Source organism: Lygodium microphyllum, chromosome 13 (assembly GCF_053477565.2).
Source record: "Lygodium microphyllum isolate KBCC chromosome 13, Lygodium_microphyllum_v1.1.10, whole genome shotgun sequence".
Taxonomy (NCBI): Eukaryota; Viridiplantae; Streptophyta; class Polypodiopsida; order Schizaeales; family Lygodiaceae; genus Lygodium; species Lygodium microphyllum.
Window position 1 is genome coordinate 46,729,966 of NC_141147.1, and position 144,179 is coordinate 46,874,144.

Here is a 144,179-nt window from a genome sequence, read left to right on the forward strand (position 1 = left end):
CATCCGTAAATTTCTTTGACTCATATGCAATGGGGTACCTCTCTTGGACTAGTACACCCCCTATGCCATAGTCAGATGCATCTGTAGAGATTTCAAAGGGTTTGGTGAAGTTCGGTACCCTTAGGACGGGAGTTTGGCTCATGCACTTCTTCATCTGCTCAAAGGCTTCCTGTTGCGCATTCCCCCATGTAAACAAGTGGTCGTCTTTGGTGAGGTGGGAGAGGGGGGCAGTGATGAGGCTGTAATCTTTGATGAATCTTCGACAAAATACTTTGAAGCTTAGGAATTCCCGCACTTCTCTTACAGTTTTCAGTACAGGCCATTTTTGGACAGCTTCCACTTTCTTAGGGTCCACTTTGATTCCATCTGCTCCTATAATAAAGCCTAGGAACTCCAATTCTTTCACTGCGAATTCACATTTTTCCGGCTTGGCGTATAACTGATGTTGCCTCAGTTTCTCAAAAACTTGGCATAAGTGTTGCTTGTGCTCTTCTAAGGTCTTGCTGTAGACTAGGAGGTCATCTATGTAGATAATGACAAAGATATCTATCTCCGGTCTAAAAATTCCATCCATGAGGCCACAAAATGTGCCTAGCCCATTGCTTAGGCCGAACCCTAATACTAACCACTCAAAACTACCATATCGGGTGCGGAAGGCTGTCTTTGGGATATCTTCTTCGGCTATGCGGATTTGGTGGTATCCTGATCTAAGGTCAATCCGACTAAAGTGCTTGGCCCCATGCAGTCTATCTAAGAGGTCTTCCACTAGGGGCATAGGGTATTTGTTCTTTATGGTGATTTTGTTAAGAGCCCTATAATCTACACAGAGTCTAAGTCCCCCATCCTTCTTCTTTACAAACAACACTGGAGCACCAAAGGGGGATTTGCTAGGGCGGATGAATCCTTGTTCTTCTAGTTCATGTAGTTGCTTCTTCAATTCCATGAGCTCAGTGTGGTTCATGCGATAGGAAGCTCGGGCCGGTGGAGAAGACCCTGGAATCAACTCAATCTTGTGATCCACATCTCGTCTGGGTGGCAGGCCCTTGGGTAATTCGGCTGGCATTACATCTTTGAATTCTTCAAGTATTTCTGCCACTTCTGTGTTCCTCTTCTGTTGTTTCGGTTTCTTGCCATCTTCTTCTTCTTCTATTGGTCGGATCATACATAGATAGACCATATCTCCTTGTTTGACTGATTTCTCGACTTGCTTTGCACTGCATGTCATGATACGTGGCTTGCTGACGGTCCCTTGGACCGGTGCTTTTTGGGTCTGGCCCTTTGGTTGGTTTGCAGCTGGTTTTACTATTTGGCATGATACTCCTGGCTTGTTCTCCTTCATTTGCACCTTGATTGGGGTCCTACCAGGTAGCTGCATTCTTTCGCAGGGTACTCTGACGCCTTCTCCTTGCATATCTAGCATCATTTCATTCACACCCTTACCGAACATTGCAATGACATACTTGTCATAGAATTCTAAGCCTAGTATCACTTCAAAATCATCCATGGGGATTACTAAGAAGTTGAGTTTCGCTTTCCACTTGTCGGCTTCCACTTGGACTGTAAAGACTTGTTTTACTTCCTTGGCTTCTCCTTGTGCGAATGTTACTGTTAATCCTTCTGGGGCTTTGGATAGTTTTAATCCATGCTTTGATGCACACTGTGGTGTCATGAAGTTGTGGGTTGCTCATGTGTCCACCATGATAGGTTGGTTTCCTTCGCCCACTCGACCTTTGATGTATAAATGGTGGACACTAACTGACCCTACCCTTGGGTGGTCCATGCTCTCTTCACTCCCATTTGGAATTTCCTGGATACGTGGTGGTTGTGGTTCTTCTCCTCCATATGCACAAGCTGCATTCACCCTTGATCCACTCGATGAAGCTGTGTCTTCTATTGGGCATCCGTTTTGGTAGTGTGGACCCCCGCATTTGAAGCATCTGATGCCAGTGGAAGAGCCTGGGGGTCTCCACCATGATGTGTTTGATCCTGCGGGTCAATATGATGTGCTAGGGGTTGGCCTGTAGTGATTGTTTTCCCATCTCCCTGCTGCTCCTCTTAGTACTAATGCGGTTTGGGATACGACCGTGGTGTTAGTGGTGTTTTGACTACTTGTATCTGTGAATGCCCCTCTAGGAGCATTGGGCCTTTGGTTCCAGGAGTTGCTGTTGTTGAAGTTGTTGTTGAACCTGTTTTGATTGCCTTGTGCTGTTCTTCTGCCTTCCAGGTCCACCAGTCGTTCGGCCATTCTCATGGCTTCTGCTAAGCTTGTTGGCTCCTGTCTCTCCACATCTCTTCTAGCCCATTCTTGCATTCCAAACAAAAATCCATGTAGCTTAGTGTCAATATCCATGTTTGGTAGCTGCAGCATGATTTGCCTATATTTACTGACATATTCTTTCATCTTTCCCTGTGCTTGCTTGAGGTTCCTCCATTCATCTCTTACTTTGAATTTCTCCAGCTTTGGAATAAAGTAGTCCTTCAGTTCTTCCTGGAGTTCTTCCCATGAACAGATTGTGTGGCCCTGCTCCTGTTCTAACAGGTACCAACTGGCACCGTCCTCCTCCAAGTAAATGGCTGCCACTTCCGCCTTCCTGTCTTCGGTGATTCTTGAATATTTTAAGTACCTATCCACCTCTGCGATCCATTTCTTTAGAACCAACCCATCTCTCTCTCCCTTATACTTGGCGGGTTGGGGCATCTTGAATTTTCCATAATCATCTTCTGAACTACTGCTATCTTCCTTTTCTTTGCGATGGTGCTTCTTCTCCTTCTTCTTGTCTTTCTTTTTGCTTCCTAATTCTACTACTTTCTCCTTCTCCTTCCTTGTATCTTGCGCCCTCCTAGATGACTCCTCTCTACCCGTTCTATCCATCTCCTCTTGCATTCGGTGTCTCCTCTCCTCTTCTTGTTGTTGACTCACCCATTCTCTATAGCCCTGCTCTACTTCTAGTTTTTTTCTCCTTTCTTCCTCTTCCTCTTTCATCTGCATGTTCCTCCATATTGATTCTAGCATGCCTGACATACCATCTATTTGTCTTTCTAGTCCGGCCACCTTCTCCTCTTGGGCCACTCTCCATTCTTGTCCCCTACTCTTCTTCCTCTCCTCTAATGTCGGGAGGGTGATGTTCTCCCTTTCTTCCTCCATGTGGTTGGTGGTGGTGTCGATGCGGGGAAGCCGCATTTCGCTGGTGGTGGTGTGGGTCGTGCCGTGGGGAAGCCGCGTCACGTCTTCAGACGGTGGGGCGTCGAGGTTGGGGCGTCACGTCGGGGCGACGCGTTGGGGTGGGGGCGTCACGATGTGGGACGACGCGACGTGGGGCGTCGCGACGTGGGGTGACACGACGTGGGGTGTCGCGCTATGGGTCGTTTCGACTTCGATCTCTTCGGGGCACTGGATCTTTCCTCCTGCTTCCGTGAGCACTCCTTCACTCCGAGTAAGAGTTGCTCTGATACCAAGTGTGATAAACCTGCACTCGTTACGCACTCAACACGGCACAGAAAGGTAACACGATATGAGCTCAAGGTATACTCTTGTATTATTCAATCCAAAAGCGGGACAACATAGGCACATCCCAGGACTACACCCTCGTGACGCCGCACATAAGAGGGTTCACCACTGGGTATAGGGAATCACACGTAGAGTGGAAACAAGGCAGGGCTTTGAGTCACTACTACTCCCTATATAGGTGCAATCGGTAGCAACGGCATGGTATAGCTACAAAGCCCTTACACTCCCCCCCCCCCCCTTCTTAATAGACCAACCAAGTAAATGAGAGTGGACTCCAAGATTGTTCACCATGATAATTAATTCCAACATTAGAAGTAAATTGTAAATAACGAAAGATACATAATAAGCGTTTCTACTGACGTAGACTAGGATTGTGCATGAACTATGAGAGGAAGTTAATTGCATAGGCTAAGTCAGGTCGAGAACTAGAGACTAGATAACAGAGTTTGCCTATACGAGAGGCATATGGAAACTGGGACATATAAGTTCAGTTAGAGGCTTGTTGAGGACAATTTGTAGAAGAAAGCTTGCATGAGGTGGGCATGGGAGTAGGAGCAGGACGAATAGCACTAAAGCCACTAGTATGTAGAATTTCATGGATAAACTTGGACTGGTGAAGTAGTAGCATGGACGTCCATGTCAAGATTGTGGGAGAGAAGGAAGGAGTCTTGCTTGAAGCTTTCTTGCTTGCACAATGGGGGAAGACACACAAGGGTGGAGGCTGAAAACAGTTTTCCTCTTCTTAGTTGTGTAACCCAAAAGAACTCTAGTACAAAGAAATAGAAGAACCCTCTATATGGGTCTCAAACCAAACTCAACTAACTAAGGTGGCATACTAACTGATCCACGAACTAGAGTAGATAAGGATAGCTATCATGTAGCTATTATTCATAGGCGGTGTACCAACCGCGTCTGCAACTGACAAGTTGGTGACATAAATACACAACGGTCACCCTGGCGTATCACGAGTGGAGCTCGATATCTCAACACTCCCCCTCGAGCTCAATCCCAATTCCTGCACACCAAGCAGGTCTCTGAACTTGCGCAGCTTCTCTGCGCCCAATGCCTTCGTGAATATGTTAGCTACCTGATCCTCTGTGCTGACATAAACTAGATCAATAAGACCTAGTAAAACCCTCTCTCGCACATAGTGATAATGCACCTCAATGTGCTTTGTTCTAGCATGATAGACTGGGTTATTGGGCAAGTGTATACTACTCATGTTGTCACAATAAATGACAACTGGTCCATCTGTAGACTGATGCATATCATAAAGTAGCTTATGCAACCAAGCTACCTCACATGCAGCCATTGCTGCACCCCTGTACTCAGCCTCTGTGCTCGACAAGGCAATTGTAGGCTGTTTCTTGCTGCTCCAAGTGACTGCAGCACTCCCAAAAGAGAACACATATCCACTGGTAGATCGTCTATCGGAAATACTACCAGCCCAATCAGCATCAGTGTATCCATGCAACTGTATTTGAACCCCAGTCTCATAAAATAGTCCATACTGCAATGTGGACTTCACATACCTGAGTATGCGTCTAGCCGCATCCAAATGTGGTTTCCTTGGAGCCTGCATAAACTGACTTACCAATCCAACAGCATAGCTCAAATCTGGCCTGGTAATAGTCATATAAATCAAACTTCCTACTATGCGTCTATACATAGTAGGGTCTTCTAGAAGCTCACCTACATCTGTGCTCAGCTTCACATTTTGCTCCAAAGGAACTGAAATAGGCTTACAGCCTGTCATCCCATATTTGGACAGCATGTCTAATCCATACTGCCTCTGCAAGAGCTGTATCCCACTTGGTGATCTAATCACCTCAATGCCCAAGAAATAACGCAGCTCTCCCAAATCCTTCATCTTAAACTTATGCTTCAATAGCATTTTCACATGAAGGATATCTTCATCACTGTCACCTGTCATAATCAAATCATCAACATAAATGACAAGTAGCATAATACCTTTCTCTGTTTTTCTCACATAAAGTGAGAAATCTGCCTTGGAAATCTGAAAGCCAAAAGTGACAAGATACTGTCCTATCTTGTCAGACCATGCTCTAGGTGCTTACTTCAAGCCATACAAGGCTTTCTTCAACCTGCAAACAAACTCAGGATGAACAGCATGCACATAACCTGGTGGCTGCTCCATATAGACCTCTTCTTGCAAATCACCATGCAAGAAGGCATTCTTTACATCCATCTGATGTAAAGACCATCCCTTTGATGCAGCCATAGCAATGACTGCTCTTACGGTTGCCATCCTTGCAACCGGACTGAATGTTTCTTCATAGTCAATGCCATATGTTTGTGCATACCCCTTGACTACTAATCTTGCCTTGTATCTATTCACAGAACCATCTGCATTGTGCTTCACCTTATAAACCTACTTACAGCCAATTGCATTTTTACCTTTAGGCAAAGGTAACAATTCCCATGTAGCATTTGCTTCCAAGGCATCCATTTCTTCATCCATGGCTTTCTCCCATTTTTCTTTTCCCATGGCTTCCTCAAAAGAAGTGGGTTCTGGTTCCTGTATCACTTTAACCATATATGCATAGTGAATGGCTGTAAATCTATCATATTTCAGCCTATCCACAGGATACCTAGCTCTCGTAGACCTGCGCAAAGTAGGTTCACTCCCAGGTTCTCTCAAAACATCCCTGGTCTTCCTTACTCTAGGTGTAACAATAGAAGGAATACCCAACTCATCATCAATGCTCTGTTTTGAGCCACTGGATTCACCATCCACATAAGAGTGACTTGCATTCACATCAAACATGGGCTGATCAACCTTCTCTTTTCCTTTTCGTGATACCTGCATACCACTATCTGCATTACTTTGAGAAGATTCTCCTGATCTCAATCTGCATGTCCATGGCATAGAATGTGAACCACTACTAGAGGACGCTCCAGGTCCACTAATATTTTGTGACTGCTGCTGTGAATTTTGTGCAGCATTACCATTTTGTGCATCTACATCATCAATCACATTTACTGGTTTATACCAGCTACTCATCTCATCAAAAACAACATCTCTGCTCACTGTAAACTTACGAGTAGAAGGGTTATAGCATCTATACCCTTTTTGCTGCAGAGAGTAACCAATAAAGATGCACTTCTCAGCTTTTGGATCCAACTTGGATCTCAACTCATCTGGCACATGTACATAGGCAATGCAACCAAAAATTTTCAAATGAGAAATATCTGGTTTCCTACCAGTATACCTCTCCTCCGGAGTCATTCCATGTATTGCTGGAGTGGGAGTCCTGTTCATTATGTAGACTGCTGTAGCAACTGCTTCAGCCCAATAAAAATCTGGCAAGTCTTTTTCATTGAGCATGGCACGAGATACCTCTCCAATATGCCTGTTTTTCCTTTCTGCAATTCCATTTTGTTGTGGGGTATGACTGCATGAATATTGCTGTTTTATGCCATGCTCCTGCAGGAACCTTGCAAACTCATTTGAGAGGTACTCTCCCCCTCCATCTGACCTTAGGCATTTTATCTGCAAGCCTGTTTCTTTTTCAACCATTGCTTTAAGAGTTTTGAAATGCCCAAAAACTTCACTTTTCTTTTTCATAAAATACACCCAAACTTTTCTGCTATAGTCATCAATAAAACTGACAAAATAATGACAGCCTCCAAGAGATGCAGCTTTAGTTGTCCACACATCAGAGTGGATTAATTCCAATGGCTTCTTACTCTCTTGAACATGTCTAGGAAATGGTTTCCTTGCCTGTTTTCCAAACTGACAGGCTTCACATACCTTATGCATTTCTGCAACCTTGAATTTCGGCAAACCTGCAACAATATTTTGGGCATGCATTGATTTAAGTCGCTGTACATTAACATGACCAATGCGTTTATGCCAGATATCAATATCTGCAACTATACCGGTCCCATGTGCAAACATTACTGCACTCAATTCAGACATGTCTGCATCTAATGTAAACATTCTGCCCTTCTTCTTTCCTTTTGCTATCAAGCGACCTTTATTTTTCATATCCTCAACAAAGCATCCATGAGGATTAAATCTGACCTGCAAGCCCTGCTCAACCATTTGACCAACAGAAACCAGATTCTTGGTGATATTCGGAACATGAAATACATCGGAGAGGTATTTCTTTTTCCCATCCTGCATAGACAAAGGAATTTTTCCAATCTGCACAATAGGATGTGCAATATCATCATCAGTCTCCACAAATCCTGGTTTTTCCATTTTTCTTGCATCCTCCATCCATTCTGCATGACCTGTCATGTGGTTTGATGCACCCGAGTCAACATACCATACATCATTGCTTTCTTCTGTACTTGTCACAGAATTGTTCATGTGCTGCACCATGAACAAATGCTCGCTGTCTGCTAGAAGATGCATAATTCCCTTGTTGCAGTTTTTCATTCATGATGTCATTCTGCTTTTTATAGCAGTCTTTAGCCATATGACCCATTTTACCACAGTAGTAGCATTCAACATTACTGTTTGCATTTTGACCTCTTTGCCATCCACCACGACCTCTTTGGCTCCCCCTGCCTCTAGAGTTACCACGTCCTCCTCCATAGGACTGGTTTTCTTGAGTTTGCTGCATATTCTGATTTCTACCACGGCCTCCATATCGGCCTCCTCTACCTCTGCCTCTACCTCTTCCAGCATTTGAGTAGAAGACAGCTTCTTTTGAAGTTCCTCCTGAAGAAGATGTACCACCATTTCTTTGCTCCTCAGAAATTAGAAGAGCAATCAGCTCCTCAAAATCAGGAAATCTTTCACGAACTGAAATGGATGTCCGAAACTGTGCATAATCCTTTCCTAGACCATTCAAGGTCACAGAAACTAAATCATCATCTTCCACTGGGGACCCAATGGAAGCAAGTGCATCTGCAATCTTCTTCACCTTCATGTGGTAGTCGTTGATGCTCATATTTTCTCTTTGCACATTGTGCAACTCTTGCTTGAGCTGCATTTTCCTGGCTTGCGTATTTGTGCTATACATTTTTGACAAAGTATCCCATGCCTCCTTTGGCGTACTTGCATCCTGAATATGCACAATCATAGAGTCTGAAATGCTGATAGACAGCCAATACATAACTTTCCTGGCTCTCTCATGCCATGCTTTAAATGCCTGTATTTGCTGTTGATTGGGAACATCAGGAAGAACTGGTTCTTCTTCATTTCCTGCAACAAATTCCCAATATCCTTTTCCCATAAGGAAATTCGTCATTCTAAACTTCCATGCTTGGAAGTTGTTCTTGTCAAGCTTTTCAGTGACAATCTGTGAAAGAGAATCAGATGCCATTACAGAAGACTGCAAAAAATTCTGTCACTGCAAAAACCACAGCTTCACCCTCACAAGGGAAAATCTGCAAAACTGGCGAAAGTGGTATTTGACCACACAGTCACTTCCTAGTGACGATTTTGCATCAACAGGCAACAGGGATGATTCTGTAACTCCCAATGTCTCTGCGCACAAGCATACAATGCAATTTTTATAGTAACTATTCACCGACCTGTAGAACAGTGGCTGCACAGCATAAAACTGAGCCTTTTCCTGAGTGCGTGCAGAAAACTTCCGCCTCCAAAACAGGCCCCGAAATGGCCTCAAATAAAAAAAACAAGGTCGCCGAGGGCTAAAGCCCTCGCGCGCAGCATATACTGCCCTCTTGCTTCACCGCGAAGGGCGTCTCAACTTGAGACAATGCACTCCTGCACTTTCCAGCTGTGCTACCTGCAGAGATCTGCTCCCAAAACAGAAAATGAAAGCAACACTGCTCCTCTTACCAGAACACCGCGAGCTTGGCTTGCTTTCTTGAGCTCCTTACCACAAACAAGGCTCTGATACCATGTCAAGATTGTGGGAGAGAAGGAAGGAGTCTTGCTTGAAGCTTTCTTGCTTGCACAATGGGGGAAGACACACAAGGGTGGAGGCTGAAAACAGTTTTCCTCTTCTTAGTTGTGTAACCCAAAAGAACTCTAGTACAAAGAAATAGAAGAACCCTCTATATGGGTCTCAAACCAAACTCAACTAACTAAGGTGGCATACTAACTGAGCCATGAACTAGAGTAGATAAGGATAGCTATCATGTAGCTATTATTCATGGGCGGTGTACCAACCGTGTCTGCAACTGACAAGTTGGTGACATAAATACACAACGGTCACCCTGGCGTATCATGAGTGGAGCTCGATATCTCAACAGTCCATGATCACGATGTACTTGAAGACCTAAAAAGTATTGACAATGGTCTATGATTAGTACTATTAAGAGCTTATGGAGTTATGAGATAACATGTTGAACTAACATAAGAGTTGGAACCTAAAGTGGTAATGTCATCCACATAGAGAACCACGCTTAGGAAGAGGGGAGGGTGGTGTTGTATGTAGATGTTAGAGCCTAGTGTATCCATTTGCAATCATGACATTATTGAAATGTTGGAACTATAATCGGGGGGACTGTTTCAGCCCATAAAGCGATTGATGGAGGTGACAAACATAGCAGGGATATCCTTGGAAACATAATATGGAGGCTGCTCCATATATATCTCCTAAGGTAGTTCTCCATGTAGGAAGGAAGTTTATACATACAAATGATGTGGTTCTAGATCTAACGACGTGGAAATAGCAAGAACATGTGATGCAAGGCGAAGGATGGGCGAAAAGGTTTCATTGTAGTCCAGGCCAAGAACTTGAGAGAAACCTCGTGCCACCAAATGAGCCTTGTATCGTGCGATGGATCCATCTACATTATGCTTAAGCTGAAGAAGCCATTTTGCAGGTGATGGGTTTCCTCCCAGGTGGGAGAGGGACCAATGATCATGTATGGTTGGCTTGTAAAGCCTTGAGTTTCTCTTCCATGGTGTTACGCCATTGCAAGGCTCCTGCCCCTTTGAGGGCATCAGAACTGAGATGGGAGAAGGGTCAGTCACATAAACATCACTGGGTGCAGTGGTGGCTGTAAAACAAGTCATAGGAGGGGCATGCATTAGTGGGAGGGTTCGCTAAAGCCAAATTAGTGGTATGATTGGTGGAATAGATGTCTTGCAAGGATCGAAAGTGAGTGGAGGCAAGGGATTCGGGTTGACCATGAGACTCCGCAAAACTCGATGACATCGAGAGCAATGGGGCTGCGAGAGGTTCAATTCGAGAAGAGAAGGGAAAATGACATGGAGAACATTGTGAGGTCTTTGTGTAGGGGAAAAATGGGCAACAAGTGCGTGGATGCCACGTCGAGGGGAAGGAGATCGAGCATCCCGTAGGTTGGGTTTGAGCACGGGCACGGCAAGTGTAGCAAGTGCGTTGAGCTGATTAACCAAAGGGAGAGGCACTCAATGGGGTGTAGAGTTGACCACAGGGGTTGGATTGCACTGAGACACATGCCAAGTCATAGTATCATGTGGTGAAGGAGGATCAACAGAAACAACTATATCTAAAGGTGATGTGGATGGTAGGGTTGGTAAGGTAGCGCGTGTTGGTGACAGACAATCAGATGGTAATGGATTTGAGATGAGGGAGTCCTCATCAAAGATAACCGCACAAGGAAAAAAGAATTTCCATGTGCATGGTTCATATAGGTGATAGCCTTTGACCCCATGAGGCTCACCATAGCCAACAAACACTACTTTAACCGCATGGTCTGCCAATTTATGTTGATCATCACAGGGTAAGTATGAATAAGCAAGATAGCCAAATATGCGAAGAGAGGCATAGCTAGGCGGTGTACCAAATCATCGAGTGAAGGGGATGGCTTGGATGCTATGAGTGTAGATGTGGTTTTGGAGGTAGTTAGCTATAATAACAACTTCCTCCCAGAAAGTGGGTGGAAGGCCTGTGGTTTTGAGAATTCTCGAGAAGCATCAAGCAATGTTCTATTCTTAAGCTCAGCAAAACCATTTTTTTGGGGGATTGTCTGGCACATTGAGGAGTTGCCAGATCCCATGGTGTTGGCAATCGGCCTTAAACTCACGAGAGACGTACTCCCCACTATTGTCTGAAAGTATTGCCACTATGGTGCATCCAGTTTGATTCTGGGCCATTTGATGATAGTTTGAAAGCGTGGACATATGCAGTTGTCTTATCTTTTAGGAATGAGACAAATGAGAAATGGCTGTAATCATCTATGAAAGTAATGAAATAGGTATTATGAGATAGGGATTGAGTGGGCACAATGCATAAATCAGTGTGTACTATTTGAAGAGGCCTAGTGGTATGAGAGGATCTTTGTGGATAAGATTCATTAGCTAGCTTACTAAACACACACCCTTCACAAAGTGAAATTTGTGCATGTTTGGGCAATTTGTAATGAGTAGTTTATTTATGGTTACTTATATAGCACATGATGTTTAAATTGAGATGTGCTAATCGATAATGCCACAATAGGGTGCTATAATTATAGCCCTCATTGGAAACATTAGCAAAGTACACCTCAGCCATATGCGGATGACATCCTAGGAGGTACAAACGTCCAAATTTAGGACACGAGACAATATATGTTCTGCCTGAAGGTAACTTGTGGTGAATTAATGAGTGGGTATAATAGAAGGAGATGGAAGTAGTTTCATATGTGAGTTTATCATAGAGAGAAGGTGTTTTGCAATATTAGGCACATAATAAACATCAAAGATAGCAACCACATTGCCATCCAAAAGTTCAATATGTGCCATGCCAACACTTAGGGCCTTCTGAATGGCATTGTTCCCAAAGTGAACATCAAAGGGAACATCTAGAGGCTTATAATTAAGCAACCAGTCTCGACAAGAAGTTAGATGACAGGTAGCACCGATGTCAAGCACCCATAGATTTGTCAGGTTAGGATGTGACAAATGGTTTGTCGCAACAAAGGCGAGGAGTGCATCCTTGGAGGAAGCCTCAAATATGTTATCCAAAAGGTCAGATTCTTCAGATGGTGAGGTATGGTCTGAGTCAGACATAATAAGCATGTGCATGTCGCATCGGGGCTTTGCCTTTACCAATACAAGATTGATTATGCCAACAATCTCGTCCAAGGTGGCCGGTTTTATTCCAATTTTTGCAATATGGCTTGGTGAGAGTAAATGAGGATGTTTTGGTCTTAGGGGAAAAAAGTTTTGTGGAAGTTCTTTGGCGACTATATGACGACGGTTGAAATTTTTGAGTCAAAGGTGTCCCTCGGGAAGTGGTGGCAGCCATGGCAAGAGTGGAACTATTGCCTGCTTTAGGGGAGTTAAGGGTATTGCGAAGTGTATTTTCTTGCAAAATGAGAGGTACAATGGTAGGTAACGCGAGTTGGCCACTCTCGCGTGTAGTGACAAATGGCTACCATGAGGGTGGTAATGCAGCAAGGAGAAGCATTGCTTGGAGATCAGCTACTAGAAAGGTGAGACCCGCAATGAGGGCATCATCCATGGCTGATTGCCAAGTATCAACAAATTTTGGGATATCAGTGTTCTTTGGGAGGAGGGTCATCAACTGCTTTAATGCGGCCACATGGCTTTATATGTCCGTGGGTTCATAAATGGTTTCTAGGTGTTTCTAGATTTCAACCACTGTGGTCATTGTTCTCATAGCTTGTGTTTGTCGGTCACTTAAGTGAACCAAGAGCTCCAATTGAGCACTAAAGTCATCCACAACAAACTCTAGACCACTTACTATATAGAAAGCTCACACTATAACTAGGAAGAATATCGACCAAACTAGGAAGAATGTAGAATTTTCTAGTTATAACTAGATAATTTTGTCATCACGAATCTCTTCTAACTAGTAAATCCCTTTTTCTAGATAGTATCTAGAAAATTGAAGCCTTATCTAGTAACATTATCTAGTAGGTTATTGTATATCTAGTAACAATATCAACATAACTAGGAAATTTTAGTTTTCACTAGTCATAACTAGCAAGTACTATCATCTAACTAGGAAATTATGGACAATCTTTCGAATTAACTTAAGACTCACAATTTTGCTAGGTATAACTAGTAAATAAATGTTAGTTGATTAGGAATTTACATTTGTATATTACTCACTTATGAGCTAATTAGCTTTCGATTCCACACTTATAGTTATACTCACTAGTCTGTGTAGCCTATGCTTAGTCTAGCCTATCCATAGCTTATACCTAGCCTAGCTTATACATTAGGAATAGGATAATCATATGCTAGGTTAGGCATTGGCTCGATATAAAGTAAGAACATTCTATGCTATGCATTAGAATACAACTTATATCAGGCATTTTCTAAGCACATTTCTAAGCACAAGGTAAGCATAGAATAGGATAGGGTTGTGTTAGGTGTTGGCTCCTAGCATATGATTACCCTATGTCTAAACTATGCCTAGATTATTCATAAACATAGGTTAACCTTAACCTCTTCCTAGAATATGCATAGACTATGTATAAGCATAGGATTGGCTTATGGTATACCTAGTTATTGCCTTACTTGCCATATGTGTACCCTATGCCTACCCCTTGTGTATCTTAGACATACTTATGTGGCCACTCTAAGTTGAGGCTTATGTTAGAACCAATCATTTTGAGTGTGATCGAGTCATCCTCATTTACATGTTTGCTAGTTGTATGCTTTTGTAATTAATTAGGCTCAATTTGCCATTGCAATGATCGCTCCGATACCATCAAGTTGATTCTTACATATGGTCTATGATTAGACAGTAAAGTAATGGTTCAAGTATTGGTAGTGAACCACCAAAATGTTACACCACATACTCTAGAGATTATCTTAGGGGATTGAGAAAATATTGAGCATTAGCAAGATTAGTTGAAGAAGTTGATCTCTCACTTGTGCACAAGTAACTAGCTTATTGACAAGTGGCATGTTGTTCCCATTGCATCGAGTAGCATTTTTCTCACTTGGCTATAGGTTGAGGTGTACATGGCATCTCCCAAGCTATATCATAAGTACCTACATGAGTCTCCCCTTGCAACATATCTACAAGCTATCAATATTGTATGGGTATATATTTGCATCAATCATGGCTATGCATGAGCATTCACTAAATTGCCTAGTACCCCTCAACCACACTGTCTTTTTCCTCTTCAACATGCGGACCAGACATTGCCTTTTTCACCGAACCACCTAAGCATCTTACTCCACCCAACTACTATGCAGATAGGCCACATGATTGTTTAGCCACATTGGAGCACTCAATCACTTGAATCACGTCCTAACTACTTGGAGCACTTTTGCCACATGTTTAATTAGGAAAAAATTCAAGCATACCCTTCCACGTGCACATAATCACATAGTCACGTAGTTGCACAATCATGCACTTTATCTCAACTCACTTGACCATCTCCACTCTCTTACTCTTGATCATGAGGCACCCTCTGACCGCATTGGGAACTTCATTTTTTGGATCACAATAGCCTCACTCAACAATTTAGGCCACATTAGGCACTCATGAATCACTCTAGGTAGCATTAGCACATGATTATACAATACTTAGACACTATACCACCATCACACTCTACTACTTAGTGCTCATAGTATAGTGATGTGGATGGTTTTGGGAATGTGAATGGGAATGGGGATGTGGACTAGAATTTCCCTCCTTTGTCACCATCAGAGAGCGCTTGAATAAGTGGACGGGATTGGGATGTGGGTTGGTTTGAGGATAAGCTAGGATTGGGAGATGGCAAGCTAGAAAATGGCCATCCCATGTCATTATGGCTCATAGCATTTTATTAAAAGAACACCTTAGCCACTCGATTACCTAGACAAATTGAAGCACATAATTACCTTATGCACTTAGGTAATATATAAGGCCAAAATTGCACGATTCTTGGACAAGAGTGTAAACACTTTCACACATTGTAGATGCATGTTTACACACACTTTCAAGTACCTTAGGATAAGAACTGGGGTACAATGCCTTTGGGGCACTTTGTATAGGTGCGAGAGTAAGACGCAATACATTAGTCTACTTGTACATATCGTGCTTAGAGAAATTTTGTGCGAGTGTGGACACACAAGTACATTTATGTAAAACATCTGGTATGCATTGTGTAGAACACACTTTTATTTTATTTGAATTCTTCTTCAAGCTTCTATGTGGTTCTTTGAATATGATATAGCTCTCTTATAAATTAGGAACCCTTCACGTTAGCAAATGTATAGAAAAAAAGAAAGCATGCAATCTATTGATTTCAGTGGGGATTAGAAGAATAAGGATATACAACACAATGAAAGACAATGTGGAAGAAGAGGTTTTACTAATGGCTAGTAGGGTTTTGCATGTTTTCTACCTAATTAGCTTTCAAGCCAAAGAAGCTTTGTAGGATCTCCATTGAGGCAACATGATGCATATAGATATCATCAAGATAAGGTTTCTTAAAAAGGACATCTATGTTGGTATTGCCTAGCTCTATGTGTATTCCAAGTGTGTTGCACTCGCAAAAGGAACAGAAGTGTTTGACAAGTTCCCATTAGCAAACAGAGTCTCTTGGAGTGCCTTGATCACTAGAGATAGGCAAAGCATGGACATGGTGTTGAAGCTTTGAGATGTTTTGGCAACATTTCATAGGTGAGTGTCTACAAATTTGGTCACCCATACTTGCATTATGAAAGCTTGTATCAAAGAAGGGAAAAGAGATACATACCAAGGTACACAAGTTGGGGCTTATTTAGTCACTTTTGGTTGCATCTTGAAGGCATGTGGATGCATAGAAGTGGCATAGAAGGGCTAACAATTACAAATGATATATTAGTTGTGGCATTGTATTGGTAGATATGTACATTGAACTTAGCTTGCTTGCAAAAAAACAAGAAGAGTTTGATAAACTGCCAACTCAAAATTTAGTTATCTTACTAACCAGGCTAATGAAAGCCAAAGTTGGAGGCTTTGATCATATATTACATGACTCTTTACATCCATGTTTCTCTTTGTTTAGAAGATTTGGCCCATAAAAGAGGTCGTGAAATAAACTAGTTTTGCAAGTTGAAAAGTGTTAGACTTGTAGGGATGGGCCACTAGTATTAGTTGTTTTACTACCTTGAAGATGTAGGTGCACATATGCATGAATTGAGGCTTTCTATTTTAGGTATGAACGATAGTATTGAGGACTAGCTATATAGGATATGCATGATCTCACACAAAGCAAAAAGTCATAGAAGCTTGCAAGCATAAAGTGGAGCTCACCATTGTAGAGCCACCTTCACTAATTTATGAGTATGATGTCCTATGAACCATGGCAATGTTTATGCCCCTTATTAGTGATGTCCTATTGAATTGTGCTCCTAATGTTGTCTTGTGATTTTGTAGAGAAACCATGGCAATGTTTATTAGTTTACATGCACACACTTGCTAGTGACAACTTGACTCTACAGTTGTCATGTCAGGGATTTAGGCTTAGGTTTTAGGGTTCCTTTCAATTTTCTAGTTAGATTTAGGCTAAGTTAGGTTCCTTTCATTATATTGGTATCATAGCCTTAGTTTATTTCAAACCACTAGGTTGTTTTCAAACTGTGGATATGATGTTTGTAGGTATAGCATGTAATTGTGGTTACAAATCTTGGTTGTCATGTCAAGTCTGAGACTTCTACAGGTATCTACGGCTCTAGTTGTGGACATTATAGAGATTCTTAGCAAAAGAATAGTGATTTTCTTCCTATTTTCATAGGTTGTCATCAAATTTTGACTTATTTTGAAGGACATGTGACAAAAGGAGAGTCATAGGAGACTAGAGGGAACTAAAATGGCCTCTACTTTTTGAAAATAGGGTTTTATATTCTTCTTCCTTATCTCTCTCAAGCTACTATGGTGGATTTGCTCCAATATCTCGTCTCTTATGCATTAAGAGCTTGGATGCGTATCAAAGTCTTGTTCTTCTTTTAAAATGGAGCATGTTTTCTACCATATTCAAGGAGTTTGAAGACAAGGAAATGTGATTATTGATCAGTGCAGTATACACTATTAAAAGGAAGCAAAATAGGTGGGGGACAACTCCATAATCCCTAAATTTTCACTTTTTGAGGCTCCATATTCTCCATTGTTAGCTATATAGGACAAGCAAAAATGGTAAAGATCATCCTCTTCTTGACTTTCCTCTCACAAAACCCTATTGTACATTATTTAGCTTTAAATCTTAATAAGGTAGTTGAAGCTTGTGAAATCAAATGGGACAGATCTGAGGACTTTTATCTGATTTACATAGCAACCAATAGGGTATTCTCCACAGGCATAGATAGAAAAAGAACAAGTCATTGCCATAGATCAAGTACCATTCTACACGATTTGAGATATCATTCCCAAGGTCTACCATTTATTTTCCATAGTTGTTTTCCTCAAGAAAACAAGGAAGCCTTACCGAAAATTGAATTAGAGAGAAAAGAAGAGACATTGGTGTTCACAAAAGTTGTTGAGGAGCTCACAAAGATACTATTGCTAGCTACTCTAAAGGCAAAGGTAGACCAAGGGACTGATGAAACTAAGATGGAACAAAACAAAAACTTTAGTCAAGGGTTGATAGAAGGGAACATTACATCTACGGTAGAAGGGAACAAAAACTTTAGTCAAGGTTGGTAGAAGGGAAATAACTCTATCTACCCCTTAATTCCCGCCAACAGATACTTCCCTCTCTTTTATATAGTCTCCGTTCTTTCCTTCAACATCGTTTTATCCTTCTCCTTTTGTATTATTATATTCTTGCACTAATTTACTCGTCGCCATATCTGCACCTGGACGGCCTGCACGAGAGTGGAGGAGGGAACGCCAGAGAGCGGCCAAAGAGAAATATGCCAGGGAGGGAGTTGGTCACGTTGGGGCTAGTAGAGGCGCAACGGTGATCAAGGCCGAAGCCAGCTGGGCATGTCACGCCGGTCGAGGGGCCACTGACGTAGTTGTACTGTTGCTGTGCGCCATCGCGGATATATCTATAGCAGCTACCTATGAGCTGTGGTCGTGAGCTGAAAGTTGCAAGCCATGAGTTGTGAGCTAACATGGCTGCTGCAAGGTTGAAGGATATCGAGCCGGCCGTTGACTACGGGAATCGCAACTCCACGAAGGACACTCCTTCGTCTAATGCTGTGAGCTATGCAGGCCACAGGACGGTTCAAGGACGTCGTTTGTCGTTGGCTGTGAGAATCACAACTGCCCAATCACTCATACAACTAAGAACTGATCTAGCGTCTAGAATATTTGAAGGCCCTCATTAATCACAATACGGTATTGGTTAGCGGTGTAATGCAAAAGGAGCTTGGAGACAAATTAGAGAAGAGAAGAGCTTGAACATTAAAGGGGACTATTGCTGTTCGAGTGATCTACATCCTTGGGCTTCACAACTTCTCATGTAGTTGGCCTTATAAGCAAAGGTACCAATCAAGTGCAAGCTTTTACACTAGCTTTTGTATGATTTTGTAATCTCTCATTGGCTTTTACACTAGCTTTTGCAAAGCTTAGCTTTATTATAGTAAGCTAGAAAGTTGAAATTGTAGAAATAACAAACTAAGATTCCAAGTATCACTTATTTTAGGAGATGTGGAACCATGCTTGAGAGAGGATAATTGTTGTGATGGGATTTTTGGCCTTAGGGACATGATCTTCCTCTAGAAGTATGGTTTCATAATCTCTCATTGGCTTTTGTCCTAGGTTCTACGGCCAAGCTTGGTTTGTGATATGGCTCTCTTAGGAGAAAGAGAAGGAATCTTGACATTATAGTTATTTTGTTTTGAGAGAGAAGTACATTAAGAAAATTGAAAAAAGGTTACAAAATTGGCTTTTTATCATGAAGTCCAATTCCTTCATAATTAGACTCATTCTCACTTCAAGAGATGAAAACAATGTGCATAAGAAGCCTAGTCTCACATGACCTAAGAAGGTTTTTCTAGCTCATTTACTTTGTGTGCATAGCCATTCAAATTGCCATATATGTCAAGTTAAGTGCCTTTTGGACTCTTACATTTCTACATTCAACTCATGTACATAGTAGGACACATCCATATTCATAATAGCACACTCTTGCACCATGCATTGTCACCTAGGTGTGATCACTTGCTTGGGGATTTAGTCTAGTATTTTAATGACATAAACCTCTACTAGGACCACCCTTTCAACCTACAACCATGTTCCTTCTAAGATTCAAGAGTGTTCCACATGGGTGCTATGTGGGTTTGTAAATGTGGATTAGAGTGTTTTTAATGTGCTTCCCTACTAGTGCCTAAGTCGTTTTCTACTTCGCATATGAAACACCTCACAATACTTTTATTTACTGAAATATGCTTGTTCATTAGACATTCTTGTGCACTATATTTGCAGGCTAAATGTGCATCTTGTGCAATGTGTTCTTTCACTCAATATTCTTATACGATACTTACAGGATGCATTTGCATAACCGAGGTTGTTGAATTTGTTGCTTCTTGTGGTCCAATTGTCAGTTACATGATTTGAATATGTTTGTGTGGTCCAGTATCACTTGTTTGAGGAGATGTCTAATCATCAATGTATATTGTCCTTGCTTGGGAAATGAGCCCACCAATGTATGTCCTTGATATTTTTTTTGTAACTCTTTTCTGTAGAAACACCTCTACTAGGACCATCCTTTTTGTAGAAACACCTCTACTAGGACCAATAAGTACAGGCATACATCACGTAGCTTGAGAACCAACACCTTCAATAATGTTGAGATCAGTGCTATGTTACTCATGGATCCCATTCAATTTTGTGAAAATTTCACAATAGATATTTGTCTTGATGCATTGAATACCTTGATAATATGATTATTTAGCATGTTTAAGGGTATGTTCATGGAATATTAATGCACTCTACTTAAATGGATTATGCCTTCAAAAGCTAAAAGTAAAAATGGAGCTACCACTAACTCTTCTATGTTGCATGAAATTCTATGATATTTTGGAATGAGGAATACTCATGATTTTATTATAGTAAGCATCCTAAAATGACTTGTTTGCAGAGATGTCTAACCATGCTTGGGAAAGGATAACTGTTGTGATGGGTCTTTTTGGCCCTAGGGACACGATCTTCCTATCCAAGTAGGGTTTTGTAATATCTCCTTTGCTTGTTTGAGGAGATGTCTAACCATGCTTTGGGAAAAGATAACTATTGTGATGGGCCTTTTTGGCCCTAGGGACACGATCTTCCTATCCAAACAGGGTTTAGGGTTCTCTTGTTTACTTTTTACGCTAGTTTTCTTGAGCATAAGTTTGTTATAGCAAGCTCCCAGTATCACTTGTTTGAGGAGATGTTTAATCATCAATGTATGTCTCACACACTACTAAGAAGATGACTAGGTTATACAACCAAACTATAGTTAACTAATACAAGTTAGTTTACTTCCAAGATTTTCAAGATTTTCTCACCTTTTGAGGCCTTCGAACAAGGTTTAGGAGGTCTCTTTCTCTACATCTAGTTAGCAAGAGGGTGAAGGTAGGCTTCGAGAATTTATTGTTGATCGAATAGTCACTTCACTTGTGCTCTTCTTAGTGCTTCCTCAAGTTACCTAATTCTTGGCTGCCCAAAAGATCTTCTACGTTGGTTTTTATTTTCTACCTCACTTGACTATAGAATAGAGGGGTTAACATCCACCACTCTAACGGTATTCTTGTTATTCAAAAATTCATGCCATCTTGGTCTTTCATCTATTGCACTCAAGCTCTAACATACTCGTTCAAGCAATGGTTGCTTACTAACTACAATTACTTTATCCACATCTACCACCACAATCTATTCAAAAGGAAAACCCTTTGTTGGCATGAATGATAATGACAATTCACAGATAAGGCAAACATAAACCCATGATTTACAACTTCAACAATTATGCAGTCTCTCTTTTCCAGAGTACACATAGATTCATTACACATAGATTCGTTACACCTATCACCACATTTGCTTACATTATTCATAGATTCATAGATGTTGTCTACACATAGATTCATTACACCTATCACCACATTTGCTTACATTATTCATAGATTCGTTAGACCTACCACCACGTTTGCTTAGTACACTATACATGGATTCATTAGATGTGTCAACACATTTTCTTACACTCAAATAGGGAATAGTTGATGAAATGAAGGGCAATTGTTTAATATAGTGGATAAATATTTAACACGTACATGCTTACTAGTAGGCCTCATGTTCTTCAAAGAAATTAAACTATGCCAAATGTGTGTCTCATGTTCTTCAAAGAAATTAAACCTTGGGATAGTTAAACTATGCCAAATGTGTGCCCATGTTGGAACTACCAAGTTAATTGGTTGTGCTTATTGTGACTACCATCTTATGTGTGCAACTCACCTCTCAAGGCTATATAATATAAGTACAACAAGGGTAAGTAAAGTTTACCGATTTGGTAGTGAGAGGAGGGAATATCTCTTAAGTTAGGATTCGAATGCAATTCGATGGTGAAAATATTGATTCAACATTGCAACTTTAAAATTAAACCTTAAGCCTTAGAAGCTATGCATTGATTCAATATTAATGGTTGTGGTCGAAGAAGAAGGAGAGCTCCTCGAGGGTTTACATGGCATGCATTGGATACATCCCAAACCATTTTTAATTGTCTCTTTTTTTTTACTTTTCTCTACTTTTTAATGCATCCAAGTAGGATTTCGTAATCTCTTGTTTGCTTTTTACGCTAGGTTTTCTTAAGTATAAGTTTATTATAGTAAGCTCCAAGTATCACTTGTTTGAGGGGATGTTTAACCATGCTTGGGAAAGAATAACTGCTGTGATGGGCCTTATTTATAGCCCTAGGGACATGATCTTCCTATCCTAGCAGGGTTTTGTAATCTCTCCTTTGCTTGTTTGAGGAGATGTCTAACCATGCTTGGGAAAGGATAACTGCTATGATGGGTTCTATCTAAGTAGGATTTTGTAATCTCTTGTTTGAGGAGATATTTAACCATGCTTGGAAAAGTAAGCTTGAAAACTAAAATTGTTAAGAGATTATATAAAGTTTTAATTGAATGGTATTCTTGTGGCATAGATGGCAAGTTCCTCAAGTGATATGAGAAGATGCTCATGCCTATACAAGTGTTCAAAAACTAATCAAGGATGGCAAATGGTTAGTCGAAGTAATTTCTACCATCATAGCTGCCAAGATTTACTTGGTAATATGCATAGGAGAGCTGGTTTACAAAATCCAAACTTGACTATGGCCGAAGATGAGGAACAATTAACTAAAATTATAGATGGGCCCACAGAGAGGAGACAGGTTTGGTGCAATTTCATTTTATATTGTCATGGTGGAAGATATGTTGTTCCTTCTACCCACTACAAGATATAGACCTTATAGCGACGTTTAAAGCGACGAAAATACAAACAACAAAATTTTCCCCCGTCGTCGCAAAAAGCATCGTTATTGATGACGCCATAGAATCGTCGCTATATGCGTCGCGACGTATATAGCGACGCATATAGTGATGGTTACAGAGAATTTGCGATGCTTATAGCGACGACAATAGGGACGTGTGCAGTAAATTTGCGACGCAAATAGCGACGGTAACAGAGAAATTTTTTTTTGTGGCAGGGCAGCAAGCTGCCCTGCCACATAATAGCACTGTGTGCTGTATGAGAGCCATACAAAATAGTTTCTGCACTGCTACATACAAAGCGTTTGCAAACAAAAAGAATGTATACTGAAATCATAAAACTGATAGATGAAATAAATACATGATATCGCATAAAATGCGATTGGTACAATCATAAAACAATATCACTAATACATAGAAAATGTCTACATAGATCGGGCGACTAAAAACTAAAGGTATGTGAGCTCCAAGGATCCAAGGGTGAGCTACAAATCCTCGTCCCCTGAAAGCTCTTCCCGCTGCAAAGGAGCATCAAACGGATTCTGCAAAAAAAGAAACAACATATCAATCCACCATACAATAATGCATTCAAATATCTCATGGTAACTACGGACAAGAAAGATGAGTGACTTACTAGGCCGCCGCGTCTATACAATCGGTCGATCAATGATCTGAGACCGTGCCTCTCTGTATATCGAGTCTCAAGGCCTTGCGGATCGCGATTTGTAATGGAGTGCTGCAAAGAAAACAAAATGCTAACTGTTAGAAACATGATTGTCAGTACAAAGAATATCTCAAAAAAAAAAAAGCAAAACAAAAGAGAAACTTACAAAGTCCTCCAAATATGTCCTGTGGCCGCCACTCCCAAGATGATGTACCGATCCGGCCTCGATTCGTGCCCTCGCCGCCTCCCGCTGTGTCTGCTGACTCCAACGTCCTGGCGAATTTGTAGCCTCCTCCCTCAGTCGGCGCCAGTCGTCTGCATCTAACCACTCAGGCTTTGGAGCCCCACTCTTGATTGCCTTGCGTGCGTCGGATCGTCTATGTGACATGTATGCACGCATGCAATCCATCATCCAGCCCGTAGAGAATCTATCCACTACGGCTGGCACCGGGAACTCCTCGTGCAAGGATGCTACTATGTACTCCTTGCTCCCCTCCGGTATGTTCCTCCAATGATCCAGGACGTTGTGCCGAAAAACTTGTTGGCACAACTCCCTCATGCGAGCCATCACCCTCCTCCCCTCATCATTCATGATGATGGCTCCTGACCTGCCATCCACTAGGTATCCATAACCCCTAGGAGTATGCCTTGTATGGGCCCTCTCCCATCTCCGTCCACGCTCCTGGGCATATCCAGGAGACCCATGTACATTCGGTGTACCGACGGGGGTACCCTCTCCCGGAGTGCCACTCAAAGGGGTGCCACCAAAGGGGGTGCCACCAAAAGGAGTGCCACCAAAAGGCATGCCATCTGCCGACGGCTGCGCAAAAGCCGGAGTAACTGGAGTGGACATCCCCACAGGTGTGACAAATCCTGGAGGTGACCGAGGTCCAGCTGAACGACGAGACGGAGACACCGCGTCCGTGTCTCCATAGCAGCATCCCCCTGATCCTCCTGCAGTCGCAGTCCCTCCCTCTGGCCCAAGTCGCGAGCGTCGAGATCGTTTGCTCGAAGTTGAAGCATCTGATTGCACTGAAGCTGATCTAGTAGAGCGCCATGACGAAGAACGAGACAGCTCCTGATCTGCCATCTCTCTGAATCTCGCGAGCTGATCTGGAGACATGCGTGCCATTATGTCTTGAAACTCCTCATCGCTCATCCCTCGACTCATCCTGAAAATGTCGATACTTGCACAGATAAAAAATGATGTTAGAATAATCAATTTAAACTATACAAAGCACATTAATATAAACGTTTATGAAAGATCTAAACAACGAATTGAGTAATACAATTCTCCAAGAATGAAGTATTCTATGGTCCCATGTTAATCTCCTGACACAACTCTGCATACACTGGAAGATCGATAGACATGTCACCACAAAAGAACGAGTCTGCCTCGTTCTCAAAAAATTCTACGACTTTTGTATTTCCATCATTGTTAGCCGATGCGGGCTCCAAGCTTACGGTGGCCTCCACCCCTTGTAATTTCGATCCCTCTATTTGCATATTTTCTTCATCTATGCCTGGAACATCGCTTTGATCGTATACTCTCGCACCTCAAGGAGTTGAAGGTATAACATACCACCATCGAGGTTGTCGGGGATTTGGATAGAAGATTACCTGTTCACAAACACTTACAAAGCGGCTTCAAACCATTGTGACATAAACCATGTCGTATTACAATTAGCAAGCAAATGACTATTTGTACCTGTTCACAATGGGCCGGCAACACAAAGGTGTCGCGCAAATCCATCCATTTTTTTTCGGAATCTATTTCGAGAAATCCAGATGGACCTCGTCGAACTGTTGCGCCAGCTCCTCCAAGTACCACTTTGAACCACTGCACATCGAATATTATCATGGAGAAGCTACGGTAATCCACCGTAATAATACTTTGTGTTAACCCCAACACGAAGAAAGCAAAAGGAAGTGGAAAAGACGCAGGGAAAAGGCGGAAAAAAGGTAGCCCGATTGAAGAAAGAAAAGGAGAAAATGCCAAAAGCGCAAGGGCAACCTTAAAAGTCCAAGGCAAAGGCAAAAGGGGAAAGGCGCATTTTAAAATAAAAAGACGCACCCTGAAATCTTGTAAAAGAGCGTCGGGCTCTCACCCGTGCAATTTGTAAATGTAGACGGGCGGTGGATATGAAGCTAGGAAGATAGAAGGACAATGGGAAAAAGGGCATGGGCTACGGTCGGCCATGTAAAAAGGAGAAAAGGGAATGACCGCCCAAAAGGGATTTAGGGTTTTGTATATAAAGTTGAAAAGTGAATGAGAAGCTCATTCTTGTGTGTGGCCAAAAGTAGCTCTCCTCTTCTTCTTCTTCTTCTTGTTCTTGCTTGCTTGAGCTTGTGCTTGAGAGAGGGAGTGTGAGAGTGTGAGGGAGTGAGTGTGTGAGGGTGAGGGACCGAGGAGGAGAAGCTCTCCATCGTCTCCTCTCTTCTTCTCTTCTCTTCTCTTCTCTTCTCTTCTCTTGCTCGTGGCTATGGAGCTTGGAGTGTGGAGCTTGAGGATGGAGCTTGCTTGAAGCTTGTACTTGGATCGTGGAGCTACCGAAGTGCGCGGGAGAGGAGGTAACTCGAACGGCATCAAGGTAAGCTCACTACGCCCGTAGATATGGATGGCGCGTCGGCTATGTGAGAGGTAGCCATTAGTGCTCGGCTTGGAACGCTTGAAACAATAAGCGGTCCGAGGGTCTTGGCGGTTGAGTGAAAGCTCCCACATTTTGGTTCCGTTGCTGGGACCAACGGATTCAAGCCTTGAGCGCTTGCGCGCTTCGAATCGAGCATCAAAGTAAGGGTTTCCCTGAACTGGTGCTTGAGATAGGTAGGAAGGAAGGGGGTTGAAGATGGTATTCGATCTCCTTGGTAAGTAGATTTTTTGCTTTCTGTGATTTATGTTGTGGAATGGAGTAGTATAGGTATTTATTTTGTGATTTGGATGCATTTAGGGTAGGAAAAAACAAAGAAAAAGAAGAAAAAAAAAGAAACAAACAGTAGGGGTTCTCTGTTGCTGTATAACAGGCTGAAACAGGGAGACAGGGACAGGGAACTAGCTGTGAGGTTTTGCAGTGCTGGGAAAGGACCTTAAGAGGCCTGGGAGGCCAGGACAGACCTCAGTTCCTTGGTTTGCCTTGTGTGAGAGAGAGAGAGAAAGAGAACTTCTAGTTCACAGGGCGAGGAAGCGCTGCTCCGATTTCTAGGTGCCGGTGATTCGTGCTGCTCCAAGTGAGTCTGGTGTTTTCCAACAAGTGCCCTGATCAGACTTAGAAAGTCTATGGTGATTTTGTGCACCAAGCAGTGAGGAGGGGACAAACGCGTGGGAATCGCGTCCGTCGCCGACGCACTCAGACCAACTCGCTGTGGTTCGATTCCCAGAATCGGACCATCCAAGTTCGAGAGCCGGACCGTCCGATTCCCAGAATCAGACCGGCCCGATCGGACGTGTCACGTGGTACTCGGACCAACCCGTCCGATTTTGAGAATCAGACGCTCAGACCAATCCGTCCGACTCGGACACTCGGACGAGTCCATAGTCGGACCACTCACAATCGGACCAGGCCGTCCGAGTCCCAGACTCAGACCAGACAGAATCGGACCACCCTGTCCGATCCGATTCCCAGAATCGGACCACTTGAAAATCGGACCACTTTTTGATCCGACTCCTAGAATCGGACGTGACCAAAATCGGACCACTGGTCCGATCGGACCCACCCAAGATCGGACGTCCGATTCTGATAATCGGACTTCTGATAATTGGACATCTTAGAATCAGACCAAAAACTGTCAAAATCGGACATGTATCTTGAACACAGATTCTGATGCATCTAAACCCCGAAATTGACCCAAAAGGCTACATAGAGCTAAAGGCACATCACAGATCTTCACCGGGCTAAAATTTAGAGCACGTAGTTCAAAGTTTGGCTATAAACAGTCCTCCAAATTGCATATGGCGTCTACCGTAACGGCCCTGCGGGCCGGGGGGGACTGCCCCCCCCGGACCCCCACAGAGGGGGCTCTGCCCCCTCCACACCTCCCCCAAGTAGGTTGGAGGGGAAACGCACGCCGTGATAGGTCTTCCAAATTGGACCCTAGTGAAGTAATGGCTCTGCACCAGCATAAAGTCTCACTTGCAATAGAGCAACCAAAAGCCCATACCCGAACAGACAGAAACAGAGACCCTAGAACATCAATGGGCCAATCTAGCCATCAAGGGCAAAAAGGCCACAACACGAGAACACAAAGACATTGTGTTCAAACCGTGTCTAGTCAGAGCAAAATGCAACTTCAACAAGCTACAAATGCGAAGGTGACTAGACATGACACTCTTGACGAGAGATGTACCTTGAATAGCACTGCACTGACGATCCAAGACAGCAGTGGAGAATCCACATCTGGTCGTGCAGTCGAGAACTCAAGGGCATTTGTCAGAAGGCTTAAATTTACAAGCCAAGACCCGGAAGATGAAGACATAGTACCACCTGGTTATCTTAGGGTCAAACTCACTGCAAAAAGAGAGCATACTATTGATGCTCTAATTGATGAAGGAGCAGATTTTAATATCTTGACCTATGAATCATGGACCCTACTAGGCCAACCAGAGCTGACACTGACTAGTGCAACTCTTAGCCCTTATGGGGAACACCCACAAGCACTCATAGGGAAGTGCAAAGTCCTTGCGACAATTGAAACAGAAAGCTTGCCTATTCTATTTCATGTTCCTCCAAATAGTGCTGGCTGCGGGAAAGAAACCCTCCTAGGAAGACCCTTCAAAAGGGCGACCAAGTGTGAGGCTGACTATGTAGCACAGAGGATACACCTGACACTACCGGGTGTCAGGATAGTCACAACCTTTAGCAAGGGTGACCTCATCAAACCTCGAGGGAAAGGCAAGGAAGGTACTGACGTGACAATCAAGCCTACTAACGAGGGCAAGGACTTGTTGGAAGAGTTGATACAAGCACAGGTCGAACAACGAGAACCAGTGAGTGAGGCCATGCTGGAAACAAGAGGGTCAAGAGACAAGGCCAAGGACAAGGTTTGGACTCACAAATATCGTAGAAGACCACGAAAGAAGCCCAAGCCTTATAGACGGAGGCGTCGATGGAGAGTCAGCACAACACCACTATGGATATCCAAAGCGTTGCTACGTGCTCAAGGATACTACGCAGGTAACCAATGGATTTGGGTGCCCAAACTCCCTGCTAGGCCACCTCCATCAGAAGCCCAAACTATGTCCAAAGCAAAGAGGCGTAGGAGGAAAACTAAACGAACGGCCAAGTTTCAAACCAAAAATATTGGAGTGATTGAGCCCATCACTACTGAAATCAAGAAACCAAACATGGCCTATCAAAAAGTAGATCCTCAGCCTAGTGTGCTTGACAAGCGGACATCAGATGCAGCCACTGAGCGTGCACAAAAATCATTAGTGCCCAAGGAGCCTTTGATTTCCCAAGGGGAGAACAAACATCATAGGCACAACATTGCTCATGGCAAGGCTATTCACTCAACAAAGCAAAAGGCAGAATCATCTAATAGCCTTGAGAAAATCATTCAGCTAGTGCCACATCCACCTAGGAGTCCTAGATCTCCTACGCCCTCTCCTCCCAAACAAACACAGGGAGCACCACAGCAGTTGTCAAGGGCTACTGCTCAATTCCAATCTCTATCTCCATCTAAGCTTCCAATTGTCAAATAAGTGGGACATGATGCCATCTGTAGCTCTCGACCCAAGGATGTGCCTGAGCCACCTAAAGCGACTAGATCAGCTCACGTTCGATTTGCACAAATGAGTGCTCAAAGGCCAATGAAAGACACAACCACTTCTGATTGCCCTAGGGACTTGATACCACAATCCGCCAAGGGTAGCCAGCCCACTGAATTGGTTGCTACTACTTCCAATCCGGGATCACAGCAGTCACAGCCCTTGGCCGTGACAATGCCCCTTGTGGAACGTGTCCTTAGTAGTTTACCTGTGAAGGAGGTGTCGCAACCAAATCCCTCAACAACTCCAGCGCTTTCAAAGTGCCTAAAGCCTAGGACGGAGGAGTCAAACGCAAGGGAGTTGGTTGAAAAGCTAGACTCTTCGAAAAGAGCGGCAGTTGTGCCCTCACAACCGGGCAAGGCTATTCAGCAAACCACGGCTATGTCCCATAAGGACACACTAGAGAAGGAAAATGCTGAGGCCCGACCAAGCACATCAACGGTCGATATAGCCCAGGGTCCTAAGTCGTTGAGAGAGGCACCTTCATTGACCAAGAAAAAGAGGAGAAAGCAGAGAGAACAACAACAGATGCAGGTGGTTGTGGACCCCAAGAACATTGAGACGAAGGGCACTGGAGAGCAGACGAATAAAGCATCGAGCCCATCCACTAATGAGCCCACTGATGCCTCTCCTAATAGCGGTGAAACCTCAAACACACCTGTGTGCTCTGACAAACCAAAGCAACAGTTGCCATCAACAGTTGCTTGCAACACTCTATCCACTGACAATAGAACTCACATTGATCAATCAAGAGTGGATACAACGCTGTCACAACAGGGTGACCAATCTGTACCAGTCACATCCGAGGAGAACTGTGACAAAATAGCAGCAAAACCTCACAAGAACCGTGAGAACCCCAAGAGCATAAGAAATCCTAGTGTTGACCAATCTTGCTCATCTAGGCTTGAGCCCCCAGCCATGCTAAAGCCTAAAGAAACTCTTAGAACTTTGCATGAGATAGCAACCGAGCAAGCCCTCGTTGAACATAGAAGTGTCGCAGAATGCTTAACTGAATTGGAGGCTAAGCTCAAAGTGATCGCACGTGTCTACATCCTTGCGGACGTGGGCACGATCCCCAAGGAGCAGCTTGGAGAGTACTTGACCTTTCCTCTATCATGGGAAGAACAAGAACATCTTAACGGGCACTATGACAGGCTCCTGCATGAACAAATGCGACTCATCCCTGACGAGGAGGCTGATGAACTACGCTTAACCGTCACGTTCAATGAAGTGCTTTGCCGACCAAATCTCGTAGACCTAGAGCTACTAAAGCGACTGTCAGCAGGCCATAGTTAATTTGAGCGGCGTTGGTGCGAAAGCCGCGTCGTAATGGCCGAACTAGGGGCTCAGATCATGACGGTCTCAGAAGAGAGATTGGCCAAATGGCGATCCCAAAGGGACCCAACCTATGTGGCACCAACTTCCCTTCGAGTACTCACTGACATTCAGGGTACGGACTTAGCTAGGACTAGGCTACATGGCCCTTTGATTGATAAGGTTCTCACCGAAGAGGAGTTACATATTGCCAGTAGACTCGGTCAAGGTTCCATGCTACTCGACGTGGCAAAATATCTATAAGTATTAAGTCAGCTGCCATGAATACTAGATGCGTGTGCCATGCTCCGGTACAACCCCGAGTTCTACACTTGGTTCTTATCCTCGTTATGTGACATGGATTCATAGATATGTATATAAATAAACACTGATTTTTGTGTCACCATGTATAAACAATATCAACACACACACAAGCAATGATAGTCAAGCGCTGGGAGAAGAGTCGGGTTTGACAGGCTAAGCTCCTCAGGTCCTCCTCATATCACACTTTTAAAAGTCGGGTGACCAGCCCCACCTCCAAGTGAAGGGCATGCAACCCATATTGCCGCCATAGGAGGCCTTGACCAACAACTCTGAGGGTGTAGACAGGGTGTAGTCCCTTCCCATACACCTTCTTCCCTTTTGGTCTATCCTCCCGAGGAAGTACCCTGTCCCACTCCACGACAACTAGTCCACGCGACTTAGCATAAACTAATATCCGCTACTGACTGGAGGCAACACGAACATCAGCATGGGGACCATTCCCCTACAACAAACACCGCATGCCTCACCCCTCCCCTTCTTGTCATATGCGCTTCATAAACCACACTAAAATCCCTTCCATGCAAACAGTTGCCTCCTGTATCAAGGTCTAACCCTTGGATTGCGTCCTGCAGGTTTCCTTTGGCAGCAGAACACATGGAGAATCCTGGGGATCTAGCATGCAAGGACGCTCTTCGCAGAAGGCGGGAGCATGTGGCATGCGCCCCTCCGCTAGAGCGCTATGTGCCCACCATCAAGAGGTATGCCAAGAAGCGAGGCCCCAAGAGACATTGCCCAAGGCGAAGGCTGCAGAATACTCGAGTCAAGAAAGTAGAGACTCGAAACCCGCAACAGGCCGCAGCACTAGTGGTACGCACTCCCAGCTCCCGCATGGGCCCCAGACGCTCTAAGGCAGAAAAGGCAGCTTGGGAACGAGAAGAATTTAATGAATTATTTAAAGAAATTCTGGAGACGGTAGCGAGCCGGGATTACACCATTCATATCCCGGCCGACATGTTTCCTGCTCACCCCCACGGGAGTCCCACACCATTAGAGTCCCAATCACCCGGCCATCCAGACTCGCCTCGCCTCGTACAAATCGAGTAGCCCATAATGCATAAGAAGCTTATCAAATGATAACTGGCTAGGACTTTTTGTTTTAAATGGTTGAGTGTTTCCGACTTGTTAAGTGTTGACATGTTCCTGACTTGTATGTCTGCGTTTAATATATGCTATGCCTTGAGCAAAAGAAAAAGCTAATCAAGCGCAGGTGAGAAATGTCTAGTCAACACCATAGAATTCAAATAAGTGCTGTCTCCTTACATTGCACTAGTTTATTATAGTTGCGGCATACACAATGCATATGCTCTCTTGAAGCGACAAGTGAATGCAGGATAATACAGGTCCCTGTGCGAAAATGCTCAATGCCCAATCACCGCAACACCCACAACCCCACAACGAGCCCCGGCAAAGCCACGCTGCCGAAAGCACCCTTGCCAATCGCCCACACTGCATGGCCCACAAAACATTCCTGGGCCACGCCCCCTTTCTGGGTCAAGCTCTATAGTTGGCTCACGGCAGTCGTTACCTCAATTGTACCCACATCGCATGTGCCGCAAGGAGGGTTGCAATATCTCAAGTGTATCTCCCCCTTTCGCCACCTGCTTCTCTAACAGCGAGGCTAGGGTACCATCCTCATTGTACTATTCATTTTCTGAGCCTTCGAAGCTTGACATTTTCCAACTCGTTGAAAGGCTGATAGCCCCAACATATTGTAATGGTTGTACTCAAGCAAAAAAAAAAAAAGAAGAAGAAGAAGAAGAAGAAGAAGAGAAGAAAAGAAAAGAAAAGAAAAAGAAGTGAATGGAAAAATAAGAAGCACCCACGATCACAACACAGCACCTAGGGGTCCTCAAATTAGGTACGTCGGGTGACCTTGGTCGACCGGCTTCGTCCCTAGTCCCCTAGCCCCTTACTATCACCCACAATTGTTTAGGGCACATCAAGGGCATGACATACCTGGGGAGCTTGTCTTGCCTAGGGTTAGACCTGTCACCCTGACCCACTTGCACAATTTTCTTTTGCACTTTGCCTTAGTACCATTGCAATCAGTGGTGATAAGCACCGCACGATTGGCCATGAAACGTACACCGTACTCATCAAACAAGTCCAATAGTTTCCAGCTACTGAAAGTGCAGTGTCCTTGTATTTCATTATGCTATATCGTGCAGATACAATGCAAAGGATGTCTCATATGCCTTCACGTGTACTCCTTCTCCACATGGACAACTTTGCTTCATCCACGAATTGTTATGAGAAACTAGCCCACGGTCTTCTAACTATGTATTATCTAAGTATGCACGAGTACTTACATAATATCTGCACCAAAGTATATGCATAGTTTGGGTCCTCAAGTGCAGGACAATACTCTCAGCTTGCTTAGAGTTCGACCTGTCTCCCAAACTAATCAAATATGTCTTGTGCACGATAAGAAGACTAGCACTACCCCTTAGGGAGAGATCATACGAGAGGTTTTCAAATTGCAGGTATTGAAGCCTCCAACGAAATTACAATCGCTCCTTATCAACACTAAACTTTGAATGCTTGTCCCGTACCATCCGACAAGCCCACAAAGAATCGTCATGTGCAGACTCCCCAACCAACCAACACTTGTGCTGGCCATCAATGCAATCCCCAACACAGCATAGCCCTACCACCAACTCCAACAACCTTCCACCAGCCACCTTGGCCACCAACAGGCCCCCAGGACCTTCTCCCACACCACCACCAACACTCCTCCACGGAAACCACCGGCGTCCTTGTCACCCACGTCTTTGGTGCTTGCTACAGCCTGCTACCTACGATGGTGAGTGCCATGGGACTGGCACTTGTCTAGGAGGGGGGTAATGTTAACCCCAACATGAAGAAAGCAAAAGGAAGTGGAAAAGACGCAGGGCAAAGGAGGAAAAAATGTAGCCTGATTGAAGAAAGAAAAGGAGAAAATGCCAAAAGCGCAAGGGCAACCTTAAAAGTCCAAGGCAAAGGCAAAAGGGGAAAGGCGCATTTTAAAATAAAAAGGCGCACCCTGAAATCTTGTAAAAGAGCGCCGGGCTCTCACCCGTGCAATTTGTAAATGTAGACGGGCGGTGGACAGGAAGCTAGGAAGATAGAAGGACAATGGGAAAAAGGGCATGGGCTACGACCGGCCATGTAAAAAGGAGAAAAGGGAATGACCGCCCAAAAGGGATTTAGGGTTTTGTATATAAAGTTGAAAAGTGAATGTGAAGCTCATTCTTGTGTGTGGCCAAAAGTAGCTTTCCTCTTCTTCTTCTTCTTCTTGTTCTTGCTTGCTTGAGCTTGTGCTTGAGAGAGGGAGTGTGAGAGTGTGAGGGAGTGAGTGTGTGAGGGTGAGGGACCGAGGAGGAAAAGCTCTACATCGTCTCCTCTCTTCTTCTCTTCTCTTCTCTTCTCTTCTCTTGCTCGCGGCAATGGAGCTTGGAGCGTGGAGCGTGGAGCGTGGAGCTTGAGGATGAAGCTTGCTTGAAGCTTGCACTTGGATCGTGGAGCTACAGAAGTGCGTGGGAGAGGAGGTAACTCGAACGGCATCAAGGTAAGCTCACTACACCCGTAGATATGGATGGCGCGTCGGCTATGTGAGAGGTAGCCATTAGTGCTCGGTTTGGAACGCTTGAAACAATAAGCAGTCCGAGGGTCTTGGCGGTTGAGTAAAAGCTCCCACACTTTGCAAGTTCCCAAAATACTCCATCTCATCCACAACCGTGTTCGGATCCGTTGCTCGTCGCTGGCTCTCTTGTTCAAACCTTGCCATGACACCACAGTCCATTGTGGAGCGCATTTGGTCAATACGCTCCACCCGAAAATGCCGTCCGCGCGACCACGCTGCACTATATATTTTGTACTGTACATTGAAACACTCAAATTAGATGTAGCAAGCAAATTTAGATACAACACATTCTAAACCCCTCATTACCTTTGGACTACATCCCCTCAAGAACTCCCACTCCTCCATTGAGACCTCTGTCCCTTCGCTGGATGCTGCGGTCAAGGCTCCATGAAACCATCGTGTTGACATAAACCGCGGCATCTCCTCCATGCCTTCGGGATATCGAATCGCTCGGTGACGCGTACTGCGTCGAAATTCAGCTCGCGCTTCCTCTCGATCTTGCCTTGCAATCTGGTACTTGGCGAGCCACGTCTCCATGGAGGCATGGTGCAACATACAAAAGCGATTCACCTTCTCTTCCATTGAGGTATCCATTTTTTTTTCTACCCCATTTCCAACCACCACATCTCCAGTCAGCCTGTCATCGTCCTTCAGCGTCCATAGCATTTCATTGTCTGGTTCCACCGTTGGTAGCTATTGTGAGATATGCACTAACGCCTCTGACACCAACCAACCTTCCGCCATGCTACCTTCCAGACGAGCTCGTTGTCACACAAAGCCTTTCAAGGTTTTCATGAAGCGCTCGAAGAAGAACATTCATCGCGTATGGACAGGTCCAGCAATCTCCACTTCGTCCACAAGATGCACAAGAAGGTGAACTTGTATCATGAGCATGCTAGTGGGCAGGTATTTCTCAAAGAGACAGACCGTCTCAACTGCTCCCCGCCTTGCGGATTCAATAGAGGACGTCTTAATCTCTTTCTGTGAGATCCATTGCACCAAAGTCGACAACTTGTAAATGGTCCTGCGAATTTCTGGAGTTAGGCATCCCGCGATCGCGATCGGTAGGACAAATTGCCACAAATGAGAAAGCATTAAGAATAATGGTCACTTTTCAAATTTCAAAATGTCCACACTAATTAAAATCCATTCTGTTCACAAACCTGACATATCTTATGCCAATCATGGGATTTTGGCCCAGACATTTGGTCATCTTTAGAAAATGCGGACCTGAGAGAACGCATCATACCCGTCGGAGTGCGGATAGACTTGATTACTCACTTCACAATGCGCTCTTCTTTGGTAGACAAAACCCAGGGAGCGCGAGGAAGCTGCACTCCCGCTTCAGCACTCGACTGCGGCCAAAGCGCCTCCATCTTACCTACCTCCTTTAAATCCATTCGTGACCCTATAGTGTCTCTCTTTCCTGTGATGTGGTCCCATAGCAAGCTGCCCACATTTTTGAAAATATGCATGGGATCCAACAAGTGGTTGACCTATAAGTGGGTCCAATATGGCAACTCGTAGAAAACTGAGAACCGTCGCATTCCATTTGGATGTGATTTCGGGTTTACCATTTTCAGCTCGTACCAGCTTGCAGCGTTCATACGTGCTGGAGGTCGACCAAGAAAACCTTCCCTGAGTTCATGATCCTCCGGCAAGAAAGTGGTGTGTCCTTGATATACCATCTTCTTCATGGTTCGTGACCTTCGGGAGTCTAACTGTGGCCCACACAATGGACATGCATGATAACCTGAGGTAACGAGACCTGCAAGGCGATCCACGACCTAGTGAATACTTGATTGAATGAAATAAAATATAGATATTACCAGCGAGAACAAAGGTCTGCACACCTGAGCACTCTCCCAATCCCGGAAAGTCATGCATCGTCCACATGAGAATGGCTCGAATGTTGGCTGATCGCCGACCATCGCGCATGCTCATATCTTGTATCGTGACTCCCTCCTCCCACAAAATCTTAAGCTCATCGACTAATGGACGAAGATACACGTCCATATTTTTTACTTTGTAGCGGCCCGGGACAAGCAAGCTAAGGATGAGATGTCCTTTCTTCGTAGAAAGCCATGGAGGAATGTTGTAGTTGACAAGCACTATAGGCCACACACTGTAAGAAGTTGAGCGCAGACCGAATGGGTTCACACCATCCATGGCGAGACCGAGCCGAAGATTCCTTGGCTCTCGCGCAAAGCCTGGGAAGGTAGAGTCAATGTGGCTCCATGCGCGCGAATCTGCTGATATTCGTTGCACGCCATCCGTGGACCTATTCTGCACATGCCACGTTGTCAAGCTTGCCATGGCAGATGTGCGAAACATGTGGTTTATGCGGGGGATGAGCGGAAAGTGTCTGAGGACTTTTTGAGGGATGGTCTGCCCTTGCAAGTCGTGTCGATACCTGTGAGCACCACACTTTGGACATGACTCCATAGTCTCGTATTCATCTCGAAATAATATGCAATCGTTGATACATGCATGGATGTTATTGTAGTCCATGCCAAGCTTCCGTAAAACATGTCGTGCATCATCACGAGACTCAGGCATTGTGTTTGCAGGTGGCAATATATGATATTTCAATAACCTGAAAAAATCATAAAACACCTTGAAAAATCCATCCATGTTTGCAATAATACTGTTAAAAAAAAAATAATGAAGTCTGTGTGCAAGGTACCTGAATAACTCAGTCACACTCGTATCGCTCCAATCGTATTTTGCTTGCACACTTAAGAGTGCAAGCAATGTCTTCAACCGAGATACTCAGCACCCATCATATAATGGTATGGATGCTTCCTCTCTAAGCGGGTCAGATGTCTCAACATCCATGGGAATCAATGCATCGATCATTGCCTCCATCTCAGGCTCCAAGATTGTAGGCAAGTCGGGAAGGTTGTCTGTCTCCTCTGGCATTGACGGTATAGATGGGCCTTGCGAGTGGTCGATTGGCTCCTGCAATCCATCCATCGCACGTCCACGAACTCTTCTAATTGGCCGCAAAGGGTGCACTCCCCCTTGGGTTGAGACATCAACCCCCTGGATACAAAATTTGCCAACAAGACCCAATCTTATTGTGTAAGGTTTTCAATTAGCTTGAGAGTACAATGCATGAAAAATGCTAACTTCAAATTACCGTTTGCTGAAAATCTCCAATCGCCTGAACAATGATCTCAGATTGAAACTCGCCAAATCGTCGTACGTGTTTTATAGACAATCGGCGTTTTCGTCTAATTGCCAACTTGCATTGAGAGCAAGGACATGGGACACGCTGATTAAGATACGACTCGCGGACTTGAACAATAAGACCTTCTTCGTTTGCCATCTTATCTACATTACAGCAAACGAGGCTTAAATGGATAGCTTTATGGAGATGTACATCAAGTTGCAAGTTGACCATAAACCTTACATTGTATATAGTAGACGAGAGATTTTCCGATGTTATATCTCGGCCTTGTATCATGCTCAACAATTTGTTTGTCCCGGTAGATAATTATTTGTTATATCTCGGCTTTGAGTATAAGTAATCCAATTTAAAATTAATGCGCGCCATCTATGAAATTTTATAACTATAGTAATAAAATTTATTTCAATCAATTCTACTCATAGTCATAAGACCTGAGATAAATTATCCTATACTCAATTTAAGGGTTTCTTCTTCTATAACAATAATTTTGGGTTCATTTTGATGAAGTACGTGGCCGTATGCAAAGCACATTGCATACCATTATCAATAAGTATATTATCTTAAATTTCATTCCCCTCCCTCCCCCTCTCCCTCTCTTCCTCTCTTTCTCTCACCCTCTCCCTCTCCCTCTCGTTCTCTTTCTCTCCCTCTCTCATTTCCTCCCTCCCCCTCCCTCTCCCTCTCCCTTCCTCTTTCTCCCTCTCCCTCTCCCTCCCTCCCTCTCCCTCCCCCTCCCTCTTTCTCTCCCTCTCTCATTTCCTTCCCCTCCCCCTCCCTCTCCCTCTCCCTCTCCCTCTCCCTCTCTTTCTCTTTTTCTCCCTCTCCCTCTCTATCTCTCTTTCTCTCTCATTTCCTAAACAAGCAAAAAATAAAGTGATTTAAACATCCTCCAAGCAAAAGGGAGAGGGAGAGATACAATGCACTCTCCCTCTCTTTCTCTTTCTATCCCTCTCTCATTTCCTTCCCCTTCCTCTCCCTCTCACTCTCTTTCTCTCTCATTTCCTCTCCTAAACAAGCAAAAAATAAAGTGATTCAAACATTAAACAAGCAAAAGGGAGAGGGAGGGAGAGAGAGAATGCACTCTCCCTCCTTCTCCCTCTCTTTCTCTTTCTCTCCCTCTCCTATTTCCTCCCCCTCCCTCTCCCTCTCCCTCTATTTCTATTTCTCTTTCTCTTTCTCTTTCTCTTTCTTTCCCTCTCCCTCTCCCTCTCCCTCTCTCTCTCCCTCTCTTTCTCTCTTACTCTCTCGTTTCCTCTCCTAAACAAGCAAAAAAGAAAGTAATTTAAACATTAAATAAGCAAAAGGGAGAGAGAGAGAGAGAATGCACTCTCCCTCTCTTCCTCTCCCTCTCCCTCTCTTTCTCTCCCTCTCTCTCCCTCTCCCTCTCCTTCTCTTTCATTTCCTCTCCTAAACAAACAAAAGAGAACAATTTAAACCTTCAACAAGTAAAAGAAAGAGAGAGGGAGACTCACCAATGAGATATGCCGAGCGTAGGCGGCTTCTCTTTGCAATGAGGGTTCCTCCTCTCCTTCGCGAACAACGGTGGCGGCGGCAAGTCTCTTCCTCTTCTTCTCTCACAAAGCCTTGGCTCTCTCCCTCGCTCTCTCCCTCGCTCTCACTCTCAAAAGGCGAAGAAAAGAAAATGAAAACCGCGCTCTGGTTTCGGCCGCGCTTTTTTTCCCTGCGGCGTCGCTATTGGCGTCGCTATTTGCGTTGTATTTGCGACGCAAATAGCGACGCCAGTTGCGACACCAATAGCGACGCCGATATCCGCCGTCGCTAATCGGCGTTGCTAATTGCCCAATTCCTTGTAGTGACCTTTTCTATTCATCAACAATTGAGATTGAAACATCGAGACTTGGGACTCGAGATAGGATTGACACCACAATGCAATGATAACATTATGACTTTCAATGCCTATGGTGACAGGTCTCTAAGTATGATAAATCATCTTGATGATATAATAAGTGATGTTCATGATCATGGAGATCATGCATATAGTGACCCAAATCAACATTGTGAGGATAATGCTAACAATGTTGAGTACTTGGAAGAACATGATGAACATATGGATATACATGAAGATGTTGATCCAAGTAGTGCAAATGTGGATGGTACAGAGCCTTTACTATGCATCCAGACACTTGAGAAAGTAATTGAGTTACAAGCTCTTTGGGATAAACATAGAATATCTATTACAGCTCATGATGAAATACTTTAACTTTTGTTTGGTGATATGGGTGGCCAGAGAGTTGGAAAACAAGATAATGAGCCTTTGAAACCAAGCTTGAGTAAGCTCTTAGTTCAATTGCCTGAGACATGGGATGGGACCTTAGATGGAGTAAGGATTCCTGCATGTTGGGAGCAATTGATTACAATGTACAATGGACTTGGAATGATTCAATCTCAACACTATAAGATTTTTGGAGGTACACATGATAATCCTCATGAGATAGAGCTTTTTGAGCCTAGTAGAGAAGATCTATATGTGGGAAATGTTGAAAAGTGTTCTTGTCCAAGAAATAGAAGACAGCATCTTGAAACGTGATTGCTTGATTTGTTCTTCCAAGTGTCCAAGGTGTTAAAAGACACGAAAGGATATGCTTTCATTTGACTATTTACCTATTAAGAATCAACTACAATTTTTAGTAAAAAGTCAAAGCTTTTGCCATGGATTTTTACAAATGTGGTGCCATAAGGAGAGATGGCTTGGACAAGATGTTTCTATGCATCCAAACTCATCCTTTGAATTTTGGGATGGATCAAAATGTCGTGAGGTCCAAGATTTTTGGAATCCAAATGCTGAGTACGAGCTACCTATCATCTGCCAAAACTCAAGGTGTAATACTGTGTTTTTCACATTTCCAAGAAAATTAGAAATACTTCAGCATGGATGGAGCAAATCTACCAAGGAGTATATATTTATATGCAATAAGTGTCATACTTTGAATAAACACCATCATCCGTTATGTAAGGTACATATTTCATTAGTTATCTTTTCAAAATATGTATACCAAATCTAGTTGTGAATACATAGAATCATACTAGTTATTTCTCTATGCGTATTTGTACTAAATTAATTTTTTATGTAGGGAGTGCCTCTAAACTTCGCTCTACTTCTACATTGGGATGGATTCCAAGCTTCTCGAACAACTCAAAAGGATTGTGGAGCAATAGAAATTATGATTTTAAATGGTGGCAAAAGGTCTAGGGTTGGGATTCTTCTTGTATTATTTTTGCCACTAAGTAGCAAGAAGTTGATTCGCAGATCCTTTTGAGACCATTAATAAAAGAGCTTGAGGAGTTATTCATTGAGGAAGTAAATGTGTTTTATAATTATCCAATTAAACGTATCTTTGATAATTCCGCTCAACAAACACAATTTTGCAAGATACGTGCAATGTTAATGATGGTCACAGGTGATCATCCAACCCAATGCAAACTTGGAATGTTTAAAGATGGAGGACATTCCTTTTGTCGAAGGGACAAAGCTCAGGCTACCTTGGATAGTAATAACTCATCATTTCAAGGTCGATATATTTATGATGAAAATAGATATCAAGCTCGGTATCCTCCAGAAAAACGTACCATAGAAGGAATGAAATAAGCACTTTTACAATCCAAAAAAGCATTCACACAGATTGAACGAGAATGTATACTCAAGGAAGCAGGATTATCAAGAGAGTCTATAATGTGGAGATTGCATGATCTATATGGTTTCAATTTATCATTGGATTTAGTCTATGATTCAATGCATATTTTTGCATTGAATGTATTCAAAAAATATATAAGTGCTCTTATGCAAGCTGCATCCAATGAGACAAAGAGAGAAATAGATGCTTGTGTTGAAAAAGTATTTTCCCTCACTCCACAATCCATTCGAAATCGTCGTTGGCCATCCACTCCAAGCAAATACCATGATATTTTTAAGGCAGAGGAGAATCAAAAGTTCATCCAATGGTGTTTATCATATGTTTTACTAAGAATTTCTGACTTACATAGAGAAATCTATGACTTGGGGATTCTTCTAGTAGATATATCCCATGGGTTTTATAATTACAGTTGCGACAAAGGCTGGTCAAAGGAAAGCATAGAAATGATGCGTTCCTTGCTTCTTTCATGGAGAGTAAGAAAGGAAGAGTCTATGGGGGCAAATTCTTCTCCTCTTGAGCATGTTGCAGGTATGAACCTTTATTAATTCAATATATCAATTTCTCATAGCCTCTAATAATGTCTACTAACTTATTTTATTTACAGGGTTTGGAGAAATACTTGATGATGTTTGCAGGCATGGAATGTATGATATCTATCGGTGTTCTGAATTTGAACATAAGGTACTAACATATGTTGGTATCAAGACCAATAAAAAAGACATGGAGATATCATACATTCATTATTATAGAAGAATACTATTTACAAAGGTTTTCTCAATCTTACAACAAGACAAAGATAGCCTTTTGCCACATGAGAGGACATTAAAAAGTGTTTATATGTGTTTGTCAGTTCCTTCTTTTTTTGAGATAAAAAGTCGTGATAGCACATCATGCCATGCAACACATGAACAAGGAATCTTGGACGTTTCATCAGTCAAGAGGGCAAAGGAGCTATGGAGGGAGCTTGAAATAATAAATCAAGATATTGCATATTGGAGAATGATTAAAAAAAAAGGTATAGCAATACGACAAAAGAGAGGAATAATTAGACCGCTTATTCAGGAGGAACAAAATTATGTAGAGCACTATTGGTCTCTTGAAGAGAATTCTCTACAATCCCAACATGTGACAATGTATAAAAAGTTATTGTTCAATGGGGATGTTTATAAGCTTGGGGATGATGTAGTAGTTAAAGTTGATGAGCCTAACACTACTGTTGAAAGCATGGGTCATTGGAAGGCTCGTATTGCATCATTTTTTTCCAGTTCAATGGAATAGAGAGATCATACTTTTATTTGGGGAAGAGTATTATAAACAATGTATCACAGTAAAAGATAATAAAGAGTGCTTACTTATCGAACTAACTATAGGAATGAGTGTGTTATAGAGAGAACGTCTTCCATTTGACTGGGATTGTGTAAGGCCTGTAAGCTCATTATTGCACAAGTGTATGCTTCTCCCTTTCACTAATAAGCTTATTGCTTATGAAATAAAAGATCTCTCACCCAAGACGAGACTGCTTCAAGTAGGTGAAGTTGGATGTATTCCTCCATGGCTAGAGAAGAATGATATTGTGTTGGCATATATGTATATGAATAACAATTTAACCAAACATGCGGTGGTACGTGAAGTGGATAGAGAAAAAAAAGAATGCAAATTAGCATGGTTGGAGAAAGATCACAATCAAAATAACTTATGGAAAGTTTCTATGGAGGATAACTGCATGAGGGACTGGAATTGTTGTATCACAATAATACATGGATGGTTGATAAGGAAAATGAGGAGAGCAATACTACCCTCTGGAGAATTATGTGATTTTCCAGTGTCACGGATATCCTAAATTTATGCAAAAAAGACATGTCTATATAGACTATATACATGCTTATAAATATAAGTATTTTTTATAACATTTATTTAATTAGATCAATCCAAGTTTCATATATCTCTAAAACTAATATTTACCATTTTATGAATGATTACTATCTTAAATATTATGTTTATTTGACTTGTATATTTTTTTTTCAAGTTATATTTTATGATGGCCTCTAATGAGGTCATGGCTGTAGATACACCAAAATATGAGCAGCTATTTTTGCCTCCACTATCAAACAATTGCAATCCTAATAAGAAATATGGAAGAAAATATCTCATAGCATATTGTCGTAGTACACAAAACCAAATTTATTGTGCAAATCAAGCTACTGTAAGACGTTGGGTGAAATATGTGGAAGAAAAGTATAAAGATCTGCGACATAAGCTTGACTTGCAACAAGACATAAAAGATTACATTGAGTCTAAGCATCATGAGATTAAGCCACTTGAGTTTCTAGGGGCAACTTATATTTGGAGAAAAGAAGACATCTACCTATATTTCCTTCGAAATATGCAAACAAATAGAAAATTCAAGAAACAAAAGATGAGACACTTATCAGAGAGCTCATCTGTGGTACACTCTTTTACATGTATTAGAACTTACTTTACTTTTTATGCTCCTTACAATTCAATGTCTTTTATAAAAATCAACTACTTCTATAGTTGGACAAGATGCTAAAGATGATCAAGAAGTTCAACAGGTTTATTTCAAAAATTTTATTTTCATTTTAGAGTGATGTTTTTTAAAATTATGATTTGGTTTACATAAATATACCGACATAAATTGCACTTTTTTGTTATATTAAAAAAAAAACATTGCAGCAATCCCAAGCTTTTAACAATGAAGAAAATGAGGGTTTGGATCATAATGCATGTGGCACAATAGAGGTTTGTCTATTAACTATGATATGCACCTCATTGATCATTATGTTTTGGAATATTTATGTTTTTTATTTGATTATTGAGTTTTCTTTCAAACAAGATGGAGACAGAGGATGTTTATCGTCCAGAACTACCTTCACATACACAAGATGATTCAAATCACACAAAAAATGATGAGAATTTTGATACGGTGAGCATGATATTTATAATTATTTTTAATAAAAAATTTGAATAATTTTACTAACATGTTTCATTTTCTTTTAAGGATGACATGCTCAAGAATTATAAATCATTTACCGACCTTCTTGTACATGCTACACAGGTTAGTTATCTTCAATGCTTTGTAAAAATTAAATATTAATATATATCATATTATAATTTAATAATATTATTTTAAAAAATATAGATTGAGGAGAACACTATGTTGGCAAATAATGTTATAGTTCTAAATAGAAAAAGCAAGTGAATCCCAAAGGTACTAAGATATTTCTCATTCTTTTTATCTCTATAGTTTGTATTAAATATTATCTTTGTTTAATCAATTTATTTTTATCTTATAGTGGAGTGAAAAGATGAAAGATAACATGAAGGAAATGAAGAAAAAAGCTTCAAGGGATATAGAGAATCATAATAAATCCAAGGTATTTTGAGTGTATCTTAAGATAAATATGGATGTCTTTCTTTTGGTAATTTAACCCTTTTATGATGCTTAATAGGGGATTGAAAACTCCAATGTGCGGCTAGCTAGGAGCCATGCTAAGACACTTGATAAATGCCAATCCTCTCAGGTTATATGTGTTGTGTTTATTTAGTATATGTGTGTATTGCTAAATATGTAAATATAAATTGTTTTTACTAAAATCATTTTTTTAGAATTGCAGAGTATGTTGAGTGAGGTGGATGAAGAAACGATCTTGTTAAAATACTTGGATATTGCTACGGTGGATGAGCTATATACATCATTAAAATCCACTTTTAACATCATTAAGAGAGATCCCACTTTCACTACAAATCGTACAGAGCATAATGTGGATGCCATGAGAAAGGCTATAATACATGGCTGGTGGTTCAAAAACGAGTTATAATCAAAGATACAGTCATTGGAAGTTTAAGCCTAGATGATGTTAATGTAATAGAATAGGGACAATTTGGATTTCACATTATAGTATGCCACTTTTGTATTGTGGACATTGGCAAAAAATCTATTATTCACTTTTACTTTATTAAAATCACTTTTTAAATAAAGTATTCATCTATTATTATTTATATCAAAGATATAAAAATGCCATTCTATGAGCTTTTGTTATACCATTATATGCCTCCTATATGCTAAGTTGTATGATAAAGTTACTACATAGATGTTATATGTTATAATTTCTTATATGGTAACTTTTTTGATGAAGTTACTATATAGATTATTTCTATTTATGAAGTTACTATATAGTAACTTTTTTAGAAAGGTACTATATAGATAATTATGATAATAAACTTCCTATATAGTAAGCTAAACCAAAAAAGGCTTTCTATATAGTAAATTAACTAGAAAAATCTTTCTATATTGGAAACTATCTTTCTAGATTGGCAATCTAGTAAAGTTTGATTTTTCCTATATTAGACTCTTTCTAGTTATGTGGAAATCTAACTAGAAAATTCTCTTTTTTTTCCTATATAGTAAGTGGTATAGATTTTCTTGTGATCCTTTTTCCAATCGGCAAGATCATGACTATTTGCTTGAGGTTGTGCACGTGAACCATTGGCAATGGTTAGAAGATTTAATTTCTCCAATAATATTTCCATCTTTAATTTCCAAACTTAATAATATTTGTCAGAAATCCTATCTATCTTGTAGGTATGGGCCATTTTCATTGATGTTACTGCCGTTGAAGTTGACATGGTGTCATTATTAGCCTTTTGCGTGTTGCTCTCTCGATCAGCTTTTGCATCGTAGGATGAATTTTACCTTAGATCGCAGCAAGTGTCGCAGCGAACTAGTCTGAATTGACTTCATAATACAACATAGAGACATGAGAGAGATCAGAGAGAAAATAGGTATACTCGTACATTGAAAATGAACTTGAAAGGGTGGTTACATAAGCTTCAGAGAGGAAGCGACTCGATGAAAGGTTTCATGTCATTCAGCATGATTAACCTCATAGTTAATTGTCCTAATAATTGAGCTTACAACACAAATTGAGGTCACATATCAGGTGCACGAGGTTGAAGTGTGCATGACGGGAGAAGGAGAAGTTTGTTATGGGACTTTCAAGTGAGACAAGTGTTGGGTGGCATGAGGGCGTGTCGAGTGTGTGGACTATCTCCCACGAGGTCTTTATGACCCCTGAGAGATGGGATCAACGGTGCATGAGCTACCTCAAGCATGCTCCTCGATCTAGGATGTCAATCCACAAAGAAGTAAACCCATAAAGCATTGTAATCCGAAACCACTAAGTAAACCCAACACGTCAGAAAGAGCGGATTTTCCAGGATTTGCACTGTGAGTTTGGTGATAGTAAACCTGACTAGCTGGTGACCTCGGGCTTGGTGGAATGATTGTTATTACACATGAAATAAGTAAGTGGAATCCACCAAACCCTGTCACGTTGTCAGGCCACATCTAAAATTTTATGGGCCCACATTGCCATTGAATGGTGTTGGTGGTGTCCCTTCCAAAACCATTGATTCTGACCTTGACCAAATGTAAACCCAACGTCGGTAGTAAACCCAAAAAAAAAACCCCAGTTTGCAAAGTGTGCGAATTCAGTCAAGGACTCTGGGTGCCTTTTTTGCTCTCGATATAACTAGTAAAAATACCCTGCGTGCAAGGCGTGCTGGGGGAACGACTCATTTTAAGATACAAGACCGATACTACAACAACACACTTTCTCGAGAAGTGGAAATCTCTACGTTTCTCCAATGATGGCCTCGGCATCAAGGTGAATTTCACTCTATCTCCTCCGCTCATGCTCATAATATATGTAGTGTGATATTATGATAATAGATTGGTGATGTGTGCTTGTTTAGTCAATGGCAATGGATTCTAGAGAGTGATGCTGAGATTGGTGACAATGATGCTGATGAGGAAACATCGATTGAAATATCGAGCAAGGAGGATGAGATACATGATATGTTGAAGAGAATGATACAACACCACAAGAAAGTGGTAGCTTTGGGCCGAAACCACTAAATTGTATTTCACCAAAGTACATCTCAATCCACCAAAAGAGAGCCTACATGTTGATGGTGAGTGACTTGAATGAGGAGAGAGCTATCACACTGGATGTGCTTTAGCAACTCAACAGGAGGGAGTTGCTAGACTTGAAGAGATGGAAAAGGATCAAATAATCTCTTTGCAATGTCACAGATGATGTGGGTCAAGTTGTGCTTGCCTTGAGATCAAAGCCCTCACTCCACATTGCATGCTTGGAGGATTGCGAGACCATATCCATTGCAAATCATATAAACAGGGTTACAGTGTTGAAAACCAGAGTTGCATCATTGGAATGTGTGCACAAGAGGGAGAAGAGAGCTCAAAGTACAAGAATGAAATCTTGCTTACTAAGTTGCTCTGAGTACAACTTGGGTACACTCTCCCACACTTGATAGTGACCCATAGGCTTTTTATATAGCCTTTTCCAAGCTAGGGCTAGGGTTTCCCCTACCCCTAGGGCTATTCACACTCATCTGCCCTTATACTCCCTTGCTTACAGTGGGTTCCTATGCCTGCCTTCTAACACCCCCCTCAATGCTAGGGTGGCATTGGATTACAAAGCATGTAAGAGGTTCCCCCCCCTTTTTGGGATGCCTTTATAAATCAGGCTTACAAGGTTGTTTTAGGTAGATGATTTAAATGGTCAAAACAGTTGATCTTCAGATGGATTGGAGGCATAGTTGGCCACCAATTCTTTGGGTATTTCAGGAGTGTTGGGGCATTTACTAGTGATATGCCCTATCTTCTTGCACTTGTTACATTTCATCTTCTCGAGATACTTCTTCCAGCAGTTGTTTACAAGATGTCCTTTTTTCTTACAGAAAGAACATCTAGTGAGAATTGTATGAACCAATACTTGATCACGGGAATTTGAAGTTGCCTAACTGTTGCTGCTTTCTTTGTGGTTCCTCTTTTCTTCATCCAAATAGGATTGAATGGTACTTGCCAAAGTAGGATTTGGAATGTTGGTGAGAGTGGTTACAAGAGTAGGAAACACCTGTTTTACAGCTTTTAGGAGAATAGCAATAGCATCGTCTTCATGTATTGGAGCTTGTACAGAGGCAAGCTGTGCCATAAGTCCCTTCATATGAGAGATGAATTTTCCCAAATCTTCTCCTGAACAATATTTCAAGCTAAAGAATTCAATTTTAAGGAAGATTTTAGTATTTTTGTCAGTGGCTCCATAGAGCTTTTCAAGCTCATCCCATTTTTCTTTAGCAATGTTTAGTTGATCAACATGATGAATCAAGGATTCATCTAAGTGTAGCATTATGATTGCTTGAGCACGTTGGTCATCCTCTATATCAACCAGATTTGCAAAGTTTACAGCTCTATTGCCTTGAATGAGAGGCCAATACCCTTTCTCCATCATTTTGTATTTTATAAGTACCTACCATGGGTGGAAATCTTTGCCATCAAACTTTCGAATTTGAGGATGGACATTAGCATATGTTGTGGTCATTGGGAAGGTCTTACCACTTGTTAGGACAAGGGCAGTGTCTAGTCCCTTACAATTTTTCCATTGAATGCGGAAGCAAATCAGACAATTTGAAATCAAAGTTGCAATGAAGAGAAAGGCTGAAAATCATATAAATGTAATATTTCAAAGTATGACTGTGGTGGTCCTTTCTTATGTGCAAACTTCTTTCAAGGTTTAATAGTCTTTTTAGGTTTTAATAAAGTAAACCTAGACTGGACTTCAGGCTCCTCCTTGTGGTATGGCTTAGTGGATGAAGCTTGTGTTGGACAAGGTTGGTCTATGATCTCAATGCTTGTTGTTGATGATTTCGAGGAGAGTACAATGACACTCATACTTTTGATTTCATTGACCAGTGTACTTGAGACAAAGTCACTCACGGTATGCAATACACTTCTAGTGTATGATGGTCTATGTGTTAATTATACACATAACCTTACAACAATATACGAAGAGGAATAAAAAACTCAATGGATTTTAGTGAATGCCCAGCAAGCAAATGATTAGATGATTCATGATTAGTGTTTAGAAAACACTATTGTCAAGCTTAGTGAAGTGCTTGAATAGAACCCGGTTGGAAGTCGGCTTCCCAATGCTTAGTGATGTCCATTGAGCATGCCCAAGAGCTTTAGAATCTGGAATAGGCTTCAGATACTCTACGTCAGTGATTAGAATCAATGTTAATGAAGCTCAGAGTGAAAAAATGACAAAATGTCAAGCTTGTAGCTTGTTGGCTATGGCTGCCTAAAAAAACACAGTTAGGGTTTGGTAGAGGTCTCTCTCTGTGAGAGGAATTTCTCAGAACCCTTTTAGCTGAGGATAGCCCACTAGGGGGGCTATCAAAGCCCCAAGATAGCTGCAGGGATCGTGTCGCCTGCTGCGTGTACAACAGCCCGAATTTCGCGTTGTCAAAAACTGCGCCTGTTTCTAGAAGTCACGCAATGCTGCCCACGCTGTCGACTAATCCCGAGGTCTATCATGCCAGGCTGATTTGCCCTGAGATAGACAATAAGTCCCTAGAAGAAATCAGAGGAAGATATGTCCTCCTTTGTCCTCCCCAAGTCCTCCAATGGAGGTAGGTTGTGTTAGATATGATCAATGCTCGACCCTCGTCACGTGCTACCAATGATCCATGGTGCTCAAAGTTGTAAGGCCCCCATTATGAGGAGAAGCCAAATGTGAGCCCGGACATTGGTTGAGTCCTGACTTGTATATCAGATGACGTCTATGTGACCGGATGACAAAAAGGTGACCATTGTGGGTCTAATCTTTGGGTTAGACGGAGTGGTTAAGCTAGTAGCAACTAGAGGCGCATTGCATCGAGTCGCGGGGTAAGGGAGTTAAAAGGGGCTATCATAACATCAAAATATGGCATGATTAGTTTTGGGGGACTATAAAAGATAAACCCCTTCACAGCCATCGATCATTCATCTTTTACCCAGTCAGAGTTGTTGTTCTAGCTAGCCTTAAGCTCTTCACCTATCTTCTGTCTAGATTGCCATCTAAGCTTCACATAGTGGAAGCGCACGGGTGGACAGAGCCATATTTGTATCAGTTGTTTGGAGCTAGAGAATTTTACTGATTCTCCTCTTATCTGTTGTGTACTTTCTATCTCTTTCTCAGATTCTGTTCGCTACACCATGTAATTTTTACTGGTTGCTGGTAGCTATGGAGGAAAGAAGGATAAGATGAAGGAGGTAGAGGCTCATGTGGACTTAGTGATAGCTGAGGTTAAGGGAAGCTGATGAGATCAGAGATGGCTCTGATACCATGTTGAAAACCAGAGTTGCAGCATTGGAATGTGTGCACAAGAGGGAGAAGAGAGCTCAAAGTACAAGAATGAAATCTTGCTTACTAAGTTGCTTAGAGTATAACTTGGGTACACTCTCCCACACTTGATAGTGACCCATAGGCTGTTTATATAGCCTTTGCCAAGCTAGGGTTAGGGTTTCCCCTACCCCTAGGGCTATTCACACTCATCTACCCTTACACTCCCTTGCTTACAGTGGGTTCCTATGCCTGCCTTCTAACATACAGGTGCTCATGAAGGTGTCAGTGCGACAATTGTGTCTATCAAATCAAGGTTGTGCACTGACGTGCGGAGCCATGGCATTCATCTCCCCTAGGTCAAGGGGCTTATTGATTTGTGTGCTTGCAAGGCTATCACAAAGTCCCACTTATTTGATGGATTTTTCTTGTATCCATTCCATGCAGCGGAAAGGAAAGCACCTATCATTGAGCTTGTGTCAAATAGATCGCTTGTGGAGTGTAGGTTGCAGGATATCATGGTTGAGCATAAGGTTAGGTTGCACAAGCTTTGGTCGACCAAAAAGCATGGTCCATCCAAGGTGATTGGGGAGTTTGCATGCCATCATGGTGCTAGTGCCACTCGCAAGGGCTTCGAAGTTCGTAGGCAGAGAACATCAAAGAAGTGTGGTTGTCCATTCAAGATGCAAGTGGATTATAAAGATGGCACCCAAGAAGTCACTATAAGGGTTCATGCCTTTCATGAGGGGCATGTTCTTGGTTCTCGTGCATATTTCTATCACTTACCAATGCATCCTCGCGTCATTGATTGCTGCAAGGAGGACTTGTTTGATGTTGGGACGTCCCGCCATGTTGCCAAGATGAGTCTTTCAAAGGAACAATTTCACTTGCAAAATGCCTCTCCACGAGATTGGGCCACCTTCAAGTTCTTCACAATCCCAAAACAAGTGCGAACTTCATCATACCTACTGCACCTCGAAGGTATGTTAGGTTTATTGAAACTTTGGTTCTATGCCAATCAAATAATGTCGACCCCAATTGGATATGGGGTATTGTAGGCAAAATTTCCAAGGATGATTGGATGGCCATGTACATGGAATCCATTTGTCTATGGGACTTGAAGAAGGTATTGCTTATATCTCTTTTCATGTTCGCATATTACAACAATTATTGTGCTTGTGTGATGAAGCAACTTTGGATCATGTAGGTGTTGTACTGTCAACCTTACAATCCCCATGCAAAAAGAGGAAAAGGATAAACCATTCATACTGGTTATCCAAGATGAATGGATCCTAGAGATGAGCAAGAGGTTCTCAAGGAACAATGCATGGGCAATTGACAACACCTTTAAGACCAATGTGTTTGGTCTACCACTTTATGCCATCATTGACAAGTCCCAACAAGAGCTAGAGGCCCTCTCTAGCATTGTTTCGAATGATCCTTTTTGTTGGTGTACGAGCAACCTTGGTGGTGGAAGATGTCAGGTTGCCTGCCAAAAATATTTTGTTGGTTTCACACAAAGAAGACATGGGTTGAGAATCTCCTCCCCGAGGTACAAAATAGCTTCATTTGATGTGGCATGAATAGCTTGGGGTTTATATTTAAGAGTCTATACATCGAGGTTCATACATGTGTGTCCATGAATGAAGGTTCCTACAAACAAGGGTGTCCATGTTTACGCATCACTATGCAATCTAATGAATTGCCCAATAGAGAAATGATTTGAGGAACTATTTGAGTAGTTGGTGCATTGTTATTCCTCTCTCCCAAATATGGTGGGATATGTGACCAACAAATGGTGTGGGCATGCTTACATTTGGCGAAGAAGGTGGCCCAATTTTGGTTGGATGTTCCCCATGGCAATGTAGACACCACTAATCTCATTGAGAGGCTATGGCAATTCATAAAGTACACACTCCTTGATACACAGATCAATAGGTCTGCCTTGGATCTACTACACACCTTGGCAGGTATCTCAACCTCGGGTTCTAGGATGGGTGGAACCGTGAGGGAGTTTTTCAAACAAAAGCAAGAGATAGGTAGTGTATAGAACCTATAATAGAGCTTGTTTTATGACTGTGTGATTGAGTGACTTTAAACATGATTACTTGTGACAGCTGACTCTGCGTGCTTCGCAGCAAGAGTCACACTGCTAGGCTGGTTGTAGGGGAGAGGTTACTGCAATGATATGAGAGGGATCAATCCTCTCTTCAAGTCATGAACGAGGGAATGATGCCCTTCAAGATGGCCAATACAACACAACCAAAAAAATGGTACCATGTGAGTATGAAGTCAAATTACACTGATTGTGTTGATAGGGTCACTGACTACAAACACTTATATGACTTGAGGCTAATCTTGGAGAGGCACTTTCCACAACTTCACCAAGTTTTACCCATCATGGATAACTTGCCGACAATTAATGACACACTTGTTGGCGTACCTACATCCGAAGATCCTTATTTACAGGAGCTTTCTTCACAGGAGGGGGTGCATGAGGAGGATCTCTTGTCCTCTATAGAGGACTTGAGGAGGCTTCTCAAGAGGATTGAGGATGAGGTTCATACGGCTCGTCAGAGAAAGAGGCTTGCTTGTGGCAACTATAGAGTGTTAAGAGCTCTCTTGATCACATGTTTGCCCCTATGGAGATTGGTATGCCAACAAAGGGTGGGGTCCATCAAATCCATGCGAATGTGACACAGACACACCTAGGCCATGGTAAGAGATCTCACCGTTGCCCAAATGAGGAGTTGGGTTCTTCCATGCAACCCATGTGTCCACTTGTCATCACAGGTGTGCTAAAGCGCAAGCATCAGAGAGGAAGGGGCCAAGTGAGGTTCAACACTAAACGTCACATTTATTACAGTCACTGCTATACGAAAACATTCTTGGTCAACCCTATGGTCATTTTTTCATGCCATACGTGCTATGCTTTGCTCCCTCTCACCTTACAACATGCTCCACGTGATGTGGCATTGATCTTGGTAGGTAGATTGGTGTGAGTCTATGATGAGGCATGTAGTGGCACTCTCACTATTTTAGATTGTTTCTATTCAGAGCCTTACGAGGAGCGACATTTCTCCCTCACGTCTCACAATGGGCAGGTGATCACTCCCATGATGGCATCTAGATGTTGAATGTTACTATTGTATACTTGAGCATTGCTTGATTGGATTCCACCACTTTTTCTTCTATATATGCATTCCACCTCCTCATTGCACTCTAGATGAAGCATGTTTATGGTTTATAGTTGTTATTGCATTAGCTAGAAACTAGCGGACCTATTTTTGGTATATGGAAAAATCAACATGTTTGCGCATAACCAAGATGAGGCTTACGTAATAAAGAAAGCGACAAATGATCAAAATTTATGCTACAGTAAGAGTGCATCATAATTTAATATTCCATTAGGTCATACATGAAACACTAAATGGACCCAATTACTTTAGGAGAACATGCTTCACATACAATTAACTTGCATTTAAATGAATAGTGTGATCCAATTCCATAAGTAGGACACAATAAAAGTATATTTCAAATTCATATTTCATCAATTCATACATGAAACACTAATTAAAATCAATTGCTCTTAGGTGAAGGAGTTAAAATCAATTCCTAGTGTCCAACAATATCTATATCTATGCATAAAATTAGTCATGGCCAATATCCACCATTACATGTTAAGGGCAAAATCATCAATAACATTGAACTTGGACATGTCACTAAATGTTTTGGACTTGGATACACTATATTTCATGATCACCTCTCTCATACCCAAAACTTACACTCCAAAGATTATATCTATATCTATGTATAAAATTAGTCATGAACAATAGCTATCTATCATTCATGTATCTCCCAAGTCTATACCTATGTATTTTGAGGCTTACGTAATTAAGGAAGCAACCAATTATTGAAATTTATGCTATAATAAGAGTGTATCATAATTTCATATTCCATTAGATGAAAGTATATTTCAAATTCCACAATAAGAGTGATCCAAATCCATAAGCAGGACACAATAAAAGCATATGTCAAATTCATATTTCATTAAATCATACATGAAACTTACATGCGCCATCAATTGCACTCCAAAGACTATGAGAGAATCTGAACCTCTTGCATCTCTATGATGGTCCATTCTTGAAACATGGGATTATTTCAACACAAAATCAAGTACTTTGTCAATTCAATATGCTAGAAACACTTCAACTATTCATTATCAATCCTCATTCAAACAAGTAGTTGTTCATGGCAAGTAATCTCATAGATATTACTACTCTAACAAATTCAAAAAAAGTGAGGATTCATATATTGGCATTTACCTCCCTTAACACATTCAAATCATCCATACATTATTTTTCAAATTCCACAATAAGAGTGATCCAATTCCATAAGCAAGACACAATAAAAGCATATTTCAAATTCATATTTCATCAAGTCATACATGAAACTTACACATGCCATCAATTGCACTCTAAAGACTATGAGAGAATGTCTACTACCACTCCAACACAGTAACAACCCACTTGCGAAGATCCTCCTTGGTCGATCGCACGTAGTCGACAGCATGAAACCATCTTCTTCTAAATTGCAAGAGGCAACCCGAAATCCTTAGAAATTCCCAAAAAACCAAAACCCATTTTTGCTTAACTTGAAAATTTCTTACCCAGTACTTTGGTGGCTTTCCAATCACCCCACCCTCGATGATGCTTCTCATGTAAGCGATCACGTAGAACCCGCAGTCCACTGCATTTGTTTATTAAGGGCCCTAGTTATAGCAAAACACAAAAAAAAGGCTCGATGGGCCTTTTACCCTAATCCCTAAACCATGAGCGACCCTTATACATGTTGGGGTAAAAGGCCTCTGGGCCTACCCATGTACACTATGGCCACCCATTCTTTATTCATATATAATATGATAGTGCAATAAGGGTGTTAGTTCAATTGGACAACACCTATATTGTGTGTGCTCTTCTCTCCCGCATCTTCCTCTTCTCCTTCTCCATTGCCATTGCATCCCTTTCAACTAGCATCAGAGCTTGATTGTGGAGCTTGGTCTGGCATTACTTTAGCTTGGATTGAACATCTAGAGCTTGAAGCTTCAATGCTAGCCATGGCTTCTTCCCCCCAAGGTAAGATTTCATATCCTACCTCTCCTTGGCCCTCATAAGCTCTTTGCAGGTGTTCCTTGGCTTCTTTGGGCACCTTGTATGCGCCCATTTTCCCCCTTATCCTCCGCATAATCAGGAGGCCCCACAATAGTAGCTCACATTTTTTTGCACCTATTTCAAAATCTGGCTAAAAAATCCCATTGTTTCTCATATCTCGGGCATCTGGAACCTGATTTAAGCAAGGTAAGAATTTAACTTGGGATTTTGGCATGCTCCGGACGCAATGGCGATGTCAGATCTACCAAATTCTGATAATAACTTTTCATGTAACAGATCTGAGTTGATTTACAACAAGAAAATGCCATGCTTTTAGCTTATGTGATGCTCCCGAGGCTTGGTATTTGATTGTGAGATGCTTTGGGACTTAGTTTGAGCTTCCATAGCTTGATTTATGCAGGGATTTACTAATGTACATTGTTTGGGTAGCAAGGTTTGGACGGCTCATGCATAATGCTCTTTGTTGACATTCAAGTATCCTGTTAGATGTATTGATGCTTTTCATCATGGTTTATACCCGAATATGCTATTTGAGAGCTATTGAGCCTTGATTTGGATGTGGACACTTTGTTCTTGGTTGGGATTTATTCTACCTTGGTTGACAGGTTATTTTACCTCCAGTTTGGTTATGCCTATGGTCTACGGGTGCTCCGGACTACTCGGGATGAATGCGTTATTGAAGTAGGTATCAATTCAGTTTGGCTTATGAATCATAATATTGATTGTTCTATTTTGAAATCAGACACAAATACATGTTGGTGGTTTTTTAACTCACTTTTAAAAATATATGTAGGTTATTATCACAAATGCTTCAAAAAAGAAACAAATTGCCAACTAAGAGAGAGCAAGCAAGACATTACTTCACATCTCTGGGAGGCCTCGATTATGGCAAGATCCATGCATGTGTCAATGATTGTATCTTATTTCGTGGGATTCATGAGTTCACACGAGAGTGTCCTATTTGTGGTGAATCAAGATACGAAGTGGAGATGAAGTCAATGGATGTGCCTCGTAAGGTTTTGCGACATTTTTTGATTATTCCACATATTCAACTTATGTTTAAGTGTAAGCCTATTGGAAAGCTCATGTCGTGGCATGCTAGGCATCGTTCAAGTGATGGAAAATGGAAGATCCTTGCAGACACACCAGCATCGCAATATATAGACAATTTGTGGCCCGTTTTCAAAGAAGAGCCAAGAAATTTGAGATTTGGTTTAGGTATGGATGGAATCAATCCATTTAACATCAAAAGCACATCATACAGTGTATGACGAGTGGTATTGGTGAACTATAATATTCCTTCATCCATGGCAATGAAAAGGGACATGTAATGTTGTCCCTTTCTGATCCCTGGAAAGCACAATGTAAAAAACATGGACATTTACTTAGAGCCTTTGATTGAAGAGTTAGAAATGTTATGGGAAGGTATTGAGGTGCAAGATACAAGCGCATCTGCATCCTCTAGAGATTTCACTTTGAAGGCCATGTTGTGGACCATGCATGACTTTCCAGGATATGGAGAGTGTTCAGGTACATGTATATAACTCTATATTTGAAATTCAAGACTTGAATAAATTGCATGTAATTAACTCACTTGTTTGTTCAAGTTTAACCACATCATGATATTATGCATGTCCTATTTGCGGTCCCTCTCTAGTTTTCTCTAGGCCCGGCATGTTTAAAGAAGGTTATCTATGACAATCATCATCAATTTCTTCCTATTGACCATCCCAAATATGGTTCTCCCTAATAATGGAATGACTCCACAATCTCTAACCATTCGAGATTGGAAGGAGAGATGGATTAATGCTGACAGCCACCCTCCACTCGGCATGAGTCGGTAAGAAGTATATTACTCTCGATTGACTTTAAAGTATTTAGCATGATGAATTGTTTACATAATATATTGTTTGTTTGTTAGGCTCTCTATATTTTTTCGTCTTTCGTATTAGACCCCATGCACATATTCAAAAATTTTGTATCTACATTATGGGATCACTTGATAGGGGCTCATGATTCAATCAATGTAAGGGAGGATTTACGTAACATTGGTTGCATGGGACGAGCGTGGCCACGCATTGGACCCAGAGGAAAGATTGAGCTACCCCATGCACCTCTTGGATGCTGTCAAAGAACGATGAAAAAATAGTGAAGGAACAGATATGCAGCTTGTGAACACACCCACAGGATGTATGAGATGTCTCAAGGGAGCCTGATCTATGAATATTATTTACATTCAGTTCGTACTTCCTACTAGCATATCCCATTGTGTATCCAAAGATGTACGTGATATCATTTACAAGATGGGAGAGCTTGTGAGGTATGTATACATTGCATTTTTTCATTATATATTACATACATCATGTAGTGAACCTCTTTGAATTTCTACACAAAAATAAACAATTGTCAAATACATCCTGACAGATACGTGAGCTCGAAGGAAATTGATCCAAACACATTGCAAGATGCTCGAGTATTATCTGTTGAGGTGGTTTGTTTGGTGGAGGAAAATTTTCCTCACTCCATTTTGACTACTCAATTACATTTACTCATACATTTGATTGATGAGATCGCACTTTGTGGGACAGTTCATGCAAGGTGGATGTTTTTTCTTGAGCGCTTCATGAAAACCTTGAAAGATTTTGTGAGGCAAAAAGCACGGCCTAAGGGAAGCATGGCTGAGGGTTAATTAATGCAATCATCCCTTGTTTATATCTCTGAATATATTGCTGAAGTGAACCCCTCTCAACGACGACTATGGAAAGACGATGAAGACTTGAGGATGACCTCTATAATACCTCAAGGAAAAGGAACGAGTAAAGTGCTAATAAAAGAAGAACTTTGTAAGTTAAATAGTTTTTGTGTGCTCAATAGTGATGTAATGAGCAAATGGGTAACACTATATAATGAAGCAAGGGCAAGAAGAAAAAGTGAAAGACAAGCATTTCGCACTAGATATGGACATAATGTCTCATTTCTAGATAATCTAAATGTGCTCCCACTGTCAAGATTGTGGGAGAGAAGGAAGGAGTCTCACTTGTAGCTTTCTTGCTTGCACAATGGGGGAATACACACACAGGTGGAGGCTGAAAATAGTTTTCCTCTTCTTAGTTATGTAAGCCAAAAGGAACTCTCATATAAAGAAATAGAAGAACCCTATATATGGGTCTCAAACCAAACTCAACTAACTAAGGTGGCATACTAACTGAGCCACGAACTAGAGTAGATAAGGATAGCTGTCATCTAGCTATTATTCATGGGTGGTGTACCAACCGCATTTGCAACTGACAAGTCGGTGACATAAATGCACAACAGTCACCTTGGCATATCACGAGTGGAGCTCGATATCTCAACACTCCCCCTCGAGCTCAATCCCAATTTCTGCACACCAAGCAGGTCTCTGAACTTGCGCAGCTTCTCTGCGCCCAATGCCTTCATAAATATGTCAGCTACTTGATCCTCTGTGCTGACATAAACTAGATCAATAAGACCTAGTAAAACCCTCTCCCGCACATAGTGATAATGCATCTCAATGTGCTTTGTTCTAGCATGATAGACTGGGTTATTTGCCAAGTGTATACTGCTCATGTTGTCACAATAAATGACAACTGGCCCATCTGTAGGTTGATGTATATCATAAAGTAGCTTATGCAACCAAGCTACCTCACATGCAGCCATTGCTGCACCCTTGTACTCAGCCTTTGTGCTCGACAAGGCAACTGTAGGCTGTTTCTTGCTGCTCCAAGTGACTGCAGCACTCCCAAAAGAGAACACATATCCAGTGGTAGATCGTCTATCAGAAATACTACCAGCCCAATCAGCATCAGTGTATCCATACAACTATATCTGAACCCCAATCTCATAAAGTAGTCCATACTGTAATGTGGACTTCACATACCTGAGTATGCGTCTAGCCACATCTAAATGATGTTTCCTTGGAGCCTGCATAAACTGACTTACCAATCCAACAACATAGCTCAAATCTGGCCTGGTAATGGTCATATAAATCAAACTTCCTACTATGCATTTGTACATAGTAGGGTCGTCCAGAAGCTCACCTGCATCTGCGCTCAACTTCACATTCTGCTCCAAAGGAACTGAAATAGGCTTACAGCCTGTCATCCCATATTTGGACAGCATGTCCAATCCATACTGCCTCTGTAAGAGCCATATCCCACTTGGTGATCTAATCACCTCAATGCCCAAGAAATAACGCAGCTCTCCCAAATCCTTCATCTCAAACTTCTACTTCAATAGCATTTTCACATGAAGGATATCTTCATCACTATCACCTGTGATAATCAAATCATCAACATAAATGACAAGCAACATAATACCTTTCTCTGTTTTTCTCACATAAAGTGAGAAATCTGCCTTGGAAATATGAAAGCCAATAGTGACAAGATATTGTTCTATCTTGTCAGACCATGCTCTAGGTGCTTGCTTCAAGCCATACAATGCTTTTTTCAACCTGCAAACAAACTCAGGATGAACAGCATACACATAACCTGGTGGCTGCTCCATATATACCTCTTCTTGCAAATCACCATGCAAGAAGGCATTCTTTACATCCATCTGATGTAAAGACCATTCTTTTGATGCAGCCATAGCAATGACTGCTCTTACGGTTGCCATCCTTGCAATCAGACTGAATGTTTCTTCATAATCAATGCCATATATTTGTGCATACCCCTTGACTACTAATCTTGCCTTGTATCTGTTCACAGAACCATCTGCATTGTGCTTCACCTTATAAACCCGCTTATAGCAAATTGCATTCTTACCTTTAGACAAAGGTACCAATTCCCATGTAGCATTTGCTTCCAAGGCATCCATTTCTTCATCCATGGCTTTCTCCCATTTTTCTTTTCCCATGGCTTGCTCAAAAAAAGTGGGTTCTGGTTCCTATATCACTTTGACCATATATGCATAGTGAATAGCTGTAAATCCATCATATTTTAGCCTATCCACAGGATACCTAGCTCTGGTAGACCTGCGCAAAGTAGGCTCACTCCCAGGTGCTCTCAAAACATCCCTGATCTTCCTTACTCCAGGTGTAATAATAGAAGGAATACTCAACTCATCATCAATGCTATGTTCTGAACCACTGGATTCACCATCCACATAAGAATGACCTGCATTCACATGAAACATGGGCTGATCTACCTTCTCCTTTCCTTTTCGTGATACCTGCATACCACTATCTGCATTGCTTTGAGAAGATTCTCCTGATCTCAATCTGCCTGTCCATGGCGAAGAATATGAACCATTGCTAGAGGACGCTCCAGGTCCACTAATATCTTGTGACTGCTGTTGTGAATTCTGTGCAGCATTACCATTTTGTGCATCTACATCATCAATCACATTTACTAGTTTATACCAGCTACTCATCTCATCAAAAACAACATCTCTGCTCACTATAAATTTACGAGTAGAAGGGTTATAGCATCTATACCCTTTCTGCTGCAGAGAGTAACCAATAAAGATGCACTTCTCAGCTTTTGGATCCAACTTGGATCTCAACTCATCTGACACATGAACATAGGCAATGCAACCAAAAATTTTCAAATGAGAAATATCTAGTTTCCTACCAGTATACCTCTCATCTGGAGTCATCCCATGTATTGCTGCAGTGGGAGTCCTGTTCATTATGTAGACTACTGTAGCAACTGCCTCAGCCCAATAAAAATCTAGGAGGTCTTTTTCATTGAGCATGGCACGAGATACCTCTCCAATATGCCTATTTTTTCTTTCTGCAATTCCATTTTGTTGTGGGATATGACTACATGAATATTGCTGCTTTATGCCATGCTCTTGCAAGAACCTTGCAAACTCATTTGAGAGGTACTCTCCCCCTCCATCTAACCTTAGGCATTTTATTTGCAGGCCTGTTTCTTTTTCAACCATAGCTTTAAGAGTTTTGAAATGCCCAAAAACTTCACTTTTCTTTTTCATAAAATACACCCAAACTTTTCTACTAGTCATCAATAAAAGTGACAAAATAATGACAGCCTCCAAGAGATGCAGCTTTAGTAGTCCACACATCAGAGTGGATTAATTTCAATGGCTTCTTACTCTCTTGAATATGTCTAGGAAATGGTTTCCTTGCCTGCTTTCCAAATTGGCAGGCTTCACATACCTTATGCATTTGTGCAACCTTGAATTTAGGCAATCCTGTAATAATATTTTGGTCCTGCATTGATTTAAGTCACTGTACATTAACATGACTAATGCGTTTATGCCAGATATCAATATCTGCAACTACATCGGTCCCATGTGCAAACATTGCTGCACTCAATTCAGACATGTCTGCAACCAACGTAAACATTCTGCCCTTCTTCTTTCCTTTTGCTATCAAGCGACCTTTATTTTTCATATCCTCAACAAAGCATCCATGAGAGTTAAATCTGACCTGCAAGCCTTGCTCAACCATTTGACCAACAGAAACTAGGTTCTTGGTGATATTCGGGACATGAAATACATCCGATAGGTATTTCTTTTTCCCATCCTGCATAGACAAAGGAATTTTTTCAATCTACACAATAGGATGTGCAGTATCATCACCAGTCTCCACAAATCCTGGTTTTTCCATTTTCCTTGCATCCTGCATCCATTCTGCATGACCTGTCATGTGGTCTGATGCACCTGAGTCAACATACTACACATCATTTCTTTCTTCTGCACTTGTCAGAATTGGTCATGTGCTGCACCATAAACAAATGCTCATTTCTGTCATCACCCTGTCTACTAGAAGATGCATGATTCCCTTGTTGCAATTTTCCATTCATGATGTCATTCTGCTTTTTATAAGAGTCCTTAGCCATATGACCCATTTTACCACAGTAGTAGCATTCAACATTGCTGTTTGCATTTTGGCCTCTTTGCCATCCACCACGACCTCTTTGGCTCTCCCTACCTCTAGAGTTACCATGTCCTCCTCCATAGGACTCGTTTTCTTGAGTTTGCTGCATATTCTGATTTCTACCACGGCCTCCAGATCGGCCTCCTCTACCTTTGCCTCTACCTCTTCCAACATTTGAGTAGAAGACATCTTCTTTTGAAGTTCCTTCTGAAGAAGATGCACTACCATTTCTCTGCTCCTCAGAAATTAGAAGAGCAATCAACTTCTCAAAATCAGGAAATCTTTCATGGACGGAAATGGATGTTTGGAACTGTGCATAATCCTTTCCTAGACCATTCAAGGTCACAGAAACTAAATTATCATCTTCCACTGGCGACCCAATGGAAGCAAGTGCATCTGCAATCTTCTTCACCTTCATATGGTAATCATTGATGCTCATATTTTCTCTTTGCACATTATGCAACTCTTGCTTGGGCTGCATTTTCCTGGCTTGTGTATTTGTACTATACATTTTTGACAAAGTATCCCATGCCTCCTTTGGCATACTTGCATCCTGAATATGCACAATCATAGAGTCTGAAATACTGATAGACAGCTAGTACATAACTTTCCTGGCTCTCTCATGCCATGCTTTAAATGCCTACATTTGCTGTTGATTGGGAACATCAGGAAGAAATGGTTCTTCTTCATTTGCTGCAACAAATTCCCAATATCCTTTTCCCATAAGGAAATTCGTCATTCTAAACTTCCATGCTTGGAAGTTGTTCTTGTTAAGCTTTTCAGTTACAATCTGTGAAAGAGAATCAGACGCCATTACAGAACACTGCAAAAAATTCTGTCACTGCAAAACACACGGCTTCACCCTCACAAGGGCAAATCTGCAAAACTGGCGAAAGTGGTATTTGACCACACAGTCACTTCCTAGTGACGATTTTGCATCAACATGCAACAAGGATGATTCTGTAACTCCTAATCTCTCTGCGCACAGGCATACGATGCAATTTCTACAGTAACTTTTTACCGATCTGTAGAACAGTGGTCGCACAGCATAAAACTGGGCCTTTTTCTGAGTGCGTGCAGAAAATTTTCGCCTCCAAAACAGGCTCCGAAATGTCCTCAAATAAAAAAAACAGGGTCACCGAGGGCTAAAGCCCCTGTTCGCAGCATATACTGCCCTCTTGCTTCACCGCGAAGGGCGTCTCAACCTGAGACAATGCACTCTTGCACTTTTCGGCTGTGCTACCTGTAGAGACTTGCTCCCAAAACAGAAGAATGAAAGCAACACTGGTCCTCTTACCAGAACACCGTGAACTTGGCTTGCTTTCTTGAGCTCCTTACCACGAACAAGGCTCTGATACCATGTCAAGATTGTGGGAGAGAAGGAAAGAGTCTCACTTGTAGCTTTCTTGCTTGCATAATAGGGGAATACACACACAGGTGGAGGCTGAAAATAGTTTTTCTCTTCTTAGTTGTGTAAGCCAAAAAGAACTCTCATACAAAGAAATAGAAGAACCCTATATATGGGTCTCAAACCAAACGCAACTAACTAAGGTGGCATACTAACTGAGCCACGAACTAGAATAGATAAGGATAGCTGTCATCTAGCTATTATTCATGGGCGGTGTACCAACCGCATCTGCAACTGATAAGTCAGTGACATAAATGCACAACGGTCACCCTGGCATATCACGAGTGGAGCTCGATATCTCAACACCCACATCATATTGATATAGATTGGTTACATGAGGAAATGGAGAGAATGGAAAAAGAGGAGGAAATTAATATATCTCAAGAAGAGTGGGAATACGCACGAGGTTGCTTATCAAAGGTAAGACATACTATCAATTAATTTGTTTCTAGTTATATTTTATATAATAAATTGACATGTTTGATCTTAATCTTTTACTACTAGTGCACATTATTCAATGCTATTTTGTGTGAGGGTAAACATATTCGAACTCAACGTATAGATAAAAAGAGAAATACCCAAGATTGTGGTGTCCTTGCTCACTTTGAGGATGCCAATAGTACCACGGAAGGTTATTGTGGCTTGATCCAAGATATTCTGAAGCTTGACTTCTGACAATTCTTTATATATATATAGATGTGAAGTGGTTTAAAGAAGTGGTAACAAATGGTGAGCATTGCATAATCAGACATCATCCAAGTGGTTTTGTAATCATTGACTCTACAAAATTTCACCAAAACAAGAATGACACATTAGTACTACCTCAACAATGCGAGCAATTATATATGTAAAAGCTAAATTTTTTATATGTATACATGTGATACATATACACAATATAATAAGTATTTAAGTTTCTTGCTTTTATTTTTCAAATACAGGTTGTGTATCATCCAATGGTAAACAATAACCGATGGTGGTATGTCATCCCTATATCTAATCATTCAAAACCAATATATGGTAATATTACCGACATAGAGATAGGAGATGACAATACAACAATTGATGATGATGTACATGATGACACCATAATGGATAACATGCGTGATATAGTACAAGATGAACCTCGCGAGGATGTTCAAGGAAACGCAGAAGAGGACAATAATGTGGTTGATGATGATGAAGTTATTGAGCAATATAGCAACACATCTAATAGTTGGATAGACTTATTTTTTTCGTTACCTCTTGGTAATATAGACCTAGAAGTAGATAGTTTAGCAAGGGCTGATCTCATTGAAGATGAGATGGATCATTCATTGTAACAAACTTAATTCGCTTAATGATTCAATGTATATTCTTAATTCTATGGAAAATATCATACACACATGTGCATACTCAAGAATCAATAGTCAAGTTTAAAGCTAAATTGAATTTTCCATAATAAAAAGGAAGTATTTTTTATCACGTTCAAGTAGAGAAATTATGAGATACATGCAATGCTTGCTACTAATTGTATAATAAGGTTTGTGTCGCTTGCCGCTAATTACTTATATCAGGCTTGTCACAACTGGAGAAACTGCCATTCATTAGAGAGCAATGCAAAAATAATTATTAACTTTGGTTTTTTTATTATATTAAGTCCAATTTTAGGTGGTTTAATAATTACGCGTCTGAAAACACGTCTATATTCGTGTCTATCTGCGTGGATGTATAGAAGCAAAATTCGCGTCTATTTACACGCTCTTTTATACGTGCATATAGACGCAATGATAGACGCGCCTCACTTTGCGTGTCTAACATGTGCGTCTATGACTCGTTTTTGTTGTGGTGAACCTCTTGCTCATCTCCAACATCTATTCATCTTGGATAACCAATATGCATGGTTTATCCTTATCCTCTTTTGTATGGGGATTGTAAGACTGACAATACAACACCTAGATGATCCAAAGTTGCTTCATCACACAAGCACAATGATTGTTGTAATATACAAACGTGAAAAGGGATACGTGCAATACCTTTTTCTAGTCCCGTAGACAAATGGCTTCTATGTACATGGCCATCCAATCGTCCTTGGAAAGTTTACCTATAATACCCCATGTCCAACTGGTGCTGATAGTAGTTGATTGACATAGAACCAAAGTTTCAATAAACCTAACATACCTTCAAGGTGCAGTTGGTATGATAAAGTTCACACATCTTTTGGGATCATGAAGAACCTGAAGGTGGCCGGATCTTCTGGAGAGGAATTTTGCAAGCGAAATTGTTCCTTTGAAAGACTCATCTTGGCAACATGGCGGGACATCCCAACATCAAACAAGTCCTCCTTGCAACAATCAATGATATGAGGATGCACGGGTAAGTGATCCAAATGTGCACGAGAACCAAGAACATGACTGTCATGCAAGGCATGAACCCTTATAGTGACTTCTTGGGTGCCATCTTTATACTCCACTTGCACCTTGAATGGGCAACCACACTTCTTCAATATTCTCAGCCTACGAACTTGGGAGCCCTTGCGAGTGGCACTAGCACCACGATGGCATGCAAACTCCCCAATCACCTTGGATGGACCATGATTTTTGGTCGACTGAAGCTTGCGCAACCTAACCTTATGCTCAACCATGATATCCTGCAACCTGCACTCCACAAGTAATCTATCTAACACAAGCTCAATGATAGGCACTTTCCTTTCCGCTGCATGAAATGGATACAAGGAAACTCCATCAAATTGGTGGGACTTTGTGATAGCCATGCAAGCACACAAATTGATAATCCCCTTGACATAGGGGAGATGAATGCCATGGCTTTGCACGTCAGTGCACCACCTTGATTTGATAGACTCAATTGTCGCATTGACACTTCATGAGCACCTATAACCCTCTTTATATGATTTGCAATGGATATGCTCACCCAATCCTCCAAGCATGCAATGTGGAGTGAGGGCTTAGATCTCAAGGCGAGCACAACTTGACCCACATCATTTATAACAATGCAAATAGATTCTTTGATCCTTGTCCATCTCTTCAAGTCTAGCAACTCTATCCTGTTGAGTTGCTGAAGCATATCTTGTGTGATAGCTCTCTCCTCGTTCAAGTCACTCACCATCAACATGTTGCTATTTCAGTTGAACAAGATGTACTTTGGTGAAATAAAATTCAGTGGATTCGGCCCAAAGCTACCACTTTCTTGTGGTGTTGTATCATTCTCTTCAACATAAGTATAATGTATCTCATCCTCCTCGCTCGATATTTCAATCGATGTTTCCTCATCAACTTCATCATCACCAATCTCAGCATCACTCTCTAGAATCCATTTCCATTGACTAAACAAGCACACATCACCAATCTGTTATCACAACATTACACTACATATATTATGAGCATGAGTGGAAGAGATAGAGTGAAATGCACCTTGATGCGAAGGCCATCGTTGAAGAAATGTAGAGATTTCCACTTCTTGGGTAAGTGTGTTGTTGTAGTATGGGTCTTGTATCTTAAAATGATTGTTCCCTGAGCATGCCTTGCCCACAAGGTACTTTTACTGGTTATACCAAGAGCAAAAAAGGTGCCCAGAGTCCTCAATCGAATTTGCACACTTCACAAACCGGGTTTCTTTTTGGGGTTTACTACTGACACTGGGTTTACTTTTGGTCAGGGTAAGAATCAACGGTTTTGAAAGGGACACCATCAACACCATTCAATGGCAATGTGGGCCCACAAAATTTTAGATGCGGCCTGAGAACATGACAAGGTTTGGTGGATTCCACACACTTATTTCACGTGGAATAATGGTCATTCCACCAAGCCTGAGGTCACCAGCTAGTCGGGTTTACTAGCATGGCTGGGTTTACTATCACCAAACTCACAACCTAACTCCCGAAAAATTCACTCTTTCTGACGTGCCAGGTTTACTTAGTGGGTTGGGATTATAGTTCTTTATGGGTTTATTTCTTCGTGGATCGATGACCTAGATCGAGGAGCATGCTTGAGATGGCTCATGCATCGTTGATCCCATCTCTCGGGAGTCATAAAGACCCCATGGGAGATAGTCTTGAGGATTGCATACCCCAATCTCCTTTTAAACTCACAGGCTTGACTTGTTCACACTCGCTATGTGGCCCTTCCCATTCCACGACGGTCACATCCCTCATGATCATCCCACTGTGACATGTCACAACCAGCCTTCTCAACCTTATCACGATGACTTATTACTTCAATAGACCCCCTGAGACTCCATGTCAATGGCTTCTCCCAATACCACACACTCCACACGCCCTTATGTCACCGAACACGTGTCTCGCATGGAAGTCCCATAACGAACTTCTCCTTCTTCCGTCATGCACACATCGACATCGTGCGCCTGATATGTGACCTCAATTTGTGTTGTAAACTCAATAACTACGACGATTAATTATGAGGTTAATCATGCTAAATGACATGAAACCTTTCATCGAGTCACTTCCTCTCTGAAGCTTATGTAACCACTTTTTCAAATTCATTTTCAATATACGAGTATACCTATTTTCTCTCTGATCTGTATCATGTCTCTGTGCTGTATTACGAAGTTAGTTTTCTACATGGTATCAGATTAGTTTGCTATGACACTTACTGTGATATGAGGCCGAATTCATCTTGCGATGCAAAAGCTAATCTGGACAGCAACACACAAAAGGCCAATAATGACACCATGTCAACTTCGGCGGCAACAGCATCAACCAAAACAACCCATACCTACAAGATAGATAAACTTTCTGACAAAAATTATCAAGTTTGGAAATTAAAGATGGATATATTATTGGAGAAATTAAATCTTCTTACCATTGCCAATGGTTCACGTGCACAGTCTCAAGTAAATAGTCATGATCTTGCCGATTGGAAAAAGGATGACCTTAGTGCTCAATTGGAGCTCTTGGTTCACTTAGCTGACACACAAACACAAGCTGTGAGAACAATGACCACAGCGGCTAAAATCTAGAAACACCTAAAAACCATGTATGAACCCATGAACATATAAACCCATGTGGCCACATTAAAGTAGTTGATGACCCTCGTTCCAAAGAATAACACTGATATCCCAAAATTTGTTGATACTTAGCAATTGGCCATGGATGATGCCCTCATTACGGGTCTCACCTTTCCAGTTGATCTCCAAGCAATGCTTCTCCTTGCTGCATTACCACCCTCACGGCAACCATTTGTCACTACACGCGCAAGTGGCCAACTCACGTTACCCACCATTGTACCTCTCATTTTGCAAGAAAATAATCTTCGCAATACATTTAACTCTCCTATAGCGGACAATAGTTCCACTCTTGCCATGGCTGCCACCACTTCTCGAGGGACACCTTTCACTCGAAAATTTCAACCGCCATCATATAATCACCAAAGAACTTCCACAAAACGTTTTTCCCCTAAGGCCAAAGCATCCTCATTTACTCTCACCAAGCCATATTTCAAAAATTGGAATAAAATCAGCCACCTTGCACGAGATTGTTGGCATAATCAATCTCGTGTTGATAAAGGCAAAGCCTTGATGTGACATGCATGGGCTTATTATGTGTCTGACTCAGACCATACCCCACCATCCAAAGAATCTGACCTTTTGGATAACATATTTGAGGCTTCCCTGCGAGGATGGACTCCTCGCCTTTGTTGCGACAAACCATTTGTTAGATCCTAATGTGACAAATCTATGGGTGTTTGACATCAATACTACCTGTCATCTAGCTTCTTGTTGGGACTGGCTGCTTAATTATAGGCCTCTAGGTGTTCCCTTTGATGTTCTCTTTGGGAACAACGCCATTCAGAAGGTCATAGGTGTTGGCATGGCACATATTGAAATTTCGGATGGTAATGTGGTTGCTATCTCTGATGTTTATTATGTGCCTAATATTGCAAAACACCTTCTCTCTATGAGTAAACTCACATTTGAAACTATTTCCATATCCTTCTATCATACCCACTCATTAATTCACCACAAATTACCTTCAAGCAGAACATATACTGTCTCATGTCCTAAATTTGGACGTTTGTACCTCCTAGGACGCCATCAGCATATGGCTAAGGTGTAGTCTGCTAATGTTTCCAATGAGGACTATAATTATTGCACCCTATTGTGGCATTACCAATTAGCTCATCTCAATTTAAACACCATGCACTATATAAGTAACCATAAATTAGCTACTCATTACAAATTGGCCAAACATGCATGAATTTCACTTTGTGAAGGGTGTGTGTTAGGTAAGCTAGCTAATAAATCTTATCCATAAAGATCCTCTCATACCACTAGGCCTCTTCAACTAGTACACACTGATTTATGCATGGTGCCCACTCACTCCCTATCTCATAATACCTATTTCATTACTTTCATAGATGATTACACCCATTTCTCAATTGTCTCATTCCTAAAAGATAAGACAACTTCATCTGTCCTCCGCACTTTCAAACAATATCATCAAATGGCCCAAAATCAAATTGAATGCACCCTAGTGGAAATATTGTCAGACAATGGTGGGGAGTATGTCTCTCCTGAGTTTAAGGCCTATTGCCAACATCATGGGATCGGGAAACTCCTCATAGTTCAAGACAATCCCCAACAAAATGGTTTGGCTGAGAGTAAGAATAGAACATTGCTTGATGCTTCTCAAGAAATGCATCTACACTCGTAGCATCCAAGCCATCCCCTTCACTTGATGGTTTGGTACATCGCCTAGCTATGTGTGTCTTCGCATATTTGGCTATCTTGCTTATTCATACTTACCCTGTGATAATCGACATAAATTGGCAGATCATGCTATTAACATAGTGTTTGTTGGCTATGGTGAGCCTGATGGGGTCAAAGGCTATCGCCTATATGAACCACGTACATGGAAATTCTTTTTTTCTTGCGCGGTTATCTTTGATGAGGACTCCCTCATCTCAAATCCATTACCATCTGATTGTCTGTCACCCACACCCGCTACCTTACCAACCTTACCATCCGCATCACCTTTAGATATAGTTGTTTCTGTTGATCCTCCTTCTCCACCACATGATACTATGACTTGGCGTGTGTCTCAATGCAATCCAACCCCTATGGTCAACTCTACACCCCATTAAGTGCCTCTCCCTTTGGTCAATCAACTCAACCCACTTGCTACACCTCTTGTACCCATGTTTGAATCCAACCTACGAGATGCTCGACCTCCTTCCCTTGGACGAATGCCTTGGCATCCACACACTTCTCACCCATTGTCCCCCTACACAAAGACCTCACGATGTTCTCCAAGTCATTTTCCCTTCTCTTCTCAAATCGAACCTCTCGCAGCCCCATCACCCTTGACATCATCTAGTTATGTGGAGTCTCATGGTCAACCCAAATCCTTTGCTTCCACTCACTTTCATCCTTGCAAGGCATCTATTCCACCAGTCATATCACTAATTTGGCTTTAGCAAACCCTCCCGCTAATGCATGTCCCTCCTATGACTTGTTTTATAGCCACTGCACCTAGTGATATTTATGTGACTCACCCTTGTCCCATCTCGGTTTCTTATGCCCTCAAAGGGCACAAGCCTTGCAATGGCATAACACCATGGAAGAGAAACTCAAGGCTTTAAAATCCAACCATACATGGTCATTGGCACCACAACAGAAACGAGGCATAGACACACATGTTAGACACACAAAGTTGGGCACATCTATCATTGCGTTTATATTTGCATGTAAAAGAGGGTGTAAATAGATGCGAATTTTGCGTCTACATATCTACGCATATAGACACGAATATAGATGTGTTTGCAGACGCGTAATTATTTAACCACCTGAAATTGGACTTAATATAATAAAAAACCCAGAGTTTATAATTATTTTTGCATTGCTCTCTAATGAATGGCAGTTCCTCCATTTGACAAGCCTGATATAAGTAATTAGCGGCAAGCGACACAAACCTTATTATACAATTAGTAGCAAGCATTGCATGTATCTCGTAATTTCTCTACTTGAAGATGATAAAAAATACTTCCTTTTTATTATGAAAAATTCAATTTAGCTTTAAACTTGACTATCGATTCTTGAGTATGCACATGTGCGCATGATATTTTCCATAGAGTTAAGAATACACATTGAACCATTAAGCGAATTAAGTATGTTACAGTGAATGATCCATCTCATCTTCATCTACTTCTAGGTCTATGTTACTAAGAGGTAATGAAACAAATAAGTCTATCCCACTATCAGATGTGTTGCTATATTGCTCAATAACTTCATCATCATCAACCACATTATTGTCCTCTTCTGCATTTCCTTGAACATCCCCGCAAGGTTCATCTTGTACTATATCATGCATATCATCAATTATGGTGTCATCATGTACATCATCATTAATTGTTGGATTGTTATCTGCTATCTCTATGTCAGTAATATTACCATATATTGGTTTTGAATGATCAGATATAGGGATGACATACCACCATCGGTTATTGTTTACCATTGGATGATACACAACCTGTATTTGAAAAATAAAAGCAAGAAACTTAAATACTTATTATATTGTGTATATGTATCTCATGTATACGTATAAAAAAACAAGCTTTTACTTATATACCTACTCACATTGTTGAGGTAGTACTAATGTGTCATTCTTGTTTTGGTGAAATTTTGTAGAGTCAATGATTACAAAACCACTTGGATGACGTCAGATTGTGCAATGCTCACCATTTGTTACCACTTCTTTAAACCACTTCACATCTAGTATATATATAAAGAATCGTCTGAAGTCAAGCTTCAAAATATCTTGGATCAAGCCACAATAACCTTCCATGGTACCATTGGCATCCTTGAAGTGAGCAAGGACACTACAATCTTGGGTATTTCTCTTTTCATCTATACGTTGAGTTCGAAGATGTTTACCCTCACACCAAATAGCATTGAATAATGTGCACTAGTAGTAAAAGATTAAGATCAAACATGTCAATTTATTATATAAAATATAACTAGAAACAAATTAATTGATAGTATGTCTCACCTTTGATAAGCAACCTCGTGCGTATTCCCACTCTTCTTGAGATATATTAATTTCCTCCTCTTTTTCCATTCTCTCCATTTCCTCATGTAACCAATCTATATCAATATGACATGGGAGCGTATTTAGATTATCTGAAAATGAGACATTACGTCTATATCTGGTGCGAAATGCTTGTCTTTCACTTTTTCTTCTTGCCCTTGCTTCATTATATAGTGTCATCCATTTGCTCATTACATCACTATTAAGCACACAAAAACTATTTAACTTATGAAGTTCTTCTTTTGTTAGCACTTTACTCATTCCTTTTCCTTGAGGTATTATAGAGGTCATCCTCAAGTCTTCATTGTCTTTCCATAGTTGTGGTTGAGAGGGGTCCACTTTAGCAAGATATTCGGATATATAAACAAGGGATGATTGCACTAACTAACCCTCAGCCATGCTTCCCTCAGGCCATGCTTTTTGCCTCACAAAATCTTTCAAGGTTTTCATGAAGCGCTCAAGAAAAAACATTCACCTTGCATGAATTGCCCCACAAAGTGCGATCTCATCAATCAAATGTAGGAGTAAATGTAATTGAGTAGTCAAAATGGAGCGAGGAAAAATTTCCTCCACAAAAAAAACCACCTCAACAGATAATACTCGAGCATCTTGCAATGTGTTTGGATCAATTTCCTTCGAGCTCACGTATCTGTCAGGATGTAATTGACAATTGTTTGTTTTTGTGTATAAATTCAAAGATATATAATGAAAAAATACAATGTATACACACCTCACAAGCTCTCCCATCTTGTAAATGATATCACACACGTCTTTGGATACACAATGGGATATGCTAGTAGGAAGTACGAACTGAATGTAAATAATATTCATAGATCAAATGATTAGTTGAGGAAAAAGTCATCATACCCCAAAGTTTACACATAGTTACTCCACTAATTACTATATTCATGGTTAGAGATACCCTTACTTGAATCATTTTGTGCCAATCGTGGGACTTCAAACCAGATAGTTGCTCCACACCTCTTTTCTTTTTCTTTATGAAGGCTCCCTTGAGACATCTCATACATCCTGTGGGTGTTTGAAAGCTACATATTTGTTCCTTTACTATTTTTTTCTCATTCTTTGACAACATCCAAGGTGCATGGGGTAGCTCAATCTTTCCTTTGGGTCCAATGTGTGGCCAGGCTCATCTCATGCGACCAATGTTACATAAATCCTCTCTTACATTGACTGAATCACGAGCTTCTATCAAGTGATCCCATAATGTAGATACAACATTTTTGAATATGTGCATGGGGTCCAATGGGTGATTGATCTTGAGTTCAGTCCAATACGAAAGACGAAAAAATATAGAGAACCTAACAAACAAACAATATATTATGTAAACAATTCATCATGCTAAATACTTTAAAGTCAATCGAGAGAAATATACTGCTTACCGACTCATGCCTAGTGGAGGGTGGCTGTCAGCATTAATCCATCTCTCCTTCCAATCTTGAATGGTTAGAGATTATGGAGTCATTCCATTAGTAGGGAGAACATATTTGGGATGGCCAATAGGAAGAAATCGATGATGATTGTCATAGATAACCTTCTTTAAATGTGCCGGCCTAGAGGAAACTAGAGAGGGACTGCAAATAGGACATGCATGATATCTTGATGTGGTTAAACATGAACAAACAAGTGAATTAATAACATGTAATTGATTCACGTCTTAAATTTCAAATATAGAGTTATATACATGTACATGAACACTCTCCATATCCTAGAAAGTCATGCATAGTCGACAACAACATGGCCTTCAACGTGAAATCTCTAGAGGATGCAGATGTACTTGTATCTTGCACCTCAATACCTTCCCATAACATTTCTAACTCTTCAATCAAAGGCTCTAAGTAAATGTCCATGTTTTTAACCTTGTGCTTTCCAGGAATCAGAAGGGACAACATTACATGTCCCTTTTTAATTGCCATGGATGGAGGAATATTATAGTTCACCAATACCACTTGCCATACACTGTATGTTGTGCTTTTGATGCCAAATGGATCGATTTCATCCATACCTAAACCGAATCTCAAATTTCTTGGCTCTTCTTTGAAAACAGGCCACAAATTATCTATATGTTGCCATGCCGGTGTGTCTACAGGGATCCTCCATTTTCCATCACTTGAACGATGACTAGCATGCCATGACATGAGCTTTTCAATAGACTTACACTTGAACATAAGTTGAATACATGGATAAAATGTCACACAACCTTACGAGGCACATCCATTGACTTCATCTCCACTTCGTATCTTGATTCGCCACAAACAGGACACTCTCGTGCGAACTCATGAATCCCACGAAATAAGACACAATCATTGACACATGCATGGATCTTGACATAATCGAGGCCTCCCAGAGATATCAAGTAATGTCTTGCTTGCTCTCTCTTAGTTGGCAATTTTTTTCCTTTTGGATGCATTTGTAATAATAACCTACATATATTTTTAAAAGTGAGTTAAAAAACCACCAACATATATTTGTGTCTAATTTCAAAATAGAACAATTAATATTATGATTCATAAGCCAAACTGAATTGATACCTACTTCAACAACGCATTCAAACTAACATTACTCTATCCATAAATTGTTTGCAAGTTAAATATCTCGAGGGACGCACGAAGAATGGAGTACGTACAACCTTCATACAACGGAGTAGATTGCATATAGTGGGTCATCTGGCTTCATAGAGTGACCTTCTCCCTAAACTGGTTGCGAAAATAGATTGTGTACCATGTTGTCCAAAATCTCATCCTCTACAACTTGATGGGGCATTTCATGAGGGCTACTATCATGGTCGTCAGTCTCCACTCTTTTTGAAGACTCTGCCTCCTCACGTCGACGTTTTGCAGTCTCTCGACACCCAGGAGGGAGCATCTGAGGATGTGGCACTGCATCCTGCTCAACCACAAAAGGGAGTTTCATGTATGTTGATATATATTGAGTAACATAGACGAGCAATCTTAGTGTTAAAAACAATGAATATCGGTGATTTTTCTCGGTCCCATTCTCCATACATGCTGAGGTGTGACATTGCAACTCGACGTGCTAAAAAAATACACCCTCGGTAATGATCACACAAAGACGTAATGTTTCATCCTCACTTGAGGATGTGCTCGTTGACTCATCAGCATGCACCGCACTAGGTGATGACAAAGACATGATTAAACCTAATTCATGACAACATCAAATTTGTTATTCATATGTTTACATAAAAACTTCAAGGCATATTAATTATTCTAAGATCTCAATTTTAAATACACAAAACTTATCATAAATACATAAAAACTTATGATAAGAACTTACTATCAAAACTTATCTTAAATACAAAAACTCATTATAAAAACGTAAGCGCACTAAATGCGCGTCTATACTTACGTTTAACTACGCGTCTAAATCTGCATCTATCTGTGCGTCTAAATTTGCGTCTATAAGCGCGTTTACGTAAACGTAGATGTGCATATACATGTGAAAATAGACGCAAAAGTCAAAATTCAAAAGATACTTGAATCATTTCTTTTCAAACTGCGCCTTTCCTTTCCTACGTTTTTTGCGCGTTCTGAAGCTCGAGTTCAACCAACATGGAGTCTATCTCCACTAGTCTCTTCATGCCTCACCTCCTCATGACTCACCTCTTCTTTCACTTCAAAGAGACAAGAGGGGAAGGACGAAAGCCAAGGAGAGGAAGAAAGAGAGAACAAAAGAGAGGAGAACAAGAGGAAGAAGAAGCAAAGAGAGGAGACAACAAGCAGCAAGCATCAAGGGAGAGTAACTCACCAAGGAGAGGAAGAAGGAGAAGGAAGCAGCGCCACCACCTGTCCACACCAAAGACCCAAGGTGAGTCCTCTCTCTCTTTCTTTCTCTCTCTCTCTCTTTGTGTATATTAGGATTTATGATTGAACTTCTTATAGCACAAATAAATCATGGATGGCAGTTGTCGGATTGAAAGTAGCCGACTAAGCGCGTTTGGTAGCGCGTGTAGATTTCAGTACAGACGCAGACATAGACACGCAGCTATGTTTACTATCATCGCATCTGCAGTCACGTCTCGAGTGCGTGCATTCTGCCTCTTAGACGCGAAAATACACGCGCTCTGCCCAGAAGCTTTGACTTCAGAGTCGTGTCTCCAAGCGTGGGTATTCTGCATCTCAGACGCGAGAATACACGCGCTTTGCCCAGAAGATTTGACTTCAGAGTTGCGTCTCCAAGCGCGTGTATTCTGTTAGATATGATCAATGCCCCACCCTCATTAGGTGCTACCAATGATCCATGGTGCTCAAAATTGTAAGGCCCCCATTATGAGGAGAAGCCAAATGTGAGCCCGGACATTGGTTGAGTCTTGACTTGTATATCAGATGAGGTCTATGTGACCGGATGGCAAAAAGGTGACTGTTGTGGGTCTAATCTTTGGGTTAGATGGAGTGGTTAAGTTGGTAGCAACTCGAGGCACATTGCATTGAGTTGCGTGGTAAGGGAGTTAAAAGGGGCCCCTATTGTGGGGTCCGAGGGCTATAAAAGCTAGTGGTAAAAGGGACCCCTATTGTGGGGTCCGGGGTCCCGATGGTAAAGGGAATATTCTCTGGCCGACTAGTGGAGGCTCATATGGTAGGTCAGTCAGCAGGCCGACCTAACGACCTTTGCGGGCTATAAAAGCTAAACCCCTTTGCAGCCATCACTCACAGACAACCTTCCAGACCTACCTACAATCTTGGAGCCTGAGATGGAGGCAATGATCGATGCATTGATTCCCATGGATGTCAAGACATCTGATCCACTTAGAGAGGAAGCATCCATACCATTATATGATGGGTGCTGAGTATCTCGGTTGAAGACATTGCTTGCACTCTTAAGTGTGCAAGCAAAATACGGGTGGAGCGATACGAGTGTGACTGAGTTATTCAGGTACCTTGCACATAGGCTTCATTGATTTTTTTTTTGACACTATTATTACAAATATTTGTGCTTTTTTAAGGTGTTTTATGATTTTTTTTAGGTTATTGAAATATCATATATTACCACCTGCAAATACCATGCCTGAATCTCGTGATGATGCACGACATGTTTTACGGAAGCTTGGCATGGACTACAATAACATCCATGCATGTATCAACGATTGCATACTATTTCGAGATGAATACGAGACTATGGAGACATGTCCAAAGTGTGGTACTCACAGGTATCGATAGGACTTGCAAGGGCAAACCATCCCTCAAAAAGTTCTCAGACACTTTCCGCTCATCCCCCGCATAAACCACATGTTTCGTACGTCTAGCATGGCAAGCTTGACAACATGGCATGTGCAGAATAGGTCCACAGATTGAGTTCAATGAATATCAGCGGATTCGCGCGTATAGAGCCACATTGACTCTACCTTCCCAGGCTTTGCGCGAGAGCCAAGGAATCTTCGGCTCGGTCTAGTAATGGATGGTGTGAAACCATTCAGTCTGCGCTCAACTTCTTACAGTGTGTGGTCTATAGTGCTTGTCAACTACAACATCCCTCCATGGCTTTCTATGAAGAAAGGACATCTCATCCTTAGCTTGCTCTTCCCAAGCCGCTACAAAGTTAAAAATATGGACGTGTATCTTCGTCCATTAGTCGATGAGCTTAAGATTTTGTGGGAGGAGGGGGTCACTGTGCAAGATATGAGCAGGCGCGATGGTCGGCGGTCAGCCAACATTCGAGCCATTCTCATGTGGACGATGCATGACTTTCTGGGATTGGGAGAGTGCTCAGGTGAGCAGACCTCCGTTTTCGATGGTAATATCTATATTTTATCTCATTCAATCATGTATTCACTAGGTTGTGGCTCGCCTTACAGGTCTGGTTACCTCAGGTTATCATGCATGTCCATTGTGTGGGCCACAGTTAGACTCCTAAAGGTCACGAACCATGAAGAAGATGGTATATCAAGGACACGCCGCTTTCTTGCCAGAGGATCATGAACTCAGGGAAGGTTTCCTTGGACGACCTCCAACACGTATGAATGCCGCAAGCTGGTACGAGCTGAAAATGGTAAACCCGGAATCACATCCAAATGGAATGCGACGGTTCTCAGTTTTCTACGAGTTGCCATATTGGACCCACTTACAGGTCAACCACTTGTTGGATCCCATGCATATTTTCAAGAATGTGGGAAGCTTGCTATGGGACCACATCACAGGAAAGAGAGACACTATAGGGGCACGAATGGATTTGAAGGAGGCAGGTAAGATGGAGGCACTTTGGCCGTAGTCGAGTGTTGATGGTCACGTGCAGCTTCCTCGCGCTCCTTGGATTTTGTCCACTAAAGAAGAGCGCATTGTGAAGCAAGTAATCAAGTCTATCCGCACTCCGACGGGTATGATGCATTCTCTCAGGTTCGCATTTTCTAAAGATGACCAATTGTCGGGGCTAAGATCCCATGATTGGCATAAGATATGTCAGGTTTGTGCTAGAATGGATTGTAATTAGCGTGGGCATTTTGCAATTTGAAAAGTGGCCACTATTCATAATACTTTCTGCGAGGCGGGGAGCAGTGGAGACGGTCTGTCTCTTTGAGAAATACCTGCCCACTAGCATGCTCACGATACAAGTCTACCTTCTTGTGCATCTTGTGGACGAAGTGGAGATTGTTGGACCTGTCCATACGCAATGGATGTTCTTCCTGGAGCGCTTCATGAAAACCCTGAAAGGCTTTGTGCGATAATGAGCTCGGCTAGAAGGTAGCATGGCAGAAGGTTGGTTGGTGTCAGAGGCATTAGTGCATATCTCACAATGGCTACCAACGATGGAACCAGACAATGAAATGCTATGGACGCTGAAGGAGGATGATAGACTGACTGGAGATGTGGTGGTTGGAAATGGGGTAGAAAAAATAATGGATGCCTCAATGGAAGAGAATGTGAATTGCTTTTGTATGTTGCACCATGCCTCCATGGAAACGTGGCTTGCGAAGTACCAGATTGCAAGGCAAGATCGAGAGGAAGTGCGAGCTGAATTCCGACGTAGTACGCGTTATCGACCGATTCGATATCCCGAAGGCATGGAGGAGATGCCGCGGTTTATGTCAACACGATGGTTACATGGAGCCTTGACCGCAGCATCCGGCGAAGGGACAGAGGTCTCAATGGAGGAGTGGGAATTCTCGAGGGGATGTAATCCAAAGGTGATGAGGGGTTTAGAATCTGTCGTATCTAAATTTTATATGTGACATCTAATTTGAGTGTTTCAATGTACAATACAAAATATATAGTGCAGCATGGTCGCGCAGACGGCATTCTCACGTGGAGCGTATTGACAGAATGCGCTCCACAATGGACTGTGGTGTCATAGCAAGGTTCGAGCAATAGAGCCGACGACGAGCAACGGATCCAAACACGGTTGTGGATGAGATGGAGTATTTTGGGAACTTGCAAAGTATTATTACGGTGGATTACCGTAGCTTCTCCATGATACTATTCGATGTGCAGTGGTTCAAAGTGGTACTTGCAGGAGCTGGAGCAACAGTTCGACAAGGTCCATCGGGATTTCTCGAAATAGATTCCGAAAAAAAATGGACGGATTTGCGCGACACCTTTGTGTTGCCGGCCCATTGTGAACAGGTGCATGGAGTCATTTGCTTGCTAATTGTAATACGACATGGTTTATGTCACAATGGTTTGAACTCGCTTTGTATGTGTTTGTGAATAGGTAATCTTCTATCCAAACCCCCGACAACCTCGATGGTGGTATGTTATACCTTCAACTCCCCGAAGTGTGAGAGTATATGATCAAAGCGATGTTTCGAGCATAGATGAAGATAATATGCAAATAGAGGGGTCGATATTACAAGGGGTGGAGGCCGTTGAAAGCTTGGAGCCCGCATCGGCTAACAATGATGGAAATACAAAAGTCCAAGAATTTTTTGAGAACGAGACGGACTCATTCTTTTGTGGTGACACGTCTATCGACCTTCCAGTGTATGCGGAGTTGTGTCAAGAGATTAACATGGGACCATAGGATACTTCATACTTGGAGCATCCACTTACTCAATTCGTTGTTTACATCTTTTATAAAGGTATATAAGATATGTATTTTAAGAGGGATTTTTAAAAAATGATTTATATTACCGTGCTTTGTATAATTTAAATTGATTATTCTAACACCATATTTTATCTGTGCAGGTAACATTTTCACGATGAGTTAAGGGATGAGCGATGAGGAGTTGCAAGACATCTTTGCACGCATGTCTCCAGACCAGCTCGCGAGATTCAGAGAGATGGCAGACCAGGAGCTGTCTCGTTCTTCGTCAGGCCGCTCTGCTAGATCTGCTTCAGCACGATCGGATGCTTTAGCTTCGAGCAGACGATCTCGACGCTCACGACTTGGGCCAGAGGGAGGGACTACATTGGGATCAGGGGGATGGATGATTTTTTATGCCAATAAGTGCTTAAAAATAACCAAAAATTACGAATATCAGGGAAAAAATAGACTTCGTCAAAGGCATTGGTGGAAATCAAGACGATTTTAAGCGGCAAGTCCCTAAAGCGCTAGTGCTAATTTTCATGGAAAATCAAACCGTGGCAGATGGCTGAGTTGGAGTTTTCCTACATGCAAAATGACGTCAGGAATCCAACGCAAGACTCAGATCTCAATTCCGAGGTCGTTTGATCCCCTATTTAATCCCTGTAAATATTTGGGGTTGTGAAGCGGCTACTAGATCTGGAAGTCGAGAAGAGAGTAGCAGGGCCCAGCTTTGTAGATTTTGATGCCACGGAGCCACCCGTCCAGACGGATCTCGAATCCGATGTCATTTGCCTCTCCAAAAGCGAAAAAACCACTTGTCGAAAGTGTAAAAGCAAGAGTCCTGAACCAGATAATTTGATTAAAAGCTTAAAAGCTCTTAACAAAGAGCTTAAATACCAAGAATGAAATGCCATTGGGAGGGGGGGTGTCAGTTTTTCGGCACCTCTCAAAGATCCATTTTTTAGGTATTTCTGATCAGTCTAAGGCAGGAGGAATCCTCTTGGCCCTAAGATGCTTTTAACCTTTGCCCTCCATTGCCATAAATGGATCAAGGAATGATGCACTGAGCAAAGAGATCAGAATCTAGTCTTTCTCTCTCCTCTAAGCAGTGGTTTGCATGCAAGAAATCAAGAAGAAGAGGGGCTGAAGGATGCTTGTCATTGCTTCAAGATGAAGAGGATGCTGAGGAAAGAGGTTCAGCACTGAAGAATGGTTGCTGGTTAGTCCGTGGGCTCCTTGGAATAATTATTAAAAAATTTCCAACACACAAAACACGTGGTATGCTCCAATTTTATGAAAAATTTTGCTTGTTTTTGTTATTTCATGGTCCAAATGTTGTTCATATGCGATGAATGTTTGTTTGAATCTTGTTTGCCTTATGTTTGAGGGCTGTAACTACAAAAATGTAGAACCCGTAATGATTTAGAGCCATTACTAATTTTTTAAAACCCGCAAAATGTCATTTTTCAATGGAAATTAGTGGTTTTTCCGATTTTGAATTGGGAAAAAGGAGTGGAAATGGGATAAATCAGAGAAAATATTAAGTTTCAGTAAAAATAATAACCCAACACAAATAAATTAGAAAAAACTTATTTTTCATGAATAATAAATATGAAAATATAGCAAAAAAGGGATTTTCGCTTTAAAAAAATATAGAAAAAATAAGATTTATGTCCATGAATGTTTGGCGAGATTAAAGCATGAGGTTAAACCTCAGTTTTCCCTCATCCTTTGTGTTATAGTATGTGTTTATTATTTTTTACATGTAAAAATGACACAGAACAACCATTTACACATATGCAATGCAACAACACCTAAACGGTGAGGGGGAGATGAAGTTTGTGCGACGATCGAATCGCTAAAAAGATACAAATTCTGATTTCTCTCTTTGTTCATAGCATTTAGGGATCGTTCCATAATTAAATATAGGTGACTAGTAGCACGAAAGTTCCTGTGCTAGTCCCTAAAGCAGCGCAGCACGTGACGCTTAGTTAAAATTCATGAAAGGGCTATTTTTTACACCTCACATGGCTGGTTTTTTAATCATAAAATGGTTGTGCACAATCGTCATACACCTTGCATCAAGCATGTCACATGGTATCTCTTGGAATGCATTGCAATTGATTGATAAACTTTGACCAACGCTGAGAGGATAGGAAACCTAAGTCATCGGTTAGATGGGCACTTCCGTTGGAGAAAGTTTTGTGAGGCAAATCAAGATCTCCTGGAATACTGAATTATGAAAGACTGGAGTTTGTGCGAATGTTATATGTGTTAGCGACGCATCTTGGGGCCAATCCCCAAGGTGTAGGAGTGTCGCAGTGGAGCTGCGGCAATTAGCTGAGAGGTGCTTCCCTATGTATGTATTACAAGGCATTATGACTATATGTTATTGGGATCTCTCTCTAAGGAGAAGGGAAGGTGAACGCTGGACTACATATTGGATACAAAGGTAAAATCGTCATAAGCATTTAGTGCAAAGTGAGTTTTAGACGCTGTCGTGCTGCTGCGCATCCGAGTCGTATACACCTCCATTTCTTTTGTTGTGCATTTGTGTTATTTTCTGCGTGTGATTCATTGTGTGTGTGATGCATTACGATAATCCGCATCCAATGTATATATTCCCTTAGTGCATGTGTATGATTTTGTTTGGATGCATGATGTGTGTGTATTAGAAAAACATGAAAAACTGATGCCAAAGGACATTATCCAGCTGATAATTTTAATGATGAACTCGAAGAAAAGTGCAGGATACCGTGGAATCAAAGGAAGCTTTATAGAAGCTGACATTTAAGCTATGAAGACAAAGGAGTAAATTCAGGAATATCAAGTGTAATGGGAAAAGTTCAAGGAGTGCTGAACGGGTTCCCTTGTCAAGATGTAGACTCTTGGAATGCACTTATTGCTGGGTATGTAGAGCACTTGGGACTGCTGTGGTGGATATGTATGCCAAGTGTGGTGCATTTGGCAAAGCACAGGGAGTGTTGGATGAGCTTCTTGTCTGGAATGCAATAACTTGGAATGCCCTTATCACAGGTTATGCTTTACATGGGCAGAATTGGAGATTAGCGTTAAAGCTAAAGGTGTAAAAGGAGGAAGAGGGAAAACCTATATTTGGGTTTTAAACTGCTTTTGGAGGGAGAAAAGCAGGCTGTTTTGGGAATGGCCAGAATTAACGGGTTAAGGGGAGAGCGTGCTGGGAGGACATACTCAGAGGCAGAGAGCAAGATAGGTTGCTTTTGGCATGGACAGGAGTTACTGGTGTCGGATGGTGGTTCTGGTGGATGTCGTCGCCTACAGCTCCTCCACCATCTCCTTCGTACATTATCTCCTAAGGATTTTCGCATCCTTTTTCAGCACTGATGTTCAATTGTGTCAAGAGGGACGAGATTCAAGATTAATCACGATCATGTGATCATCCTGATGCTTGTGTTAAATCGTCAGCGAGGAGACTGGAGTTGAATTTTTTTGATAAAAGAATCGACAACACTGGCACTGCTGTAAAGCTTTATCTACCTTAAGGATTCGGAAAAATTCTGTTTTGGACAGTAACCTCTTCTTCAATTCCAGAAGCTGATCGGTGATGCAAATAATGTCTTAACAGAGACTCTCATGTAAAAATTTGACTGATCAAGCTCTCAGTGTTAAAGAAATGAAGATGAAGAGAAGGTCGATTCAATTTTTCGTCTGTGGCTACGCTATTGCGTCTGCGTCATCTCTCTGTATAGAATAACACTGATAGAGATGGCATCCTCGAGCTCTTATTATACGTTCGGCTTCTCCACCCTATGGGAAGTCCTACGGCTAGATCTTCCTGGCTCTGCCCATGTTTCCGTTGACCAGCAGACCATCGTCGCCCCTGACCTTTACTTCGATGAACACGTCGTCATCCACGGCATCTCCCGAGCTCTCAACCCGGACTTTTACATGTTCCCTTCGTCCTCGGCTGTCAGAACTTCACCCTTTCCAGAAACTTAAGCTTTCAATGTGCGTGTACGGGAGAAGAGTTTGGGAGTCTGGAAAAGTTATGAGTCCGTAAGGATTGTATCGCATCACTCAGATGTTTTGTTATGGGGATTGTATTACAGTGATTAAGATAGTGCAGAGAGAAGGCACCGCAGGCAGATCTTTCGTGGTCTGATGTGATGCTAAATGTGCAAACTAGACAATACTGTGGGTGGAACTATGTCATGTCCTAAAGCCGACAACACACTGTCCACGAGTGGGAGAATTAATCAACCAACCAGTGCATGCCTTCATTCAGTCAGTCTTGAACATTGGTAGAAGGAGAGAAGACAACAATGTTGCTGCTTGCGCTGCTAAGGAAGAAAGTTTGATGCTTTTGACGGTGCTTTAAGCTCCACAGTAGCTTCGCAGAACATGCTTTCTCAAGGTGTTTGCATGTTTACTTATTTGCACTAAGGCTACAACTTGGTCTTCAGTTACCGATTCACTTTATGACATTCAGTGGGATTTCTGCTAGTTAATTGGTTCAATCAAGAGCAGTGTTTTCCATGATTGGACCATGTTGGCTAGATAATTTTTTTATGCCAGGAACAACTGGCTTTGTCTTCTTGGCAGAGTGCTGGCTACTGGTTCTGGTTTATTCTGAAAATCCTAAGACACATCACTGGACTGCTATCATTACTGGAAGCGATTAAGAGCATATTGTACTCTTCAGAGGTCTTGCCATAATTATGATAGAAGCTCACATGCAATAGCTAAAGAGAAAATAAATCAAATTTTTCTGAGACAAAAAGGAGGGACTTATCAAGTGTATGGTTGTGTGGTTTTGAAAAAGCAAATTACTATGCTCATTCTGACCATTATCATTCTGAGTTTCATGTAACTCACTTGACCTGAAATATAATGTATTTTGACATCAACAATTCAAATTTTCTTCTTGGTAGTCTCTTCCATTGCTGCATCTAGAACCCCGTATTCTGCAGCCCTTGCGTGAACTCTACGACAATGCTCCTGGCCCACGAGGCCATGTGGTGGGGTTGTCTATCGTATGCATGAGGCCGGGCTAGTGCCATATCTAGTGCCGACCCATTTTACGTCCCGTCACCTGTAGTTGTAATGGTTCAACATAGAGCATCCTTTTTGTGTAGTCTAGTAATAAAACCACGATATGCTTGTTTTGATCTTTTTTTGTATGATGTGGTCTACATTTGGTTATTATGATGTCAACCCTTTATTGTTGGTATTCAAAAATGTGGATTGTGCTTTACAAAGCTATTACAACTTACATTTGTTCTATATACCTATTACTTATTTGTGAGGTAGTGATTTGATACTACATTGTGACTACTTTGCTAGTTGAACATATTGATAGTGTACAAATTATGCTTGCATATTACATTTTCCAAGATAATTCAAATTTTCGTATATCATACCAACTCATGGCACATGGTTTTAGTTGTGTTTTTCTAGAATCGATAGTACTTTTCATTTTCCTAGGCACCTTAACAAGGTCCTATGGTGTGGTATCTACAAGGAGTTCATCACTTTTTTATATTATATCTGCAACACAATATATATCTATTCATCAAAATAGTACCATTCTATGATTACATGTACTCTTACATCTTATTTTGTATGCTAAGAAAAACCTCAAAATGTCTTCAACTATATCTAAACATAATGAAACATCATATTTTGAAAATATGTATATATGAATAATATTTACAATCTTTTGGAGCTAAAATACTATATTAGAGAATTTGAAAAACTACCAAATTCCACTTTCAAATAAGGGGTAAAGATTTGACCAAGTGGCTAAATCTTAACCCCATATTTCAGAGTGGGACTTGGGGAGATTGCTTATATAATATCTAGGGAAAATTTCACCTTCAAATAATGGGATAAGATTTGACCATGTGTCCAAATGTTAATCACATTAGGAATTCCTAAACTTTATGAAAATTCCCAAATTCCTGAATATGTGGTTCTACCTAGTTAAAAACGTATCATATAAGTTGAGACATTGTGTCGATAAAGAGCACCTTACAAAACATCAAATGGAAAACCATAAACTTTCTTAATAAAAGTCTAAGATCTAGTGATTTTTATGTTTGAATTTTAAAAATTGTTTTTTATTTATGACTCAACTTTTAACTTTGTAAAAGTAAAGCAGTAACAAAAAAGAACACATAAACATGCTATGCAAGTAATATGCCGAAGAGTTAGCACATGTCTCTTCATTATTTTATAATTACAATGGAAGGTGTCATTTCTCTATCTTCTGAGAAGATATGGACTTTTATTTACTATTAATGATGACAAAAGAAGAGAAGCTAGATTATAATCTTGTGAAAGATTATATGTATTAAGATTATAGTTGCCCTTGTTGCTAAACTAAAGCCTCTAATGATAAGATGAAAAGAAAATGAGCGATAACTTCCAAGTAAAATAAGTATTAGTTTCATGATGGAAATAATGACCACAAATCATGCATTATTTAATGATATCTAGCTAATTATTTAAAATTAACTTGTAATAATCAAATTAATAAATACTAAGTAAATTTTTGAATACTAAGAAAGTAATTGAATCATTAGATTAATAGTAACTAACTAATTAAGTACTAATTGAATTAACTAAGTACTACTAAATTTAACCAATCTTCAAATCCAATTATTGAATAAATCAAATTCAATTATTCAATAATACACTAAATAATGGAGCTTGTTAATACTCCAAATAAGTAATAGTAGTTATACTAAACCTAGTCTAATTAATTGAATGAACTATATCAATATAATTAATTAAAGTGAATAGACTAACTATAATATGTTAGATATGCTCAATGCCCCACCCTCATAAGGTGCCACCAATGATCCATGGCGCTCAAAGTTGTAAGGCCCCCATTATAAGGAGAAGCCATATGTGAGCCCGGACATTAGTTGAGTCCTGACTTCTATGTCAAATGAGGTCCATGTGAGCGGATGGCAAAAAGGTGACCGTTGTGTGTCTACTCTCTGGGTTAGACAAGAGATTAGTTAAGCTAGTAGCAACTCGAGGCACATTGCATTGAGTTGCAGGGTAAGAGAGTTATTAGGGGCCCTAGTCAATGGTAAAGGGAATATTCTCTGGCCAACTAGTGGAGGCGCACATTGAAGGTCAACAGACACATGGGCACATGGAAGGTCAACAGACACATGTGCACATGGAAGGTCAACAGACACATGTACTAATCTATGCATGTACTAATCATTGAATAATTTTCATTTCATCGATTGAACTTACTTAAATATCATGTCGTTCCATCAACACATTCTCGTGTCATCAAATGTGTCACCACCACACCAATAACATCAACACTGTGTCACCAGCACAGGAACACCAATGTGTCATGCACATCACGTTTGGATGAGAGGCATAGCAATGGAAGACACACAATGATGCAGGCATGTTCAGATGAGAGGTGCAATAACTGGAGCAATGGAAGATGTACCATCACACACAGTACGTTCGGACGAGAGACACAGCAACGGAAGTATAGCATGTTTAGTATGTATAGCAACGGAAGTATAGCATGTTCGGATGAGAGTTGAGAAGGGTTAAAAGAGCATTGAATGAACTTTATTTAAAAAGCATATTGGAGTTGTAGCATTTTTTGTGCCCAAGAGAGACATAGAACTAGTTAATTCAAAAAATAAGGGAAAAAATATAAGGAAGAAAGAATGCTCAATAGTTGCATGTGTGAAAACTAGAATTGAGAATAGCATGGGACAAAAAAAGGCTGCTAGTTGAGTTGGGAACTATGTTTTATTGTAGCATGAGGAGGTAGCAGTTATTACATATGTGATTTTTGTAAAGCCAAGAGCTAGTAAAGCAACCCTAATAGGTAGAGAGAGAAGTCGAAGCCCTTGAGAGATAAGCTAGGGCAATGCTTTGTCACCTCTCTTTAACATCGTTTACAAGTGATTAAGAAGGGGTGGTTGAATTGGAGAATGAAGATGATCATAAGGAAGCTTCATTGACTATAGCATCTTGATCATGATGAAGAGCAATCATTGAGACATATCAAAGTTCGTCGAGGCTCACCATCGAGCAGTTACAGTCAAGTGAGGCTAGTTTCTATTACATTACTAGCTCTTAAGCTTTTTTATAATTCATCCATCTCTTAAAATAATTTTTTCAAAGCATGCTTGTGTGAGAGTGTTTAAATTGTCTTGTTTAATTGAAATATGAGGATTCCTAGTAGAAAGGAAATTGTGGATATATGTGATAGTATACAATGACTTCTTCTTGATTGGTTCTCTTCAAGTATAGCATGTGGGACACATTTTACTTTTCTTGTGTGTGATTACACAGGGGAGAGAGATTAACTAGCTTTGTTGAAGTGCTTGTGTGATATTAAGGTTTTGGTGTAGTTGCTAGCTAAATGAATGTTGCTTTAAGTTTAATCTCTCAAAGGTTCAACCATGATCTTTTGATATAAAGAGAAGAGAACTTGGATACTAGTGTTTAAAGGATGAGATACTCATGAGATTTGAGATTTGAGATTTGATCTTTGAGAAATATGTCCTTGTACTCTCATTTGAACTTGAGGGTGAAATTACAAGATACTCAAAATTACACATAGTATTGTAATTTTGTTTATAGGAACCATAATAGGTGTATAGATTTTGGGTGCTTTTGTCATGGATGCTCTCTTGTTATTTCATGTGATGTAGACAAAGAAAAACTAAGAACTCAAGACTTTCATATTTTGTCATTGCACTACCTTGATTGATTAAGGTTCTAGAGGTTGTTTCTTGTGTATTCTCAAGCTTGATTGTGAGTTGTTCATATTATCCATTGAATTTGACATCAAGTCAAGGTTGATTGCCTATGCTAGCATTCCTTTGCTTCCCAACATTGGGTTATATATAGTGTTTGTCATACTTTCTAGTCATCGCGTAGTGCTACTTGAATTGTACTCTCGACTATTTGGGTTGACCTTAGATTAGAAATCATGGTTTGTCCATTCTCTAAATTCCATGGAGTTGAGAATGAGGACCACCCAAAGATTCTTAGAAAAAAGAGAGCTGAATTATTTAATCTATGGAGTGATAAATTTGCATAACAGGCTCTTGATAGTTAGGTATTAGTTGCAAGGAAAAGGGAGTTATTGGATCATTCACAAATAAGCAATCCTTGGGAATGAAAAGACCCTCATAGAATTTAGAGTATGATGTCACTAGAACTAATTTCTTATCTAGGTTCCAAAACAAGGAAAGTCAAATTGAGCTTTGGGTGAGGATAGAGTCTTATGTGCAAAGAGAGCACCAAAGCGTTGAGGGGTTTGCTAGAGAGTTTGAAAGGTTTTGGGATCAATGGAAGTCAATGTTGAGAGAAGGTGAGTTAGCCCCATGTATCTTGATGATAATTTACTTTGTGAATGGATTAGAGAAATTTTCAAGTCAAAATGAGAGAGCTATGTCTCCCCTAAGAGAGGTCTATATTATTATTGGTTGAGTTATCTGTATACGAGGGGGCATGAGCTTACTTGTGAGGAACCAACTAATGTCTATGAGGAGGAAATCCCAAGGGAGGTTGAAGAGAAAGGGACTTGTTTTAGGAGGATAAGCATAGTGAAGAATCTAGAAGTGTAAGATCATATCCATTAATCCTAGATGATTCAAATGATTGAACAAGTGAGACAAATTATGAGGATGGGATTTTGAAACTATACTAGATTGTGAGGTGGGTGAAGATGAGTTTTCAATGTACAAAGATGAGCAGGAGAGTGAGCCAGGTTCTAGTGGAGGTGGGGAAAAACTACATAGCTTGGATTGTTTGAGAGATGGTAAGACTTGGGATAGTCGACATGAGTGTTCTATGATGAGGAGAGTGATAACAACCTTGTCAGAGATATCAAAGAGTCATGATAGCTGTGAGCACCTTGATAGTGGGAAGGACATCAACATTGTTGAAAAATCAAGTGTGGGATATGTGATTGAGAAATATTTCTTGAAACTTTTAAAGGAGTATGAGGGCGAAGGCTTGATAGATGAAAGGTCAAAAGATAAGGTTGGATATTTTTATTAATTCTATTGCCTATTGAGACCGAAGTTTTTCAGTATGGTATTGAGTTTTTAGATGTAAAAGCCATTTATTACAAGAGTGTGGAGGTTGAGTTTTTTGACTCTTTGAGTTATGTTGCTAACTTGGTTGAGTCTTGTTTGTTTGATTGTGAGTTTTCACATGTGAGCTTATGTTGCGAGGGGAGTCTTGGAGAGGCTCCTACTAATGTTACTTGTGTTTTGAGTCTTAGAGTAACTCTCTGTATTTTGTAGATAGTGATTATACTGATGTCAATTGTGATGTTGATGTTTTGAGTGGACCTAACCCCCACCTAACTTTACACTTCTCAGTGTTTATGTTGATGACCATGTAGTCCATTTAGGTAGTGAAATGAGGGAAGAAAACCATTGTTGAATAACCTAGAGACTTTCTAAAGTTCTATTTGAGTTTGTGATTGTGAGGATAGCCTAGATTGGGATTAAAATGGTCCATAGTGTGAGATAAAGAAGAACATAAAAGAGAATGTAAGTAGAGCCTTGGAGAGAATTTAAAATTTTAGAGAAGAGAAATCTAATCATATTGAGAGAGAGTTGAGAGATATGCCTAGAATTGTTGGTAAGGCTAGGATAGTTAAGGATGATTGTGGAATTAAGAGTAATGCATAACTCAATGTCATGGGATTTGTGATGTGGTTAAGGGCACAAATGACAGGGACACCCTTGCCTAGTATCTCTCAATGAAGTTTATTTTGATTGTTTGGATGTGTGGTGTTGAGTTTGAAAATTGTAGCAAAATTTGGGGTAGATACCTTGTTTAATGATGCCAAAACTATCATGTTTCATCTTTTGGTGAGAACCACTGCTAATGCTTGCAAGCTAGGGGGAGGCTAAACATGTCACACATTTTTGCAAAAAGAGAAAAATCACTAGCACTACTTATAGCTATGGGACTTTTTTCCGCGTGCCACTACTTTCTTTTATGTTTCATAGCTTAGGATTTTTGGTGTGTTCTTAGAATATGATCTTCTTGTAAAGGTCTTGGTTTTTTTTGTCTTAAGCACATAATATTTTTGGCTCTGAATGTGCTTTATTTGATAGGTTGATCTTCACTTTTTTATATGAGTTGCTGGCATGAGAGATTAGATAATATTTCTATGTCTTATCTTTGTATATTCATGAGATTATGGGTCCATGTGCACATTTTATTGTACGTCTTGTTATATCACTGCATTCAAGAGTCATCTCCTATTCTTCCAAAAAACATTCCATGTTATGGGAAGGGTTGATACACATTGTATCATAGTTGAGGATTACATAGCATCAGGCCTACTATAGTTATTGCACCCAAACCTTTGACTACACAAGCATGTTGAGAGTGCACCATCAATGATCATGCATGTTCCTTACACATGCATATGATTGAGAATGCCATCATTCAACTAGGAACTGCAAGTTGAGGGGGTAAGGAAGAAGGTGAGTTTGAGGGTCATGAAGGACTCTAACAATTGTGAGGTAGGAAAGTTTTTATGATCAAACATCATTTTTTTTTCTTGATCAAAAGGTGTGGATCAGTCTAGGTGGGTGGAGTGGAGTTTTGTTTTCGTTTCATGATCAAAAGCTACAAATAGGTGTAAAGGATCTAATACTAATCAAGGAGATGTGTTTGCATAGTTCTCCCAAGCATAGATACTCTAGCTAGCGTATACATGATTTTTTCAATGCATCCATCTTTTTCATGTGCATCCTTGTGTGATTGATTAGATGGCATTATTTGGGAATGCACTTCTTCAAAATAATTTGTGATTGAGCGAAAATTCCATCTACAAGGTATGTTTTTGATAGGTGCATTGCATAAAATACAAGTGCAATTGGAGAACAATACTCTATTGAAGATCCTAGACCCTTGCACATTATTGAGTCTTTCTCAAAGGGTTCATTGAATGATTGGAATATATTTCAATTTTCATTGATGAAGTTTGATCTACTTGAATGCTCTAGCATCTCCTAGAGCTCCAAAGTCATTGACATTTTAGCAATGCTCTACATTGTAGCTTCTTTATGAGTTCATATTGTCCCATGAAGAGAAGGTGTCTTTTATGAATATGGATTCTCTATGTCCATTATCATGGCTCGAGGATTTTCTCAAGATTCTTGGTTTAGTGTCATTGATGAAGATTTATCTACTTGAATGCTTTGGCATCTCCTAGAGCTCCAAAGTCATTGACATTTCAACAATGCTCTACATTGTATTTTCTTTTGAGTTCATATTGTCCCATGAGGAGAAGGTGCCTTTTATGAACACAGGTTCTCTATGTCCACTAGCATGGCTTGAGGATTTTCTCAAGATTCTTGGTTTAGTGTCATATGTATTTCTCACGATTGATGACATAAGGATATTGATTCACTTTGCTTACCTATCAAAATATTGTATACATCTCTGATCCTTGAAGGGGAGCAAAGTCTCTAGCAATTATGATACAATTCATTTTCTTTGAGGGGGATCATCTTCAACTTTGAATCGGTATGGCTTTACAAGCAAGGATTGACCTTTTGGGAGCACATCTTCTGTAGTGTTTTCTCTACCTCTTGAGGACATTGGGGTTCCTCTCTTTGATTTGACTTTAATTTATGGCTCAAAAGGGGACTTCAATATCATTTTTCATTTTATAGTTGCAAGTGATAAAAACCGAGCATTGAGAATACCATGTGAGGGGGAAAAAAAGCCTTACTAAAAATGGGCTATGAAGAATAGAGAATGACAACCAATGTCAATCTAGGGACCAATAGTGAACACTTAAAAGGAGAGATAATGACTGATTAGGGGGCTCCATCCCTTGCTTATGGAAGAGTCTCCAACAAACATATAAAGGAGGAGATTGCTTGCTAGATTGTTGTCTTGTGAAATGGACTTGGCTACTACTTGAGTTAGCATCCATGTTATATAGTAGCATGAAAAGGTAGTAGCTCTTTAAAGTCGAGAGTTGGTAGACCAACCATAATAGGAAAAGAGAGAAGTCAAATCCCTTGATGGATAAGCTAAGGTAGTGCTTTGTAGACTCTCTTTTGCATTGTTTACAAGTGATTAAGAAGGCATGGTTGAATTGGAGATGATGAAGATGATCATCATGGGGAAAGTCCATCAACTATAGCATCTTGATCATCATGAAGAGAAATAATTGACGCATATCAACATGTGTCGAGGGTAACTTACCATGGAGCAGCTACAAAGTGTGGCTAGTTTTCTATCACATTACTAGCTAAGCTCTTTATAAAAAACTACTCATCAATCTCTTAAAAGAATTTCTTGGATATATCTTTTGCGTGAGAGTGTCTAATTTGTCTTATTTAATTGGAATATGAGGATTTCTTGTAGAAAACAAAATGTGTGGTTATATGTGGTAATGTACAAGATGACTTCTCCTTATCATGTTTTTTTCAAGTGTTGCTTGTGGGACATAGTTTACTTTTCTTTTGTGTGTGATTACAAAAGGGAGTGATTCATTGGTTGTGTTGAAGTGCTTGTGAGTTAATTAAGATTTTAGTGTAGTTGTCTTGGATACTATTTGAATGATTGTTGCTTCATGTTTGAAACCTCAAAGGATCAATTGTGATCTTTTGATATGAAGAAAATAGATATTAAATTGTGATTGTAAAAAAAGAAGGCACCCATAAGATTTGACATTCAAGATTTGAGAAATATGTCATTATTTTCTTGTTTGAACTCGAGGATGAAAGTGTGAAAGATTCAAGATTACATGGAATGGTATGGTTCCATTCGCAAGAACTACGATATACACCATAGGGTTTGGGGCAAGACTTTCATATCGCGTCATTGTTGTACCCTGATTGCTTGAGGCTCTAGAGATTGTTGCTCTTTTCTTGGGCTTGATTGTGAGTTGTTCATATTATCCATTGGCATGCCATCTCCTTCATCTTGTGGCCAAGTTGGACAACAACCACCCAATTAGTCCTATTGGCACCCCTAAATCTGCGTTGAATGGTCTTCTTGATCTCATGCTTTATTCTCCACCACATAGCCAACAAAACAAGTCACTTAAGTGACTACTAATTACTACTCAAAGCCACATGGTCATTAACTCCCAAGACTCCACTTGACTAACTCCTATTATGAGGACAATGAGCAAGGTAGAGAAGTCCACAGACTAAGATGCCTATCACTTACCATTTTGTAGACAAAGCATATTATCCTTCTTTCACACCCTATGTCAAAAATCCCATGACAACATTGATGTTGGAATGTACATGATGTTCACTGAACTTCTATAGATCTACCATCAAGCCCAAATTGTTTGGGTGTTCCTCTTCTATATGGCAACAAGTGGAGGAGAAAAGCAAACCCAATAGTTTTCCCCAACAAAAGAGAGGTGAACATCAATTAATTGTAAGCCCCCTATTTTGTGACAACTATTGTGACAAAGAGACCAAATTAGTAACTGAGTGAAGAAATAATCACTAGACATGTGGAAAAAAGAGCCAATGAACAATTGTTAACAATGATGCCTCAAAATTGGGGTGATCCCTGTCACAAAATCACGGGCTGTTTTTGCACGTCTATGTCTGCATTAAAGCTCCAGAATGCCTTTGCATGGCTTCACTCCAGCTGATTTTTTGTTTTTGGTCGGGGGATCTCCTCAAGAACGCAGCTGCCGAGTCATTTCGATGAGTTTCGTCATGCCACGCTTTTCTGACAAGGGGCCAGTAGATGTCACTAGAGAGATATATATATATACACCACATGTGATTACATTCTGGAGGGGTGGCCACCATGCCAGCCGCGTGACCAGACCCTGTGCTTAGCGACATAGGACTATAGGAGCCGGTAGTGTGCACTGTGCATTGAGAGCAAGAGATGCCACCTTTGGACAACGCACAAAAATACGTGGCTGCAGCAGCGCTTCTCAACGCAGAGGGATATGATGACACGATCCAGATACAGGGCTGTAGCCTGTCATACTACAAAAATGCAGAGAGAGAGAGAGAGAGAGAGAGAGAAACGCAGACAGACGGACAGAGAGAGAGAGAGAGAGAGAGGGAGAGAGAGATCAGACGCGAGGAATCAGGAATTAGAAGAGGAGAACAGCGCGAGAGAGTAAATTAATTGGCCGATGGCGAGCAGCCAGAGTTTGATGCAGGGCGCCCGTGAGGAAGAGGAGGTGCGGATCTCAGGCTCTACCGTTTCTAGAGACTTTACCCCTTCGGCGACTTCCTCCTTTTCTCCAGAAGAAGACCCGCCTATCACTTCCGTACGTAGCTGCCTCGCCTGTGAAGCTCCCGCGTGCCATCGAAGCTCATACCGAGTATGACCCTTCCTCACATGATTACTTCCCCACTGCACAGTACCACCACCACTACTGCCACCACCACCGTCATCGACGGACGTGCCTGCACCGCCCGCCACGCATTTTGAGATAACTCCGCTGCAGCCGCTTGCCAGGGAGGCGTATGGGGGGGGGATGTATGGGAAGGATGATGACGATGATGTGCAGAGGAAGATCCAGCAGGGGTGGCACCGGGGCCGGAGCCGGTGCCGGTACGTGGTATCCACAGGGCTGACTACCAGAGAACTGAAGGGCCTCCCACTTTCATGACCAGCGGGGTGAAAGTCCACATGGCCCCTTCCACAAGAGACCGCGACCTTGACATCACTGGACAGAGTTACATCCAATGAGGGCCCCCAACTTCGATCAGCCCTGCGGCCGGAGTCTCCAGAAGTCGACAAAATTTCGTGATGGCCAGCTCGTGGCATCGGCGCCGCTCTTATCTGATGGATCACCACCAGTGGTCACATGAATATCGTTATAGTGTTTCCAGCGTTACATCACATCAGAATTGTCAGTGTTTCCAAAGGTTCATCATATGATCATGATCCTCCTTCCTCTATCCCAGTAAGCATACTCGTTTTAGTATGGTTGAGAGCATGCCTGTACATATTTTCCAGGTGACTTTGTCAAGTTCCTCTTTGTAAAGAAGTAAATGTGTCAGTGCGCCTTTAAGGATCACATAGTATTAGTAAGTAAAAAAGAGGAGTATTACAAAATGTGTGGATGTAAGTAGGGGTCCACCCGAAAAGTCTATGTAGTCTTGTGTTTAGTTTCTAAGTAGACTAGCTTCTATTTACATATCTTTTCATTTCCTCGCTTGAGCTTCCATTACATCAAGGGTGTTGTCAATAGGTTTCTCATACATTGCAATAAACCAAGCTTCTCTGCGCTCCATTTTCTTCCTCTTCTCATTCATGAGGAACTTTTTCAACTCAATACCTAGTCCTTCGTACGGATCTTCCTTTTTCTTCTTGGCTGAGGGATGCTTGCTGCAATCTTTAGCCAACTGTTTCCTTTGGGTATTGGCCTGAAACAAAAAATCCTCTTTAAAACTATGCATTGGATTAACATTGACCTATTCAAATAAATTTTTGTTATGTGAAACCCATATTTGCCAAAGTGGTAGACTGCGTAATCAATTCCAGATGGTTGGATGCATTCCATAAATTTCTCTAGCATCAATTCTTTCCATGTTATGGTTGAGGGGTGAAAAGGAACAACCATTTTTTGTAGAAAATTCAGGGCATTTTGGTCAGATTGACATGAAGAGAAAAGATGGGGGATGGTTTTTTCTTCTTTGTAGCATCGTGGGTAGAGACCAATGCCAATGCCTAGCCTTTTAGCTTTGGAGGATGTCCAAACTGCTTTCAACTGAATCAACCATAAAATACTCGATTTTTTACACTACAAGGATATGGAGGTATAGCGACGGCGGTTTCCGACGCAAAATAGTGGCGTCACTATTTGCATCGCATTTGCAGCGATGCAAATATCGATGGTACGCAGACGAAAAAAACGCGGGCCGAAACTAGAACGCGTTATTTTGCGCGCATACACGAAAGAGAGAGTGAAAGGGAGAGCAAACGTCTTGCATTTGAGAGGGAGAGGGAGAGGGATAGAAAGAGGGAGAAAAAAAGCTTCTCACTGTCGCTGCCGCCATTCGCGAAGAAGAGGAGGAGGTGTACGGAGGGCGAAGAGGAGCCGCCGTCGCGAAGAGGAGCCGCCAAACCCTTCTTCGAGCCTTTACCGTGAGTGCATTGTTTCTTCTTGCTTTGCTTTTGTGTTTTGTCTTTCTCTTTTACTTGTTTTTGTTGAAATTCATGTGTATTGAGAGACGGAGAGGAAATGAGAGAGAAAGAGACGGAGAAGGAGAGGGAGGAAGAGGAAATGAGAGAGGGAGAGGGAGAGGGAGGGAGAGGAAATGAGAGAGGGAGGGAGAGAAAGAGAGGGAAACATTAAACATAATAGGGAAATAGAGAAAGGGAGAGAGAGGAAATGAGAGAGGGAGGGAGAGAAAAGAGAGGAAAGCATTAAACATAATAGGGAAAGAGAGAAAGAGAGGGAGAGGATGAGGGTGGGAGAGGAAAGGAGAGAGGGAGAGGAAGGAAAAAACATTAAACATAATAGGGAAAGAGAGAAAGAGAGGGAGAGGGAGATGGAGGGAGAGAAAATGAGACAGGGAGAGGAAGAGAGAAAAGGAAGTGAGAGAGGGAGAGGAGAGAGAAAAAACATTAAGCATAATAGGGAAAGAGAGAAAGAGAGGGAGAGGGTGAGGGAGGGAGAGGAAGAGAGAAAGGAAAGAAAGAACGAGAGAGAGAGGGAGGTTGTAGTAGTAGTAATAGTAGTTTTTTTTTCTTTGCTTGTTTATTGCTGTTTAGTTTTCTTGTTTTTTGTTGTTGTTCTAATATTAGTAGTAGTAGTAGTTTTTTCTTCTTTTCTTATTTATTGTAGTAGTAGTAGTAGTAGTAGTAGTTTTTTTTTTTCTTCTTCTTCTTCTTTTCTTATTTATTATAGTGGTAGTCGTAATCGTGGTCGTGGTTGTGGTCGTGGTCATGGTAGTAGTAGTAGTTATTGTTGTTATTTTTTCTTCTTTTTTGTTTATTATAGTGGTAGTAGTAGTGGTAGTCGTGGTCGTGGTCGTGGTTGTGGTCATGGTCATAATCGTAATCGTGGTCCTCATCGTCGTCGTCGTAGTCATAGTCGTGGTCGTAGTCGTGGTTGCGGTCATGGTCATAATCGTAATCGTAGTCCTCATCGTCGTTGTCATAGTCATAGTCGTGGTCGTGGTCGTGGTCGTGGTCGTGGTCGTGGTCGTGGTCGTGGTCGTAGTCATGATCGTGGTTGTGGTCGTGGTCGTGGTCATAGTTGTAGTCATCGTAGTCGTGGTAGTAGTAGTAGCAGTGGTTTTCTTGTTTGTTGATGTTGTTGTTGTTATTGTGGTTGTTGTAGTAGTAGTAATGGTTTTTTTTGTTTTCTTGTTTATTGTTTTCTAGTTTTCTTATTTGTTGTTGTTGTTGTTGTTGTGGTAATAATAGTAGTTTTTTTTATTTTCTTGTTTATAGTAGTAGTAGTAGTAGTAGTAGTAGTAGAGGGAGAGAGATGTTTTGTTAAAGAAAATGAGAGAGAGGGAGGAAGAGAAAAAAGAATAAGGAACGAGAGAGAAGGAATAAACATACAACATAATAAAGAAAGAGAAAAAGAGAGAGAGATGAAAGGAGAGGAGATAATGAATGGATTAAAAACAAAGAGAGAGTGGTGGCGAGGCTCGGTGAGATCCGGTGCAACACCACGAAACGAGAAACACTCCGACATACGTTAATTTGTGGGTGGGTGGGTGGAGACTTTACATACGTTAATTTTTGTTGAGTTACAAGAGAAGAAATCCCTTCTCAAACAATTTAAGAAAGAAAAAATGAATGATAACAAAAACAAATTGTTTGTCATAACATAGACAAAATGGAAAATGATGAAGGTCTTGATGTTCAAGATCGCGAGACGTTGTCGAAGGGTTTTTGAAAGCAAAGTCGGGACCACAAAGGGCCTTGACTAATTTCAGGATAGAAGATCAATCAAGCAAGATCATGATTCAATTTGAAAGAAGGTTACCTCAATTTTGGATAATATGAGACATATAATCGGCTACATCTGATTGGTAACATCTCCAATAAACGGCTTTTCCTTTAATACTCCTTTGTGGTGTTAGGGACATCGTATTATCCTCAAATAGAAGCCTTCAATCTTGAGACATATTCTGATATATATCATCCAGCATTAACAGAAATTTGGGCGAGAGAAGAAGAAAAACAGCAAGTCTTCTTGGTAGCAGAGAATGACAACTGGGAGTTCATTGCTCATGCAGATTGTAATTCTGACAAGTTGCAGCCTGTAGTTGCTTCCTGAGCAGTCGCTTCCCGAACAGTCTTCGAATCAAAGCCAAGCATTACCATTGTTTCAACTTAATAGCACATGTCATAAGGACGATAATAACAAAGGTTCCAATCAACTTCACCATCATCCTTTGTTACAATTGCAAAAGAGAAGCTATCTAGAGAGTCGGACTTCGTCATAAACAGTGGGCACACAGAGAATCAATCCGGCTCTGTGTAACTATCTTCAATTAAGTATCAATGTTAATGTAGGCAGGGCAACTTTCGAGAGGCAAGGGTGGCAAGATGAAATCGTCGTCTTCTAGCATGAGCATCACTTCGTTTCTTCTCCTTAGAAATCACAAAGCTCGTCAATGCTTCTCATTCGTCAGTTTCCGCAGTGTTGTCCGAGTGGCTCCAGCTCTTCCTTTGCAACGTCGTATTGCATCTTCCAGCTAGCTTCTGCACCGTTGGTTTCTTCTCATCTCCTCTCCGTCGTTTCTCTTCGTCATCTTGTATCTTTAGCTTCCTCTCTTCAATTGCAGTAACTTCGTTGTCGGCATCATGATCTTTTGCATTTTACTCTGAATACGATATTGCCGTTGACTTTATGTCCTCCCCCTTTGTACTCTGCACCATCCTCTATATCCGTGATGTCCGTCACCTCTCTACATCCTTCATCTTTGTCTTCGTCTTCATCCTCCACTACTTCTTTATCTCTGTCGTCTTTGTCTTCTCCGTCCACTCCAGTTCTTTACAGCTTCATTGTTGCAATCGTCCTCTTATCCTCTGTCACCTCTGCCACAACAGCTTTCGCCAATGATGTCTCTTCCTCTCTGATTGCAGGTCACCAACTATAGCTTCTTTTTCGTCGCCTTTGTCAGAGTAGTGTCCACCTTCGTACTTCCTTCCGTCCTCCTTTAACTTTAGAAAAGCTCGACTCTTCTACTGCTATCTTCCAAATCAGCTTTGTCTCACCACTTCAGCGCTGTCGTCTTCACGTTTCGTCCTATGTCACTTCTCCCTCTCCTCCCCCAGAATATCAACAACCTTTTTCCCCATGAGGAACAGCAGCGTCCAAAACAGGAACATTCTGAATGTCCTGATTTTTTCTTCTCCAGGCCGGTAAAGCTCCAGGCCAGTAAAGCTCCTCTCTCTCTGCCCAGAAAAGCGGCCCCTCCCACGCTAATATTGCAGCGCATTCCAGAACCTTATTAGGCCAATTAGAAATATTCTCTTTGTAAGGTTTCCGTCAGATCGTAACATGCCAGCATGGTGTATACCCAATCTCTCCATTCCTCTATGCCATTTCAACCAGTATGCAAGCAACCTTGCCAGTATCCTTTCGGGAGTGCACAAAGACCATTGCTTGTTTCTCACGCTTTATTGAATCCAAAATCTTATTGTAGCACACTTCATTCATCAGAGTGTTACGAGCCAAAAAATTTGTTTGAGTTATGCCATTGTACTTCTGAGTAAGTAGCACAGGTCTATAGCTACTATCAAAGAAGAAAAGCCCTTTGCCTTCAACAATGTCTCCCAATAGCATATTGCAGTTGTTTACCCATCACATAGATCTCCACATATCTCCAACTGTACAGCCTAACCAAATTCTCAACCTCATTTGAAGATGACTGGCTTTCTCAGACCATGTGGCTAGTTTAAGTAAATTGGCTATAATATGCTGCAAACCCATGTCTGGAGAGGTTTAGAAACCATGATTAACTCAGCTCGTATCATGCATTTAGCACTTGATATTGAAAAACATCCCAACTTGATAAAAATGCAAAGGGAGTAAAATATGGAGATCCATTCTTTCTTTTCACCCAGGAATTGGAAGCCAAGAAAAGCCATAGAAGACATCGCATGCCCATCGTTGTTGAAGAAGGATCTATCAGGTGCAACCCCAGCTGAAAAAAATGCAGCAAAAAAAACCCCTCTCTCTACTATACTGCCCACGCAAAAAAAAAAATGCAAACACAACAACTAAGTATGTACAAAGTAACAAATATCACACACACAACATTTTGGTGGATTCAACACCTCGGATGCGCAGCAATACGACATCCACCCCCTCTAATCCTGCGCATTCTCCGAATGGGCCAACTACCCATGATCATTTTTGTCAAGATTCACGAATAGATCAAACTCTTCATTAACTATTTCCGATATATCAGCAAGATTATTTGTGATATCATCAGTCTCTTCTACTGGAGTTTCTTCTCGTTGCTCTTCTCTTGCAAAATCTTCCAATGCATAATCCTCATCATCTCTTTTCTTGAAAAACTTGATTCTTTTTCCTGCAATAGGCACTCTAAGTGCTGTCCCATCCAATTCTATCAGCTCATATGTTGCATTATCAAAGACATGTCTGACTATATACAACCCAAACCATCTTTTCACCATCTTCCAAAAAATCTGCAAAAACTTTCTCAATTTTTGCATGGCTTTAGTGTGGCTCTCATCCCAAAAAACTTTCTGCCCCTTTCAAAACAGCTCATATAAACAATCTGCTATGTGTGCAAAATGGGGTATCCAAATCATGTAAAACACACAAGCTCCAATGAATCTCTGTACCTCTTAAATGATAGAATAATACTCTGTAATATTGCCTATAGAATCAACCTTCTTATCCACAGTCTTGTATTTCGTGTCAACCCTGTCTTCATTATGATCATGTGCATTACTCAAATCTTGCTATAAATCAACAATTCTGCACTCTGGTGGCTGAATATCCTCAGCCCTCTGCTCTATGGACTGCATAGGAACAGCCCTAAACTCTGGATGCTGAAATATTTCAGCAGTAAACTCTGTTGGCTGAAAGTTTTCAGCCCTCTGTGTCTCTGTAAGCTGATTATAATCAGCCGAAAACTCTGTTTGCTGAATTTCTTCAGCACTCAATACTTTTTGCTGAGTCACCTCAGCCTCTGACTCTATCTGTGACACAAAATCTACAATTTCATGAAACATGTCCAGGGATTGCACTAATACATTATTGTGACAACTCTGCATATCAGTTTTCAGCATATTTTCCATCTCTGTCATCGTATCTACACAAACCATACTATCATACATCCCATCTATATGCTTATCATCCTCTAAAATACCTGCATTTTTAAATTTTTTCTCCTTCCTACACATATACTGCTTGGCAGCTCTAGGCAACTTAGAAGTCTTCTGATAACTCATCGAACTGTTTGCTCAAATTCCAACAAAACTGGAGGAGAAAACACTGCTTCCAAGAGGCGAGAACTCCAATCTCCTCTGCTCTATACCACCGTCGTCTCGCAAAACAGTGATACCTAATGAAAACCTGAATCCCTCACAGTGGGCAAAGGTGCATCTCTAAGAGTATCCCTGTTTCTAACATGGTTCACACACACAGTCATAACCTGAACTGCTCTCATACCATCTTTACTGCAAATCCGTGCATAAGCACATCCATCATCCATTACCTTTGTTTCCATGCGCATCTCTGTGATGAATGGTTTTCTAAGAATTATGGGATAAGAGCATGAATCCTGCACAAAGAAATGGAAATCCTCCTCTACATCTCCAATAGAACCTTGACACTAGGATAGGCAGCATACAAATCACCTACAGTGTTGTTGGCGGCTCTCATACGCCACTCATGCTCTACATCCATAGGCCATCTGTTACTTTCATAAACTCCACGAACTATGAGATTAATCTCTGAACCATGATCCACCAAAGTAACATAAGGCACCTGTTTCTCTCCAATTTTTGCCATCGTTTCTGTAGTTGCCCTAGCCCAATGACTCCGCGAAAAGTGACTACGCTGTCGTATTGCTGCGCATTCAAGGTGTGAAAACCACCCAAAAATTGTGTGTGTGATTTGATACTTTGTATATACTCAGTTGTTGTGTTTACATTTATTTTCTGTGCATGAGTATAGTGAGGAGGAGTTAGAGGCATAGTGGTGAACATGATGAGATGCTTTAAGCCTATGTTGATACATGTTGCTGCAAAAAGGTTTGGAATCATTGCTTACCAAAATCCATCAGCACTATTGCTCGTAGACTCAACAGAGAGGAGCCATTGACTGTAGGATGGATTCACGGTTTGAGCTCAATGACTGAGGCTGCTCCATCATGTGATTTTGGGTTTTCTACAGAGCGAAAGAGGATGGCCCTGTCCTCCTGGGTTTGCGGCATCCATGGGTGCACGGTGGCCATGGCCATGGGCACACACAGGTGCATGCACATGTGACTACACACACCTCGGAGGAGAAGGAAGAAGTCAAGCCTTATCATTGAATTTGAAGAACAGATGAGATGCGGACCATTGAAGGTGAAGAACTGGTGAGTTGTGGTTTAACGCTGATCCTTGAATGTGAAGAATAGGTGATTTTCAAACTACAATTGTTGGAGATATGCAGTGTAGTCAAGAGCTTTTGTATAAGCTAGAACTTCTGCAAGCTCTGGAATAGATAATTTGAATTTGAACCAAAAATAATGTCATGTGAGCTATCGTGGGCAAAGGAGGGATTTTTTTAAAAAGAGCTAAAGAGGGAGGGAAAAAAAAAGGCGTATGTGACAGAAAAAGGAGAGGAATTACGCTAATCTGGGAGGGGAGGAGAAACAGAGCATGAGAAGGAAGGGAGTGCTCTGCAATCTGGGGGGGAAAAAGAAGGGGAGAAAACGACGAAAAGCTTGAGAAAGTGGGGAATGCAGATTGGGTGCTGAAGCCTTGCACGAGAGAGGATTGGAGGAGAAACGAGAAGTGCAGAGAGGGGATTAGAAGGGGAGCTACGGGAAGTGAGAAAGAAGATTGGAGGGAAAAGCTAAAGAAATTAGCTGAAGGGGTGCGCCCATGAGCTCTGTTTCATCTCCCGTGACCACGACTTCCTCTCGGCCCTCACGAGGTGCCAGATCATTGGCTTCTTTGAGAACAGGGCCTTCCCCTCCGGCACTGATGCCCTGCACTCTGTCGTAGTCGACGGCAGATCTACTCCCCGAACAGATAGACAAGAGAACACTGTTCCAGCTTCTCCCAATATAAAGCAGTCTGCTGTGGAAGAAGCCGATGCCTCTATATGTATTACAAACAAGCGTATGAGACAAGAGAACCCTGCAACTTCTTCCAGGAAATTAAAGAGGGAACGACGGTGATGCAGTAAAAGACGTGAACAAAGCCATATTGAAGTGGGCGAAGTGACGAGTTCTTCAGAAGGACGAGAAGTTGTAGTGACGATGGCAAGCTTGGACAACGTTGACGGTGGGAAGACAAAACAAAGATGATGCTGCAGAAGTTGATGTCGAAGCTGTGAAGGTCGAGGAAGAAAGTGATGTAGATCACGTTAAAGCTGCTACAAAGTCGAGAATCGGAGGACGAACCTGCTGCTGAAGATGTAAGACGATGAAGACTAGCAATCGAGGAGCTCTATGACAGAGAAGACGAAGGAGGGGATAGTTCAGCGGCAGGAAGAAAAATTACGAATTTTTTTGGCATCTTGGCTTCATGATGAACTGCTAATGTGGTCCTCTTTCAGCGAATCCGGCGTGCAGGCTTGCAATAGCCGTGAAGAAGAATGAAGACCTTGGTCCTTTAACAATTCTGGTTCATGTAGGAAAACAGGGAAATCATAGCGAATCCATAATCTCTGCGAATCATAGTAAGACATGGAAAACTGCAATGACTTTATAGGGCTTTGTTAAGGCGATAATAGCAGTAGGACTATCATGAGCAGAGAGAACAGAGGTGGCTTTCATTGTTTCTAGCTATCAAGGACTTAATTTCCTTGACTGAGGCTGTCGCAGCTATAGGTCAGTGAATGAAGCCAATGAAGAAGTGAGGACGATGCCATTCCGACAGGACCTCCTCCAGTGATTCTGTTTTTTTTTCCTACTGCGAAAAACCATGGTTTGAGAGGGAAGTGTTGTGAAGGACATCGCTGGAGGAAACTAGAGTGTCTAAAAGCTTACATGAGATAGCAAGATGGATTTGAAAGGGTGTTCTTTCCGAATTGAAATGACAGGAGATAAACCCACCATTAAGACCTTGAAGCCAGATATGATGTTGATACTAAAGGGATGCTGCTATTCGCTCTGAAAACTATAGCAAAGCAGAAAAATTGAGAGATAAGATACGTGCTTTACAAGAGGACAACAGATCTGGAGTTCTTGCAGTAAATGCAAAACTTTATAAGGTGTTTGCTTTTGGAAATATGAAGATGAAGCAATAGTACTTGCTGCACATGATTACAGTTATTGTTCATATGTTAAAAATACTAACATGAAAGAGAAAAATGTGCTTTACATTGCCACAAATCAGTTTGTCGGCTTATGGAGAATGTAAAAGAATATATGGTTCTTGATCATTCCGTGTCCAACCCTCTTGACCTTGGAAAGGAGCCACCTCTGAAAGGATAATGCTAATACTTCTGTCTGAAGCTGATAACCAGATTTGTATTAAACGTTTCAATATTGAAGGATGAATTCTATGCTCAGCTGAAAACTTGCTTTTAGTCTTATCATTGCTGTAAAGACGAGGTCTCGTTGAAAACTTGGTAGACACAAATCCTTACATCTTGCTTATTCATTTGTTTGATCTTTTATCCTGAAATTTATCAAAGTCTTCTGAAGACGCGACTTTGCTTTCATAAATCCTTCCACATCTTTGGTGAACCTGACGTAAAAGCGTCGCAGAAATTTCAGGATGGGAGATACTTCAGCCTCTATTTCAGCTTCCTCTACAACTCCAGCTGCCTCTACTTCAGCTCCATCAATGATTGCTGCGTCAAGTACTTCAACGGAGGATCTAAAACAGATTTTGCAGAATATGTCCATGTATATGCAGCTCCAAAATCAGCAAACACAAATGTGTATGCAGCAGCAACAACAGTTGCATCAATAGCAGTTGTCTCAGCAAAGGCAACTCTATTCGGAGCAGGAGAATGCAAACAGCGCGACTAAGGCTATTGAAGCAGTTGAGAGTGAGAAGAAGCTATTTGATGGGCGTAATGTTTCAGCATATTTGAAGACATATGAGATCAAGATGGGGTTTTTTGGAGTTCCTGCTGGACTTATGAGTAAGTACTTCCTTCGTCTTGTCACACCTGCTTTGAGGACAAAGGTGACTGATCTTTTTATTCAAAACAGACATTGGCAAGATTTTAAGAAGGCTCTAAAAGAAGAATACTTCCTTGAGGACTTTGGTATGGCTACTCGGCGGTCATTCCGAGAGTGGGTCTACATGCCAAACAAAGGTCTTGCTGCTTTGGAGTTGATTTGAGAATTCGAAGAGAGGTATAGTCAGCTTGATGCCATTGAAAAAAGAGCATTGGATGTTGAAAAAGTTGAGCTTTTTTTGCAAGCTGCAGATCCTGCTCTTCAAGAAGAATTGGGTGAGCTTCTTGAAGATTGCACAAAGCCTATGGGTCTTAAAACTGATTGGCAAGATGCTCAGGATGCAGTCTCGATTTTGACCAAGAGGAGGATATGGAAGACTCGCCTACAGAATGGTTCCATGACACCTACACCATCATCTGCTCCTATGCCTACTTCTATCCCTTTTATTTCTTCTCCTCCTCAGCCAGTTTCTTGGCCTATGCCAGTGCCTACTGTTTCTACTCCACCTATTTCTCCTGTTCCATGACTGATGCCTACACCTTCTGCTCCAAAACCATCCGCTCCATCGGTGCCTACCTCTCTTGATGACATAATCAAAGGCATCACAGATTAGACACTTGAGTCAGTCAAAGCGGAGTTAGTGGGAAAGTTGAAGGAGCACTTTGCTTCAACTGTGCCTACTACTTCTTCTAGTGCTCCTACTGCACCTAGGAGTGCTCCTAGTGCACCTAGGAGAGATCGGAGATGTATTTGGTGTGATAGTACGGAGCATCAGCATTGCAGGGATTGTGACTCTTTCCAGGATGCAAGGAGGCAGAATTTGGTATATTGGGGGCAAGATGGTAAGATTTGGTTGACTGAGACAGGAGCTCCACTTGCTACCAACTTTGGTAAAGGTGGAATGAAAAAGTTAGTGGAGGACATGGCTGCGCATACTTCTTATGTGACAGCTAGAGGTGATGCTTTTGCATATGGAGTACAGATTGAGAAGGGATCAAAGACTCAGTCCGCACTATGGACTTATGCTATGGAGACTGCAAGCAAGGGAAAAATTCAGCAAACTGTTTTGACTAGTGCAGGCTCTAGCATCAGATCAGAGACAGGTTGGGACTCGCTTGTTGACAGGTATTCTATTTATGCTTATTTGGCTAAATCTCATGGTGCAGATGTATTTGTTGAGGAGAAGCGTAAGAGGGATGAAGAAAATCCAAGTGCAGCTAAGAAGACTAGAGGGGGTGAGTTTGTTACTCCACCTACTGCAGGACCGTCTTCACGATCAAGGCCAGATCGACAGATGGAGGATGCTCAAAAGAGGGAAAAGAGGCAAGAGCCTAGAGAGAGAAAGCAGCCAGGATCCAGATTGATGTCCGATATTGAGACATCTACAGACATGAAGAAAATCTTTAATGATAAGATACTTGGCAGTGAGGTGACTTTCACTATTTCTGAGATTTTGGGCATCTCAAAAAGAGAGTTTCAGGATCAGTTTCAGGAGGTCTTGAAGAGGAAAAGACATGCATTGGCTACCACTGATACACAGGGAGTTTTGATTGGAGAGTTGGATGAGGATGATGATGAGGTTATGGTTGATAATGCTTCTGTTTTGCCGCAGGTAGAGAAGAGAGTTCAGCCTATGCATTATGCTGAAATTGATGAGCCTGTTTTGATACCGCGTAGTCACTTTTCGCGGAGCCATTGGGCTAGGGCAACTACAGAGACGATGGTAAAGGTTGGAGAGAAACAGGTGCCTTATGTTGCATTGGTTGATCATGGTTCAGAGATTAATCTCATAGTTCGTGGAGTTTATGAGAGTAACAGATGGCCTATGGATGTAGAGCATGGGTGGCGTATGAGAGCCGCCAATAACACTGCAGGTGATTTATATGCTGCTTGCCCTAGTGTCAGGGTTTCTATTGGTGATGTAGAGGAGGATTTTCATTTCTTTGTGCAGGATTCATGCTCTTATCCCATAATTCTTGGTTAGCCATTCATTACAGAGATGCGCATGGAAACAAAGGTCATGGATGATGGATCTGCTTATGCACGGATTCGCAGTAAAGATGGTATGAGAGCAGTTCAGTTTATGACTGTATGTGTGAACCATGTTAGAAACATGGATACTCTTAGAGATGCACCCTTACCCACTGTGAGGGATTCGGGTTTTCATTAGGTACCGCCGTTTCGCGAGACGATGGTGGTACAGAGGAGAGGAGATTGGAGTTCTCGCCTCCTGGCAGCAGTGTTTTCTCCTCCGGTTATGTTGGGATTTCAGCAAACAGTTCGATGAGCTATCAGAAGACTTCTAGATTGTCTAGAGCTGCCAGGGAGTATATATGCAGGAAGGAGAAAAATTTGAAAAATGTAGGAATTTTGGAGGATGATGAGCACATAGATGGGATGTATGACAGTGTGATTTGTGCAGATACGATGACAGAGATGGGAGATATGCTGAAAACTGATATGCTGAATTGTCATGGTAATGTATTAGTGCAATCCCGGGACATGTTTCATGAAATTGCAGATTTTGTGTCACAGATTGAGTCAGAGGCTGAGGAAACTCAGCAAAGAGTATTGAATGCTGAAGAAATTCAGCAAACAGAGTTTCCAGTTGGTTATGATCAGCTTTCAGAGAGATAGAGGGCTGAAAATTTTCAGCCAACAGAGTTTACTGCTGAAATATTTCAGCATTCAGAGTTTTGGGGCTGTTTCTAAGCAGTCCATAGAGCAGAGGGCTGAGAATATTCAGCCATTGGAGTGCAGAATTGCTGATTTACAGCAAGGTTTATGTAATGCAGAAGAGCATAATGAAGCCAGGGTTGACACGAAATACAAAACTGTGGATAAGAAGGTGAAGCCGGTTGCTGTATCGCTTCCACCTGACAGTGATCAGCAAATAGAGAGGGCTGCTAAACAGCAAATTTTGAGGAATCCGGAGCATATTGGTCATAAATTTTCAGTAGAGACTCTTGCTGAATTGAAAATTGGAAATGGTGATTTCTTGTTACCTATAGAGAAGCAATGCTTTCAGGATATGCTTGAGCGTCATGGAAGGGGATTTGCTTTTTTGCCACATGAGATTGGATGTGTGAATCCTGATATTGTTGCTCCTATGGTCATTTTTACTATTTCTCATATCTGATGGAATCTCCGACCTATTCCAGTGCCTAAAGCACACTTGCCAAAGCTGATTGATTTATTGAATGAGAAAATCAGGATGGGAATCCTTGAGCCTTCATCTGCACCATACTCAAACAAGTGGTTTACAGTTCCAAAGAAAAATGGTACTCTCCGATTTATTCAGGACATGTAGCTAGTGAACAGAGTTACTATCAGGAATGTTGGTATAGGTCCAGTTGTGGATGAGTTTGCAGAGGCATTTGCTAGACGTGCCATCTATTCTTTGGGTGATTTGTATTCAGGATATGATCAGTTTCAGCTGGCTTTGGAAAGCAGGGACATAACCACCATGAGAACTCCTATTGGGCTTGTCAAGATGTGTACCTTGCCTCAAGGTGCCACTAATTCTGTTGCGCATATGATGAATGCCATGCATAAGGTCCTTCGTGATTACATACCTCAGCTTACTATGCCTTTCTTAGATGATGTGCCCATTAAGGGGTGTGGAGAAGAAGAGAAGAATGAGAGCCTAAATGAACAGGGATGCAGATACTTTGTGGCTGATCATATTTTAGCATGTGAGAAGATTTTGGCCAGGTTAGAAGAAGTGAACTTGACACTTTCAAGGCAAAAATCTGTTTTTGGAGTGAATGAGGTTGTTATTGTTGGGCATATGTGTGGATATTATGGCAGGAAACCTTCACCTGATAAGGTGAATGCTATAGGCAAGATTGCAGAGTATTGTTCTACCACTTCAGAGGTACGGAGATTCATTGGTGCTTGTGTGTTTTATATGATTTGGATACCTCATTTTGCACACATAGCAGATTGTTTGTATCAGCCGCTTTGAAAGGGGCAGAAATTCTATTGGGATGAGAGCCACACTAAAGCCATGCGGAAATTGAAGAAGTTATTGCAGAATGCTCCTACTCTCAGGAAAGCGGATTATAACTGTGATAGGCCTATTGTATTGACAGTTGACACTAGTCCAATTGGCATAGGTTGGGCTGTGGGTCAAGATGATGCAGATGGAAATAGGTATGCTATTCGGTTTGGGGCGAAAGTCCTAAACGAGAGACAGAGGAGATATCCGCAAATCAAGAGGGAGTTATTGGGGATTGTCACGGCTCTCAAATGTGACAAGGAGTACTTTATTGGAGCTTCAGTTGTGGTAGAGACAGATTGCTTGCCATTGATTGGTATGATCAGGAGTTGCTCTACTCCGGATATAGCCATGTTGAGATGGATTGAATACATCAAGTCATTAAATCCGGAATTTAAACACATAGCAGGGAAGGATAATCCAGTGGCAGATATGTTGTCTAGAGCCAGATATGATGATGAGGAGACACTACTTGCAGAAGAGGATGATGCAGAAATTTCAGCCACTATGGTTGATCATGTTTGTCATGTCTATGATATTGTGGCCTTCACAGAATAGCTCTATGTTGGAGATTGGTTGCAGATTGGCAGGTACCTTAGTACACTAAGCAAAAGAGATGAATGGACAGATGAAGAGTTCAAGAAGATCAGAAGGAAAGCTTATGGTTATTTTGTGAAGGATGGATTTCTTTGGAAGCATTCGAAGAAAAGAGGTGGATTACCTTTGCGGGTTGTTTGCGATAGAGAGACACAGTTACAGGTGATGAGGGAGTTTCATGAGAGTCCTTGGGCTGGTCATAGAGGAGTATGGGCTACTTATGAGAAAATCAAGGAGAAATATTGGTGGAAAGGCATGTATAGAGATGTTTCTCACTTTGTTGAGACTTGCAGAGACTGCCAGATGTATTCAGTAGTGCGTCATCGAGATGAGCTTCATCCGACCTATCCGCTATGCATTCATTATAAGTGGGTAGTTGATTTGGTTACCATGCCTATGGGTCAATGGCAGATGAGGTATATTGTTTTGGCTAGAGAGGATCTTACCAATCATGTTGAGGGCAGATCTTTGAGAACAAAGACCACTAATGCAGTGTGTAAGTTCTTATTGGAGGAAATTTTCTGCAGGTATGGTTGTGTGGGTAAGATCACTGCGGATCGTGGTGAATTGGATGCAGATGAAGCTAGGGAGTTTTTCTCTCAGCTAGGAATCAAGTTGGCTCTAACCACAGCATATAATCCAGAGGGAAATGGGAAGAGTGAAAGAGGGCATCCGCCGATAGTGAAAGCGTTAGCCAAAGCATGCAGAGGACGGATTGGAGAATGGCCAAGACTTCTACCATTTGCTTTATGGGCTGATCGTACGACTCATAGTGTTACCACAGGATATATGCCTGCAGAGTTGATGTATGGTCAGAAACCTGTTATGCCGATTGAGACTTGCGCTTTGACTTGGTCAATTTTACCTTGGCAGGAGGATTTGACGAGAGAAGAGCTCTTAGCTCTTCGGATTCGACAGTTAGAGAGGAGACCTGAGGATATTCAGCTAGCTATTGACAGGTTGAAGGTTGCTAGACTAAGAAATAAGAACAGGTTTGACAGCAGGCATCGCTTGCGGCCTAGAGCAATAGAAGAGGGAGATTGGGTATTGGTGTTTGATAGCAGTCTTGAAAATCAGCATACTGCACTTCGGAAGATGGTGAAAAGATGGTTTGGGCCATACATAGTCAGACATGTCTTTGATAATGCAACATATGAGCTGACTGAATTGGATGGGACAGTGCTTAGAGTGCCTATTGCTGGAAAAAGAATCAGGATTTTCAAGAAAAGAGATGATGAGGATTATGCTTTGGAAGAATTTTCAAGAGAAGAGCAACGACAAGAAACTCCAATGGAAGAGACAGATGATATGACAGATAATCTTGTTGATCTACCGGAAATGCATAATGAAGAGATTGATCTGTTTGTGGATCTAGATGATAATGATCATGGGTAGTTGGCCCATCCGGAGGATGCGCAGGATTAGAGGGGGTGGATGTCGTATTGCTGCGCATTCAAGGTGTGAAAACCACCCAAAAATTGTGTGTGTGATTTGATACTTTGTATATACTCAGTTGTTGTGTTTACATTTATTTTCTGCGCATGAGTATAGTGAGGAGGAGTTAGAGGCATAGTGGTGAACATGATGAGATGCTTTCAGCCTATGTTGATACATGTTGTTGCAAAAAGGTTTGGAATCATTGCTTACCAAAATCCATCAGCACTATTGCTCGTAGACTCAACAGAGGGGAGCCATTGACTGTAGGACGGATTCACGGTTTGAGCTCAATGACTGAGGCTGCTCCATCATGTGATTTTGGGTTTTCTACAGAGCGAAAGAGGATGGCCCTGTCCTCCTGGGTTTGCGGCATCCATGGGTGCACGGTGGCCATGGCCATGGGCACACACAGGTGCATGCACATGTGACTACACACACCTCGGAGGAGAAGGAAGAAGTCAAGCCTTATCATTGAATTTGAAGAACAGATGAGATGCGGACCATTGAAGGTGAAGAACTGGTGAGTTGTGGTTTAACGCTGATCCTTGAATGTGAAGAATAGGTGATTTTCAAACTACAATTGTTGGAGATATGCAGTGTAGTCAAGAGCTTTTGTATAAGCTAGAACTTCTGCAAGCTCTGGAATAGATAATTTGAATTTGAACCAAAAATAATGTCATGTGAGCTATCGTGGGCAAAGGAGGGATTTTTTTAAAAAGAGCTAAAGAGGGAGGGAAAAAAAAAGGCGTATGTGACAGAAAAAGGAGAGGAATTACGCTAATCTGGGAGGGGAGGAGGAACAGAGCATGAGAAGGAAGGGAGTGCTCTGCAATCTGGGGGGGAAAAAGAAGGGGAGAAAACGACGAAAAGCTTGAGAAAGTGGGGAATGCAGATTGGGTGCTGAAGCCTTGCACGAGAGAGGATTGGAGGAGAAACGAGAAGTGCAGAGAGGGGATTGGAAGGGGAGCTACGGGAAGTGAGAGAGAAGATTGGAGGGAAAAGCTAAAGAAATTAGCTGAAGGGGTGCGCCCATGAGCTCTGTTTCATCTCCCGCGACCACGACTTCCTCTCGGCCCTCACAAGGTGCCAGATCATTGGCTTCTTTGAGAACAGGGCCTTCCCCTGCGGCACTGATGCCCTGCACTCTGTCCTAGTCGACGGCAGATCTACTCCCCGAACAGATAGACAAGAGAACACTGTTCCAGCTTCTCCCAATATAAAGCAGTCTGCTGTGGAAGAAGCCGATGCCTCTACATGTATTACAAACAAGCGTATGAGACAAGAGAACCCTGCAACTTCTTCCAGGAAATTAAAGAGGGAACGACAGTGATGCAGTAAAAGACGTGAACAAAGCCATATTGAAGTGGGCGAACTGATGAGTTCTTCAGAAGGACGAGAAGTTGTAGTGACGATGGCAAGCTTGGACAACGTTGACGGTGGAAAGACAAAACAAAGATGATGCTGCAGAAGTTGATGTCGAAGCTGTGAAGGTCGAGGAAGAAAGTGATGTAGATCACGTTAAAGCTGCTACAAAGTCGAGAATCAGAGGACGAACCTGCTGCTGAAGATGTAAGACGATGAAGACTAGCAATCGAGGAGCTCTATGACAGAGAAGACGAAGGAGGGGATAGTTCAGCGGTAGGAAGAAAAATTACGGATTTTTCTGGCATCTTGGCTTCATGATGAACTGCTAATGTGGTCCTCTTTCAACGAATCCGGCGTGCAGGCTTGCAATAGCCGTGAAGAAGAATGAAGACCTTGGTCCTTTAACAATTCTGGTTCATGTAGGAAAACAGGGAAATCATAGCGAATCCATAATCTCTGCGAATCATAGTAAGACATGGAAAACTGCAATGACTTTATAGGGCTTTGTTAAGGCGATAATAGTAGTAGGACTATCGTGAGCAGAGAGAACAGAGCTGGCTTTCATTGTTTCCAGCTATCAAGGACTTAATTTCCTTCACTGAGGCTGTCGCAGCTATAGGTCACTGAATGAAGCCGATGAAGAAGTGAGGACGATGCCATTCCGATAGGACCTCCTCCAGTGATTCTATTTTTTTTCCTACTGCAAAAAACCATGGTTTGAGAGGGAAGTGTTGTGAAGGACATCGCTGGAGGAAACTAGAGTGTCTAAAAGCTTACATGAGATAGCAAGATGGATTTGAAAGGGTGTTCTTTCCGAATTGAAATGACAGGAGATAAACCCACCATTAAGACCTTGAAGCCATATATGATGTTGATACTAAAGGGATGCTGCTATTCGCTCTGAAAACTATAGCAAAGCAGAAAAATTGAGAGATAAGATACGAGCTTTACAAGAGGACAACAGATCTGGAGTTCTTGCAGTAAATGCAAAACTTTATAAGGTGTTTGCTTTTGGAAATATGAAGATGAAGCAATAGTACTTGCTGCACATGATTACATTTATTGTTCATATGTTAAAAATACTAACATGAAAGAGAAAAATGTGCTTTACATTGCCACAAATAAGTTTGTCGGCTTATGGAGAATGTAAAAGAATATATGGTTCTTGATCATTTCGTGTCCAACCCTCTTGACCTTGGAAAGGAGCCACCTCTGAAAGGATAATGCTAATACTTCTGTCTGAAGCTGATAACCAGATTTGTATTAAATGTTTCAATATTGAAGGATGAATTCTATGCTCAGCTGAAAACTTGCTTTTAGTCTTATCATTGCTGTAAAGACGAGGTCTCGTTGAAAACTTGGTGGACACAAATCCTTACATCTTGCTTATTCATTTGTTTGATCTTTTATCCTGAAATTTATCAAAGTCTCTTGAAGACGCGACTTTGCTTTCATAAATCCTTCCACAATGCGGTATCAAGGCAAGCTCATCAGTTTCAACATAATGCATAGGCTGAACCCTCTTCTCTATCTGTGGAAAAATAGAAGCATTCTCAACCATAACCTCATCCTCATCCTCATCCAACTCCCCAATCAAAACTCCATGTGTATCAGTAGTAGGCAATGCATGTCTTTTCCTTTTCAGGACTTCTTGGAACTGATCTTGAAACTCTCTTTTCGAGATGCCCAAAACCTCAGAAATAGTAAAAGTCACCTCACTGCCAAGTATCTTATCATTAAAGATTTTCTTCATGTCCGTAGATGTCTCAATATCGGACATCAATCTAAACCCTGGCTGCTTTCTCTCTCTAGGCTCTTGCCTCTTTTCTTTCTTTTGAGCATCTTGTCGTTCTGACCCTGGTCTCAAAGACGGTCCTGCAATAGGTGGAGTAACAAACTCACCCCCTGTAGTTTTTTTAGGTGCATTTGGATTTTCTTCATCCCTCTTACGCTTCTCCTCAACAAGTACATCTGCTCCCTGAGACTTAGCCAAGTAGGCATAAATAGTGTACCTGTCAACAGGCGAATCCCAACCTGTCTCAGATCTGATACTAGAGCTTGCACTAGTCAAAACAGTTTGCTGAATTTTTTCCTTATTTTTCGTCTCCATAGCATAAGTCCCTAATGCTGACTGATTCTCTGATCCTTTCTCAATCTGGACTCCATATGCAGAAGCATCTCCTCTAGCTGCCACATAAGAAGTACGCGCAGCCATGTCATCCACTAACTTCTTCATTCCGCCTTTCCCAAAATTGGTAGCAAGCGAAGCTCCTGTTTCAGTCAACCAAATCTTACCATCTTGTCCCCAAAATACCAAATTCTTCCTCCTTGCATCTTGAAAAGATTCACAATCCCTGCAATGCTGATGATCTGTACTATCACACCAAATACATCTTCGATCTCTCCTAGGTGCACTAGGAGTACTCCTAGGTGCAGTAGGAGCACTAGAAGAAATAGTAGGCGCAGTCGAAGCAAACTGCTCTTTTAATTTTCCCACCAATTCTGCTTTACCTGACTCTAGTGTCAAATACGTTATGCCTTTGATTATATCATCAAGAGAGGAAGGCACCGACGGAGTGGATGGTTTTGGAGCAGAAGGAGCCGGCATCGGTCTTGGAGCAGGAGGAATAGGAGGAGTAGAAACAGTAGGCACTGGCATAGACCAAGAAACTGGCTAAGGAAGATAAGAAATAACAGGGATAGAAGCAGGCATAGGAGCAGAAGACGGCGTTGGTGTCATAGATCCATTCTGCAGGCAGGTCTTCCATATCCTCCTCTTGGTCAAAGTCAAAACTGCATTCTGGGCATCTTGCCAATCCGTTTTAAGACCCATAGGCTTTGTGCGATCCTCAAGAAGCTCTCCCAATTCTTCCTGAAGAGCAGGATCTGCAACTTGCAATAAAAGCTCAACTTTCTCAACATCCAATGCTCTTTGTTCAATGGCATCAAGCTGACTATACCTCTCTTCAAATTCTCGTATCAACTCTGAAGCAACTAGACCTTTGTTTGGCATGTAGACCCACTCTCGGAATGACCGCCATGTAGCCATCCCAAAGTCCTCAAGGAAATACTCTTCTTTCAGGGCCTTCTTAAAATCTTGCCAATGCGAATTTTGAATAAAAAGATCGGTCACTTTTGCCCTTAAGGAGGGTGTGACAAGACGAAGGAAATACTTACTCATAAGTCCGGCTCTGGTACTCCAAAAAATCCCATCTTGATCTCATACGTCTTCAAGTAAGCTGAAACATTACGACCATCAAATAGCTTCTTCTCATTCTCAATTACTTCAATCGCCTTAGTCGCGCTGATTGCATTCTCCTGCTCCAAATATAGTTGCCTTTGCTAACACAACTGTTGTTGATGCAATTGATGCTGTTGCTACATATGCAATTGTGTCTGCTGATTTTGAAGCTGCATATACATAGACATATTCTGCAAAATCTACTTTAGATCATCTGTTGAAGTACTTGAAGCAGCAGTCTCAATGATGGAGCTGAAGTAGAGGACTCAGCAAGAATCGTAGAAGAGACTGAAATGGATGCTGAAGTATCTCCCATCCTGAAATGTATGCGACGCTTTCACATCGGGTTCACCAAAGATGTCGAAGGGTTTTTGAAAGCAAAGTCACGACCACAGAGGACCTTGACTAATTTCAGGATAGAAGATCAATCAAGCAAGATCATGATTCAATTTGAAAGAAGGTTACCTCAATTTTGGATAATATGAGACATATAATCAGCTACATCTGATTGGGAATATCTCCAATAAACGACTTTTCCTTTAATACTCCTTTGTGGTATCAGGGACATCGTATTATCCTCAAATAGAAGCCTTCAATCTTGAGACATATTCTAATATATATCATCCAGCATTAGCAGAAATTTGGGCGAGAGAAGAAGAAAAACAGCAAGTCTTCTTGGTAGCAGAGAATGACAACTGGGAGTTCATTGCTCATGCAGATTGTAATTCTAACAAGTTGCAGCCTGTAGTTGCTTCCCGAGCAGTCGCTTCTTGAACAGTCTTGGAATCAAAGCCAAGCATTACCATTGTTTCAACTTAATAGCACATGTCATAAGGACGATAATAACAAAGGTTCCAATCAACTTCACCATCATCCTTTGTTACAATTGCAAAAGAGAAGCTATCTAGAGAGTCGGACTTCGTCATAAACACTGGGCATGCAGAGAATCAATCCGGCTCTGTGTAACTATCTTCAATTAAGTATCAATGTTAATGTAGGCAGGGCAACTTTCGAGAGGCAAGGGTGGGAGGATGAAATCGTCGTCTTCTAGCATGAGCATCACTTCGTTTCTTCTCCTTCGAAATCACAAAGCTTGTCAATGCTTCTCGTTCATCAGTTTCCGCATTGTTGTCCGAGTGGCTCCAGCTCTTCCTTTGCAACGTCGTATTGCATCTCCCAGCTAGCTTCTGCATCGTTTGTTTCTTCTCATCTCCTCTCCATTGTTTCTCTTCGTCATCTTGTATCTTTAGCTTCCTCTCTTCAACTGCAGCAACTTCGTTGTCGGCATCATGATCTTTTGCATTTTACTCTTAATACGATATTGCCGTTGACTTTATGTCCTCCCCCTTTGTACTCTGCACCATCCTCTATATCCGTGATGTCCGTCACCTCTCTACATCCTTCATCTTTGTCTTCGTCTTCATCCTCCACTACTTCTTTATCTCCGTCGTCTTTGTCTTCTCCGTCCACTCCAGTTCTTTGCAGCTTCATTGTTGCAATCGTCCTCTTATCCTCTGTCACCTCTGCCACAACAGCTTTCGCCAATGATGTCTCTTCCTCTCTGATTGCAGGTCACCACCTATAGCTTCTTTTTCATCGCCTTTGTCACAGCAGTGTCCACCTTCGTGCTTCCTTTCGTCCTCCTTTAACTTTAGAAAAGCTCGACTCTTCTACTCCTATCTTCCAAATCAGCTTTGTCTCACCACTTCAGCGTTGTCGTCTTCACGTTTCGTCCTATGTCACTTCTCCCTCTCCTCCCCCAGAATATCAACAACCTTTTTCCCCACGAGGAACAACAGCGTCCAAAACATGAACTTTCTGAATGTCCTGCTTTTTTCTTCTCCAGGCCGGTAAAGCTCCAGGCCAGTAAAGCTCCTCTCTCTCTGCCCAGAAAAGCAGCCCTCCCACTCTAATATTGCAGCGCATTCCAGAACCTTATTAGGCCAATTGGAAATATTCTCTTTGTAAGGTTTCCATCAGATCGTAACATGCCAGCATGGTGTATACCCAATCTCTCCATTCCTCTATGCCATTTCAACCAGTATGCAAGCAACCTTGCCAGTATCCTTTTGGGAGTGCACAAAGACCATTGCTTGTTTCTCACGCTTTATTGAATCCAAAATCTTATTGTAGCACACTTCATTCATCGGAGTGTTATGAGTCAAAAAATTTGTTTGAGTTATGCCATTGTACTGCTGAGTAAGTAGCACATGTCTATAGCTACTATCAAAGAAGAAAAGCCCTTTGCCTTCAACAATATCTCCCAATAGCATATTGCAGTTGTTTACCCATCACATAGATCTCCACATATCTCCAACTGTATAGCCTAACCAAATTCTCAACCCCATTTGAAGATGACTGGCTTTCTCAGACCATGTGGCTAGTTTAAGTAAACTGGCTGTAATATGCTGCAAACCCATGTCAGGAGAGGTTTAGAAACCATGATTAACTCAGCTTGTATCATGCATTTAGCACTTGATATTGAAAAACATCCCAACTTGATAAAACTGCCAAGGGAGTAAAATATGGAGATCCATTCCTTCTTTTCACCTAGGAATTGGAAGCCAAGAAAAGCCATAGAAGACATCGCATACCCATCATTGTTGAAGAAGGATCTATCAAATGCAACCCCAGCTGAAAGAAAATGCAGCAAAAAAAACCCCTCTCTCTACTATACTGCCCACGCAAAACAAAATGCAAACACAATGACTAAGTATGTACAAAGTAACAAATGTCATACACACAACATTTTGGTGGATTCAACACCTCGGATGCACAGTAGCACGACAACGTATAGTAATCAACGTGTCCCATGTCCTTGCTCTCAATGCAAGCTGGCAGTTAGACGGAAACGTCGATTGTCTATAGAACACATATGACGCTTTGGCGAGTTTCAATATGAGATCATTGATTAGGCGATTTTGGATTTTCAGAAAACAGTAAGAAAAGTTAATATCAATCATGCATTGTACTCGCAAGCTAATTGAATACCATATACAAAAAGATTGGGTGTGGCTGGCAAATTTTCTATCCAGGGAGGTGACATCTCGTCCCAAGGAGGAGCGCATCATTTCCGGCCAATTAGAAGAGTTTGTGGGCATGCGATGAATGGAGTACCTGAGTCAATCCACCACTTGGAAGGTACTACCCAATCTATACCGTCAATACCAGAGAAGACAGACAACCTTCCAGACTTACCTACAATCTTGGAGCCTAAGATGGACGCAATGATCGATGCATTGATTCCCATGGATGTCGAGACTTTTTATTCGCTTAGAGAGGAAGCATCCATACCATTATATGATGGGTGCTGAGTATCTCGCCTGAAGATACTACTTGCGCTCCTAAGTGTGCAAGAAAAATATGGTTGGAGCAATGCGAGTGTGATTGAGTTATTTATGTACCTTGTACGTATGCTTCATTGATTTCTTTTCGACATTATCATTAAAAACATTTGTGCTTTTTCAAGGTGTTTTATGATTTTTTTCAAGTTACTGAAGTATCATATATTGCCACCTGCAAATACCATGCTTGAGTCTCATGATGATGCATGACATGTTTTACAAAAGCTTGGCATGGACTACAACAACATCCATTCATGTATCAACAATTGCATATTGTTTTGAGGAGAATACAAGACTATGAAGACATGTCCAAAGTGTGGTTCTCACAGGTATCGACAGGACTTGCAAGGGCAAACCATCCCTCAAAAAGTTCTTAGACACTTTTCGCTTATCCCCCGCATAAACCACATGTTTTGTACGTCTGACATGGCGAGCTTGACAATGTGGCATGTGCAGAATAGGCCCATATATGGAGTTCAATGAATATCAGTGGATTCACAGGCATGGAGCCACATTGACTCTACCTTCCCAGGCATGGAGCCACAGTTAGACTCTCAAAGGTCACGAACCATGAAGAAGATGGTATATCAAGGACATGCCATTTCTTGCTAGAGGGTCATGAACTCAGGGAAGGTTTTCTTGGATGACCTCTAACAAGTATGAATCCCGCAAGCTGGTATGAGCTGAAAATGATCCACGCGGAGTCACATCCAAACAGAATGTGACGGTTCTTGGTTTTCTACGAGTTACCATATTGGACCCACTTACAGATCAACCACTTGTTGGATCCCATGCATATTTTCAAGAGCCTGGGCAGCTTGCTATGGAACCACATCACAAGAAAGAGAGACAATATAGGGGCACGAATGGATTTGAAGAAGGTAGGCAAGATGGAGGCACTTTGGCCGCAGTCGAGTGCTGTGATGGTTGCATGCAACTATCCGCGCTCCTTGGATTTTGTCCACTAAAGAAGAACGCATTTTGAAGCAAATAGTCAAGTCTATCCACACTCCGACGGGTATGATGTGTTCTCTCAAGTCTGCGTTTTCTAAAGACAACCAATTATCAGGGCTAAAATCCCATGATTGACATAAGATATGTCAATTTTATACTATGAATGGATTGTAAGTGGCGTGCACATTTTGCTATTTGGAGTGTAGTCATTGTTCATAATGCTTTTTCATTTGTGCCAATTTGTACTACTAATCGCGATCACAAGATGCCTTACTTCAGAAATACATGGGGCCATTTACAAGTTATTGACTTTAGTGCAATGGATCTCACAGAAGGAGATTAGAACGTCCTCTATTGAATTCGCGAGCCGGGGAGCAGTGGAGACGGTTTGTTTCTTTGAGAAATACCTACCTATCAGCATGCTCACAATACAAATCCACCTTCTTATGCATCTTGTAGATGAAGTGGAGATTGCTGGACCTGTTCATACGCGATGGATGTTCTTCTTGGAGTGCTTCATGAAAACCCTAAAAGGCTTTGTGCAACAACAAGCTCGACCAAAAGGTAGCATGGCTAAAGGTTGGTTGGTGTCTGAGGCACTAGTGCATATTTCACAATGGCTACCAACGGTGGATCCAGACAACAATATGCTATGGTCGATGAAGGACGATGATAGACTGACCAAAGATGTGATGGTTGGAAATGGGGTAGAAAAAAGAATGGATGCTGCAATGGAGGAGAAAGTGAATCGCTTTTGTATGTTGCACCATGCCTCTATGGAGATATGGCTCACCAGGTACTAGCAAGCTAGGCAAGATCGAGAGGAAGTGCGATCTGCATTTTGACGTCGTACACGCCATCAACCGATTCAATATCCCGAGGACAAGGAGGAGATGCTACGGTTTATGTCAACGCGATGGTTGCATGGAGCTTTGACCGCTGTCATATTGCTGCGCATTCAAGGTGTGTAAACCACCCAAAAGTCGTGTGTGTGATTTGATACTTTGTACATATTTAGTTGTTATGTTTGCTCTTTTATTCTATGCTGAAGACGAAGAAGAACAAGGAGTTTTGGTAGACTGGTAACTCGAGATGCAATCTCATGGGCTACACTTATTTCAAGATATGTCGATTATGGGCTTCGTGAGGATGTTTCTAACACCTACAACTGGATGTTCTATGTGTGAAATGGCAGTAGTATGGGCACAGAACCAATTGATCATGATGAGTCTGGAGAGCTTATCAAAGCGTATCTTAGCAAGATGTGCGAATGTCTTTCGAATTTGAATGGAGAGAGTGTTGTGGAGTGTGATTAAGTTTCTTTCATGCTCACAGTGACCTTTATGATAGGAGGGAACATTTTGATCTTATGCTTGAGTAGTATATCTTGAAAGTTGGAGAGGGTAATGAAATATAATGTGTTAGTGGGTTTATGGGTCTGGATGTTTCTTCAAGGCCTCTATGGATTCTTGGAGATGTTTTCATGGGCCTTTTTGGGAGGTTTTGAAATGCTTTTATGCAATGCAGTTGGAGGAATTCTCTCCAGATAATTGCACATTCTCTTGCATCTTGAAAAGTGGCAGCCAACTAACAGCAAAATACCAGGGCAAAGAAATACACGTAGAAGTTGTCTCCTGTACCAACAGAAGCAGAACAAGCATGCTGAGTTTTCCAGAATTGTGTCTAACTTTTTGCAAATGTTGATCTGTGAAGATATGTTTACTACGACAAAGACTTGATACCTATGTTGAGAATGCTCAGATGTTTGGGTCATATGACATTTTTGGTTACAAACAGTCTGTGGGATTACACGTATGTGGCAATGAACTTTCTTTCTGGCAAGTGTCGTCGGCACAGTCTGTTTTTTTTTTACATACCAGTTCAGGAAGCTTTTGGGGGGACTACTTAATTAGGCGGAAGGTGAATTTAGGAGGCGACTGCTATTTGGGGGGGAAAAAACGCAGCAAAGGAGTCCGACGGCTAATGCGCTAAAAGGAGGAGCGGAGCCCTCTCGAGGATCTCGCTACCAGTTCTGCTTTAAGCCGGGTGAACAGGAATGTTTCTACCATCCAACTCCTTCTCATTCATTGATTCGATAGCATCTATCACAGACTCCTCCTCAGCAAATGTCACAAAGCCAAAACCACGAGGTCTACCGGTCTCTCTACCATTGATAACCTTGGACTCGATCACTTCACCAAAAGGATAGAAGGCATCTCTGAGGCTACAATCATCAGTGGACCAAGCGAGGTCTCCAACGAAGCAGTGCTACTCGACAACAGTGGATATTGGACAATGATGATTGAAACAAAAAGTAGTGGCTAATGTAAGCTTTGGGATCCAACATCGAAAGGGGGAGTAGTGATGGATGGTATTCTGCGCTGTATGAGGAAAAAGAAGGGAGTTTTTTTTCAATCCTGGGGAAAAACTCGATGCATTCTTGATAAACCGAAGCTTGGCGAGATCGTTAGAATGATCCTTATGATCAGTCGATGGAATGCTGAAGGTGACGAGTTTCAAAAGAGGACGGTGGTTGCAAATCCGTAGAGGGGAAGGAAACTCTTTCTCTGGGGGCGCGCAGGGAATTGCTGAATGGAAGGATAGAGATCAAATTGAGGATGGGGAGGCTGTTGGGAAACCTGACGAACAAGGTGAATCACATACGATGTGTTCTGGAGTAGCTTTTCGAGGAGCTTTCATCTTCATAACCTGAAAATTGGGGCCCTAGAAGATTGCTTTTTTACCTCCATCGCCTGCTGTAACTTTGCTCTTTTTCAACTCTGCAAAAGCTTTTGCACTCGGTGGTACAGTTCACACAAGAAGAAGAGCTCCGGCTCAGTCGAAAGGCCTCAAGAAATCTCAATAACACCTGAGAATATCTGTTCTCAACCTCACTCAATTGGAGAGCTTGGTAGCAGGATTCAAGATGTTTTCCCTGTATTTACGTTATGCCTGCGCAAGTGCAAGGAGCTGAAAATCCTTGGTGATGGTCGATGCGTCCATGTGCATATCAGAAGCACCAAGGCTCCAAAGATTCCATGACAATTGCTCACCAGGAGGAAGACATATTGCAGATTTTTATGGCATCATGGCTTCATGTTGAACTGCTGTCGCAGTCGCTGAAAGAGATCAGAGATCGAGGTGGCTGACTGAGGCTATCGCAGCTATAGTTCAAAGCAATAATCACAGGCCGTCATCGTGCATAGGAGAAGAGGATATGAACGTGTTTGGGCTGGAGATGGCCAACACCTGTAGTCTGAGGGTCTGCAAATTCGCTTTAGACATGTGGACATGAACGACATATCCCTTCATCATCAACTGAAAGTAACCAGTATTTACTGTTATGATTTTCTTTGTGCTACTTGATGCATATTCATGGAACTGTTATTCTATTCTCTACAACCAGCAATAGCAGAATCTACCCATACAATTTTTGACACAGGACTGGAGTTGCAAAAGGCAAGACCAGCACAAATTTCTACACCTCTTTCTGGAATCTAAAGACATAAAATTTTTCTCTTGTGAATGACATCATGACAAGAGAAAATGAGAGATTTTGATTGATGATTATTGCTCAGAAACAGTCCAGACTTTCTATCAAGTGCTCTCTGTATCTTTTCTTTAAGCTCATCAAGAGTGCCATTGAAGAATTAATATAAAAAACAATACTTTGAGACTTCAGTTCTTGTATAAACAGAGGCTACTGATTTCAGTCACATTAAAAGACGATTCTTAAAAGGATCTGAATGTATTGAAACAAACAAATGCTACAACATGGATAATATATTTATCTGAACATGTCTGCAAGGTTGTAAATGTCATACTTGATTAATCTTTTATCCTGAAATTTATCAAGGACTTTTGAAGTTGCGACATTGCTTTCAAAACCCTCGACATCTTTGGTGAACCCGACGTGAAAGCGTCGCAGAAATTTCAGGATGGGAGATACTTCAGCCTCTATTTCAGCTTCTTCTACAACTTCAGCTGCGTCTACTTCAGCTCCATCAATGACTGCTGCGTCAAGTACTTCAACAGAGGATCTAAAACAGATTTTGCAGAATATGTCCATGTATATGCAGCTCCAAAATCAGCAAACACAATTGTATATGCAGCAGCAACAACAATTGCATGAACAACAGTTGTCTCAGCAAAGGCAACTCTATTCGGAGCAGGAGAATGCAAACAGTGCGACTAAGGCTATTGAAGCAGTTGAGAATGAGAAGAAGCTATTTGACGGACGTAATGTTTCAGCATATTTGAAGACATATGAGATCAAGATGGGGTTTTTTGGAGTTCCTGCTGGACTTATGAGTAAGTACTTCCTTCGTCTTGTCACACCTGCTTTGAGGACAAAAGTGACTGATCTTTTTATTCAAAATACACATTGGCAAGACTTTAAGAAGGCCTTGAAAGAAGAATACTTCCTTGAGGACTTTGGTATGGCTACTCGGTGATCATTCCGAGAGTGGGTCTACATGCCAAACAAAGGTCTAGTTGCTTCGGAGTTGATTCGAGAATTCGAAGAGAGGTATAGTCAGCTTGATGCCATTGAACAAAGAGCATTGGATGTTGAAAAAGTTGAGCTTTTCTTGCAAGCTGCAGATCCTGCTCTTCAAGAAGAATTGGGTGAGCTTCTTGAAGATTGCACGAAGCCTATGGGTCTTAAAACTGATTGGCAGGATGCTCAGGATGCAGTCTCGACTTTGACCAAGAGGAGAATATGGAAGACTCGCCTACAGAATGGTTCCATGACACCTACACCATCATCAGCTCCTATGCCTACTTCTATCCCTGTTATTTCTTCTCCTCCTCAGCCAGTTTCTTGGCCTATGCCAGTGCCTACTGTTTCCACTCCACCTATTCCTCCTGTTCCACGACCGATGCCTACACCTTCTGCTCCAAAGCCATCCGCTCCATCGGTGCCTACTTCTCTTGATGACATAATCAAAGGCATCACAGATTTGACACTGGAGTCAGTCAAAGCGGAGTTGGTGGGAAAGTTGAAGGAGCAGTTTGTTTCGACTACGCCTGCTACTTCTTCTAGTGCTCCTACTGCACCTAGGAGAGATCGGAGATGTATTTGGTGTGATAATATGGACCATCAGCATTGCAGGGATTGTGAGTCTTTCCAGGATGCAAGGAGGAAGAATGTGGTATATTGGGGGCAAGATGGTAAGATTTGGTTGACTGAGACAGGAGCTCCACTTGCTACCAACTTTGGTAAAGGTGGAATGAAGAAGTTACTGGAGGACATGGCTGCGCGTACTTCTTATGTGGCAGCTAGAGGTGATGCTTCTGCATATGGAGTCCAGATTGAGAAGGGATCAGAGACTCAGTCCGCGCTATGGACTTATGCTATGGAGACTGCAAACAAGGGGAAAATTCAGCAAACTGTTTTGACTAGTGCAGGCTCTAGCATCAGATCAGAGACAGGTTGGGACTCGCCTGTTGACAGGTATTCTATTTATGCTTATTTGGCTAAATCTCATGGTGCAGATGTATTTGTTGAGGAGAAGCGTAAGAGGGATGAAGAAAATCCAAGTGCAGCTAAGAAGACTAGAGGGGGTGAGTTTGTTACTCCACCTACTGCAGGACCGTCTTCAAGACCAGGGCCAGATCGACAGATGGAGGATGCTCAAAAGAAAGAAAAGAGGCAAGAGCCTAGAGAGAGAAAGCAGCCAGGATTCAGATTGATGTCCGATATTGAGACATCTACAGACATGAAGAAAATCTTTAATGATAAGATACTTGGCAGTGAGGTGACTTTCACTATTTCTGAGATTTTGGGCATCTCAAAAAGAGAGTTTCAGGATCAGTTTCAGGAGATCTTGAAGAGGAAAAGACATGCATTGTCTACCACTGATATACATGGAGTTTTGATTGGAGAGTTGGATGAGGATGAGGATGAGGTTATGGTTGATAATGCTTCTGTTTTTCCGCAGGTAGAGAAGAGGGTTCAGCCTATGCATTATGCTGAAATTGATGAGCCTGTCATGATACCGCGTAGTCACTTTTCGCGGAGCCATTGGGCTAGGGCAACTACAGAGACAATGGTAAAAATTGGAGAGAAACAGGTGCCTTATGTTGCATTGGTTGATCATGGTTCAGAGATTAATCTCATAGTTCGTGGAGTTTATGAGAGTAACAGATGGCCTATGGATGTAGAGAATGGGTGGCATATGAGAGCCGCCAATAACACTGCAGGTGATTTGTATGTTGCCTGTCCTAGTGTCAGGATTTCTATTGGTGATGTAGAGGAGGATTTTCATTTCTTTGTGCAGGATTCATGCTCTTATCCCATAATTCTTGGTCAGCCATTCATTACAGAGATGCGCATGGAAACAAAGGTCATGGATGATGGATCTGGTTATGCACGGATTCGCAGTAAAGATTGTATGAGAGCAGTTCAGTTTATGACTGTATGTGTGAACCATGTTAGAAACAGAGATACTCTCAGAGATGCACCTTTGCCCACTGTGAGAGATTCGGGTTTTCATTAGGTACCGCCGTTTCGCGAGACGACGGTGGTACAGAGGAGAGGAGATTGGAGTTCTCGCCTCCTGGCAGCAGTGTTTTCTCCTCCGGATTTGTTGGGATTTCAGCAAACAGTTCGATGAGTTATCAGAAGACTTCTAGGTTGCCTAGAGCTGCCACGCAATATGTATGCAGGAAGGAGAAAAATTTGAAAAATGCAGCAATTTTGGAGGATGATGAGCACATAGATGGGATGTATGACAGTGTGATTTGTGCAGATACGATGACAGAGATGAGAGATATGCTGAAAACTGATATGCTGAATTGTCACGGTAATGTATTAGTGCAGTCCCTGGACATGTTTCAAGAAATTGCAGATTTTATGTCACAGATTGAATCAGAGGCTGAGGTAACTCAGCAAAGAGTGTTGAGTGCTGAAGAAATTCAGCAACAGAGTTTCCAGCTGGTTATGATCAGCTTTCAGAGAGACAGAGGGCTGAAAATTTTCAGCCAGCAAAGTTTACTGCTGAAATATTTCAGCATTCAGAGTTTGGGGCTGTTTCTATGCAGTCCATAGAGCGAAGGGCTGAGAATATTCAGCCATTGGCGTGCAGAATTGCTGATTTACAGCAAGGTTTATGTAATGCAGAAGAGCATACTGAAGCCAGGGTTGACATGAAATACAAAACTGTGGATAAGAAGGTGAAGCCGGTTGCTGTACCGCTTCCACATGACAGTGATCAGCAAATAGAGGGGGCTGCTAAACAGCAAATTTTGAGGAATCTGGAGCATATTGGTCATAAATTTTTAGCAGAGACTCTTGCTGAATTGAAAATTGGAAATGGTGATTTCTTGCTACCCATAGAGAAGCAATGTTTTCAGGATATGCTTGAGCGTCATGGAAGGGGATTTGCTTTTTTCCCACATGAGATTGGATGTGTAAATCCTGATATTGTTGCTCCTATGGTCATTTTTACTATTCCTCATATTCCATGGAATCTCCGACCTATTCCAGTGCCTAAAGCACACTTGCCAAAGCTGATTGATTTATTGAATGAGAAAATCAGGATGGGAATCCTTGAGCCTTCATCTGCACCATACTCAAACAGGTGGTTTACAGTTCCAAAGAAGAATGGTACTCTTCGATTTATTCAGGACATGCAGCCAGTGAACAGAGTTACTATCAGGAATGTTGGTATAGATCCAGTTGTGGATGAGTTTGCAGAGGCATTTGCTGGACGTGCCATCTATTCTTTGGGTGATTTGTATTCAGGATATGATCAGTTTCAGCTGGCTTTGGAAAGCAGGGACATAACCACCATGAGAACTCCTATTGGGCTTGTCAGGATGTGTACCTTGCCTCAAGGTGCCACTAATTCTGTTGCACATATGATGAATGCCATGCATAAGGTCCTTCGTGATTACATACCTCAGCTTACTATGCCTTTCTTGGATGATGTGCCCATTAAGGGGTGTGCAGAAGAAGAGAAGAATGAGAGCCTAAATGAGCAGGGATGCAGATACTTTGTGGCTGATCATATTTCAGCATATGAGAAGATTTTGGCCAGGTTAGAAGAAGTGAACTTGACACTTTCAGGGCAAAAATCTGTTTTTGGAGTGAATGAGGTTGTCATTGTTGGGCATATGTGTGGATATTATGGCAGGAAACCCTCACCTGATAAGGTGAATGCTATAGGTAAGATTGCAGAGTATTGTTCTACTACTTCAGAGGTACGGAGATTCATTGGTGCTTGTGTGTTTTATATGATTTGGATACCTCATTTTGCACACATAGCAGATTGTTTGTATTAGCTGCTTCGAAAGGGGCAGAAATTCTATTGGGATGAGAGCCACACTAGAGCCATGCGGAAATTGAAGAAGTTATTGCAGAATGCTCCTACTCTTAGGAAAGCGGATTATAATTGTGGAAGGCCTATTGTATTGACAGTTGACACTAGTCCAATTGGCATAGGTTGGGCTGTGGGTCAGGATGATGCAGATGGAAATAGGTATGCTATTCGGTTTGGGGCGAAAGTCCTAAACGAGAGACAGAGGAGATATCCGCAAATCAAGAGGGAGTTATTGGGGATTGTTACGGCTCTCAAATGTGACAAGGAGTACTTTATTGGAGCTTCAGTTGTGGTAGAGACAGATTGCTTACCATTGATTGGTATGATTACGAGTTGCTCTACTTCGGATATAGCTATGCTGAGATGGATTGCATACATCAAGTCATTAAATCCGGAATTTAAACACATAGCAGGGAAGGATAATCCAGTGGCAGATATGTTATCTAGAGCCAGATATGATGATGAGGAGACTCTACTTGCAGAAGAGGATGATGCAGAAATTTCAGCCACTATGGTTGATCATGTTTGTCATGTCTATGATATTCTGGCTTTCACAGAAGAACTCTATGTTGGAGATTGGTTGCAGATTGGCAGGTACCTTAGTACATTAAGCAAAAGAGATGAATGGACAGATGAAGAGTTCAAGAAGATCAGAAGGAAATCCTATGGTTATTTTCTCAAGGACGGATTTCTTTGGAAGCATCCGAAGAAAAGAGGCGGATTACCTTTGCGGGTTGTTTGTGATAGAGAGACACAGTTACAGGTGATGAGGGAGTTTCATGAGAGTCCTTGGGCTAGTCATAGAGGAGTGTGGGCTACTTATGAGAAAATCAAGGAGAAATATTGGTGGAAAGGCATGTATAGAGATGTTTCTCACTTTGTTGAGACTTGCAGAGACTGCCAGATGTATTCAGTAGTGCGTCATCGAGATGAGCTTCATCCAACCTATCCGCTATGCATTCATTATAAGTGGGTAGTTGATTTGGTTACCATGCCTATGGGTCTATGGCAGATGAGGTACATTGTTTTGGCAAGAGAGGATCTTACCAATCATGTTGAGGGCAGATCTTTGAGAACGAAGACCACTAGTGCAGTGTGTAAGTTCTTATTGGAGGAAATTTTATGCAGGTATGGTTGTGTGGGTAAGATCACTGCGGATCATGGTGAATTGGATGCAGATGAAGCTAGGGAGTTTTTCTCTCAGCTAGGAATCAAGTTGGCTCTAACCACAGCATATAATCCAGAGGGAAATGGGAAGAGTGAAAGAGGGCATCTGCCGATAGTGAAAGCATTAGCCAAAGCATGCAGATGACGGATTGGAGAATGGCCGAGACTTCTACCATTTGCTTTATGGGCTAATCGTACGACTCATAGTGTTACCACAGGATATATGCCTGCAGAGTTGATGTATGGTCAGAAACCTGTTATGCCGATTGAGACTTGTGCTTTGACTTGGTCAGTTTTACCTTGGCAGGAGGATTTGATGAGAGAAGAGCTCTTAGCTCTTCGGATTCGACAGTTGGAGAGGAGACCAAAGGATATTCAGCTAGCTATTGACAGGTTGAAGATTGCTAGACTAAGGAATAAGGACAGGTTTGATAGCAGGCATCGCTTGCGGCCTAGAGCAATAGAAGAGGGAGATTGGGTATTGGTCTTTGATAGCAGCCTTGAAAATCAGCATACTGCACTTCGGAAGATGGTGAAAAGATGGTTTGGGCCATACATAGTCAGACATGTCTTTGATAATGCAACATATGAGCTGACTGAATTGGATGGGACAGTGCTTAGAGTGCCTATTGCTGGAAAAAGAATCAAGATTTTCAAGAAAAGAGATGATGAGGATTATGCATTGGAAGAATTTTCAAGAGAAGAGCAACGACAAGAAACTCCAATGGAAGAGACAAATGATATGACAGATAATCTTGTTGATCTACCGGAAATGCATAACGAAGAGATTGATCTGTTTGTGGATCTTGATGACAACGATCATGGGTAGTTGGCCCATCCGGAGGATGCGCAGGATTAGAGGGGGTGGATGTCGTATTGCTGTGCATTCAAGCTGTGTAAACCACCCAAAAGTCGTGTGTGTGATTTGATACTTTGTACATATTTAGTTGTTATGTTTGCTCTTTTATTCTGTGCTGAAGACAAAGAAGAACAAGGAGTTTTGGTAGACTGGTAACTCGAGATGCAATCTCATGGGCTACACTTATTTCAAGATATGTCGATTATGGGCTTCGTGAGGATGTTTCTAACATCTACAACTGGATGTTCTATGTGTGAAATGGCAGTAGTATGGGCACATAACCAATTGATCATGATGAGTCTGGAGAGCTTATCAAAGCGTATCTTAGCAAGATGTGCGAATGTCTTCCGAATCCGAATGGAGAGAGTGTTGTGGAGTGTGATTAAGTTTCTTTCATGCTCACAGTGACCTTTATGATAGGAGGGAATATTTTGATCTTACGCTTGAGTAGTATATCTTGAAAGTTGGAGAGGGTAATGAAATATAATGTGTTAGTGGGTTTATGGGTCTGGATGTTTCTTCAAGGCCTCTATGGATTCTTGGAGATGTTTTCATGGGCCTTTTTGGGAGGTTTTGAAATGCTTTTATGCAATGCAGTTGGAGGAATTCTCTCCAGATAATTGCACATTCTCTTGCATCTTGAAAAGTGGCAGCCAACTAAGAGCAAAAGACCAGGGCAAAGAAATGCACGTAGAAGTTGTCTCCTGTACCAACAGAAGCAGAACAAGCATGCTGAGTTTTCCAGAATTGTGTCTAACTTTCTGCAAATGTTGATCTATGAAGATATGTTTACTACGAAAAAGACTTGATACCTATGTTGAGAATGCTCAGATGTTTGGGTCGTATGACATTTTTGGTTACAAACAGTCTGTGGGATTACACGTATGTGGTAATGAACTTTCTTTGTGGCAAGTGTCGTTGGCACAGTCTGTTTTTTTTGACATACCAGTTCAGGAAGCTTTTCGGGGGACTACTTGATTAGGCGGAAGGTGAATTTAGGAGGCAACTGCTATTTGGGGGGGAAAAAACGCAGCAAAGGAGTCCGACGGCTAATGCGCTAAAAGGAGGAGCGGAGCCCTCTCGAGGATCTCGCTACCAGTTCTGCTTTAAGCCGGGTGAACAGGAATGTTTCTACCATCCAGCTCCTTCTCATTCATTGATTCGATAGCATCTATCACAGACTGCTCCTCAGCAAATGTCACAAAGCGAAAACCATGAGGTCTACCGGTCTCTCTACCATTGATAACCTTGGACTCGATCACTTCACCAAAAGGATAGAAGGCATCTCTGAGGCTACGATCATCAGTGGACCAAGCGAGGTCTCCAACGAAGCAGCACTACTCAACAACAGCGGATATTGGACAATGATGATTGAAACAAAAAGTGGTGGCTAATGTAAGCTTTGGGATCCAACATCGAAAGAGGGAGTAGTGATAGATGGTATTCTGCGCTGTATGAGGAAAAAGAAGGGAGTTTTTTTTCAATCCTGAGGAAAAACTCGATGCATTCTTGATAAATCGAAGCTTGGCGAGATCGTCAGAATGATCCTTATGATCAGTCAATGGAATGCTGAAGGTGACGAGTTTCAAAAGAGGACGGTGGTTGCAAATCCGTAGAGGGGAAGGAAACTCTTTCTCTGGGGGCGCGCAGGAAATTGGTGAATGGAAGGATAGAGATCAAATTGAGGATGGGGAGGCTGTTGGGAAACCTGACGAACAAGGTGAATCACATACGATGTGTTCTGGAGTAGCTTTTCGAGGAGCTTTCATCTTCATAACCTGAAAATCGGGGCCCCAGAAGATTGCTTTTTTACCTCCATCGCCTGCTGTAACTTTGCTCTTTTTCAACTCTGCAAAAGCTTTTGCACTCGATGGTACAGTTCACACAAGAAGAAGAGCTCCGCCTCAAACGAAAGGCCTCAAGAAATCTCAATAACACCTGAGAATATCTGTTCTCAACCTCACTCAATTGGAGAGCTTGGTAGCAGGATTCAAGATGTTTTCCCTGTATTTACGTTATGCCTGCGCAAGTGCAAGGAGCTGAAAATCCTTGGTGATGGCCGATGCGTCCATGTGCATATCAGAAGCACCAAGGCTCCAAAGATTCCATGACAATTGCTCACCAGGAGGAAGACATATTGCAGATTTTTCTGGCATCATGGCTTCATGTTGAACTGCTGTCGCAGTCGCTGAAAGAGATCAGAGATCGAGGTGGCTGACTGAGGCTATCGCAGCTATAGTTCAAAGCAATAATCACAGGCCGTCATCGTGCATAGGAGAAGAGGCTATGAACGTGTTTGGGCTGGAGATGGCCAACACCTGTAGTCTGAGGGTCTACAAATTCGCTTTAGACATGTGGACATGAATGACATATCCCTTGATCATCAACTGAAAGTAACCAGTATTTACTGTTATGATTTTCTCTGTGCTACTTGATGCATATTCATGGAACTGTTATTCTATTCTCTACAACCAGTAGTAGCAGAATCTACCCATACAATTTTTGACAGAGGACTGGAGTTGCAAAAGGCAGGACCAGCACAAATTTCTATACCTCTTTCTGGAATCTAAAGACATAAAATTTTTCTCTTGTGAATGACATCATGACAAGAGAAAATGAGAGATTTTGATTGATGATTATTGCTTAGAAACAGCCCAGACTTTCTATCAAGTGCTCTCTGTATCTTTTCTTTAAGCTCATCAAGAGTGCCATTGAAGAATTAATATCAAAAACAATACTTTGAGACTTCAGTTCTTGTATAAACAGAGACTACTGATTTCAGTCACATTAAAAGACGATTCTTAAAAGGATCTGAATGTATTGAAACAAACAAATGCTACAACATGGATAATATATTTATCTGAACATGTCTGCAAGGTTGTAAATGTCATACTTGATTAATCTTTTATCCTGAAATTTATCAAGGACTTCTGAAGTTGCGACATTGCTTTCAAAACCCTTCGACACCGCAGCGTCTCATGAAGGGGCAAAGGTCTCAACCGAGGAGTGGAAATTCTCGAGGAGATGTAGTCCAAAGGTGATGATGTGTTTAGGATTTGTCCTATCTTATTTTATATGCGACAACTAATTTGAGTGTTTCAATGTACAGTAAAAAATATATATTGTAGTGTGGTTGCGTGGACGGCATTTTTCCGTGGAGCGTATTGACAAAATGCGCTCCACAACAAACTGTGGTATCATGGCAAGGTTCGAGTAAGAGAGCCAACAACAAGCAATGGATCCAAATACGGTTATAGACGAGATGGAGTATTTTGGGAACTTGCAAAGTATTGTTACGATGGATTACTGTAGCTTCTCCATGATACTATTTGATGTGCAAGGGTTCAAAGTGGTACTTGAAGGAGCTGGAGCAACAGTTCGACGAGGTCCATCTAGATTTCTCGAAATAGATTCCGAAAAAAAATGGACGGATTTGCACGACACCTTTGTGTTGCTGGCCCATTGTGAACATGTGCATGAACTCATTTGTTTGTTAATTGTATTACGACATGGTACATGTCACAATAGTTTAATCTCTCTTGTACGTATTTGTGAATATGTAATCTTCTATCCAAACCCCCAACAATCTCGATGGCGGTATGTTATACCTTCAGCTCCTCGAAGTGTGAGAGTATATAATCAAAGCAATGTTCCAAGCATAGATGAGGACAATATGCAAATAGAGGGGTCGATATTGCAAGGGGTGGAGGCCACCGAAAGCTTGGAGCATGTAGAGGAGCCACCATCGGGTAACAATGATGGAAATATAGGAGTCCAAGAATTCTTTGAGAACGAGGTGAACTCATCCTTTTGTGGTGACATGTCTATCGACCTTCCAGTTTATGCCGAGCTGTGTTAGGAGATTGACATGGGACCATAGGATACTTCATACTTGGAGCATCCACTTACTCAATTCGTTGACTAATCGCTTATAAGGGTACATAAGATATGCATTTTAAGTAAGATCATTTTTTAAAGATTTATATGACCATGCTTTGTATGATCTAAATTTATTATGCTAACATCATTTTTTGTCTCTACAGGTGATCTTTGTGGATACTTAGATCATCAGGATGAGTCGAGGGATGAGCAATGAGAAGTTGCAGGATATCTTCACATGCATGTCTCTAGACAAGATAGCGAGATTCAGAGACATGGCGGACCAGGAGCTATCTCCGACATCGTCAGGTTGCTCTATTACATCTACTTCGGTACGATCAAATGCTTCAGCTTCGAGTAGACAAGGTTAACGCTCTAGACTTGGGCCAGAGGGAGGGAGTGCTTCAGGGTGGGTCAGGGGGATGTTGCAAAGATACGGAGGTAGTGAGCCCGCGGTCGACTCGGGATACAGGTACTACTCGCTCTCGTGGCGGTTCTAGACAGCGTGGCTCAGGTGGTTGCTGTGGAGGCACGGACGTGGTGTCTCCATCTGTCGTTCTGCTGGAGTTGCATCACCTCCAGGATTTGTTACACTTGTGGGGACATCTACTCCAACTACTATGGCTTTTTCTCAGTCATCTGTAGGTGGCACCCCTATGGGTGCTACACTGATAGATATTACCCCAGTTGGTATGCTAGATGTACAAGGGTCTCCTAGATATGCCCATGAGCATGGTCACAGGTGGGAGAGAACCCATCTTAGGCATACCTCAGAGGGGTATGCGTATCTTGTAGATGATAGGTCAGGAGCCATCATCATGAATGATGAGGAGAGGAGGGTGATGGCTCGCAAGAGAGAGTTGTGTCAAGAATTTTTTGGGCACAACGTCTTGGATCATTGAAAAAACATACCGGAGGGGAGCAATCACTACATAGTAGCATCCTTGCATGAGGAGTTTTCAGTTCCAGCCATAGCAGATAGGCTTTCTACGGGTTGGATGATGGAGTGCATGCGTGCATATATGTCACACAGATGATCGGACGCACACAAGGCACTCAAGAGTGGGGCTACAAAGCTCAAGTGGCTAGACGTAGATGATTGGTGCCAACTGAGGGAGGAGGCTACAGATTCTCTAGGACGTTGGAGTCAGTAGCGCGAGGCAGCGAGGGCACAACTAGAGGCCGGAGTGGTCCATCATCTTGGGAGTGGCGGCCACAAGACATATCTGGAGGACTTTAAAAGTTTTTCTTTTGTTTTGCTTGCTTTTTTTTTTTGCAATATCCTTTGTACTGATAATCGTGTTTCTAACAGTTAATATTTTGTTTCCTTTGCAGCACTCCATTACAAATTGCAATCCGACCGGCCTTGAGACTCGATATGCACAGAGGCACAGTCTCAGTGCATTGATCTACCAATTGTATAGATGCGGTGGCCCTGTAAGTCACTTATCTTTCTTGTCCGTAGTTACCATGTTTAATTAGAATGCATTATTGTATGGTGGACTGATGTGTAGTTGTTTCTTTTTTTGCAGAGTCCGTTCAATACTCCTTTGCAGCGGGACGAGATTTCAAATGGCGAGGATGTATGGCTTGCCCTTGGATCCCTGGAGCTCACACACTCTTCTTTTTTGGTCACCTGATCTGTGTAGATATTTTCTATGTAGTGATATAAGTACACTTTGTCTTTATTTATACGAGCATTGTACACAGTGCAGAAACTATTTTGTATGGCCCAATTTTTTTTTCCTATTAGCGTCGTTATTAGTGTCGCAAATTTATTGCACGCGTCGTTATTGGCGTCGCAAATTGTCATTATCAACGTCGTTATTTGCATCAGTAATGCATTTGCGATGCTGATAACGACGTTGATACTAACTGTACTATGGCGTCGCCAATAGCGACGCTTTTTGGGATGACGGGGGCAAATTTCTTTATTTACATTTTCATCTCTTTAAGTCAGTATAAGGCCTATATCTTGTAGTGTTAGGCTATATGCTGGAGTTCCAAATCATACAGAATCTGTACATCCATTGGTGTTCACCCCCATTGATGTGCCATCTTTTGTTCAATTTCTTATCAAGGTTGTTGGGTGACTCTTTCCTCTCTTGAATGGGTAAAAGTGGCTTATCATTTTCCCAACAGATCCCTCTGAAGTCAAATTCCTTATTCATCTGAATCGTACAGTAAATGTGTAGCCCCAAGAATTCATTCTCTGCAATATCAAGGTGATTTTTTCCCCTATCAGCTAAAACTGGTTATTTAGAGTATCCAACTATTTCTAGTCCCCTCGATAGTAATCCCATATGTCTGATGATTGTTTAATTCCTTTTTTGAGCAGCTTGTATGTAATAGGAATTTGCTCTTCCTCCACTAGACCATGAAATATGTTAAGCCAGATAGAGTGCGACATGCTCCATGGAAGAGTGAAGTTACTGATTGGGGAGATGACGAACAATCTGGTCTTTGAGAGTTAGCCAAGCTAGCGAGATGTTTCTCATCAAATTTGAGCATCCTTTGACTTTGACTTTGACTTGACTGAAAGCAATTGTTAAGGGATCCATCTCTTTCCATCTTGGAAAGTTTTAGAGAAAGTTTTAGATAGAGAAATTTCTACAGCTGGCCTTTATGAGTACAGTCCAATCTTCATTTTCATGTTGGAAAGTTCTTGGGATCCAATCTGGTGCCATCTTCTTGGCTATCTTTTCTAGGTTTGGGAGTCCTAGTCCTCCCAACTCCTTTGGAAGAGTGCAATCTTCCCATGCGACCTTGGGAATCTTGAATTGCTCGTTGTTACCTGACCATAAGAAGTTACTAGGAAGCATTTCCAACTTCTTACGTCCAAACTTTAAAGTTCTCCAGCAAACTAAGAAATATATTGTGGAGGGTATTAGAATGTGCCTAAGAACCACCATTCTACCAGCAAAGGAGCATAGAAGTCCATTAAGATAATCCAACTTTTTTTTTACTTTGGTCAACACCCATTCCCAACTTTGTTTTATTGAGACCCCAAACCCCATTGGGATCCCCAGTAATCTGAAAATCTTGCCATCTTCTAGTTCCTTGCATCTTGCATCAATAAGCCATAAAGGAGGACGATTAATTAATGTCTTAATACCAGTTTTACTAGGGTTTACGATAGAGCGTGATGCCTGGCAGAATTCTTTTATACATCTCCAAAAAGCTTCTATGGAGACTGGATTATTATTAACTATTCCATTTGTGTCATCCACAAACAAATTGAGAACCATGTTCTTGTTATTGGGTAAATTTATTCCTTTAAGTCTGCCCCCTTTGACTTCTTCCCTTCAATTAGCCAGCCTAGTACATTAGATGCTATTGCAAACAGGAAAGGGGGTAGTGGACAACCTTGTCTAATAGACCTATAGAGGGGGAATGATGGTGACATCTCACCATTAATTGCCACTTTAGCACTCGCATTACCAAATAAAGTACTTATAAATCTGATAAATATTCGTCCCAAGCCCATATCGTATAAGGATTGTAAGACGACTAGTCTAGTCGATCATAGGCCTTGTCAAAATCAATTTTAAAGAATATGAAGTCTTGTTTATTTTTTTGGGTATGTTAAAATCCCTCCCACAAGCTGATGATGGCATCTAGGATAAATCTACCCTTGACAAAACCTTTTTGTTTCTTTCTAAGCCATCCATCTAAGTGGAGGTTGAGTCTTCTTGCCAGAGATTTTGCAAATATTTTTTATGCTGATGAGAGATGCGTTATAGGTCTCCAGTCAGATAGCTTAGCTCTATCATCCCTCTTATGAATAAGTTTGATCACTCCTTGGGTAATATCTAATATCTCATTTTCTTGCTAAGGATTGTGGTACTACTTTTGGTCTTATTCTTGCTCTTTTGGCTCTGGCCAGTATTACTTCTGGAGATTGTTGACTAGGGGAAGAAAATATATCTTCAAAGAAAGATCGAGCTGTCTCTAGATTCTATTCGTTGTTTAAGGAAATCAAGCCATCCTTCTTCAGGAGCATAGGTACTAGATCTTTTTCTTTTTTCATATTCAATAAGTTGAACATTTCTTTGGAGGGTTTGTCTATTTTGCCAGTCCACCATGTTCTAAGATAAAGGCGGATTCTTTTTACTTCATCATCTTTGAGCTTCCTTAAGCTTCTTTTAATATCCAAAATTTGGTCTTGAGCCTTCTCATTTCCCAGATCTACTTGTTTTTCCCGTTCAATGAGAAGGGCATACTTGGAGCTTCTCTCCAGTTTTCTTTTGTTGATCTTTTCCTATTTGGCAACTTTTAGGACAATTTGAGTTCCTCTAATTGCTTGAGCCCAAGATTTTGTAAGAAATCTACAACTAGGAAAGACAAGAGTCCCAAATTTTACTTATTTTTCCTTTGATTTCTCTATCTTTAAATAGGGTAGGATCCATATGGAACCATCCAATCTTAATGATTTTAGTGTTAGAAGAGAAAACTGAAGACATTGGGTAATGATATGAAAGGACCAATTCTTTACTTACCTTACAATTGATGCTTGAAAAGGTTGAGAGCAAACCTGAAGCCACATAAGTTCTGTCTAGCCTAGCTTTCCTTAGAGCAATACCTTTTTGATTGTTTGACCATGTGAAGCCTATGTTGCTGCTTACATCAATCAGTCCATGGAATGTGACCATCTTAGGCCTCTTTTTCTTTTCCATTTATAACTTGTCCTTTGTGCAAATACCTGTCTGAAAATTTTCAACCATATTGTAGCCACCCACCATGATTAGTGGGCAATGAATTTGCATAAGAGAAGTCCATAGCGAGGTACATTCATGAGAAGACCGTGGAGCATACACAGAGACAATCATAAACTCTTCATGTGTTTTAAACTGAAATGCAACCCATCTATTTTTTATATCTAAACATACTCTACTTACCAAACTAGATAATATTGCGTTATACCCCACTATTGTACCTCCACTCTTAGGTGTGTGATTTGTGGTACACCATTCAAAGTTTGGGAGGATCTTATTGAGGTTCTTAGTGAGGTTGACACCTACTGTTTTAGTTTCTTGAAGGCGTAGCAGATCTGGAATAGATTTTTTATCCTTGAACTAGTTTCTAATAATATCCGCACGAGATGGGTCTACGAGACCCTTACAATTTAAGGAAACAATTTTAATTGAATTTTGTGACATGGTAGTTATTCTTATTATTATTTTCTTTGGTCCTTGGTTGAATTTTTCAAATGGGTTGTTTTCACTCTACCCCACTTTAGAAATTCTTCTTTTATTAGTTTTATTGAGATCGTTGTTATTTTTTTATAAGGCTCATTGAAAACTTTGAATTTTGAAATTGATTTGAATCCTCATTGTTTCCATCAAGGTCCTCAATAACAACATCATCGACATTATCATTCAAAATTTGAACCACTTCTTTCCTCTGTGAACTCTCAACAATTTCATCTTCGTTTTCAGACTCATTAGATGTGTCCCCCCTCTTATAGGTCCCTTCGACATGTTTGGAACTTGGGATGTCATCAGTGACTTTGGATAGAAGTGGTCAGTATCTATTATTATTACTGTTAAATTTCCTGATTCTATTGTTTCTACCTGACTTGCATTATTAGGTTTTTTACCCTTTTTTTTGCATATTGAAATCCGTCGTCAGATGTCTATTTACCTTCTTGAGATGCATGTTCCTTGGGTTTCATTTTAAGGCGATCCCTAATGTAGTGACCAGCTTGAGGGTTTTGATGATGTTGCTCCGTTCCTCCTTGGTGTAAAGAATCCACTCTGGAAGCTTGAGCTCCACTTCGTTGAACTTCTTCATTTTCTTGCTAGATTCCATTTGCCGGGTGCCAAATTAACTCTTGCCAGAGTGAGTTATTCAATAAGCTTGTATTATAGAGAGGATTAAAGGAGGCCTTCAGAGAGTCTGTGATTCCCATTCTCAAGCCTTCACGGTTAAAGATGACTCCTGATAAGCTCATTAGACCTGTGGCAACTATCTCAAACTATGGCGCGTGCGGAGGGATACGAGCATTCATAACACATTGAGGGGGAATCGCCATATCTCCTTCCCCTCCCCTGAGGAGGCAAGAGTTTTTTTAAATGACCTTCTCAATTTCTATAGAGTTGTGATGTGACAGCGGTTTGGAACTCTCAGACGTGGTAGAGTCTCATTCCTTATTTCCTATTACGTCTTCCCGTTCGCTCCCCAACCCTTTCTTTTCATTTCACATTGTGATTTTCATTTGAATGTCGGTGGTGGAGTTTAAAGAGGTGATGACTAACAAGCATTTATCTCTCGGTCTTTTCCAAAAATACGGTTATGGTCATTGGTATTGTCACGTGCAACTCAGGGAAGCGCCTCGGTATAACTACTACAGTTCTTGAGTTGTTGGGTCAAAAGGCAACAACTCCTGAGAACATTCAAAGAATATGCTGACCTTTGATGTTATGCTTGGATAGACGAAAAATGATGGGCTTGTAAGCTTATGACAAGTGAGCTTGGATAAATGGATAAGGGGTGAACAACCCTGGATAATGCATCGTCTCTTGATTCTAGGATAAATGAATATGGGGTGGGCTTGTAAGCTCAATACGAGGAGTGAGCTAATTGGATAAAAAGACAAGGAATGAGAAACCTAGGATGAAGCATGGTCTCCTTGTTTGATTCTATTAAGATCTTATGTTAAGCAAATTAGCTTAAACTAGCTTCTTTCTATTCTGATTTATGTGCCTTTGATAGCTTGCCAGTGCTTGCGATAGCTTAGGAGTGTGTCATCCTTTATTGCTCAAGGTTTACTAACTTCCCGCTATGCTCCTCCATATCCTTCTATATTCTTCCATGGGCTTTATACCCACATGAGCTTGCTGCCTATAATTATTCCTTTTCAAACCTATAAGCTGCAATCTCGGGGGGTTCACTATATATATATCCTCTATATAACGTGCGTTCATGGCCTATTTATAAATATCCTAATCTGTGAACTTTTCTTGAATAAAACACAACCCTTTTCTATTCAATCTGTAAGTAACCCATTTATATGACACCCTTCTGTATGTAAAAAATGTCTATAATTGGTGTTTTAAAAACCCCTTATTTTGAACTCACGTTACATATACATATAATCATGAGTAACCCCCCCAAGGCTGCAATACATCTTTTGACCATCATGTAAAGGGTACTTCAGTATAATTGGCTTCTGACTTTTAAGTAGGCATGAACTATTCAAGCCGATAAATTATATTGCACCTTTATGATATCAATAAGAGGAGGGCAATGCCCGAGTATAGCTAGCATTGCAGCTTCCCATCTCTCTCTCTCTCTCTCTCTCTCTCTCTCTCTCTCTCTCTCTCTCTCTCTCCCCCCCCCCCCGTGTGCTACACATGCACACACATGACTCTCGGCTTTAAGTGGGCACGAACTAGTTGAATAGATAGACTACATTAAAGTTCTAAATACAATGGCAAGAGGATGACAATAATGCACCTATAACACATTTCAAGAAGAGGGCAACAATGCTCGACGATACCTATTGTTGCCCCCTCCCCCCCCCCCCTTTCTTTCTTGTGTGTGTGTGTGTGTGTTGTGTAGAAGGATTTTTTTTTCAAACAACGGAGTGGAAGCAATGATTTTAGTAGTTGTCCAATTATCCACGACATGCCACAAGAGAGCAGTCCATGATTTTAGTAGTTATCCAATTATATAGGACATGCCATTGATCAATTGGTGTGCAAAACAACCCCCCTTTTTTAAACACC